Genomic DNA, 144179 nt, shown 5'->3' with positions numbered 1-144179 from the left:
TGGTCGTCATGGCGACGGTGATGTCATATTGGTCGTCATGGTGACGATGATGACATAATGGTCTTCATGGCGACGATGATTTCTTAATCGTCGTCATGGCGACGATGATGTCATAATGGTCGTCATGGCAACGATGATGTCATATTGATCGTCATGGAAACGATGATGTCATAATTGTCGTCATGGCAACGATGATGTCATAATGGTCGCCATGGCGACGGTGATGTCATAATGGTCGTCATGGCAACGATGATGTCATAATGGTCATTATGGCGACGATGATGTCATAATGGTCATCATGGCGATGATGACATCATAATGGTTGTCATGGCAACGGTGATGTCATAATGGTCGTCATGGCAACGTCATAATGGTCGTCATGGCAACGTTGATGTCATGATGGTCGTCATGGCGACGGTGATGTCATATTGGTCGTCATGGTGACGATGATGACATAATGGTCTTCATGGCGACAATGATTTCTTAATGGTTGTCATGGCGACGAAGATGTAATAATGGTTGCCATTGCGACGGTGAGATCATAATGGTCGTCATGGCGACGATAATGTCATAATGGTCGTCATTGCGATGATGATGTCATAATGGTCCTCATGGCGACGATAATGTCATAATGCCAACGATGATATCATATTTGTCGTCACGGCGACGAAGATGTCATAATGGTCATCATAATGTCATAATGGTCGCCATGGCGACGGTGATGTCATGATGGCCGTCATGGCGACGGTGATGTCATATTGGTCGTCATGGTGACGATGATGTCATAATGGTCTTCATGGCGACGATGATTTCTTAATCGTCGTCATGGCGACGATGATGTCATAATGGTAGTCATGGCAACGATGATGTCATAATGGTCGTCATGGAAACGATGATGTCATAATTGTCGTCATGGCGACGATGATGTCAAAATGGTCGTCCTGGCAACGATGATTTCATAATGGTCGTCATGGCGACGATGATGTCATAATGGTCGTCAAGGCGACGATGATGTCAAAATGGTCGCCATGGCGACGGTGATGTCATAATAGTCGTCATGGCAACGATGATGTCATAATGGTCGTCATGGCGATGATGATGTCATAGTGGTCGTCATGGCGATGATGACATCATAATGGTCGTCATGGCAACGTCTATGTCATAATGGTCGTCAGGGCGACGTCATGATGGTCGTCATGGCAACGGTGATGTCATATTTGTCGTCATGGTGACAATGATGTCATAATGGTCTTCATGGCGACGATGATTTCTTAATGGTCGTCATGGCGACGATGATGTAATAATGGTTGCCATGGCGACGGTGAGATCATAATGGTCGTCATGGCGACGATAATGTCATAATGGTCGTCATTGCGATGATGATGACATAATGCCGACGATGATATCATATTTGTCGTCATGGCGACGAAGATGTCATAATGGTCGTCATGGCAACGGTGATGTCATAATTGTCGTCATGGCGACATTGATGTCAATGTCTCGTCATGGCGACGATGATGTCATAATGGTCGTCATGGCAACGATGATGTCATATTGGTCGTCATGGAAACGATGATGTCATAATTGTCGTCATGGCAACGATGATGTCATGATGGTCGCCATGGCGACGGTGATGTCATAATGGTCGTCATGGCAACGATGATGTCATAATGGTCATTATGGCGACGATGATGTCATAATGGTCGTCATGGCGATGATGACATCATAATGGTTGTCATGGCAACGGTGATGTCATAATGGTCGTCATGGCAACGTCATGATGGTCGTCATGGCGACGGTGATGTCATATTGGTCGTCATGGTGACGATGATTACATAATGGTCTTCATGGCGACAATGATTTCTTATTGGTTGTCATGGCGACGAAGATGTAATAATGGTTGCCATTGCGACGGTGAGATCATAATGGTCGTCATGGCGACGATAATGACATAATGCCAACGATGATATCATATTTGTCGTCACGGCGATGAAGATGTCATAATGGTCATCATAATGTCATAATGGTCGCCATGGCGACGGTGATGTCATGATGGCCGTCATGGCGACGGTGATGTCATATTGGTCGTCATGGTGACGATGATGTCATAATGGTCTTCATGGCGACGATGATTTCTTAATCGTCGTCATGGCGACGATGATGTCATAATGGTAGTCATGGCAACGATGATGTCATAATGGTCGTCATGGAAACGATGATGTCATAATTGTCGTCATGGCGACGATGATGTCAAAATTGTCGTCCTGGCAACGATGATTTCATAATGGTCGTCATGGCGACGATGATGTCATAATGGTCGTCATGGCGACGATGATGTCAAAATGGTCGCCATGGCGACGGTGATGTCATAATAGTCGTCATGGCAACGATGATGTCATAATGGTCGTCATGGCGACGATGATGTCATAATGGTCATCATGGCGATGATAAGATCATAATGGTTGTCATGGCAACGGCGATGTCATAATGGTCGTCATCGCGACGTCATAATGGTCGTCATGGCAACGGTGATGTCATGATGGTCGTCATGGCGACGGTGATGTCATATTGGTCGTCATGGTGACGATGATGTCATAATGGTCTTCATGGCGACGATGATTTCTTAATGGTCGTCATAGCGACGATGATGTCATAATGGCCGTCATGGCAACGATGATGTCATAATGGTCGTCATGGAAACGATGATGTCATAATTGTCGTCATGGCGACGATGATGTCAAAATGGTCGTCCTGGCAACGATGATTTCATAATGGTCGTCATGGCGACGATGATGTCATAATGGTCATCATGGCGACGGTGATGTCATAATGGACGTCATAGCACTGATGATGTCATTATGGTCGTCATTGCGACAATGATGTAATAATGGTCGTCATGGCAACGATTACGTCATAATGGTCGCTATGGCGACGATAATGTCATAATGGTCGCTATGGCGAAGATAATGTCATAATGGTCGTCATGGCAACAATGATGTCATAATGGTCGTCATTGCGACATCATAATGGTCGTCATGGCAACGGTGATGTCATAATGGTCGTCATGGCGACGATGATGTCATATTGGTCGTCATGGTGACGATGATGTCATAATGGTAGTCATGGCAACAATGATGTCATAATGGTCGTCATTGCGATGATGATGTCTTAATCGTCCTCATGGCGACGATGATGACATAATGCCGACGATGATGTCATATTTGTCGTCATCGCGACGAAGATGTCATAATGGTCGTCATGGCAATGGTGATGTAATAATTGTCGTCATGGCGACAGTGATGTCATAATGGTCGTCATGGCAACGATGATGTCATAATGGTCGTCATGGCAACGATGATGTCATAATGGTCGTCATGGAAAAGATGATGTCATAATGGTTGTCATTGCGACGATGATGTCATAATGGTCGTTATGGCAACGATTATGTCATAATGGTCGCTATGGCGACGATAATGTCATAATGGTCATCATGGCGATGATGATGTCATAGTGGTCGTCATGGCGATGATGACATCATAATGGTCGTCATGGCAACGATTATGTCATAATGGTCGCTATGGCGTCGATAATGTCATAATGGTCCTCATGGCGATTATGATGTCATAGTGGTCGTCATGGCGATGATGACATCATAATGGTCGTCATGGCAACGTCTATGTCATAATGGTCGTCAGGGCGACGTCATGATGGTCGTCATGGCAACGGTGATGTCATATTTGTCGTCATGGTGACAATGATGTCATAATGGTCTTCATGGCGACGATGATTTCTTAATGGTCGTCATGGCGACGATGATGTAATCATGGTTGCCATGGCGACGGTGAGATCATAATGGTCGTCATGGCGACGATAATGTCATAATGGTCGTCATTGCGATGATGATGACATAATGCCGACGATAATATCATATTTGTCGTCATGGCGACGAAGATGTCATAATGGTCGTCATGGCAACGGTGATGTCATAATTGTCGTCATGGCGACATTGATGTCATAGTGTCGTCATGGCAACGATGATGTCATAATGGTCGTCATGGCAACGATGATGTCATAATGGTTGCCATGGCGACGGTGATGTCATAATAGTCGTCATGGCAACGATGATGTCATAATGGTCGTCATGGCGACGATGATGTCATAATGGTCGTCATGGCGATGATGACATCATAATGGTTGTCATGGCAGCGGCGATGTCATAATGGTCGTCATGGCAACGTCATAATGGTCGTCATGGCAACTTTGATGTCATGATGGTCGTCATGGCGACGGTGATGTCATATTGGTCGTCATGGTGACGATGATGACATAATGGTCTTCATGGCGACGATGATTTCTTAATCGTCGTCATGGCGACGATGATGTCATAATGGTCGTCATGGCAACGATGATGTCATATTGATCGTCATGGAAACGATGATGTCATAATTGTCGTCATGGCAACGATGATGTCATAATGGTCGCCATGGCGACGGTGATGTCATAATGGTCGTCATGGCAACGATGATGTCATAATGGTCATTATGGCGACGATGATGTCATAATGGTCATCATGGCGATGATGACATCATAATGGTTGTCATGGCAACGGTGATGTCATAATGGTCGTCATGGCAACGTCATAATGGTCGTCATGGCAACGTTGATGTCATGATGGTCGTCATGGCGACGGTGATGTCATATTGGTCGTCATGGTGACGATGATGACATAATGGTCTTCATGGCGACAATGATTTCTTAATGGTTGTCATGGCGACGAAGATGTAATAATGGTTGCCATTGCGACGGTGAGATCATAATGGTCGTCATGGCGACGATAATGTCATAATGGTCGTCATTGCGATGATGATGTCATAATGGTCCTCATGGCGACGATAATGTCATAATGCCAACGATGATATCATATTTGTCGTCACGGCGACGAAGATGTCATAATGGTCATCATAATGTCATAATGGTCGCCATGGCGACGGTGATGTCATATTGGTCGTCATGGTGACGATGATGTCATAATGGTCTTCATGGCGACGATGATTTCTTAATCGTCGTCATGGCGACGATGATGTCATAATGGTAGTCATGGCAACGATGATGTCATAATGGTCGTCATGGAAACGATGATGTCATAATTGTCGTCATGGCGACGATGATGTCAAAATGGTCGTCCTGGCAACGATGATTTCATAATGGTCGTCATGGCGACGATGATGTCATAATGGTCGTCATGGCGACGATGATGTCAAAATGGTCGCCATGGCGACGGTGATGTCATAATAGTCGTCATGGCAACGATGATGTCATAATGGTCGTCATGGCGACGATGATGTCATAATGGTCATCATGGCGATGATAAGATCATAATGGTTGTCATGGCAACGGCGATGTCATAATGGTCGTCATCGCGACTTCATAATGGTCGTCATGGCAACGGTGATGTCATGATGGTCGTCATGGCGACGGTGATGTCATGATGGTCGTCATGGCGACGGTGATGTCATAATGGTCTTCATGGCGACGATGATTTCTTAATGGTCGTCATGGCGACGATGAAGTAATGGTTGCCATGGCGACGTTGAGATCATAATGGTCGTCATTGCGATGATGATGACATAATGCCGACGATGATATCATATTTGTCGTCATGGCGACTAAGATGTCATAATGGTCGTCATGGCAACGGTGATGTCATAATTGTCGTCATGGCGACATTGATGTCATAGTGTCGTCATGGCAACGATGATGTCATAATGGTCGTCATGGTAACAATGATGTCATAATGGTCGTCATGGCAACTTTGATGTCATGATGGTCGTCATGGCGACGGTGATGTCATATTGGTCGTCATGGTGACGATGATGACATAATGGTCTTCATGGCGACGATGATTTCTTAATCGTCGTCATGGCGACGATGATATCATAATGGTCGTCATGGCAACGATGATGTCATATTGGTCGTCATGGAAACGATGATGTCATAATTGTCGTCATGGCAACGATGATGTCATGATGGTCGCCATGGCGACGGTGATGTCATAATGGTCGTCATGGCAACGATGATGTCATAATGGTCATTATGGCGACGATGATGTCATAATGGTCATCATGGCGATGATGACATCATAATGGTTGTCATGGCAACGGTGATGTCATAATGGTCGTCATGGCAACGTCATGATGGTCGTCATGGCAACGTTGATGTCATGATGGTCGTCATGGCGACGGTGATGTCATATTGGTCGTCATGGTGACGATGATGACATAATGGTCTTCATGGCAACGATGATTTCTTCATCGTCGTCATGGCGACGATGATGTCATAATGGTCGTCATGGCAACGATGATGTCATAATGGTCGTCATGGAAACGATGATGTCATAATTGTCGTCATGGCGACGATGATGTCAAAGTGGTCGTCCTGGCAACGATGATGTCATAATGGTCATCATGGCGACGATGATGTCATAATGGTCGTCATGGCGACGGTGATGTCATAATGGACGTCATAGCAACGATGATGTCATTATGGTCGTCATTGCAGCGATGATGTCATAATGGTCGTCATGGCAACGATTACGTCATAATGGTCGCTATGGCGACGATAATGTCATAATGGTCATCATGGCGATGATGATGTCATAGTGCTCGTCATGGCGATGATGACATCATAATGGTCATCATGGCAACGGCGATGTCATAATGGTCGTCATGGCGACGTCATAATGGTCGTCATGGCAACGGTGATGTCATGACGGTCGTCATGGCGACGGTGATGTCATAATGGTCGTCATGGCAACGATGATGTCATAATGGTCATCATGGCGACGATGATGTCATAATGATCGTCATGGCGATGATGACATCATAATGGTTGTCATGGCAACGGCGATGTCTTAATGGTCGTCATGGCAACGGTGATGTCATGATGCTCGTCATGGCGATGATGATGTCATATTGGTCGTCATGGTGACGATGATGTCATAATGGTCTTCATGGCGACAATAATTTCTTAATGGTCGTCATGGCGACGAAGATGTAATAATGGTTGCATTTCGACGGTGAGATCATAATGGTCGTCATGGCGACGATAATGTCATAATGGTCGTCATTGCGATGATGATGTCATAATGGTCCTCATGGCGACGATGATGACATAATGCCAACGATGATATCATATTTGTCGTCATGGCGACGAAGATGTCATAATGGTCATCATGGCAACGGTGATGTCATAATGGTCGCCATGGCGACGGTGATATCATGATGGTCGTCATGGCGACGGTGATGTCATATTGGTCGTCATGGTGACGATGATGTCATAATGGTCTTCATGGCGACGATGATTTCTTAATCGTCGTAATGGCGACGATGATGTCATAATTGTCGTCATGGCAACGATGATGTCATAATGGTCGTCATGGAAACGATGATGTCATAATTGTCGTCATGGTGACGATGATGTCAAAATGGTCGTCCTGGCAACGATGATTTCATAATGGTCGTCATGGCGACAATGATGTCATAATGGTCGTCATGGCGACGGTGATGTCATAATGGACGTCATAGCAACGATGATGTCATTATGGTCGTCATTGCAACGATGATGTCATAATGGTCGTCATGGCAACGATTACGTCATAATGGTCGCTATGGCGACGATAATGTCATAATGGTCATCATGGCGATGATGATGTCATAGTGCTCGTCATGGCGATGATGACATCATAATGGCCGTCATGGCAACGGCGATGTCATAATGGTCGTCATGGCGACATCATAATGGTCGTCATGGCAACGGTGATGTCATGACGGTCGTCATGGCGACGGTGATGTCATATTGGTCGTCATGGTGACGATGATGTCATAATGGTCTTCATGTCGACGATGATTTCTTAATGGTCGTCATGGCGACGATGAGGTAATAATGGATGCCATGGCGACGGTGAGATCATAATGGTCGTCATGGCGACGATAATGTCATAATGGTCGGCATTGCGATGATGATGTCATAATTGTCTTTATGGCGACGATGATGACATAATGCCGATGATGATATCATATTTGTCGTCATGGCGACGAAGATGTCATAATGGTCGTCATGGCAACGGTGATGTCATAATTGTCGTCATGGCGACATTGATGTCATAGTGTCGTCATGGCAACGATGATGTCATAATGGTCGTCATGGCAATGATGATGTCTTCATGGTCGCCATGGCGACGGTGATGTCATAATGGTCGTCATGGCAACGATGATGTCATAATGGTCATCATGGCGACGATGATGTCATAATGATCGTCATGGCGATGATGACATCATAATGGTTGTCATGGCAACGGCGATGTCTTAATGGTCGTCATGGCAACGGTGATGTCATGATGCTCGTCATGGCGATGATGATGTCATATTGGTCGTCATGGTGACGATGATGTCATAATGGTCTTCATGGCGACAATAATTTCTTAATGGTCGTCATGGCGACGAAGATGTAATAATGGTTGCATTTCGACGGTGAGATCATAATGGTCGTCATGGCGACGATAATGTCATAATGGTCCTCATGGCGACGATGATGACATAATGCCAACGATGATATCATATTTGTCGTCATGGCGAAGAAGATGTCATAATGGTCATCATGGCAACGGTGATGTCATAATGGTCGCCATGGCGACGGTGATGTCATGATGGTCGTCATGGCGACGGTGATGTCATATTGGTCGTCATGGTGACGATGATGTCATAATGGTCTTCATGGCGACGATGATTTCTTAATCGTCGTCATGGCGACGAGGATGTCATAATGGTCGTCATGGCAACGATGATGTCATAATGGTCGTCATGGAAACGATGATGTCATAATTGTCGTCATGGCGACGATGATGTCAAAATGGTCGTCCTGGCAACGATGATGTCATAATGGTCGTCATGGCGACGATGATGTCATAATGGTCGTCATGGCGACAGTGATGTCATAATGGACGTCATAGCAATGATGATGTCATTATGGTCGTCATTGCGACAATGATGTAATAATGGTCGTCATGGCAACGATTACGTCATAATGGTCGCTATGGCGACGATAATGTCATAATGGTCGCTATGGCGAAGATAATGTCATAATGGTCATCATGGCGATGATGATGTCATAGTGGTCGTCATGGCGACATCATAATGGTCGTCATGGCAACGGTGATGTCATATTGGTTGTCATGGCGACGATGATGTCATATTGGTCGTCATGGTGACGATGATGTCATAATTGTCGTCATGGCGACGATGAAGTCATAATGGTAGTCATGGCAACAATGATGTCATAATGGTCGTCATTGTGATGATGATGTCTTAATCGTCCTCATGGCGACGATGATGACATAATGCCGACGATGATGTCATATTTGTCGTCATCGCGACGAAGATGTCATAATGGTCGTCATGGCAATGGTGATGTAATAAATGTCGTCATGGCGACAGTGATCTCATAGTGTCGTCATGGCAACGATGATGTCATAATGGTCGTCATGGCAACGATGATGTCATAATGGTCGTCATGGAAAAGATATTGTCATAATGGTCGTCATTGCGACGATGATGTCATAATGGTCGTTATGGCAACGATTATGTCATAATGGTCGCTATGGCGACGATAATGTCATAATGGTCATCATGGCGATGATGATGTCATAGTGGTCGTCATGGCGATGATGACATCATAATGGTCGTCATGGCAACGATTATGTCATAATGGTCGCTATGGCGTCGATAATGTCATAATGGTCCTCATGGCGATGATGATGTCATAGTGGTCGTCATGGCGATGATGACATCATAATGGTCGTCATGGCAACGTCGATGTCATAATGGTCGTCGGGGCGACGTCATGATGGTCGTCATGGCAACGGTGATGTCATATTTGTCGTCATGGTGACAATGATGTCATAATGGTCTTCATGGCGACGATGATTTCTTAATGGTCGTCATGGCGACGATGATGTAATAATGGTTGCCATGGCGACCGGGAGATCATAATGGTCGTCATGGCGACGATAATGTCATAATGGTCGTCATTGCGATGATGATGACATAATGCCGACGATGATATCATATTTGTCGTCATGGCAACGATGATGTCATAATGGTCGTCATGGCAACGATGATGTCATAATGGTTGTCATGGCGACGGTGATTTCATAATAGTCGTCATGGCAACGATGATGTCATAATGGTCGTCGTGGCGACGATGATGTCATAATTGTCGTCATGGCGACGATGATGTCAAAATGGTCGTCCTGGCAACGATGATTTCATAATGGTCGTCATGGCGACAATGATGTCATAATGGTCGTCATGGCGACGGTGATGTCATAATGGACGTCATAGCAACGATGATGTCATTATGGTCGTCATTGCAACGATGATGTCATAATGGTCGTCATGGCAACGATTACGTCATAATGGTCATCATGGCGATGATGATGTCATAGTGCTCGTCATGGCGATGATGACATCATAATGGTCGTCATGGCAACGGCGATGTCATAATGGTCGTCATGGCGACATCATAATGGTCGTCATGGCAACGGTGATGTCATGACGGTCGTCATGGCGACGGTGATGTCATATTGGTCGTCATGGTGACGATGATGTCATAATGGTCTTCATGTCGACGATGATTTCTTAATGGTCGTCATGGCGACGATGAGGTAATAATGGATGCCATGGTGACGGTGAGATCATAATGGTCGTCATGGCGACGATAATGTCATAATGGTCGTCATTGCGATGATGATGTCATAATGGTCCTCATGGCGACGATGATGACATAATGCCAAAGATGATATCATATTTGTCGTCATGGCGACGAAGATGTCATAATGGTCATCATGGCAACGGTGATGTCATGATGGTCGTCATGGCGACGGTGATGTCATGATGGTCGTCATGGCGACGGTGATGTCATATTGGTCGTCATGGTGACGATGATGTCATAATGGTCTTCATGGCGACGATGATTTCTTAATCGTCGTCATGGCGACGATGATGTCATAATGGTCGTCATGGCAACGATGATGTCATAATGGTCGTCATGGAAACGATGATGTCATAATTGTCGTCATGGCGACGATGATGTCAAAATGGTCGTCCTGGCAATGATGATTTCATAATGGTCGTCATGGCGACGATGATGTCATAATGGTAGTCATGGCGACGGTGATGTCATAATGGACGTCATAGCAATGATGATGTCATTATGGTCGTCATTGCGACAATGATGTAATAATGGTCGTCATGGCAACGATTACGTCATAATGGTCGCTATGGCGACGATAATGTCATAATGGTCGCTATGGCGAAGATAATGTCATAATGGTCGTCATGGCAACAATGATGTCATAATGGTCGTCATGGCGACATCATAATGGTCGTCATGGCAACGGTGATGTCATAATGGTCGTCATGGCGACGATGATGTCATATTGGTCGTCATGGTGACGATGATGTCATAATTGTCGTCATGGCGACGATGAAGTCATAATGGTAGTCATGGCAACAATGATGTCATAATGGTCGTCATTGCGATGATGATGTCTTAATCGTCCTCATGGCGACGATGATGACATAATGCCGACGATGATGTCATATTTGTCGTCATCGCGACGAAGATGTCATAATGGTCGTCATGGCAATGGTGATGTAATAATTGTCATGGCGACAGTGATGTCATAGTGTCGTCATGGCAACGATGATGTCATAATGGTCGTCATGGCAATGATGATGTCATAATGGTCGTCATGGAAAAGATGATGTCATAATGGTTGTCATTGCGACGATGATGTCATAATGGTCGTTATGGCAACGATTATGTCATAATGGTCGCTATGGCGACGATAATGTCATAATGGTCATCATGGCGATGATGATGTCATAGTGGTCGTCATGGCGATGATGACATCATAATGGTCGTCATGGCAACGATTATGTCATAATGGTCGCTATGGCGTCTATAATGTCATAATGGTCCTCATGGCGATTATGATGTCATAGTGGTCGTCATGGCGATGATGACATCATAATGGTCGTCATGGCAACGTCTATGTCATAATGGTCGTCAGGGCGACGTCATGATGGTCGTCATGGCAACGGTGATGTCATATTTGTCGTCATGGTGACAATGATGTCATAATGGTCTTCATGGCGACGATGATTTCTTAATGGTCGTCATGGCGACGATGATGTAATCATGGTCGTCATGGCGACGGTGAGATCATAATGGTCGTCATGGCGACGATAATGTCATAATGGTCGTCATTGCGATGATGATGACATAATGCCGACGATAATATCATATTTGTCGTCATGGCGACGAAGATGTCATAATGGTCGTCATGGCAACGGTGATGTCATAATTGTCGTCATGGCGACATTGATGTCATAGTGTCGTCATGGCAACGATGATGTCATAATGGTCGTCATGGCAACGATGATGTCATAATGGTTGCCATGGCGACGGTGATGTCATAATAGTCGTCATGGCAACGATGATGTCATAATGGTCGTCATGGCGACGATGATGTCATAATGGTCATCATGGCGATGATGACATCATAATGGTTGTCATGGCAGCGGCGATGTCATAATGGTCGTCATGGCAACGTCATAATGGTCGTCATGGCAACTTTGATGTCATGATGGTCGTCATGGCGACGGTGATGTCATATTGGTCGTCATGGTGACGATGATGACATAATGGTCTTCATGGCGACGATGATTTCTTAATCGTCGTCATGGCGACGATGATGTCATAATGGTCGTCATGGCAACGATGATGTCATATTGATCGTCATGGAAACGATGATGTCATAATTGTCGTCATGGCAACGATGATGTCATAATGGTCGCCATGGCGACGGTGATGTCATAATGGTCGTCATGGCAACGATGATGTCATAATGGTCATTATGGCGACGATGATGTCATAATGGTCATCATGGCGATGATGACATCATAATGGTTGTCATGGCAACGGTGATGTCATAATGGTCGTCATGGCAACGTCATAATGGTCGTCATGGCAACGTTGATGTCATGATGGTCGTCATGGCGACGGTGATGTCATATTGGTCGTCATGGTGACGATGATGACATAATGGTCTTCATGGCGACAATGATTTCTTAATGGTTGTCATGGCGACGAAGATGTAATAATGGTTGCCATTGCGACGGTGAGATCATAATGGTCATCATGGCGACGATAATGTCATAATGGTCGTCATTGCGATGATGATGTCATAATGGTCCTCATGGCGACGATAATGTCATAATGCCAACGATGATATCAAATTTGTCGTCACGGCGACGAAGATGTCATAATGGTCATCATAATGTCATAATGGTCGCCATGGCGACGGTGATGTCATATTGGTCGTCATGGTGACGATGATGTCATAATGGTGTTCATGGCGACGATGATTTCTTAATCGTCGTCATGGCGACGATGATGTCATAATGGTAGTCATGGCAACGATGATGTCATAATGGTCGTCATGGAAACGATGATGTCATAATTGTCGTCATGGCGACGATGATGTCAAAATGGTCGTCCTGGCAACGATGATTTCATAATGGTCGTCATGGCGACGATGATGTCATAATGGTCGTCATGGCGACGATGATGTCAAAATGGTCGCCATGGCGACGGTGATGTCATAATAGTCGTCATGGCAACGATGATGTCATAATGGTCGTCATGGCGACGATGATGTCATAATGGTCATCATGGCGATGATAAGATCATAATGGTTGTCATGGCAACGGCGATGTCATAATGGTCGTCATCGCGACTTCATAATGGTCGTCATCGCAACGGTGATGTCATGATGGTCGTCATGGCGACGGTGATGTCATATTGGTCGTCATGGTGACGATGATGTCATAATGGTCTTCATGGCGACGATGATTTCTTAATGGTCGTCATGGCGACGATGAAGTAATAATGGTTGCCATGGCGACGTTGAGATCATAATGGTCGTCATGGCAACGTCATGATGGTCGTCATGGCAACGTTGATGTCATGATGGTCGTCATGGCGACGGTGATGTCATATTGGTCGTCATGGTGACGATGATGACATAATGGTCTTCATGGCAACGATGATTTCTTCATCGCCGTCATGGCGACGATGATGTCATAATGGTCGTCATGGCAACGATGATGTCATAATGGTCGTCATGGAAACGATGATGTCATAATTGTCGTCATGGCGACGATGATGTCAAAGTGGTCGTCCTGGCAACGATGATGTCATAATGGTCATCATGGCGACGATGATGTCATAATGGTCGTCATGGCGACGGTGATGTCATAATGGACGTCATAGCAACGATGATGTCATTATGGTCGTCATTGCAGCGATGATGTCATAATGGTCGTCATGGCAACGATTACGTCATAATGGTCGCTATGGCGACGATAATGTCATAATGGTCATCATGGCGATGATGATGTCATAGTGCTCGTCATGGCGATGATGACATCATAATGGTCATCATGGCAACGGCGATGTCATAATGGTCGTCATGGCGACGTCATAATGGTCGTCATGGCAACGGTGATGTCATGACGGTCGTCATGGCGACGGTGATGTCATAATGGTCGTCATGGCAACGATGATGTCATAATGGTCATCATGGCGACGATGATGTCATAATGATCGTCATGGCGATGATGACATCATAATGGTTGTCATGGCAACGGCGATGTCTTAATGGTCGTCATGGCAACGGTGATGTCATGATGCTCGTCATGGCGATGATGATGTCATATTGGTCGTCATGGTGACGATGATGTCATAATGGTCTTCATGGCGACAATAATTTCTTAATGGTCGTCATGGCGACGAAGATGTAATAATGGTTGCATTTCGACGGTGAGATCATAATGGTCGTCATGGCGACGATAATGTCATAATGGTCGTCATTGCGATGATGATGTCATAATGGTCCTCACGGCGACGATGATGACATAATGCCAACGATGATATCATATTTGTCGTCATGGCGACGAAGATGTCATAATGGTCATCATGGCAACGGTGATGTCATAATGGTCGCCATGGCGACGGTGATATCATGATGGTCGTCATGGCGACGGTGATGTCATATTGGTCGTCATGGTGACGATGATGTCATAATGGTCTTCATGGCGACGATGATTTCTTAATCGTCGTAATGGCGACGATGATGTCATAATTGTCGTCATGGCAACGATGATGTCATAATGGTCGTCATGGAAACGATGATGTCATAATTGTCGTCATGGCGACGATGATGTCAAAATGGTCGTCCTGGCAACGATGATTTCATAATGGTCGTCATGGCGACAATGATGTCATAATGGTCGTCATGGCGACGGTGATGTCATAATGGACGTCATAGCAACGATGATGTCATTATGGTCGTCATTGCAACGATGATGTCATAATGGTCGTCATGGCAACGATTACGTCATAATGGTCGCTATGGCGACGATAATGTCATAATGGTCATCATGGCGATGATGATGTCATAGTGCTCGTCATGGCGATGATGACATCATAATGGTCGTCATGGCAACGGCGATGTCATAATGGTCGTCATGGCGACATCATAGTGGTCGTCATGGCAACGGTGATGTCATGACGGTCGTCTTGGCGACGGTGATGTCATATTGGTCGTCATGGTGACGATGATGTCATAATGGTCTTCATGTCGACGATGATTTCGTAATGGTCGTCATGGCGACGATGAGGTAATAATAGATGCCATGGCGACGGTGAGATCATAATGGTCGTCATGGCGACGATAATGTCATAATGGTCGGCATTGCGATGATGATGTCATAATTGTCTTTATGGCGACGATGATGACATAATGCCGATGATGATATCATATTTGTCGTCATGGCGACGAAGATGTCATAATGGTCGTCATGGCAACGGTGATGTCATAATTGTCGTCATGGCGACATTGATGTCATAGTGTCGTCATGGCAACGATGATGTCATAATGGTCGTCATGGCAACGATGATGTCTTCATGGTCGCCATGGCGACGGTGATGTCATAATGGTCGTCATGGCAACGATGATGTCATAATGGTCATCATGGCGACGATGATGTCATAATGATCGTCATGGCGATGATGACATCATAATGGTTGTCATGGCAACGGCGATGTCTTAATGGTCGTCATGGCAACGGTGATGTCATGATGCTCGTCATGGCGATGATGATGTCATATTGGTCGTCATGGTGACGATGATGTCATAATGGTCTTCATGGCGACAATAATTTCTTAATGGTCGTCATGGCGACGAAGATGTAATAATGGTTGCATTTCGACGGTGAGATCATAATGGTCGTCATGGCGACGATAATGTCATAATGGTCCTCATGGCGACGATGATGACATAATGCCAACGATGATATCATATTTGTCGTCATGGCGAAGAAGATGTCATAATGGTCGCCATGGCGACGGTGATGTCATGATGGTCGTCATGGCGACGGTGATGTCATGATGGTCGTCATGGCGACGGTGATGTCATATTGGTCGTCATGGTGACGATGATGTCATAATGGTCTTCATGGCGACGATGATTTCTTAATCGTCGTCATGGCGACGAGGATGTCATAATGGTCGTCATGGCAACGATGATGTCATAATGGTCGTCATGGAAACGATGATGTCATAATTGTCGTCATGGCGACGATGATGTCAAAATGGTCGTCCTGGCAACGATGATGTCATAATGGTCGTCATGGCGACGATGATGTCATAATGGTCGTCATGGCGACAGTGATGTCATAATGGACGTCATAGCAATGATGATGTCATTATGGTCGTCATTGCGACAATGATGTAATAATGGTCGTCATGGCAACGATTACGTCATAATGGTCGCTATGGCGACGATAATGTCATAATGGTCGCTATGGCGAAGATAATGTCATAATGGTCATCATGGCGATGATGATGTCATAGTGGTCGTCATGGCGACATCATAATGGTCGTCATGGCAACGGTGATGTCATATTGGTTGTCATGGCGACGATGATGTCATATTGGTCGTCATGGTGACGATGATGTCATAATTGTCGTCATGGCGACGATGAAGTCATAATGGTAGTCATGGCAACAATGATGTCATAATGGTCGTCATTGCGATGATGATGTCTTAATCGTCCTCATGGCGACGATGATGACATAATGCCGACGATGATGTCATATTTGTCGTCATCGCGACGAAGATGTCATAATGGTCGTCATGGCAATTGTGATGTAATAAATGTCGTCATGGCGACAGTGATCTCATAGTGTCGTCATGGCAACGATGATGTCATAATGGTCGTCATGGCAACGATGATGTCATAATGGTCGTCATGGAAAAGATGATGTCATAATGGTCGTCATTGCGACGATGATGTCATAATGGTCGTTATGGCAACGATTATGTCATAATGGTCGCTATGGCGACGATAATGTCATAATGGTCATCATGGCGATGATGATGTCATAGTGGTCGTCATGGCGATGATGACATCATAATGGTCGTCATGGCAACGATTATGTCATAATGGTCGCTATGGCGTCGATAATGTCATAATGGTCCTCATGGCGATGATGATGTCATAGTGGTCGTCATGGCGATGATGACATCATAATGGTCGTCATGGCAACGTCGATGTCATAATGGTCGTCGGGGCGACGTCATGATGGTCGTCATGGCAACGGTGATGTCATATTTGTCGTCATGGTGACAATGATGTCATAATGGTCGTCATGGCAACGATGATGTCATAATGGTTGTCATGGCGACGGTGATTTCATAATAGTCGTCATGGCAACGATGATGTCATAATGGTCGTCGTGGCGACGATGATGTCATAATGGTCGTCATGGCGATCATGACATCATAATGGTTGTCATGGCAGCGGCGATGTCATGATGGTCGTCATGGCGACGGTGATGTCATATTGGTCGTCATGGTGACGATGATGACATAGTGGTCTTCATGGCAACGATGATGTCATATTGGTCGTCATGGAAACGATGATGTCATAATTGTCGTCATGGCAACGATGATGTCATAAGGGTCGCCATGGCGACGGTGATGTCATAATGGTCGTCATGGCAACGATGATGTCATAATGGTCATTATGGCGACGATGATGTCATAATGGTCGTCATGGCGATGATGACATCATGATGGTTGTCATGGCAACGTTGATGTCATGATGCTCGTCATGGCGACGGTGATGTCATATTGGTCGTCATGGTGACGATGATGACATCATGGTCTTCATGGCAACGATGATTTCTTCATCGTCGTCATGGCGACGATGATGTCATAATGGTCTTCATGGCGACAATGATTTCTTAATGGTTGTCATGGCGACGAAGATGTAATAATGGTTGCCATTGCGACGGTGAGATCATATTGGTCGTCATGGCGACGATAATGTCATAATGGTCGTCATTGCGATGATGATGTCATAATGGTCCTCATGGCGACGATGATGACATAATGCCAACGATGATATCATATTTGTCGTCATGGCGACGAAGTTGTCATAATGGTTGCATTTCGACGGTGAGATCATAATGGTCGTCATGGCGACGATAATGTCATAATGGTCGTCATTGCGATGATGATGTCATAATGGTCCTCATGGCGACGATGATGACATAATGCCAACGATGATATCATATTTGTCGTCATGGCGACGAAGATGTCATAATGGTCATCATGGCAACGGTGATGTCATAATGGTCGCCATGGCAACGGTGATGTCATGATGGTCGTCATGGCGACGGTGATGTCATATTGGTCGTCATGGTGACGATGATGGCATAATGGTCTTCATGGCGACGATGATTTCTTAATCGTCGTCATGGCGACTATGATGTCATAATGGTCGTCATGGCAACGATGATGTCATAATGGTCGTCATGGAAACGATGATGTCATAATTGTCGTCATGGCGACGATGATGTCAAAATGGTCGTCCTGGCAACGATGATTTCATAATGGTCGTCATGGCGACGATGATGTCATAATGGTCGTCATGGCGACAGTGATGTCATAATGGACGTCATAGCAATGATGATGTCATTATGGTCGTCATTGCGACAATGATGTAATAATGGTCGTCATGGCAACGATTACGTCATAATGGTCGCTATGGCGACGATAATGTCATAATGGTCGCTATGGCGAAGATAATGTCATAATGGTCGTCTTGGCAACAATGATGTCATAATGGTCGTCATGGCGACATCATAATGGTCGTCAAGGCAACGGTGATGTCATATTGGTCGTCATGGCGACGATGATGTCATATTGGTCGTCATGGTGACGATGATGTCATAATTGTCGTCATGGCGATGATGAAGTCATAATGGTAGTCATGGCAACAATGATGTCATAATGGTCGTCATTGCGATTATGATGTCTTAATCGTGCTCATGGCGACGATGATGACATAATGCCGACGATGATGTCATATTTGTCGTCATCGCGACGAAGATGTCATAATGGTCGTCATGGCAATGGTGATGTAATAATTGTCGTCATGGCGACAGTGATGTCATAGTGTCGTCATGGCAACGATGATGTCATAATGGTCGTCATGGCAATGATGATGTCATAATGGTCATCATGGAAAAGATGATGTCATAATGGTCGTCATTGCGACGATGATGTCATAATGGTCGTTATGGCAACGATTATGTCATAATGGTCGCTATGGCGACGATAATGTCATAATGGTCATCATGGCGATGATGATGTCATAGTGGTCGTCATGGCGATGATGACATCATAATGGTCGTCATGGCAACGATTATGTCATAATGGTCGCTATGGCGTCGATAATGTCATAATGGTCCTCATGGCGATGATGATGTCATAGTGGTCGTCATGGCGATGATGACATCATAATGGTCGTCATGGCAACGTCGAAGTCATAATGGTCGTCAGGGCGACGTCATAATGGTCGTCATGGCAACGGTGATGTCATATTTGTCGTCATGGTGACAATGATGTCATAATGGTCTTCATGGCGACGATGATTTCTTAATGGTCGTCATGGCGACGATGATGTAATAATGGTTGCCATGGCGACGGTGAGGTCATAATGGTCGTCATGGCGACGATAATGTCATAATGGTCGTCATTGCGATGATGATGACATAATGCCGACGATGATATCATATTTGTCGTCACGGCGACGAAGATGTCATAATGGTCGTCATGGCAACGGTGATGTCATAATTGTCGTCATGGCGACATTGATGTCATAGTGTCGTCATGGCAACGATGATGTCATAATGGTCGTCATGGCAACGATGATGTCATAATGGTTGCCATGGCGACGGTGATTTCATAATAGTCGTCATGGCAACGATGATGTCATAATGGTCGTCATGGCGACAATGATGTCATAATGGTCGTCATGGCGATGATGACATCATAATGGTTGTCATGGCAGCGGCGATGTCATAATGGTCGTCATGGCAACGTCATAATGGTCGTCATGGCAGCGGCGATGTCATAATGGTCGTCATGGCAACGTCATAATGGTCGTCATGGCAACTTTGATGTCATGATGTTCGTCATGGCGACGGTGATGTCATATTGGTCGTCATGGTGACGATGATGACATAATGGTCTTCATGGCGACGATGATTTCTTAATCGGCGTCATGGCGACGATGATGTCATAATGGTCGTCATGGCAACGATGATGTCATATTGGTCGTCATGGAAACGATGATGTCATAATTGTCGTCATGGCAACGATGATGTCATAAGGGTCGCCATGGGGACGGTGATGTCATAATGGTCGTCATGGCAACGATGATGTCATAATGGTCATTATGGCGACGATGATGTCATAATGGTCGTCATGGCGATGATGACATCATAATGGTTGTCATGGCAACGTTGATGTCATGATGGTCGTCATGGCGACGGTGATGTCATATTGGTCGTCATGGTGACGATGATGACATAATGGTCTTCATGGCAACGATGATTTCTTCATCGTCGTCATGGCGACGATGATGTCATAATGGTCTTCATGGCGACAATGATTTCTTAATGGTTGTCATGGCGACGAAGATGTAATAATGGTTGCCATTGCGACGGTGAGATCATAATGGTCGTCATGGCGACGATAATGTCATAATGGTCGTCATTGCGATCATGATGTCATAATGGTCCTCATGGCGACGATGATGACATAATACCAACGATGATATCATATTTGTCGTCATGGCGACGAAGATGTCATAATGGTCAACATGGCAACGGTGATGTCATAATGGTCGCCATGGCGACGGTGATGTCATGATGGCCGTCATGGCGACGGTGATGTCATATTGGTCATCATGGTGACGATGATGTCATAATGGTCTTCATGGCGACGATGATTTCTTAATCGTCGTCATGGCGACGATGATGTCATAATGGTAGTCATGGCAACGATGATGTCATAATGGTCGTAATGGAAACGATGATGTCATAATTGTCGTCATGGCGACGATGATGTCAAAATGGTCGTCCTGGCAACGATGATTTCATAATGGTCGTCATGGCGACGATGATGTCATAATGGTCGTCATGGCGACGGTGATGTCATAATGGACGTCATAGCAACGATGATGTCATTATGGTCGTCATTGCGACAATGATGTAATAATGGTCGTCATGGCAACGATTACGTCATAATGGTCGCTATGGCGACGATAATGTCATAATGGTCATCATGGCGATGATGATGTCATAGTGCTCGTCATGGCGATGATGACATCATAATGGTCGTCATGGCAACGGCGATGTCATAATGGTCGTCATGGCGACGTCATAATGGTCGCCATGGCGACGGTGATGTCATGATGGTTGTCATGGCGTCGGTGATGTCTTATTGGTCGTCATGGTGACGATGATGTCATAATGGTCTTCATGGCGACGATGATTTCTTAATCGTCGTCATGGCGACGATGATGTCATAATGGTCGTCATGGCGACGATGATGTCATAATGGTCGTCATGGCAACGATGATGTCATAATGGTCGTCATGGAAACGATGATGTCATAATGGTCGTCATTGCGACGATGTCATAATGGTCGTTATGGCAACGATTATGTCATAATGGTCGCTATGGCGATGATAATGTCATAATGGTCATCATGGCGATGATGATGTCATAGTGGTCGTCATGGCGATGATGACATCATAATGGTCGTCATGGCAACGATTATGTCATAATGGTCGCTATGGCGATGATAATGTCATAGTGGTCCTCATGGCGATGATGATGTCATAGTGGTCGTCATGGCGATGATGACATCATAATGGTCGTCATGGCAACATCGATGTCATGGTCGTCATGGCGACGTCATAATGGTCGTCATGGCAACGATGATGTCATATTTGTCGTCATGGTGACAATGATGTCATAATGGTCTTCATGGCGACGATGATTTCTTAATGGACGTCATGGCGACGATGATGTAATAATGGTTGCCATGGCGACGGTGAGATCATAATGGTCGTCATGGCGACGATAATGTCATAATGGTCGTCATTGCGCTGATGATGACATAATGATGACTAAACACCCAAACTCTCTAACTGTAATTTCTGGGGATTTCAATCGAGTAAAGATCTCATCTGCAATACCAAAGTTCTATCAATATGTCAAATGTCCTACACGGGACAACAACACACTGGATCTCCTCTTTGCTAATGTTAAGAATGCTTATTCATCGGCTGCATTACCCCCCCTGGGGAAATCTGACCACAACCTCATACTATTGTCTCCTGCTTACCAACCAGACGTCCGCAAACAACCAGTGACAATTAAAAAGATAAGGAAGTGGTGTCCAGCAGCAGAGGAGGCGTTACAAGACTGCTTTGACTGTACAGACTGGGAGGTGTTGTGTACCATGAAAGAGAAATGTAATGTTAATGAGATTACTGGCAGAGTTACTGATTACATCAACTTCTGTATGGACATTGTAGTACCTGTTCAAGAGATTCGGTGTTATGCAAACAATAAGCCATGGATTACAAAAGAGTTGAAACATTTACTAAACATGAAAAAACTGGCTTTTAAAAGGAAGGACAAGGAGGCATTGAAAATTATACAGCGAGACCTAAAGGGGAAAATTAAGATTGCCCGTGAGGCATTCAGAGTTAAATTAGAAAATCAATTTGCACAAAAAAGCTCCAGAGAGGTGTGGGCTGGAATGAAGCTAGTGACTGGGTTTAAGGCAAGGTCGGAGCAGGGGGGTGGTGGACTTACAATGGCTAATGAAATGAATCAGTTCTTCAATAGATTCAGCAATAAAGGTGCGGTAGCAGCAGGGAAGGGGGAGGAGGCCGGGGAACAACTAGCTAAATTAACAGGGGGTGAAATAGATCATTTCTCGGTCTCCAAAAATGACGTGAGGGACCAGTTTAGTAAGCTGGCCATTGGCAAAGCAGCAGGGCCTGACGGTCTCAGTCCACGTGTCCTCAGAGTGTGTGCAAATGAGTTATGTACTGTCTTCCAGCATCTCTTTAACCAGAGCTTACAATCAAAGAGAGTACCAGTGCTATGGAAGACTTCCTGCCTGGTGCCGATTCCCAAGACTACCTTCCCGGCTTCCCCGGGGGACTATAGACCGGTGGCCTTAACATCGCATGCGATGAAGTCCTTGGAGAGAATAGTACTTGCTCACTTGTGTCCGAGGGTGATGGCGCATACTGATGCTCTTCAGTTTGCGTACCGGCAGGGACTGGGTGTGGACGATGCTGTAGCGTCTCTGCTACAAACAGTACATTCCTTTTTGGACAATGATGGAACCACAGTGCGTGCTTTGTTCTTTGATTTCTCTAGTGCGTTCAACACATTACAGCCACTCTTACTGCGAGGAAAGTTGATTAAAATGGCGGTGGATGAGGGACTTGTGAATTGGATAATTGACTACCTGTCGGATAGGCCACAGTTTGTTAGGTGGGGGACGGCTACATCAGATAGTGTACTGAGCAGTGTCGGAGCCCCGCAGGGAACAGTGCTGTCGCCATTCCTCTTTACATTGTACACAGCTGACTTTCAGTATAAATCAGACCGTTGTCACCTCCAGAAGTACTCGGATGACTCTGTGATAGTTGGCGGTATTGGGAAGGACCAGGACGAAGAGGAATATAGAAGGGTGGTTGCGGACTTTGTAGTATGGTGCCAGGCTAACCATCTAGAACTAAATGTTAAGAAAACCAGGGAGTTGGTGATGAGCTATGGAAGGTGCAAGAAGGTATGCCTACCTGTTACCATTGACGGTCAGGATGTGGAGATGGTGGACAGTTTCAAATATTTGGGGGTTTACCTGGATAGCAAGCTAGACTGGAAGTGCCACATGGAGAAGGTCTACAAGAAGGGGATGAGTAGATTGTACTTCCTAAGGAAGTTAAGGTCTTTTAATGTGTGTGGCAAAATGCTTGAGGTGTTCTACCAATCCATTGTGGCTAGTGCCATCTTTGCGGCAATAATTTGCTGGGGTAACAGTGTGCGTGTTGCTGACGCCAACAAGCTCAACAAACTTATAAAGAAGGCTAGCGCGACGGTGGGCCTACAGCTTGGGACTTTTGAAGAGGTGGTAGAGGATAGGATTAAGAAGAAGTGCAGAGCTATAATGGGCAACAACACACACCCGCTTTATGAACTGTTTGCGAAACAGAAGAGCACATTCAGCAATCGCCTAATACAACTAAGGTGTAAAAAGGAAAAATACAGGAGATCGTTTGTTCCAACAGCTATGGGGGTGTTTAACAAATGTCTGAAAAGCAATGTCTAAAGCATTCCAAATGTTTTGTTATCATATGTGTCATGTTCGAGATCTGTGTTCTGCTGCTGTGATACCGCAATTTCCTCCGGGATAAATAAAGTATATCTTATCTTATCTTATCTTATAATGCCGACGATGATATCATATTTGTCGTCATGGCGACGAAGATGTCATAATGTTCGTCGTGGCAACGGTGATGTCATAATTGTCGTCATGGCGACATTGATGTCATAGTGTCGTCATGGCAACGATGATGTCATAATGGTCGTCATGGCAACGTCATAATGGTCGTCATGGCAACTTTGATGTCATGATGGTCGTCATGGCGACGGTGATGTCATATTGGTCGTCATGGTGACGATGATGTCATAATGGTCTTCATGGCGACGATGATTTCTTAATGGTCGTCATGGCGACGATGAGGTAATAATGGATGCCATGGCGACGGTGAGATCATAATGGTCGTCATGGCGACGATAATGTCATAATGGTCGGCATTGCGATGATGATGTCATAATGGTCTTCATGGCGACGATGATGACATAATGCCGATGATGATATCATATTTGTCGTCATGGCGACGAAGATGTCATAATGGTCGTCATGGCAACGGTGATGTCATAATTGTCGTCATGGCGACATTGATGTCATAGTGTCGTCATGGCAACGATGATGTCATAATGGTCGTCATGGCAACGATGATGTCTTCATGGTCGCCATGGCGATGGTGATGTCATAATGGTCGTCATGGCAACGATGATGTCATAATGGTCATTATGGCGACGATGATGTCATAATGGTCGTCATGGCGATGATGACATCATAATGGTTGTCATGGCAACGGTGATGTCATAATGGTCGTCATGGCAACGTCATAATGGTTGTCATGGCGACGAAGATGTAATAATGGTTGCCATTGCGACGGTGAGATCATAATGGTCGTCATGGCGACGATAATGTCATAATGGTCGTCATTGCGATGATGATGTCATAATGGTCCTCATGGCGACGATGATGACATAATGCCAACGATGATATCATATTTGTCGTCATGGCGATGAAGATGTCATAATGGTCATCATGGCAACGGTGATGTCATAATGGTCGCCATGGCAACGGTGATGTCATGATGGCCGTCATGGCGACGGTGATGTCATATTGGTCGTCATGGTGACGATGATGTCATAATGGTCTTCATGGCGACGATGATTTCTTAATCGTCGTCATGGCGACGATGATGTCATAATGGTAGTCATGGCAATGATGATGTCATAATGGTCGTCATGGAAACAATGATGTCATAATTGTTGTCATGGCGACGATGATGTCAAAATGGTCGTCCTGGCAACGATGATTTCATAATGGTCGTCATGGCGACGATGATGTCATAATGGACGTCATAGCAACGATGATGTCATTATGGTCGTCATTGCGACAATGATGTAATAATGGTCGTCATGGCAACGATTACGTCATAATGGTCGCTATGGCGACGATAATGTCATAATGGTCATCATGGAGATGATGATGTCATAGTGCTCGTCATGGCGATGATGACATCATAATGGTCGTCATGGCAACGGCGATGTCATAATGGTCGTCATGGCGACGTCATAATGGTCGACATGGCGACGGTGATGTCATGATGGTTGTCATGGCGACGGTGATGTCTTATTGGTCGTCATGGTGACGATGATGTCATAATGGTCTTCATGGCGACGATGATTTCTTAATCGTCGTCATGGCGACGATGACGTCATAATGGTCGTCATGGCAACGATGATGTCATAATGGTCGTCATGGAAACGATGATGTCATAATGGTCGTCATTGCGACGATGTCATAATGGTCGTTATGGCAACGATTATGTCATAATGGTCGCTATGGCGACGATAATGTCATAATGGTCATCATGGCGATGATGATGTCATAGTGGTCGTCATGGCGATGATGACATCATAATGGTCGTCATGGCAACGATTATGTCATAATGGTCGCTATGGCGACGATAATGTCATAATGGTCCTCATGGCGATGATGATGTCATAGTGGTCGTCATGGCGATGATGACATCATAATGGTCATCATGGCAACATCGATGTCATAATGGTCGTCATGGCGACGTCATAATGGTCGTCATGGCAAATGTGATGTCATATTTGTCGTCATGGTGACAATGATGTCATAATGGTCTTCATGGCGACGATGATTTCTTAATGGATGTCATGGCGACGATGATGTAATAATGGTTGCCATGGCGACGGTGAGATCATAATGGTCATCATGGCGACGATAATGTCATAATGGTCGTCATTGCGATGATGATGACATAATGCCGACGATGATATCATATTTGTCGTCATGGCGACGAAAATGTCATAATGGTCGTCATGGCAACGGTGATGTCATAATTGTAGTCACGGCGACATTGATGTCATAGTGTCATCATGGCAACGATGATGTCATAATGGTCGTCATGGCAACGATGATGTCATAATGGTCGCCATGGCGACGGTGATGTCATAATGGTCGTCATGGCAACGATGATGTCATAATGGTCGTCATGGCGACGATGATGTCATAATGGTCGTCATGGCGATGATGACATCATAATGGTTGTCATGGCAACGGCGATGTCATAATGGTCGTCATGGCAACGTCATAATGGTCGTCATGGCAACGTTGATGTCAAGATGGTCGTCATGGCGACGGTGATGTCATATTGTTCGTCATGGTGACGATGATGACATAATGGTCTTCATGGCGACGATGATTTCTTAATCGTCGTCATGGCGACGATGATATAATAATGGTCGTCATGGAAACGATGATGTCATAATTGTCGTCATGGCAACGATGATGTCAAAATGGTCGCCCTGCCAACCATGATGTCATAATGGTCGTCATGGTGACGATGTCATAATGGTCGTCATGGCGACGGTGATGTCATAATGGACGTCATAGCAACGATGATGTCATTATGGTCGTCATTACGACGATGATGTCATAATGGTCGTCATGGCAACGATTATGTCATAATGGTCGCTATGGCGACGATAATGTCATAATGGTCGTCATGGCAACGATGATGTCATAATGGTCATCATGGCGACGATGATGTCATAATGATCGTCATGGCGATGATGACATCATAATGGTTGTCATGGCAACGGCGATGTCTTAATGGTCGTCATGGCGACGTCATAATGGTCGTCATGGCAACGGTGATGTCATGATGGTCGTCATGGCGACGGTGATGTCATATTGGTCGTCATGGTGACGATGATGTCATAATGGTCTTCATGACGACGATGATTTCTTAATGGTCGTCATGGCGACGATGATGTAATAATGGTTGCCATGGCGGCGGTGAAATCATAATGGTCGTCATGGCGACGATAATGTCATAATGGTCGTCATTGCGATGATGGTGTCATAATGGTCCTCATGGCGACGATGATGACATAATGCCGACGATGATATCATATTTGTCGTCATGGCGACGAAGATGTCATAATGGTCGTCATGGCAACGGTGATGTCATAATTGTCGTCATGGCGACATTGATGTCATAGTGTCGTCATGGCAACGATGATGTCATAATGGTCATCATGGCAACGATGATGTCATAATGGTCGTCATGGCGACGGTGATGTCATAATGGTCTTCATGGCGACGATGATGTCATAATGATCGTCATGGCGATGATGACGTCATAATGGTTGTCATGGCAACAGCGATGTCATAATGGTCGTCATGGCGACATCATAATGGTCGTCTTGGCAACGGTGATGTCATGATGGTCGTCATGGCGACGGTGATGTCATATTGGTCGTCATGGCGACGATGATGTAATTATGGTTGCCATGGCGACGGTGAGATCATAATGGTCGTCATGGCGATGATGACATCATAATGGTTGTCATGGCAACGGCGACGTCATAATGGTCATCATGGCGACGTCATAATGGTCGTCATGGCAGCGGTGATGTCATGATGGTCGTCATGGCGACGGTGAAGTCATATTGGTCGTCATGGCGACGGTGATGTCATAATGGACGTCATAGCAAAGGTGATGTCATGATGGTCATCATGGCGACGGTGAGGTCATATTGGTCGTCATGGCGACGATGATGTCATAATGGTCGTCATGTCGACGGTGATGTCATAATGGTCATCATGGCAACGATGATGTCATTATGGTCGTCATTGCGATGATGATGTCATAATGGTCGTCATGGCAACGATTATGTCATAATGGTCGACATGGCGACGTCATAATGGTCGTCATGGCAACGGTGATGTCATGACGGTCGTCATGGCGACGGTGATGTCATATTGGTCGTCATGGTGACGATGATGTCATAATGGTCTTCATGGCGACGATGATTTCTTAATGGTCGTCATGGCGACGATGATGTAATAATGGATGCCATGGCGGCGTTGAAATAATAATGGTCGTCATGGCGACGATAATGTCATAGTGGTAGTCATTGCGATGATGGTGTCATAATGGTCCTCATGGCGACGATGATGACATAATGCCGACGATGATATCATATTTGTCGTCATGGCGACGAAGATGTCATAATGGTCGTCATGGCAACGGTGATGTCATAATTGTCGTCATGGCGACATTGATGTCATAGTGTCGTCATGGCAACGATGATGTCATAATGGTCGTCATGGAAACGATGATGTCATAATGGTCGTCATTGCGACGATGTCATAATGGTCGTTATGGCAACGATTATGTCATAATGGTCGCTATGGCGACGATAATGTCATAATGGTCATCATGGCGATGATGATGTCATAGTGGTCGTCATGGCGATGATGACATCATAATGGTCGTCATGGCAACGATTATGTCATAATGGTCGCTATGGCGACGATAATGTCATAATGGTCCTCATGGCGATGATGATGTCATAGTGGTCGTCATGGCGATGATGACATCATAATGGTCATCATGGCAACATCGATGTCATAATGGTCGTCATGGCGACGTCATAATGGTCGTCATGGCAAATGTGATGTCATATTTGTCGTCATGGTGACAATGATGTCATAATGGTCTTCATGGCGACGATGATTTCTTAATGGATGTCATGGCGACGATGATGTAATAATGGTTGCCATGGCGACGGTGAGATCATAATGGTCATCATGGCGACGATAATGTCATAATGGTCGTCATTGCGATGATGATGACATAATGCCGACGATGATATCATATTTGTCGTCATGGCGACGAAAATGTCATAATGGTCGTCATGGCAACGGTGATGTCATAATTGTAGTCACGGCGACATTGATGTCATAGTGTCATCATGGCAACGATGATGTCATAATGGTCGTCATGGCAACGATGATGTCATAATGGTCGTCATGGCAACGATGATGTCATAATGGTCGCCATGGCGACGGTGATGTCATAATGGTCGTCATGGCAACGATGATGTCATAATGGTCGTCATGGCGACGATGATGTCATAATGGTCGTCATGGCGATGATGACATCATAATGGTTGTCATGGCAACGGCGATGTCATAATGGTCGTCATGGCAACGTCATAATGGTCGTCATGGCAACGTTGATGTCAAGATGGTCGTCATGGCGACGGTGATGTCATATTGTTCGTCATGGTGACGATGATGACATAATGGTCTTCATGGCGACGATGATTTCTTAATCGTCGTCATGGCGACGATGATATAATAATGGTCGTCATGGAAACGATGATGTCATAATTGTCGTCATGGCAACGATGATGTCAAAATGGTCGCCCTGCCAACCATGATGTCATAATGGTCGTCATGGTGACGATGTCATAATGGTCGTCATGGCGACGGTGATGTCATAATGGACGTCATAGCAACGATGATGTCATTATGGTCGTCATTACGACGATGATGTCATAATGGTCGTCATGGCAACGATTATGTCATAATGGTCGCTATGGCGACGATAATGTCATAATGGTCGTCATGGCAACGATGATGTCATAATGGTCATCATGGCGACGATGATGTCATAATGATCGTCATGGCGATGATGACATCATAATGGTTGTCATGGCAACGGCGATGTCTTAATGGTCGTCATGGCGACGTCATAATGGTCGTCATGGCAACGGTGATGTCATGATGGTCGTCATGGCGACGGTGATGTCATATTGGTCGTCATGGTGACGATGATGTCATAATGGTCTTCATGACGACGATGATTTCTTAATGGTCGTCATGGCGACGATGATGTAATAATGGTTGCCATGGCGGCGGTGAAATCATAATGGTCGTCATGGCGACGATAATGTCATAATGGTCGTCATTGCGATGATGGTGTCATAATGGTCCTCATGGCGACGATGATGACATAATGCCGACGATGATATCATATTTGTCGTCATGGCGACGAAGATGTCATAATGGTCGTCATGGCAACGGTGATGTCATAATTGTCGTCATGGCGACATTGATGTCATAGTGTCGTCATGGCAACGATGATGTCATAATGGTCATCATGGCAACGATGATGTCATAATGGTCGTCATGGCGACGGTGATGTCATAATGGTCTTCATGGCGACGGTGATGTCATAATGGTCGTCATGGCGATGATGACGTCATAATGGTTGTCATGGCAACAGCGATGTCATAATGGTCGTCATGGCGACATCATAATGGTCGTCTTGGCAACGGTGATGTCATGATGGTCGTCATGGCGACGGTGATGTCATATTGGTCGTCATGGCGACGATGATGTAATTATGGTTGCCATGGCGACGGTGAGATCATAATGGTCGTCATGGCGATGATGACATCATAATGGTTGTCATGGCAACGGCGACGTCATAATGGTCATCATGGCGACGTCATAATGGTCGTCATGGCAGCGGTGATGTCATGATGGTCGTCATGGCGACGGTGAAGTCATATTGGTCGTCATGGCGACGGTGATGTCATAATGGACGTCATAGCAAAGGTGATGTCATGATGGTCATCATGGCGACGGTGAGGTCATATTGGTCGTCATGGCGACGATGATGTCATAATGGTCGTCATGTCGACGGTGATGTCATAATGGTCATCATGGCAACGATGATGTCATTATGGTCGTCATTGCGATGATGATGTCATAATGGTCGTCATGGCAACGATTATGTCATAATGGTCGACATGGCGACGTCATAATGGTCGTCATGGCAACGGTGATGTCATGACGGTCGTCATGGCGACGGTGATGTCATATTGGTCGTCATGGTGACGATGATGTCATAATGGTCTTCATGGCGACGATGATTTCTTAATGGTCGTCATGGCGACGATGATGTAATAATGGATGCCATGGCGGCGTTGAAATAATAATGGTCGTCATGGCGACGATAATGTCATAGTGGTAGTCATTGCGATGATGGTGTCATAATGGTCCTCATGGCGACGATGATGACATAATGCCGACGATGATATCATATTTGTCGTCATGGCGACGAAGATGTCATAATGGTCGTCATGGCAACGGTGATGTCATAATTGTCGTCATGGCGACATTGATGTCATAGTGTCGTCATGGCAACGATGATGTCATAATGGTCGTCATGGCGACGATGATGTCATAATGATCGTCATGGTGATGATGACATCATAATGGTTGTCATGGCAGCAGCGATGTCATAATGGTCGTCATAGCGACGTCATAATGGTCGTCTTGGCAGCGGTGATGTCATGATGGTCGTCATGGCGACGGTGATGTCATATTGGTCGTCATGGTGACGATGATGTCATAATGGTCTTCATGGCGACGATGATTTCTTAATCGTCGTCATGGCGACGATGATGTCATAATGGTCGTCATGGCGATGATGATGTAATAATGGTCGTCATGGCGATGATGACATCATAATGGTTGTCATGGCAACGGCGATGTCATAATGGACGTCATGGCGACGTCATAATGGTCGTCATGTCAATGGTGATGTCATAATTGTCGTCATGGCGACATTGATGTCATAGTGTCGTCATGGCAACGATGATGTCATAATGGTCGTCATGGCAACGATGATGTCATAATGGTCGCCTTGGCGACGTTGATGTCATAATGGTCGTCATGGCAACGATGATGTCATAATGGTCTTCATGGCGATGATGATTTCTTAATCGTCGTCATGGCGACGATGATGTCATAATGGTCGTCATGGCGACGATAATGTCATAATGGTCGTCATTGCGATGATGATGACATAATGCCAACGATGATATCATATTTGTCGTCATGGCGACGAAGATGTCATAATGGTCGTCATGGCAACGGTGATGTCATAATTGTCGTCATGGCGACATTGATGTCATAGTGTCGTCATGGCAACGATGATGTCATAATGGTCATCATGGCAACGATGATGTCATAATGGTCGTCATGGCGACGGTGATGTCATAATGGTCTTCATGGCGACGATGATTTCTTAAAGGTCGTCATGGCGACGATGATGTAATAATGGTTGCCATGGCGACGGTGAGATCATAATGGCCGTCATTGCGATGATGATGACATAATGCCGACGATGATATCATATTTGTCGTCATGGCGACGAAGATGTCATAATGATCGTCATGGCAACGGTGATGTCATAATTGTAGTCACGGCGACATTGATGTCATAGTGTCGTCATGGCAACGATGATGTCATAATGGTCGTCATGGCAATGATGATGTCATAATGGTCGCCATGGCGACGGTGATGTCATAATAGTCGTCATGGCAACGATGATGTCATAATGGTCGTCATGGCGACGATGATGTCATAATGGTCGTCATGGCGATGATGACATCATAATGGTTGTCATGGCAACGGCGATGTCATAATGGTCGTCATGGCAACGTCATAATAGTCGTCATGGCAACGTTGATGTCATGATGGTCGTCATGGCGACGGTGATGTCATATTGGTCGTCATGGTGACGATGATGACATAATGGTCTTCATGGCGACGATGATGTCATAATGGTCGTCATGGAAACGATGATGTCATAATTGTCGTCATGGCAACGATGATGTCAAAATGGTCGTCCTGGCAACGATGATGTCATAATGGTCGTCATGGCGACGATGATGTCATAATGGCCGTCATGGCGACGGTGATGTCATAATGGACGTCATAGCAACGATGATGTCATAATGGTCGTCATTGCGACGATGATGTCATAATGGTTGTCATGGCAACGATTATGTCATAATGGTCGCTATGGCGACGATAATGTCATAATGGTCGTCATGGCAACGATGATGTCATAATGATCATCATGGCGATGATGACATCATAATGGTTGTCATGGGAACGGCGATGTCTTAATGGTCGTCATGGCGACGTCATAATGGTCGTCATGGCAACGGTGATGTCATGATGGTCGTCATGGCGACGGTGATGTCATATTGGTCGTCATGGTGACTATGATGTCATAATGGTCTTCATGGCGACGATGATTTCTTAATGGTCGTCATGGCGACGATGATGTAATAATGGTTGCCATGGCGGCGGTGAAATCATAATGGTCGTCATAGCGATGATAATGTCATAATGGTCGTCATTGCGATGATGGTGTCATAATGGTCCTCATGGCGACGATGATGACATAATGCCGACGATGATATCATATTTGTCGTCATGGCGACGAAGATGTCATGATGGTCGTCATGGCAACGGTGATGTCATAATTGTCGTCATGGCGACATTGATGTCATAGTGTCGTCATGGCAACGATGATGTCATAATGGTCATCATGGCAACGATGATGTCATAATGGTCGTCATGGCAACGGTGATGTCATAATTGTCGTCATGGCGACATTGATGTCATAGTGTCGTCATGGCAACGATGATGTCATAATGGTCGTCATGACGACGATGATGTCATAATGATCGTCATGGTGATGATGACATCATAATGGTTGTCATGGCAGCAGCGATGTCATAATGGTCGTCATAGCGACGTCATAATGGTCGTCTTGGCAACGGTGATGTCATGATGGTCGTCATGGCGACGGTGATGTCATATTGGTCGTCATGGTGACGATGATGTCATAATGGTCTTCATGGCAACGATGATTTCTTAATCGTCGTCATGGCGACGATGATGTCATAATGGTCGTCATGGCGATGATGATGTAATAATGGTCGTCATGGCGATGATGACATCATAATGGTTGTCATGGCAACGGCGATGTCATAATGGACGTCATGGCGACGTCATAATGGTCGTCATGTCAATGGTGATGTCATAATTGTCGTCATGGCGACATTGATGTCATAGTGTCGTCATGGCAACGATGATGTCATAATGGTCGTCATGGCAACGATGATGTCATAATGGTCTTCATGGCGATGATGATTTCTTAATCGTCGTCATGGCGACGATGATGTCATAATGGTCGTCATGGCGACGATAATGTCATAATGGTCGTCATTGCGATGATGATGACATAATGCCGACGATGATATCATATTTGTCGTCATGGCGACGAAGATGTCATAATGGTCGTCATGGCAACGGTGATGTCATAATTGTCGTCATGGCGACATTGATGTCATAGTGTCGTCATGGCAACGATGATGTCATAATGGTCATCATGGCAACGATGATGTCATAATGGTCGTCATGGCGACGGTGATGTCATAATGGTCTTCATGGCGACGATGATTTCTTAAAGGTCGTCATGGCGACGATGATGTAATAATGGTTGCCATGGCGACGGTGAGATCATAATGGCCGTCATTGCGATGATGATGACATAATGCCGACGATGATATCATATTTGTCGTCATGGCGACGAAGATGTCATAATGATCGTCATGGCAACGGTGATGTCATAATTGTAGTCACGGCGACATTGATGTCATAGTGTCGTCATGGCAACGATGATGTCATAATGGTCGTCATGGCAATGATGATGTCATAATGGTCGCCATGGCGACGGTGATGTCATAATAGTCGTCATGGCAACGATGATGTCATAATGGTCGTCATGGCGACGATGATGTCATAATGGTCGTCATGGCGATGATGACATCATAATGGTTGTCATGGCAACGGCGATGTCATAATGGTTGTCATGGCAACGTCATAATAGTCGTCATGGCAACGTTGATGTCATGATGGTCGTCATGGCGACGGTGATGTCATATTGGTCGTCATGGTGACGATGATGACATAATGGTCTTCATGGCGACGATGATGTCATAATGGTCGTCATGGAAACGATGATGTCAAAATGGTCGTCCTGACAACGATGATGTCAAAATGGTCGTCATGGCAACGGTGATGTCATAATGGATGTCATAGCAACGATGATGTCATAATGGTCGTCATTGCGACGATGATGTCATAATGGTTGTCATGGCAACGATTATGTCATAATGGTCGCTATGGCGACGATAATGTCATAATGGTCGTCATGGCAACGATGATGGCATAATGATCATCATGGCGATGATGACATCATAATGGTTGTCATGGCAACGGCGATGTCTTAATGGTCGTCATGGCGACGTCATAATGGTCGTCATGGCAACGGTGATGTCATGATGGTCGTCATGGCGACGGTGATGTCATATTGGTCGTCATGGTGACTATGATGTCATAATGGTCTTCATGGCGACGATGATTTCTTAATGGTCGTCATGGCGACGATGATGTAATAATGGTTGCCATGGCGGCGGTGAAATCATAATGGTGGTCATAGCGATGATAATGTCATAATGGTCGTCATTGCGATGATGGTGTCATAATGGTCCTCATGGCGACGATGATGACATAATGCCGACGATGATATCATATTTGTCGTCATGGCGACGAAGATGTCATGATGGTCGTCATGGCAACGGTGATGTCATAATTGTCGTCATGGCGACATTGATGTCATAGTGTCGTCATGGCAACGATGATGTCATAATGGTCATCATGGCAACGATGATGTCATAATGGTCGTCATGGCGACGGTGATGTCATAATGGTCTTCATGGCGACGATGATGTCATAATGATCGTCATGGCGATGATGACATCATAATGGTTGTCATGGCAACAGCGATGTCATAATGGTCGTCATGGCGACATCATAATGGTCGTTTAGGCAACGGTGATGTCATGATGGTCGTCATGGCGACGGTGATGTCATATTGGTCGTCATGGTGACGATGATGTCATAATGGTCTTCATGGCGACGATGATTTCTTAATCGTCGTCATGGCGACGATGATGTCATAATGGTCGTCATGGCGATGATGATGTCATAATGGTCGTCATGGCGGTGATGATGTCATAATGGTCGTCATGGCGATGATGACATCATAATGGTTGTCATGGCAACGGCGATGTCATAATGGTCGTCATGTCGACGTCATAATGGTCGTCATGGCAACGGTGATGCCATAACTGTCGTCATGGCGACATTGATGTCATAGTGTCGTCATGGCAACGATGACGTCATAATGGTCGTCATGGCAACGGTGATGTCATAACTGTCGTCATGGCGACATTGATGTCATAGTGTCGTCATGGCAACGATGACGTCATAATGGTCGTCATGGCAACGATGATGTCATAATGGTCGTCAAGGCGATGATGACATCATAATGGTTGTCATGGCAACGGCGATGTCATAATGGTAATCATGGCGACGTCATAATGGCCGTAATGGCAACGGTGATGTCATAATTGTCGTCATGGCAACGATGATGTCATAATGGTCGTCATGGCGACGATGATGTAATAATGGTTGCCATGGCGACGGTGAGATCATAATGGTCGTCATGGCGACGATAATGTCATAATGGTCGTCATTGCGATGATGATGACATAATGCCGACGATGATATCATATGTGTCGTCATGGCGACGAAGATGTCATAATGGTCGTCGTGGCAACGGTGATGTCATAATTGTCGTCATGGCGACATTGATGTCATAGTGTCGTCATGGCAACGATGATGTCATTATGGTCGTCATGGCAACGATGATGTCATAATGGTCGCCATGGCGACGGTGATGTCATAATAGTCGTCATGGCAACGATGATGTCATAATGGTCGTCATGGCGACGATGATGTCATAATGGTCGTCATGGCGATGATGACATCATAATGGTTGTCATGGCAACGGCGATATCATAATGGTCATCATGTCGACGTCATAATGGTCGTCATGGCAGCGGTGATGTCATGATGGTCGTCATGGCGACGGTGAAGTCATATTGGTCGTCATGGCGACGGTGATGTCATAATGGACGTCATAGCAAAGGTGATGTCATAATGGTCATCATGGCGACGGTGAGGTCATATTGGTCATCATGGCGACGATGATGTCATAATGGTCGTCATGGCGACGGTGATGTCATAATGGTCATCATGGCAACGATGATGTCATTATGGTCGTCATTGCGATGATGATGTCATAATGGTCGTCATGGCAACGATTATGTCATAATGGTCGTCATGGCGACGTCATAATGGTCGTCATGGCAACGGTGATGTCATGACGGTCGTCATGGCGACGGTGATGTCATATTGGTCGTCATGGTGACGATGATGTCATAATGGTCTTCATGGCGACGATGATTTCTTAATGGTCGTCATGACGACGATGATGTAATAATGGTTGCCATGGCGGCGTTGAAATCATAATGGTCGTCATGGCGACGATAATGTCATAGTGGTAGTCATTGCGATGATGGTGTCATAATGGTCCTCATGGCGACGATGATGACATAATGCCGACGATGATATCATATTTGTCGTCATGGCGACGAAGATGTCATAATGGTCGTCATGGCAACGGTGATGTCATAATTGTCGTCATGGCGACATTGATGTCATAGTGTCGTCATGGCAACGATGATGTCATAATGGTCGTCATGACGACGATGATGTCATAATGATCGTCATGGTGATGATGACATCATAATGGTTGTCATGGCAGCAGCGATGTCATAATGGTCGTCATAGCGACGTCATAATGGTCGTCTTGGCAACGGTGATGTCATGATGGTCGTCATGGCGACGGTGATGTCATATTGGTCGTCATGGTGACGATGATGTCATAATGGTCTTCATGGCAACGATGATTTCTTAATCGTCGTCATGGCGACGATGATGTCATAATGGTCGTCATGGCGATGATGATGTAATAATGGTCGTCATGGCGATGATGACATCATAATGGTTGTCATGGCAACGGCGATGTCATAATGGACGTCATGGCGACGTCATAATGGTCGTCATGTCAATGGTGATGTCATAATTGTCGTCATGGCGACATTGATGTCATAGTGTCGTCATGGCAACGATGATGTCATAATGGTCGTCATGGCAACGATGATGTCATAATGGTCGCCTTGGCGACGTTGATGTCATAATGGTCGTCATGGCAACGATGATGTCATAATGGTCTTCATGGCGATGATGATTTCTTAATCGTCGTCATGGCGACGATGATGTCATAATGGTCGTCATGGCGACGATAATGTCATAATGGTCGTCATTGCGATGATGATGACATAATGCCGACGATGATATCATATTTGTCGTCATGGCGACGAAGATGTCATAATGGTCGTCATGGCAACGGTGATGTCATAATTGTCGTCATGGCGACATTGATGTCATAGTGTCGTCATGGCAACGATGATGTCATAATGGTCATCATGGCAACGATGATGTCATAATGGTCGTCATGGCGACGGTGATGTCATAATGGTCTTCATGGCGACGATGATTTCTTAAAGGTCGTCATGGCGACGATGATGTAATAATGGTTGCCATGGCGACGGTGAGATCATAATGGCCGTCATTGCGATGATGATGACATAATGCCGACGATGATATCATATTTGTCGTCATGGCGACGAAGATGTCATAATGATCGTCATGGCAACGGTGATGTCATAATTGTAGTCACGGCGACATTGATGTCATAGTGTCGTCATGGCAACGATGATGTCATAATGGTCGTCATGGCAATGATGATGTCATAATGGTCGCCATGGCGACGGTGATGTCATAATAGTCGTCATGGCAACGTCATAATAGTCGTCATGGCAACGTTGATGTCATGATGGTCGTCATGGCGACGGTGATGTCATATTGGTCGTCATGGTGACGATGATGACATAATGGTCTTCATGGCGACGATGATGTCATAATGGTCGTCATGGAAACGATGATGTCATAATTGTCGTCATGGCAACGATGATGTCAAAATGGTCGTCCTGGCAACGATGATGTCATAATGGTCGTCATGGCGACGATGATGTCATAATGGTCGTCATGGCGACGGTGATGTCATAATGGACGTCATAGCAACGATGATGTCATAATGGTCGTCATTGCGACGATGATGTCATAATGGTTGTCATGGCAACGATTATGTCATAATGGTCGCTATGGCGACGATAATGTCATAATGGTCGTCATGGCAACGATGATGTCATAATGATCATCATGGCGATGATGACATCATAATGGTTGTCATGGCAACGGCGATGTCTTAATGGTCGTCATGGCGACGTCATAATGGTCGTCATGGCAACGTTGATGTCATGATGGTCGTCATGGCGACGGTGATGTCATATTGGTCGTCATGGTGACGATGATGAGATAATGGTCTTCATGGCGACGATGATGTCATAATGGTCGTCATGGAAACGATGATGTCATAATTGTCGTCATGGCAACGATGATGTCAAAATGGTCGTCCTGGCAACGATGATGTCATAATGGTCGTCATGGCGACGATGATGTCATAATGGTCGTCATGGCGACGGTGATGTCATAATGGACGTCATAGCAACGATGATGTCATAATGGTCGTCATTGCGACGATGATGTCATAATGGTTGTCATGGCAACGATTATGTCATAATGGTCGCTATGGCGACGATAATGTCATAATGGTCGTCATGGCAACGATGATGTCATAATGATCATCATGGCGATGATGACATCATAATGGTTGTCATGGCAACGGCGATGTCTTAATGGTCGTCATGGCGACGTCATAATGGTCGTCATGGCAACGGTGATGTCATGATGGTCGTCATGGCGACGGTGATGTCATATTGGTCGTCATGGTGACTATGATGTCATAATGGTCTTCATGGCGACGATGATTTCTTAATGGTCGTCATGGCGACGATGATGTAATAATGGTTGCCATGGCGGCGGTGAAATCATAATGGTGGTCATAGCGATGATAATGTCATAATGGTCGTCATTGCGATGATGGTGTCATAATGGTCCTCATGGCGACGATGATGACATAATGCCGACGATGATATCATATTTGTCGTCATGGCGACGAAGATGTCATGATGGTCGTCATGGCAACGGTGATGTCATAATTGTCGTCATGGCGACATTGATGTCATAGTGTCGTCATGGCAACGATGATGTCATAATGGTCATCATGGCAACGATGATGTCATAATGGTCGTCATGGCGACGGTGATGTCATAATGGTCTTCATGGAGACGATGATGTCATAATGATCGTCATGGCGATGATGACATCATAATGGTTGTCATGGCAACAGCGATGTCATAATGGTCGTCATGGCGACATCATAATGGTCGTTTAGGCAACGGTGATGTCATGATGGTCGTCATGGCGACGGTGATGTCATATTGGTCGTCATGGTGACGATGATGTCATAATGGTCTTCATGGCGACGATGATTTCTTAATCGTCGTCATGGCGACGATGATGTCATAATGGTCGTCATGGCGATGATGATGTCATAATGGTCGTCATGGCGATGATGACATCACAATGGTTGTCATGGCAACGGCGATGTCATAACTGTCGTCATGGCGACATTGATGTCATAGTGTCATCAGGGCAACGATGACGTCATAATGGTCGTCATGGCAACGGTGATGTCATAACTGTCGACATGGCGACATTGTTGTCATAGTGTCGTCATGGCAACGATGATGTCATAATGGTCGTCATGGCGATGACATCATAATGGTTGTCATGGCAACGGCTATGTCATAATGGTAATCATGGCGAAGTCATAATGGTCGTCATGGCAACGGTGATGTCATAATTGTCGTCATGGTGACATTGATGTCATAGTGTCGTCATGGCAACGATGATGTCATTATGGTCGTCATGGCAACGATGATGTAATAATGGTTGCCATGGCGACGGTGAGATCATAATGGTCGTCATGGCGACGATAATGTCATAATGGTCGTCATTGCGATGATGATGACATAATGCCGACGATGATATCATATTTGTCGTCATGGCGACGAACATGTCATTATGGTCGTCATGGCAACGATGATGTCATAATGGTCGCCATGGCGACGGTGATGTCATCATAGTCGTCATGGCAACGATGATGTCATAATGGTCGTCATGGCGACGATGATGTCATAATGGTCGTCATGGCGATGATGACATCATAATGGTTGTCATGGCAACGGCGATGTCATAATGGTCATCATGGCGACGTCATAATGGTCGTCATGGCAGCGGTGATGTCATGATGGTCGTCATGGCGACGGTGAAGTCATATTGGTCGTCATGGCGACGGTGATGTCATAATGGTCATCATGGCAACGATGATGTCATTATGGTCGTCATTGCGACGATGATGTCATAATGGTCGTCATGGCAACGATTATGTCATAATGGTCGTCATGGCGACGTCATAATGGTCGTCATGGCAACGGTGATGTCATGACGGTCATCATGGCGACGGTGATGTCATATTGGTCGTCATGGTGACGATGATGTCATAATGGTCTTTATGGCGACGATGATTTCTTAATGGTCGTCATGGCGACGATGATGTAATAATGGTTGCCATGGCGGCGTTGAAATCATAATGATCGTCATGGCGACGATAATGTCATAGAGGTCGTCATTGCGATGATGGTGTCATAATGGTCGTCATGGCGACGATGATGACATAATGCCGACGATGATATCATATTTGTCGTCATGGCGACGAAGATGTCATAATGGTCGTCATGGCAACGGTGATGTCATAATTGTCGTTATGGCTACGGTGATGTCATAATGGTCGTCATGGCGACGATGATGTCATAATGATCGTCATGGTGATGATGACATCATAATGGTTGTCATGGCAGCAGCGACGTCATAATGGTCGTCTTGGCAACGGTGATGTCATGATGGTCGTCATGGCGACGGTGATGTCATATTGGTCGTCATGGTGACGATGATGTCATAATGGTCTTCATGGCGACGATGATTTCTTAATCGTCGTCATGGCGACGATGATGTCATAATGGTCGTCATGGCGATGATGATGTCATAATGGTCGTCATGGCGATGATGACATCATAATGGTTGTCATGGCAACGGTGATGTCATAATTGTCGTCATGGCGACATTGAAGTCATAGTGTCGTCATGGCAACGATGATGTCATAATGGTCGTCATGGCAACGATGATGTCATAATGGTCGACTTGGCGACGGTGATGTCATAATGGTCGTCATGGCAACGATGATGTCATAATGGTCATCATGGCGATGATAACATCATAATGGTTGTCATGGCAACGGCGATGTCATAATGGTCGTCATCGCGACGTCATAATGGTCGTCATGGCAACGGTGATGTCATGATGGTCGTCATGGCGACGGTGATGTCATATTGGTCGTCATGGTGACGATGATGTCATAATGGTCTTCATGGCGACGATGATTTCTTAATGGTCGTCATGGCGACGATGATGTAATAATGGTTGCCATGGCGACGGTGAGATCATAGTGGTCGTCATTGCAATGATGATGACATAATGCCGACGATGATATCATATTTGTCGTCATGGCAACGATGATGTCATAATGGTCGTCATGGCAACGTTGATGTCATGATGGTCGTCATGGCGACGGTGATGTCATATTGGTCGTCATGGTGACGATGATGACATAATGATCTTCATGGCGACGATGATTTCTTAATCGTCGTCATGGCGACGATGATGTCATAATGGTCGTCATGGAAACGATGATGTCATAATTGTCGTCATGGCAACGATGATGTCAAAATGGTCGTCCTGGCAACGATGATGTCATAATGGTCGTCATGGCGACGATGATGTCATAATGGTCGTCATGGCGACGGTGATGTCATAATGGACGTCATAGCAACGATGATGTCATTATGGTCGTCATTGCGACGATGATGTCATAATGGTCGTCATGGCAACGATTATGTCATAATGGTCGCTATGGTGACGATAATGTCATAATGTTCGTCATGGCAACGATGATGTCATAATGGTCATCATGGCGACGATGATGTCATAATGATCGTCATGGCGATGATGACATCATAATGGTTGTCATGGCAACGGCGATGTCTTAATGGTCGTCATGGCGACGTCATAATGGTCGTCATGGCAACGGTGATGTCATGATGGTCATCATGGCGACGGTGATGTCATATTGGTCGTCATGGTGACGATGATGTCATAATGGTCTTCATGGCGACGATGATTTCTTAATGGTCGTCATGGCGACGATGATGTAATAATGGTTGCCATGGCGGCGGTGAAATCATAATGGTCGTCATGGCGACGATAATGTCATAATGGTCGTCATTGCGATGATGGTGTCATAATGGTCCTCATGGCGACGATGATGACATAATGCCGACGATGATATAATATTTGTCGTCATGGCGACGAAGATGTCATAATGGTCGTCATTGCAACGGTGATGTCATAATTGTCGTCATGGCGACGGTGATGTCATAATGGTCTTCATGGCGACGATGATGTCATAATGATCGTCATGGCGATGATGACATCATAATGGTTGTCATGGCAACAGCGATGTCATAATGGTCGTCATGGCGACATCATAATGGTCGTCTTGGCAACGGTGATGTCATGATGGTCGTCATGGCGACGGTGATGTCATATTGGTCGTAATGGTGACGATGATGTCATAATGGTCTTCATGGCGACGATTATTTCTTAATCGTCGTCATGGCGACGATGATGTCATAATGGTCGTCATGGCGATGATGACATCATAATGGTTGTCATGGCAATGACGATGTCATAATGGTCGTCATGGCGATGTCATAATGGTCGTCATGGCAACGGTGATGTCATAACTGTAGTCATGGCGACATTGATGTCATAGTGTCGTCATGGCAACGATGACGTCATAATGGTCGTTATGGCAACGGTGATGTCATAACTGTCGTCATGGCGACATTGATGTCATAGTGTCGTCATGGCAACGATGACGTCATCATGGTCGTCATGGCAACGATGATGTCATAATGGTCGTCATGGCGATGATGACATCATAATGGTTGTCATGGCAACGGCGATGTCATAATGGTAATCATGGCGATGTCATAATGGTCGTCATGGCAACGGTGATGTCATAATTGTCGTCATGGCAACATTGATGTCATAGTGTCGTCATGGCAACGATGATGTCATAATGGTCGTCATGGCGACGATGAGGTAATAATGGTTGCCATGGCGACGGTGAGATCATAATGGTCGTCATGGCGACGATAATATCATAATGGTCGTCATTGCGATGATGATGACATAATGCCGACGATGATATCATATTTGTCATCATGGCGACGAAGATGTCATAATGGTCGTCGTGGCAACGGTGATGTCATAATTGTCGTCATGGCGACATTGATGTCATAGTGTCGTCATGGCAACGATGATGTCATAATGGTCGCCATGGCGACGGTGATGTCATAATAGTCGTCATGACAACGATGATGTCATAATGGTCGTCATGGCGACGATGATGTCATAATGGTCGTCATGGCGATGATGACATCATAATGGTTGTCATGGCAACGGCGATGTCATAATGGTCATCATGGCGACATCATAATGGTCGTCATGGCAGCGGTGATGTCATGATGGTCGTCATGGCGACGGTGAAGTCATATTGGTCGTCATGGCGACGGTGAGGTCATATTGGTCGTCATGGCGACGATGATGTCATAATGGTCGTCCTGGCGACGGTGATGTCATAATGGTCGTCCTGGCGACGGTGATGTCATAATGGTCATCATGGCAACGATGATGTCATTATGGTCGTCATTGCGACGATGATGTCATAATGGTCGTCATGGCAACGATTATGTCATAATGGTCGTCATGGCGACGTCATAATGGTCGTCATGGCAACGGTGATGTCATGACGGTCATCATGGCGACGGTGATGTCATATTGGTCGTCATGGTGACGATGATGTCATAATGGTCTTCATGGCGACGATGATTTCTTAATGGTCGTCATGGCGACGATGATGTAATAATGGTTGCCATGGCGGCGTTGAAATCATAATGGTCGTCATGGCGACGATAATGTCATAGTGGTCGTCATTGCGATGATGGTGTCATAATGGTCCTCATGGCGACGATGATGACATAATGCCGACGATGATATCATATTTGTCGTCATGGCGACGAAGATGTCAAAATGGTCGTCATGGCAACGGTGATGTCATAATTGTCGTCATGGCGACATTGATGTCATAGTGTCGTCATGGCAACGATGATGTCATAATGGTCGTCATGGCAACGATGATGTCATAATGGTCGTCATGGCTACGGTGTTGTCATAATGGTCGTCATGGCGACGGTGTTGTCATAATGGACGTCATAGCAATGATGATGTCATAATGGTCATCATGGCGATGATAATGTCATAGTGGTCGACATGGCGATGATGACATCATAATGGTCGTCATGGCAACGGCGATGTCATAATGGTCGTCATGGCGACGTCATAATGGTCGTCATGGCAACGGTGATGTCATGATGGTCGTCATGGCGACGGTGAGGTCATGATGGTCGTCATTGCGACGCTGATGTCATATTGGTCGTCATGGTGACGATGATGTCATAATGGTCTTCATGGCGACGATGATTTCTTAATGGTCGTCATGGCGACGATGATGTAATAATGGTTGCCATGGCGACGGTGACATCATAATGGTCGTCATGGCGACGATAATATCATAATGGTCGTCATTGCGATGATGATGTCATAATGGTTCTCATGGCGACGATGATGACATAATGCCAAAGATGATATCATATTTGTCGTCATGGCGACGAAGATGTCATAATGGTCGTCATGGCAACGATGATGTCATAATGGTCGCCATGGCGACGGTGATGTCATAATGGTCGTCATGGCAACGATGATGTCATAATGGTCGCCATGGCGACAGTGATGTCATAATGGTCGTCATGGCAATGATGATGTCATAATGGTCGTCATGGCGACGGTGATGTCATAATGGTCATCACGGCGATGATGATGTCATAGTGGTTGTCATGGCGACGATGACATCATAATTGTCGTCATGGCAACGGCGATGTCATAATGGTCGTCGTGGCGACGTCATAATGGTCTTCATGGCAACGGTGATGTCATGATGGTCGTCATGGCGACAGTGATCTCATATTGATCATCATGGTTACGATTTTGTCATAATGGTCTTCATGGCGACGATGATTTCTTAATGGTCGTCATGGCGACGATGATGTAATAATGGTTGCCATGGCGACAGTGAGATCATAATGGTCGTCATTGCGATGATGATGTCATAATGGTCCTCATGGCGACGATGATGACGTAATGCCGACGATCATATCATATTTGTCGTCATGGCGACGAAGATGTCATAATGGTCATCATGGCAACGATGATGTCATAATGGTCGCCATGGCGACGGTGATGTCATAATGGTCGTCATGGCAACGATGATGTCATAATGGTCGACATGGCGACGGTGATGTCATAATGGTCGTCATGGCAATGATGATGTCATAATGGTCGTCATGGCGACGGTGATGTCATAATGGTCCTCATGGCGACGACGATGACGTAATGCCGACGATCATATCATATTTGTCGTCATGGCGACGAAGATGTCATAATGGTCGTCATGGCAACGATGATGTCATAATGGTCGCCATGGCGACGGTGATGTCATGATGGTCGTCATGGCGACAATGATTTCTTAATGGTCGTCATGGCGACGATGATGTCATAATGGTTGCCATGGCGACAGTGAGATCATAATGGTCGTCATGGCGACGATAATGTCACAATGGTCGTCATTGTGATGATGATGTCATAATGGTCCTCATGGCGACGATGATGACGTAATGCCGACGATGATATCATATTTGTCGTCATGGCGCCGAAGATGTCATAATGGTCGTCATGGCTACGGTGATGTCATAATTGTCGTCATGGCGACATTGATGTCATAGTGTCGTCATGGCAACGGTGATGTCATAATGGTCATCATGGCAACGATGATGTCATAATGGTCGTCATGGCGACGGTGATGTCATAATGGTCGTCATGGCAACGATGATGTCATAATGGTCATCATGGCGACGATGATGTCATAATGATCGTCATGGCGATGATGACATCATAATGGTTGTCATGGCAACAGCGATGTCATAATGGTCGTCATGGCGACGCAATAATGGTCATCATGGTAACGGTGATGTCATGATGGTCGTCATGGCGACGGTGATCTCATATTGGTTGTCATGGTGACTATGATGTCATAATGGTCTTCATGGCGACGATGATTTCTTAATGGTCGTCATGGCGACGATGATGTAATAATGGTTGCCATGGCGACGGTGAGATCATAATGGTCGTCATGGCGAAGATAATGTCATAATGGTTGTCATTGCGATGATGATGTCATAATGGTTCTCATGGCGACGATAAAGACATAATGCCAACGATGATATCATATTTGTCGTCATGGTGACGATGATGTCATAATGGTCGTCAAGGCGACGGTGATGTCATAATGGTCGTCATGGCGACGATGATGTCATAATGGTCGTCATGGCAACGATGATGTCATAATGGTCGTCATGGCGATGATGATGTCATAATGGTCGTCATGGCGACGGTGATGTCATAATGGTCATCATGGCGATGATGATGTCATAGTGGTCGTCATGGCGATGATGACATAATAATGGTCGTCATGGCAACGGTGATGTCATAATGGTCATCATGGCGACTTCATAATGGTCGTCATGGCATCGGTGATGTCATATTGGTCGTCATGGTGACGATGATGTCATAATGGTCTTCATGGCGACAATGATTTCTTAATGGTCGTCATGGCGACAATGATGTAATAATGATTGCCATGGCGACAGTGAGATCATAATGGTCGTCATGGCGACGATAATGTCATAATGGTCATCACTGCGATGATGATGTCATAATGGTCCTCATGGCGACGATGATGACGTAATGCCGATGATGATATCATATTTGTCGTCATGGCGACGAAGATGTCATGATGGTCGTCATGGCAACGGTGATGTCATAATTGTCGTCATAGCGACATTGATGTCATAGTGTTGTCATGGCAACGATGATGTCATAATGGTCGTCATGGCAACGATGATGTCATCGTGGTCGTCATGACGATGATGACATCATAATGGTCGTCATGGCAACGTCGATGTCATAATGGTCGTCATGGCGATGATGATGTCATAATGGTTCTCATGGCGATGATAAAGACATAATGCCAACGATGATATCATATTTGTCGTCATGGTGACGGTGATGTCATAATGGTCGTCATGGCAACGATGATGTCATAATGGTCGCCATGGCAACGGTGATGTCATAATGGTCGTCATGGCAATGATGATGTCATAATGGTCGTCATGGCGACGGTGATGTCATAATGGTCATCATGGCGATGATGATGTCATAGTGGTCGTCATGGCGATGATGACATCATGGTCGTCATGGCAACGGCGATGTCATAATGGTCATCATGGCGACGTCATAATGGTCGTCATGGCAACGGTGATGTCATGATGGTCGTCATGGCGACGGTGATGTCATATTGGTCGTCATGGTGACGATGATGTCATAATGGTCTTCATGGCGACAATGATTTCTTAATGGTCGTCATGGCGACAATGATGTAATAATGATTGCCATGGCGACAGTGAGATCATAATGGTCGTCATGGCGACGATAATGTCATAATGGTCGTCATTGCGATGATGATGTCATAATGGTCCTCATGGCGACGATGATGACGTAATGCCGACGATGATATCATATTTGTCGTCATGGCGACGATGATTTCTTAATCGTCGTCATGGCGACGATGATGTCATAATGGTCGTCATGGCAATGGTGATGTCATAATGGTCGTCACGGCGACGGTGATGTCATAATGGACGTCATAGCAACGATAATGTCATTATGGTCGTCATGGCAACGATTATGTCATAATCGTCGTCATGGTGACGTCATAATGGTCGTCATGGCAACGGTGATGTCATGACAGTCGTCATGGCGACAATGATGTCATATTGGTCGTCATGGTGACGATGATGTCATAATGGTCTTCATGGCGACGATGATTTCTTAATGGTCGTCATGGCGATGATGATGTAATCATGGTTGCCATGGCGGCGGTGAGATCATAATGGTCGTCATGGCGACGATAATGTCATAATGGTCGTCATTGCGATGATGGTGTCATAATTGTCCTCATGGCGACGATGATGACATAATGCCGACGATGATATCATATTGGTCGTCATGGCAACGGTGATGTCATAATTGTCATCGTGGCAACGATGAAGTCATAGTGTCGTCATGGCAACGATGATGTCATAATGGTCGTCGTGGCAACGATGATGTCATAATGGTCGTCATGGCAACGATGATGTCATAATGGTCGTCGTGGCAACGATGATGTCATAATGGTCGTCATTGCAACGATGATGTCATAATGGTCATCATGGCGACGATGTCATAATGATCGTCATGGCGATGATGGCATCATAATGGTTGTCATGGCAATGGCGATGTCATAATGGTCGTCATGGCGACATCATAATGGTCGTCATGGCAACGGTGATGTCATGATGGTCGTCATGGCGACGGTAATGTCATATCGGTCGTCATGGTGACGATTATGTCATAATGGTCTTCATGGCGACGATGATTTCTTAATCGTCATCATGGCGACGATGATGTCATAATGGTCGTCATGGCGACGATGATGTCATAATGGTCGTCATGACGATGATGACATCATAATGGTTGTCATGGCAACGGCAATGTCATAATGGTCGTCATGGCGACGTCATAATGGTCGTCATGGCAACGGTGATGTCATAATTGTCGTCATGGCGACATTGATGTCATAGTGTCGTCATGGTAACGATGATGTAATATTTGTCGTCATGGCGACGATGATGTCACAATGGTCGTCATGGCAACGATGATGTCATAATGGTCGTCCTGGAAACGATGATGTAATAATTGTCATCATGGCGAAGATGATGTCAAAATGGTCGTCCTGTCAACGATGATGTCATAATGGTCGTCATGGTGACGGTGATGTCATAATGGTCGTCATGGCGACGGTGTTGTCATAATGGTCATCATGGCGATGATAATGTCATAGTGGTCGACATGGCGATGATTACATCATAATGGTCGTCATGGCGACGTCATAATTGTCGTCATGGCAACGGTGATGTCATGATTGTCGTCATGGCGATGGTGATGTCATGATGGTCGTCATGGCGACGGTGATGTCATATTGGTCGTCATGGTGACGATGATGTCATAATGGTCTTCAAGGCGACGATGATTTCTTAATGGTCGTCATGGCGACGATGATGTAATAATGGTTGCCATGACGACGGTGAGATCATAATGTTCGTCATGGCGACAATAATGTCATAATGGTCGTCATTGCTATGATGATGTCATAATGGTTCTCATGGCGACGATGACGACATAATGCCAAAGATGATATCATATTTGTCGTCATGGCGACGAAGATGTCATAATGGTCGTCATGGCAACGATGATGTCATAATGGTCGCTATGGCGACGGTGATGTCATAATGGTCGTCATGGCAACGATGATGTCATAATGGTCGCCGTGGCGACGGTGATGCCATAATGGTCGTCATGGCGATGATGACATCATAATGGTCGTCATGGCAACGGCGATGTCATAATGGTCGTCATGGCGACGTCATAATGGTCTTCATGGCAACTGTGATGTCATGATGGTCGTCATGGCGACGGTGATATCATATTGGTCGTCATGGTGACGATTATGTCATAATGGTCTTCATGGCGACGATGATTTCTTAATGGTCGTCATGGCGATGATGATGTAATAATGGTTGCCATGGCGACAGTGAGATCATAATGGTCGTCATTGCGATGATGATGTCATAATGGTCCTCATGGCGACGATGATGACGTAATGCCGACGATCATATCATATTTGTCGTCATGGCGACGAAGATGTCATAATGGTCGTCATGGCAACGATGATGTCATAATGGTCGCCATGGCGACGGTGATGTCATGATGGTCGTCATGGCAACGATGATGTCATAATGGTCGCCATGGCGACGGTGATGTCATAATGGTCGTCATGGCAATGATGATGTCATAATGGTCGTCATGGCGACGGTAATGTCATAATGGTCATCATGGCGATAATGATGTCATAGTGGTCGTCATGGCGATGATGACATCTTAATAGTCGTCATGGCAACGGCGATGTCATAATGTTCGTCATGGCGACGTCATAATGGTCTTCATGGCAACGGTGATGTCATGATGGTCGTCATGGCGACGATGATTTCTTAACGGTCGTCTTGGCGACAATGATGTCATAATGGTTGCCATGGCGACAGTGAGATCACAATGGTCGTCATGGCGACGATAATGTCATAATGGTCGTCATTGCGATGATGATGTCATAATGGTCCTCATGGCGACGATGATGACGTAATGCCGACGATGATATCATATTTGTCGTCATGGCGATGAAGATGTCATAATGGTCGTCATGGCTACGGTGATGTCATAATTGTCGTCATGGCGACATTGATGTCATAGTGTCGTCATGGCAACGGTGATGTCATAATGGTCGTCATGGCAATGATGATGTCATAATGGTCGTCATGGCGACGGTGATGTCATAATGGTCGTCATGGCAACGATGATGTCATAATGGTCATCATGGCGACGATGATGTCATAAAGATCATCATGGCGATGATGACATCATAATGGTTGTCATGGCAACAGCGATGTCATAATGGTCGTCATGGCGATGGTGATGTCATATTGGTCGTCATGGTGACGATGATGTCATAATGGTCTTCATGGCGACGATGATTTCTTAATGGTCGTCATGGCGACGATGATGTAATAATGGTTGCCATGGCGACGGTGAGATCATATTGGTCGTCATGGCGAAGATAATGTCATAATGGTCGTCATTGCGATGATGATGTCATAATGGTCCTCATGGCGACGATGATGACGTAATGCCGACGATGATATCACATTTGTCGTCATGGCGACGAAGATGTCATGATGGTCGTCACGGCAACGGTGATGTCATAATTGTCGTCATAGCGACATTGATGTCATAGTGTCGTCATGGCAACGATGATGTCATAATGGTCGTCATGGCAACGATGATGTCATAGTGGTCCTCATGGCGATGATGACATCATAATGGTCGTCATGGCAACGTCGATGTCATAATGGTCGTCATGGCGATGATGATGTCATAATGGTTCTCATTGCGACGATAAAGACATAATGTAAACGATGATATCATTTTTGTCGTCATGGTGACGATGATGTCATAATGGTCGCCAAGGCGACGGTGATGTCATAATGGTCGTCATGGCGACGATGATGTCATAATGGTCATCATGGCAACGATGATGTCATAATGGTCGCCATGGCGACGGTGATGTCATAATGGTCGTCATGGCAATGATGATGTCATAATGGTCGTCATGGCGACGGTGATGTCATAATGGTCATCATGGCGATGATGATGTCATAGTGGTCGTCATGGCGATGATGATGTCATAGTGGTCGTCATGGCGATGATGACATCATAATGGTCGTCATGGCAACGGCGATGTCATAATGGTCATCATGGCGACGTCATAATGGTCGTCATGGCATCGGTGATGTCAAGATGGTCGTCATGGCGACGGTGATGTCATATTGGTCGTCATGGTGACGATGATGTCATAATGGTCTTCATGGCGACAATGATTTCTTAATGGTCGTCATGGCGACAATGATGTAATAATGATTGCCATGGCGACAGTGAGATCATAATGGTCGTCATGGCGACGATAATGTCATAATGGTCGTCATTGCGATGATGATGTCATAATGGTCCTCATGGCGACGATGATGACGTAATGCCGACGATGATATCATATCTGTCGTCATGGCGACGAAGATGTCATGATGGTCGTCACGGCAACGGTGATGTCATAATTGTCGTCATAGCGACATTGATGTCATAGTGTCGTCATGGCAACGATGATGTCATAATGGTCGTCATGGCAACGATGATGTCATAGTGGTCGTCATGGCGATGATGACATCATAATGGTCGTCATGGCAACGTCGATGTCATAATGGTCGTCATGGCGACGTCATTATGGTCGTCATGGCAACGGTGATGTCATTATGGTCGTCATGGCGACGGTGATGTCATATTGGTCATCATGGTGACGATGATGTCATAATGGTCTTCATGTCGACGATGATTTCTTAATGGTCGTCATGGCGACGATGATGTCATTATGGTCGTCATTGCGACAATGATGTAATAATGGTCGTCATGGCAACGATTACGTCATAATGGTCGCTATGGTGACGATAATGTCATAATGGTCGCTATGACGAAGATAATGTCATAATGGTCGTCATGGCAACAATGATGTCATAATGGTCGTCATGGCGACATCATAATGGTCGTCATGGCAACGGTGATGTCATATTGGCCGTCATGGCGACGATGATGTCATATTGGTCGTCATGGTGACGATGATGTCATAATTGTCATCATGGCGACGATGAAGTCATAATTGTAGTCATGGCAACAATGATGTCATAATGGTCGTCATTGCGATGATGATGTCTTAATCGTCCTCATGGCGACGATGATGACATAATGCCGACGATGATGTCATATTTGTCGTCATCGCGACGAAGATGTCATAATGGTCGTCATGGCAATGGTGATGTAATAATTGTCGTCATGGCGACAGTGATGTCATAGTGTCGTCATGGCAACGATGATGTCATAATGGTCGTCATGGAAAAGATGATGTCATAATGGTCGTCATTGCGACGATGATGTCATAATGGTCGTTATGGCAACGATTATGTCATAATGGTCGCTATGGCGACGATAATGTCATAATGGTCATCATGGCGATGATGATGTCATAGTGGTCGTCATGGCGATGATGACATCATAATGGTCGTCATGGCAACGATTATGTCATAATGGTCGCTATGGCGTCGATAATGTCATAATGGTCCTCATGGCGATGATGATGTCATAGTGGTCGTCATGGCGATGATGACATCATAATGGTCGTCATGGCAACGTCGATGTCATAATGGTCGTCAGGGCGACGTCATAATGGTCGTCATGGCAACGGTGATGTCATATTTGTCGTCATGGTGACAATGATGTCATAATGGTCTTCATGGCGACGATGATTTCTTAATGGTCGTCATGGCGACGATGATGTAATAATGGTTGCCATGACGACGGTGAGATCATAATGTTCGTCATGGCGACAATAATGTCATAATGGTCGTCATTGCTATGATGATGTCATAATGGTTCTCATGGCGACGATGACGACATAATGCCAAAGATGATATCATATTTGTCGTCATGGCGACGAAGATGTCATAATGGTCGTCATGGCAACGATGATGTCATAATGAACGCCATGGCGACGGTGATGTCATAATGGTCGTCATGGCAACGATGATGTCATAATGGTCGCCATGGCGACGGTGATGCCATAATGGTCGTCATTGCAATGATGATGTCATAATGGTCGTCATGGCGACGGTGATGTCATAATGGTCATCACGGCGATGATGATGTCATAGTGGTCGTCATGGCGATGATGACATCATAATGGTCGTCATGGCAACGGCGATGTCATAATGGTCGTCATGGCGACGTCATAATGGTCTTCATGGCAACTGTGATGTCATGATGGTCGTCATGGCGACGGTGATATCATATTGGTCGTCATGGTGACGATTATGTCATAATGGTCTTCATGGCGACGATGATTTCTTAATGGTCGTCATGGCGATGATGATGTAATAATGGTTGCCATGGCGACAGTGAGATCATAATGGTCGTCATTGCGATGATGATGTCATAATGGTCCTCATGGCGACGATGATGACGTAATGCCGACGATCATATCATATTTGTCGTCATGGCGACGAAGATGTCATAATGGTCGTCATGGCAACGATGATGTCATAATGGTCGCCATGGCGACGGTGATGTCATGATGGTCGTCATGGCAACGATGATGTCATAATGGTCGCCATGGCGACGGTGATGTCATAATGGTCGTCATGGCAATGATGATGTCATAATGGTTGTCATGGCGACGGTAATGTCATAATGGTCATCATGGCGATAATGATGTCATAGTGGTCGTCATGGCGATGATGACATCTTAATGGTCGTCATGGCAACGGCGATGTCATAATGTTCGTCATGGCGACGTCATAATGGTCTTCATGGCAACGGTGATGTCATGATGGTCGTCATGGCGACGATGATTTCTTAACGGTCGTCTTGGCGACAATGATGTCATAATGGTTGCCATGGCGACAGTGAGATCACAATGGTCGTCATGGCGACGATAATGTCATAATGGTCGTCATTGCGATGATGATGTCATAATGGTCCTCATGGCGACGATGATGACGTAATGCCGACGATGATATCATATTTGTCGTCATGGCGATGAAGATGTCATAATGGTCGTCATGGCTACGGTGATGTCATAATTGTCGTCATGGCGACATTGATGTCATAGTGTCGTCATGGCAACGGTGATGTCATAATGGTCGTCATGGCAATGATGATGTCATAATGGTCGTCATGGCGACGGTGATGTCATAATGGTCGTCATGGCAACGATGATGTCATAATGGTCATCATGGCGACGATGATGTCATAAAGATCATCATGGCGATGATGACATCATAATGGTTGTCATGGCAACAGCGATGTCATAATGGTCGTCATGGCGACGGTGATGTCATATTGGTCGTCATGGTGACTATGATGTCATAATGGTCTTCATGGCGAGGATGATTTCTTAATGGTCGTCATGGCGACGATGATGTAATAATGGTTGCCATGGCGACGGTGAGATCATATTGGTCGTCATGGCGAAGATAATGTCATAATGGTCGTCATTGCGATGATGATGTCATAATGGTCCTCATGGCGACGATGATGACGTAATGCCGACGATGATATCACATTTGTCGTCATGGCGTCGAAGATGTCATGATGGTCGTCACGGCAACGGTGATGTCATAATTGTCGTCATAGCGACATTGATGTCATAGTGTCGTCATGGCAACGATGATGTCATAATGGTCGTCATGGCAACGATGATGTCATAGTGGTCCTCATGGCGATGATGACATCATAATGGTCGTCATGGCAACGTCGATGTCATAATGGTCGTCATGGCGATGATGATGTCATAATGGTTCTCATTGCGACGATAAAGACATAATGTAAACGATGATATCATTTTTGTCGTCATGGTGACGATGATGTCATAATGGTCGCCAAGGCGACGGTGATGTCATAATGGTCGTCATGGCGACGATGATGTCATAGTGGTCATCATGGCAACGATGATGTCATAATGGTCGCCATGGCGACGGTGATGTCATAATGGTCGTCATGGCAATGATGATGTCATAATGGTCGTCATGGCGACGGTGATGTCATAATGGTCATCATGGCGATGATGATGTCATAGTGGTCGTCATGGCGATGATGACATCATAATGGTCGTCATGGCAACGGCGATGTCATAATGGTCATCATGGCGACGTCATAATGGTCGTCATGGCATCGGTGATGTCAAGATGGTCGTCATGGCGACGGTGATGTCATATTGGTCGTCATGGTGACGATGATGTCATAATGGTCTTCATGGCGACAATGATTTCTTAATGGTCGTCATGGCGACAATGATGTAATAATGATTGCCATGGCGACAGTGAGATCATAATGGTCGTCATGGCGACGATAATGTCATAATGGTCGTCATTGCGATGATGATGTCATAATGGTCCTCATGGCGACGATGATGACGTAATGCCGACGATGATATCATATCTGTCGTCATGGCGACGAAGATGTCATAATGGTCGTCACGGCAACGGTGATGTCATAATTGTCGTCATAGCGACATTGATGTCATAGTGTCGTCATGGCAACGATGATGTCATAATGGTCGTCATGGCAACGATGATGTCATAGTGGTCGTCATGGCGATGATGACATCATAATGGTCGTCATGGCAACGTCGATGTCATAATGGTCGTCATGGCGACGTCATTATGGTCGTCATGGCGACGGTGATGTCATGATGGTCGTCATGGCGACGGTGATGTCATATTGGTCGTCATGGTGACGATGATGTCATAATGGTCTTCATGTCGACGATGATTTCTTATTGGTCGTCATGGCGACGATGATGTCATTATGGTCGTCATTGCGACAATGATGTAATAATGGTCGTCATGGCAACGATTACGTCATAATGGTCGCTATGGTGACGATAATGTCATAATGGTCGCTATGACGAAGATAATGTCATAATGGTCGTCATGGCAACAATGATGTCATAATGGTCGTCATGGCGACATTATAATGGTCGTCATGGCAACGGTGATGTCATATTGGCCGTCATGGCGACGATGATGTCATATTGGTCGTCATGGTGACGATGATGTCATAATTGTCATCATGGCGACGATGAAGTCATAATTGTAGTCATGGCAACAATGATGTCATAATGGTCGTCATTGCGATGATGATGTCTTAATCGTCCTCATGGCGACGATGATGACATAATGCCGACGATGATGTCATATTTGTCGTCATCGCGACGAAGATGTCATAATGGTCGTCATGGCAATGGTGATGTAATAATTGTCGTCATGGCGACAGTGATGTCATAGTGTCGTCATGGCAACGATGATGTCATAATGGTCGTCATGGAAAAGATGATGTCATAATGGTCGTCATTGCGACGATGATGTCATAATGGTCGTTATGGCAACGATTATGTCATAATGGTCGCTATGGCGACGATAATGTCATAATGGTCATCATGGCGATGATGATGTCATAGTGGTCGTCATGGCGATGATGACATCATAATGGTCGTCATGGCAACGATTATGTCATAATGGTCGCTATGGCGTCGATAATGTCATAATGGTCCTCATGGCGATGATGATGTCATAGTGGTCGTCATGGCGATGATGACATCATAATGGTCGTCATGGCAACGTCGATGTCATAATGGTCGTCAGGGCGACGTCATAATGGTCGTCATGGCAACGGTGATGTCATATTTGTCGTCATGGTGACAATGATGTCATAATGGTCTTCATGGCGACGATGATTTCTTAATGGTCGTCATGGCGACGATGATGTAATAATGGTTGCCATGACGACGGTGAGATCATAATGTTCGTCATGGCGACAATAATGTCATAATGGTCGTCATTGCTATGATGATGTCATAATGGTTCTCATGGCGACGATGACGACATAATGCCAAAGATGATATCATATTTGTCGTCATGGCGACGAAGATGTCATAATGGTCGTCATGGCAACGATGATGTCATAATGAACGTCATGGCGACGGTGATGTCATAATGGTCGTCATGGCAACGATGATGTCATAATGGTCGCCATGGCGACGGTGATGCCATAATGGTCGTCATTGCAATGATGATGTCATAATGGTCGTCATGGCGACGGTGATGTCATAATGGTCATCACGGCGATGATGATGTCATAGTGGTCGTCATGGCGATGATGACATCATAATGGTCGTCATGGCAACGGCGATGTCATAATGGTCGTCATGGCGACGTCATAATGGTCTTCATGGCAACTGTGATGTCATGATGGTCGTCATGGCGACGGTGATATCATATTGGTCGTCATGGTGACGATTATGTCATAATGGTCTTCATGGCGACGATGATTTCTTAATGGTCGTCATGGCGATGATGATGTAATAATGGTTGCCATGGCGACAGTGAGATCATAATGGTCGTCATTGCGATGATCATGTCATAATGGTCCTCATGGCGACGATGATGACGTAATGCCGACGATCATATCATATTTGTCGTCATGGCGACGAAGATGTCATAATGGTCGTCATGGCAACGATGATGTCATAATGGTCGCCATGGCGACGGTGATGTCATGATGGTCGTCATGGCAACGATGATGTCATAATGGTCGCCATGGCGACGGTGATGTCATAATGGTCGTCATGGCAATGATGATGTCATAATGGTTGTCATGGCGACGGTAATGTCATAATGGTCATCATGGCGATAATGATGTCATAGTGGTCGTCATGGCGATGATGACATCTTAATGGTCGTCATGGCAACGGCGATGTCATAATGTTCGTCATGGCGACGTCATAATGGTCTTCATGGCAACGGTGATGTCATGATGGTCGTCATGGCGACGATGATTTCTTAACGGTCGTCTTGGCGACAATGATGTCATAATGGTTGCCATGGCGACAGTGAGATCACAATGGTCGTCATGGCGACGATAATGTCATAATGGTCGTCATTGCGATGATGATGTCATAATGGTCCTCATGGCGACGATGATGACGTAATGCCGACGATGATATCATATTTGTCGTCATGGCGATGAAGATGTCATAATGGTCGTCATGGCTACGGTGATGTCATAATTGTCGTCATGGCGACATTGATGTCATAGTGTCGTCATGGCAACGGTGATGTCATAATGGTCGTCATGGCAATGATGATGTCATAATGGTCGTCATGGCGACGGTGATGTCATAATGGTCGTCATGGCAACGATGATGTCATAATGGTCATCATGGCGACGATGATGTCATAAAGATCATCATGGCGATGATGACATCATAATGGTTGTCATGGCAACAGCGATGTCATAATGGTCGTCATGGCGACGGTGATGTCATATTGGTCGTCATGGTGACTATGATGTCATAATGGTCTTCATGGCGAGGATGATTTCTTAATGGTCGTCATGGCGACGATGATGTAATAATGGTTGCCATGGCGACGGTGAGATCATATTGGTCGTCATGGCGAAGATAATGTCATAATGGTCGTCATTGCGATGATGATGTCATAATGGTCCTCATGGCGACGATGATGACGTAATGCCGACGATGATATCACATTTGTCGTCATGGCGTCGAAGATGTCATGATGGTCGTCACGGCAACGGTGATGTCATAATTGTCGTCATAGCGACATTGATGTCATAGTGTCGTCATGGCAACGATGATGTCATAATGGTCGTCATGGCAACGATGATGTCATAGTGGTCCTCATGGCGATGATGACATCATAATGGTCGTCATGGCAACGTCGATGTCATAATGGTCGTCATGGCGATGATGATGTCATAATGGTTCTCATTGCGACGATAAAGACATAATGTAAACGATGATATCATTTTTGTCGTCATGGTGACGATGATGTCATAATGGTCGCCAAGGCGACGGTGATGTCATAATGGTCGTCATGGCGACGATGATGTCATAATGGTCATCATGGCAACGATGATGTCATAATGGTCGCCATGGCGACGGTGATGTCATAATGGTCGTCATGGCAATGATGATGTCATAATGGTCGTCATGGCGACGGTGATGTCATAATGGTCATCATGGCGATGATGATGTCATAGTGGTCGTCATGGCGATGATGACATCATAATGGTCGTCATGGCAACGGCGATGTCATAATGGTCATCATGGCGACGTCATAATGGTCGTCATGGCATCGGTGATGTCAAGATGGTCGTCATGGCGACGGTGATGTCATATTGGTCGTCATGGTGACGATGATGTCATAATGGTCTTCATGGCGACAATGATTTCTTAATGGTCGTCATGGCGACAATGATGTAATAATGATTGCCATGGCGACAGTGAGATCATAATGGTCGTCATGGCGACGATAATGTCATAATGGTCGTCATTGCGATGATGATGTCATAATGGTCCTCATGGCGACGATGATGACGTAATGCCGACGATGATATCATATCTGTCGTCATGGCGACGAAGATGTCATGATGGTCGTCACGGCAACGGTGATGTCATAATTGTCGTCATAGCGACATTGATGTCATAGTGTCGTCATGGCAACGATGATGTCATAATGGTCGTCATGGCAACGATGATGTCATAGTGGTCGTCATGGCGATGATGACATCATAATGGTCGTCATGGCAACGTCGATGTCATAATGGTCGTCATGGCGACGTCATTATGGTCGTCATGGCAACGGTGATGTCATGATGGTCGTCATGGCGACGGTGATGTCATATTGGTCGTCATGGTGACGATGATGTCATAATGGTCTTCATGTCGACGATGATTTCTTATTGGTCGTCATGGCGACGATGATGTCATTATGGTCGTCATTGCGACAATGATGTAATAATGGTCGTCATGGCAACGATTACGTCATAATGGTCGCTATGGTGACGATAATGTCATAATGGTCGCTATGACGAAGATAATGTCATAATGGTCGTCATGGCAACAATGATGTCATAATGGTCGTCATGGCGACATCATAATGGTCGTCATGGCAACGGTGATGTCATATTGGCCGTCATGGCGACGATGATGTCATATTGGTCGTCATGGTGACGATGATGTCATAATTGTCATCATGGCGACGATGAAGTCATAATTGTAGTCATGGCAACAATGATGTCATAATGGTCGTCATTGCGATGATGATGTCTTAATCGTCCTCATGGCGACGATGATGACATAATGCCGACGATGATGTCATATTTGTCGTCATCGCGACGAAGATGTCATAATGGTCGTCATGGCAATGGTGATGTAATAATTGTCGTCATGGCGACAGTGATGTCATAGTGTCGTCATGGCAACGATGATGTCATAATGGTCGTCATGGCAACGATGATGTCATAATGGTCGTCATGGAAAAGATGATGTCATAATGGTCGTCATTCCGACGATGATGTCATAATGGTCGTTATGGCAACGATTATGTCATAATGGTCGCTATGGCGACGATAATGTCATAATGGTCATCATGGCGATGATGATGTCATAGTGGTCGTCATGGCGATGATGACATCATAATGGTCGTCATGGCAACGATTATGTCATAATGGTCGCTATGGCGTCGATAATGTCATAATGGTCCTCATGGCGATGATGATGTCATAGTGGTCGTCATGGCGATGATGACATCATAATGGTCGTCATGGCAACGTCGATGTCATAATGGTCATCAGGGCGACGTCATAATGGTCGTCATGGCAACGGTGATGTCATATTTGTCGTCATGGTGACAATGATGTCATAATGGTCTTCATGGCGACGATGATTTCTTAATGGTCGTCATGGCGACGATGATGTAATAATGGTTGCCATGGCGACGGTGAGATCATAATGGTCGTCATGGCGACGATAATGTCATAATGGCCGTCATTGCGATGATGATGACATAAAGCCGACAATGATATCATATTTGTCGTCATGGCGACGACGATGTCATAATGGTCGTCATGGCAACGGTGATGTCATAATTGTCGTCATGGCGACATTGATGTCATAGTGTCGTCATGGCAACGATGATGTCATAATGGTTGCCATGGCGACGGTGATTTCATAATAGTCGTCATGGCAACGATGATGTCATAATGGTCGTCATGGCGACGATGATGTCATAATGGTCGTCATGGCGATGATGACATCATAATGGTTGTCATGGCAGCGGCGATGTCATAATGGTCGTCATGGCAACGTCATAATGGTTGTCATGGCAACTTTGATGTCATGATGGTCGTCATGGCGACGGTGATGTCATATTGGTCGTCATGGTGACGATGATAACAAAATGGTCTTCATGGCGACGATGATTTCTTAATCGTCGTCATGGCGACGATGATGTCATAATGGTCGTCATGGCAACGATGATGTCATATTGGTCGTCATGGAAACGATGATGTCATAATTGTCGTCATGGCAACGATGATGTCATAAGGGTCGCCATGGCGACGGTGATGTCATAATGGTCGTCATGGCAACGATAATGTCATAATGGTCATTATGGCGACGATGATGTCATAATGGTCGTCATGGCGATGATGACATCATAATGGTTGTCTTGGCAATGTTCATGTCATGATGGTCGTCATGGCGACGGTGATGTCATATTGGTCGTCATGGTGACGGTGATGACATAATGGTCTTCATGGCAACGATGATTTCTTCATCGTCGTCATGGCGACGATGATGTCATAATGGTCTTCATGGCGACAATGATTTCTTAATGGTTGTCATGGCGACGAAGATGTAATAATGGTTGCCATTGCGACGGTGAGATCATAATGGTCGTCATGGCGACGATAATGTCATAATGGTCGTCATTGCGATGATGATGTCATAATGGTCCTCATGGCGACGATGATGACATAATGCCAAGGATGATATCATATTTGTCGTCATGGCGACGAAGATGTCATAATGGTCATCATGGCAACGGTGATGTCATAATGGTCGCCATGGCGACGGTGATGTCATGATGGCCATCATGGCGACGGTGATGTCATATTGGTCGCCATGGTGACGATGATGTCATAATGGTCTTCATGGCGACGATGATTTCTTAATCGTCGTCATGGCGACGATGATGTCATAATGGTAGTCATGGCAACGATGATGTCATAATGGTCGTAATGGAAACGAAGATGTCATAATTGTCGTCATGGCGACGATGATGTCAAAATGGTCATCCTGGCAACGATGATTTCATAATGGTCGTCATGGCGACGATGATGTCATAATGGTCGTCATGGCGACGGTGATGTCATAATGGACGTCATAGCAACGATGATGTCATTATGGTCGTCATTGCGACAATGATGTAATAATGGTCGTCATGGCAACGATTACATCATAATGGTCGCTATGGCACGATAATGTCATAATGGTCATCATGGCGATGATGATGTCATAGTGCTCGTCATGGCGATGATGACATCATAATGGTCGTCATGGCAACGGCGATGTCATAATGGTCGTCATGGCGACGTCATAATGGTCGCCATGGCGACGGTGATGTCATGATGGTTGTCATGGCGACGGTGATGTCTTATTGGTCATCATGGTGACGATGATGTCATAATGGTCTTCATGGCGACGATGATTTCTTAATGGTCGTCATGGCGACGATGATGTCATAATGATCGTCCTGGCAACGATGATGTCATAATGGTCGTCATGGAAACGATGATGTCATAATGGTCGTCATTGTGACGATGTCATAATGGTCGTTATGGCAACGATTATGTCATAATGGTCGCTATGGCGACGATAATGTCATAATGGTCATCATGGCGGTGATGATGTCATAGTGGTCGTCATGGCGATGATGACATCATAATGGTCGTCATGGCAACAATTATGTCATAATGGTCGCTATGGCGACGATAATGTCATAATGGTCCTCATGGCGATGATGATGTCATAGTGGTCGTCATGGCGATGATGACATCATAATGGTCGTCATGGCAACGTCTATGTCATAATGGTCGTCATGGCAACGGTGATGTCATAATTGTCGTCATGGCGACATTGATGTTATAGTGTCGTCATGGCAACGATTATGTCATAATGGTCGTCATGGCAACGATTATGTCTTCATGGTCGTCATGGCGATGATGACATCATAATGGTTGTCATGGCAACGGTGATGTCATAATGGTCGTCATGGCAACGTCATAATGGTCGTCATGGCAATGTTGATGTCATGATGGTCGTCATGACGACGGTGATGTCATATTGGTCGTCATGGTGACGATGATGACATAATGGTCTTCATGGCAACGATGATTTCTTCATCGTCGTCATGGCGACGATGATGTCATAATGGTCTTCATGGCGACAATGATTTCTTAATGGTTGTCATGGCGACGAAGATGTAATAATGGTTGCCATTGCGACGGTGAGATCATAATGGTCGTCATGGCGACGATAATGTCATAATGGTCGTCATTGCGATGATGATGTCATAATGGTCCTCATGGCAACGATGATGACATAATGCCAACGATGATATCATATTTGTCGTCATGGCGACGAAGATGTCATAATGGTCATCATGGCAACGGTGATGTCATAATGGTCTTCATGGCGACGATGATTTCTTAATCGTCGTCATGGCGACGATGATGTCATAATGGTCGTCATGGAAACGATGATGTCATAATTGTCGTCATGGCGACGATGATGTCAAAATGGTCGTCCTGGCAACGATGATTTCATAATGGTCGTCATGGCAACGATGATGTCATAATGGTCGTCATGGCGACGGTGATGTCATAATGGACGTCATAGCAACGATGATGTCATTATGGTCGTCATTGCGACAATGATGTAATAATGGTCGTCATGGCAACGATTACGTCATAATGGTCGCTATGGCGACGATAATGTCATAATGGTCATCATGGCGATGATGATGTCATAGTGCTCGTCATGGCGATGATGACATCATAATGGTCGTCATGGCAACGGCGATGTCATAATGGTCGTCATGGCGACGTCATAATGGTCGCCATGGCGACGGTGATGTCATGATGGTTGTCATGGCGACGGTGATGTCTTATTGGTCGTCATGGTGACGATGATGTCATAATGGTCTTCATGGCGACGATGATTTCTTAATCGTCGTCATGGCGACGATGATGTCATAATGGTCGTCATGGCAACGATGATGTCATAATGGTCGTCATGGAAACGATGATGTCATAATGGTCGTCATGGAAACGATTATGTCATAATGGTCGTCATTGCGACGATGTCATAATGGTCGTTATGGCAACGATTATGTCATAATGGTCGCTATGGCGACGATAATGTCATAATGGTCATCATGGCGGTGATGATGTCATAGTGGTCGTCATGGCGATGATGACATCATAATGGTCGTCATGGCAACGGCGATGTCATAATGGTCGTCATGGCGACGTCATAATGGTTGTCATGGCGACGGTGATGTCTTATTGGTCGTCATGGTGACGGTGATGTCTTATTGGTCGTCATGGTGACGATGATGTCATAATGGTCTTCATGGCGACGATGATTTCTTAATCGTCGTCATGGCGACGATGATGTAATAATGGTTGCCATGGCGACGTTGAGATCATAATGGTCGTCATTGCGATGATGATGACATAATGCCGACATGATATATTTGTCGTCATGGCGACGAAGATGTCATAATGGTCGTCATGGCAACGGTGATGTCATAATTGTCGTCATGGCGACATTGATGTCATATTGTCGTCATGGCAACGATGATGTCATAATGGTCGTCATGGCAACGATGATGTCATAATGGGTGCCATGGCGACGGTGATGTCATAATAGTCGTCATGGCAACGATGATGTCATAATGGTCGTCATGGCGACGATGATGTCATAATGGTCGTCATGGCGATGATGACATCATAATGGTTGTCATGGCAGCGGCGATGTCATAATGGTCGTCATGGCAACGTCATAATGGTCGTCATGGCAACTTTGATGTCATGATGGTCGTCATGGCGACGGTGATGTCATATTGGTCGTCATGGTGACGATGATGACATAATGGTCTTCATGGCGATGATGATTTCTTAATCATCGTCATGGCGACGATGATGTCATATTGGTCGTCATGGCAACGATGATGTCATATTGGTCGTCATGGAAACGATGATGTCATAATTGTCGTCATGGCAACGATGATGTCAAATTGGTCGTCCTGGCAACGATGATGTCATAATGGTCGTCATGGCGACGATGATGTCATAATGGTCGTCATGGCGACGGTGATGTCATAATGGACGTCATAGCAACGATGATGTCATTATGGTCGTCATTGCGACGATGATGTCATAATGGTCGTCATGGCAACAATTATGTCATAATGGTCGCTATGGCGACGATAATGTCATAATGGTCGTCATGGCAACGATGATGTCATAATGGTCATCATGGCGACGATGATGTCATAATGATCGTCATGGCGATGATGAGATCATAATGGTTGTCATGGCAACGGCGATGTCTTAATGGTCGTCATGGCGACGTCATAATGGTCGTCATGGCAACGGTGATGTCATGATGGTCGTCATGGCGACGGTGATGTCATATTGGTCGTCATGGTGACGATGATGTCATAATGGTCTTCATGGCGACGATGATTTCTTAATGGTCGTCATGGCGACGATGATGTAATAATGGTTGCCATGGCGGCGGTGAAATCATAATGGTCGTCATGGCGACGATAATGTCATAATGGTCCTCATGGCGACGATGATGACATAATGCCGACGATGATATCATATTTGTCGTCATGGCGACGAAGATGTCATAATGGTCGTCATGGCAACGGTGATGTCATAATTGTCGTCATGGCGACATTGATGTCATAGTGTCGTCATGGCAACGATGATGTCATAATGGTCATCTTGGCAACGATGATGTCATAATGGTCGTCATGGCGACGGTGATGTCATAATGGTCTTCATGGCGACGATGATTTCTTAATGGTCGTCATGGCGACGATGATGTAATAATGGTTGCCATGGCGACGGTGAGATCATAATGGTCGTCATGGCGATGATGACATCATAATGGTTGTCATGGCAACGGCGATGTCATAATGGTCATCATGGCGACGTCATAATGGTCGTCATGGCAGCGGTGATGTCATGATGGTCGTCATGGCGACGGTGAAATCATATTGGTCGTCATGGCGACGGTGATGTCATAATGGACGTCATAGCAAAGGTGATGTCATGATGGTCATCATGGCGACGGTGAGGTCATATTGGTCGTCATGGCGACAATGATGTCATAATGGTCGTCATGTCGACGGTGATGTCATAATGGTCATCATGGCAACGATGATGTCATTATGGTCGTCATTGCGATGATGATGTCATAATGGTCGTCATGGCAACGATTATGTCATAATGGTCGTCATGGCGACGTCATAATGGTCGTCATGGCAACGGTGATGTCATGACGGTCGTCATGGCGACGGTGATGTCATATTGGTCGTCATGGTGACGATGATGTCATAATGGTCTTCATGGCGACGATGATTTCTTAATGGTCGTCATGGCGACGATGATGTAATAATGGATGCCATGGCGGCGTTGAAATAATAATGGTCGTCATGGCGACGATAATGTCATAGTGGTAGTCATTGCGATGATGGTGTCATAATGGTCCTCATGGCGACGATGATGACATAATGCCGACGATGATATCATATTTGTCGTCATGGCGACGAAGATGTCATAATGGTCGTCATGGCAACGGTGATGTCATAATTGTCGTCATGGCGACATTGATGTCATAGTGTCGTCATGGCAACGATGATGTCATAATGGTCGTCATGGCGAAGATGATGTCATAATGATCATCATGGTGAGGATGACATCATAATGGTTGTCATGGCAGCAGCGATGTCATAATGGTCGTCATAGCGACGTCATAATGGTCGTCTTGGCAACGGTGATGTCATGATGGTCGTCATGGCGACGGTGATGTCATATTGGTCGTCATGGTGACGATGATGTCATAATGGTCTTCATGGCGACGATGATTTCTTAATCGTCGTCATGGCGACGATGATGTCATAATGGTCGTCATGGCGATGATGATGTCATAATGGTCGTCATGGCGATGATGACATCATAATGGTTGTCATGGCAACGGCGATGTCATAATGGACGTCATGGCGACGTCATAATGGTCGTCATGTCAACGGTGATGTCATAATTGTCGTCATGGCGACATTGATGTCATAGTGTCGTCATGGCAACGATGATGTCATAATGGTCGTCATGGCAACGATGATGTCATAATGGTCGCCTTGGCGACGGTGATGTCATAATGGTCGTCATGGCAACGATGATGTCATAATGGTCGTCATGGAAACGGTGATGTCATAATGGTCGTCATTGCGACGATGTCATAATGGTCGTTATGGCAACGATTATGTCATAATGGTCGCTTTGGCGACGATAATGTCATAATGGTCATCATGGCCGTGATGATGTCATAGTGGTCGTCATGGCGATGATGACATCATAATGGTCGTCATGGCAACGATTATGTCATAATGGTCGCTATGGCGACGATAATGTCATAATGGTCCTCATGGCGATGATGATGTCATAGTGGTCGTCATGGCGATGATGACATCATCATGGTCGTCATGGCAACATCAATGTCATAATGGTCGTCATGGCGACGTCATAATGGTCGTCATGGCAACGGTGATGTCATATTTGTCGTCATGGTGACAATGATGTCATAATGGTCTTCATGGCGACGATGATTTCTTAATGGATGTCATGGCGACGATGATGTAATTATGGTTGCCATGGCGACGGTGAGATCATAATGGTCATCATTGCGACGATAATGTCATAATGGTCGTCATTGCGATGATGATGACATAATGCCGACGATGATATCATATTTGTCGTCATGGCGACGAAAATGTCATAATGGTCGTCATGGCAACGGTGATGTCATAATTGTAGTCACGGCGACATTGATGTCATAGTGTCGTCATGGCAACGATGATGTCATAATGGTCGTCATGGCAACGATGATGTCATAATGGTCGCCATGGCGACGGTGATGTCATAATAGTCGTCATGGCAACGATGATGTCATAATGGTCATTATGGCGACGATGATGTCATAATGGTCGTCATGGCGATGATGACATCATAATGGTTGTCTTGGCAATGTTCATGTCATGATGGTCGTCATGGCGACGGTGATGTCATATTGGTCGTCATGGTGACGATGATGACATAATGGTCTTCATGGCAACGATGATTTCTTCATCGTCGTCATGGCGACGATGATGTCATAATGGTCTTCATGGCGACAATGATTTCTTAATGGTTGTCATGGCGACGAAGATGTAATAATGGTTGCCATTGCGACGGTGAGATCATAATGGTCGTCATGGCGACGATAATGTCATAATGGTCGTCATTGCGATGATGATGTCATAATGGTCCTCATGGCGACGATGATGACATAATGCCAAGGATGATATCATATTTGTCGTCATGGCGACGAAGATGTCATAATGGTCATCATGGCAACGGTGATGTCATAATGGTCGCCATGGCGACGGTGATGTCATGATGGCCATCATGGCGACGGTGATGTCATATTGGTCGCCATGGTGACGATGATGTCATAATGGTCTTCATGGCGACGATGATTTCTTAATCGTCGTCATGGCGACGATGATGTCATAATGGTAGTCATGGCAACGATGATGTCATAATGGTCGTAATGGAAACGAAGATGTCATAATTGTCGTCATGGCGACGATGATGTCAAAATGGTCGTCCTGGCAACGATGATTTCATAATGGTCGTCATGGCGACGATGATGTCATAATGGTCGTCATGGCGACGGTGATGTCATAATGGACGTCATAGCAACGATGATGTCATTATGGTCGTCATTGCGACAATGATGTAATAATGGTCGTCATGGCAACGATTACATCATAATGGTCGCTATGGCACGATAATGTCATAATGGTCATCATGGCGATGATGATGTCATAGTGCTCGTCATGGCGATGATGACATCATAATGGTCGTCATGGCAACGGCGATGTCATAATGGTCGTCATGGCGACGTCATAATGGTCGCCATGGCGACGGTGATGTCATGATGGTTGTCATGGCGACGGTGATGTCTTATTGGTCATCATGGTGACGATGATGTCATAATGGTCTTCATGGCGACGATGATTTCTTAATGGTCGTCATGGCGACGATGATGTCATAATGATCGTCCTGGCAACGATGATGTCATAATGGTCGTCATGGAAACGATGATGTCATAATGGTCGTCATTGTGACGATGTCATAATGGTCGTTATGGCAACGATTATGTCATAATGGTCGCTATGGCGACGATAATGTCATAATGGTCATCATGGCGGTGATGATGTCATAGTGGTCGTCATGGCGATGATGACATCATAATGGTCGTCATGGCAACAATTATGTCATAATGGTCGCTATGGCGACGATAATGTCATAATGGTCCTCATGGCGATGATGATGTCATAGTGGTCGTCATGGCGATGATGACATCATAATGGTCGTCATGGCAACGTCTATGTCATAATGGTCGTCATGGCAACGGTGATGTCATAATTGTCGTCATGGCGACATTGATGTTATAGTGTCGTCATGGCAACGATTATGTCATAATGGTCGTCATGGCAACGATTATGTCTTCATGGTCGTCATGGCGATGATGACATCATAATGGTTGTCATGGCAACGGTGATGTCATAATGGTCGTCATGGCAACGTCATAATGGTCGTCATGGCAATGTTGATGTCATGATGGTCGTCATGACGACGGTGATGTCATATTGGTCGTCATGGCGACGATGATGTCATAATGGTCTTCATGGCGACAATGATTTCTTAATGGTTGTCATGGCGACGAAGATGTAATAATGGTTGCCATTGCGACGGTGAGATCATAATGGTCGTCATGGCGACGATAATGTCATAATGGTCGTCATTGCGATGATGATGTCATAATGGTCCTCATGGCGACGATGATGACATAATGCCAACGATGATATCATATTTGTCGTCATGGCGACGAAGATGTCATAATGGTCATCATGGCAACGGTGATGTCATAATGGTCTTCATGGCGACGATGATTTCTTAATCGTCGTCATGGCGACGATGATGTCATAATGGTCGTCATGGAAACGATGATGTCATAATTGTCGTCATGGCGACGATGATGTCAAAATGGTCGTCCTGGCAACGATGATTTCATAATGGTCGTCATGGCAACGATGATGTCATAATGGTCGTCATGGCGACGGTGATGTCATAATGGACGTCATAGCAACGATGATGTCATTATGGTCGTCATTGCGACAATGATGTAATAATGGTCGTCATGGCAACGATTACGTCATAATGGTCGCTATGGCGACGATAATGTCATAATGGTCATCATGGCGATGATGATGTCATAGTGCTCGTCATGGCGATGATGACATCATAATGGTCGTCATGGCAACGGCGATGTCATAATGGTCGTCATGGCGACGTCATAATGGTCGCCATGGCGACGGTGATGTCATGATGGTTGTCATGGCGACGGTGATGTCTTATTGGTCGTCATGGTGACGATGATGTCATAATGGTCTTCATGGCGACGATGATTTCTTAATCGTCGTCATGGCGACGATGATGTCATAATGGTCGTCATGGCAACGATGATGTCATAATGGTCGTCATGGAAACGATGATGTCATAATGGTCGTCATGGAAACGATTATGTCATAATGGTCGTCATTGCGACGATGTCATAATGGTCGTTATGGCAACGATTATGTCATAATGGTCGCTATGGTGACGATAATGTCATAATGGTCATCATGGCGGTGATGATGTCATAGTGGTCGTCATGGCGATGATGACATCATAATGGTCGTCATGGCAACGATTATGTCATAATGGTCGCTATGGCGACGATAATGTCATAATGGTCCTCATGGCGATGATGATGTCATAGTGCTCGTCATGGCGATGATGACATCATAATGGTCGTCATGGCAACGGCGATGTCATAATGGTCGTCATGGCGACGTCATAATGGTTGTCATGGCGACGGTGATGTCTTATTGGTCGTCATGGTGACGGTGATGTCTTATTGGTCGTCATGGTGACGATGATGTCATAATGGTCTTCATGGCGACGATGATTTCTTAATCGTCGTCATGGCGACGATGATGTAATAATGGTTGCCATGGCGACGTTGAGATCATAATGGTCGTCATTGCGATGATGATGACATAATGCCGACATGATATATTTGTCGTCATGGCGACGAAGATGTCATAATGGTCGTCATGGCAACGGTGATGTCATAATTGTCGTCATGGCGACATTGATGTCATATTGTCGTCATGGCAACGATGATGTCATAATGGTCGTCATGGCAACGATGATGTCATAATGGGTGCCATGGCGACGGTGATGTCATAATAGTCGTCATGGCAACGATGATGTCATAATGGTCGTCATGGCGACGATGATGTCATAATGGTCGTCATGGCGATGATGACATCATAATGGTTGTCATGGCAGCGGCGATGTCATAATGGTCGTCATGGCAACGTCATAATGGTCGTCATGGCAACTTTGATGTCATGATGGTCGTCATGGCGACGGTGATGTCATATTGGTCGTCATGGTGACGATGATGACATAATGGTCTTCATGGCGATGATGATTTCTTAATCATCGTCATGGCGACGATGATGTCATATTGGTCGTCATGGCAACGATGATGTCATATTGGTCGTCATGGAAACGATGATGTCATAATTGTCGTCATGGCAACGATGATGTCAAATTGGTCGTCCTGGCAACGATGATGTCATAATGGTCGTCATGGCGACGATGATGTCATAATGGTCGTCATGGCGACGGTGATGTCATAATGGACGTCATAGCAACGATGATGTCATTATGGTCGTCATTGCGACGATGATGTCATAATGGTCGTCATGGCAACAATTATGTCATAATGGTCGCTATGGCGACGATAATGTCATAATGGTCGTCATGGCAACGATGATGTCATAATGGTCATCATGGCGACGATGATGTCATAATGATCGTCATGGCGATGATGAGATCATAATGGTTGTCATGGCAACGGCGATGTCTTAATGGTCGTCATGGCGACGTCATAATGGTCGTCATGGCAACGGTGATGTCATGATGGTCGTCATGGCGACGGTGATGTCATATTGGTCGTCATGGTGACGATGATGTCATAATGGTCTTCATGGCGACGATGATTTCTTAATGGTCGTCATGGCGACGATGATGTAATAATGGTTGCCATGGCGGCGGTGAAATCATAATGGTCGTCATGGCGACGATAATGTCATAATGGTCCTCATGGCGACGATGATGACATAATGCCGACGATGATATCATATTTGTCGTCATGGCGACGAAGATGTCATAATGGTCGTCATGGCAACGGTGATGTCATAATTGTCGTCATGGCGACATTGATGTCATAGTGTCGTCATGGCAACGATGATGTCATAATGGTCATCTTGGCAACGATGATGTCATAATGGTCGTCATGGCGACGGTGATGTCATAATGGTCTTCATGGCGACGATGATTTCTTAATGGTCGTCATGGCGACGATGATGTAATAATGGTTGCCATGGCGACGGTGAGATCATAATGGTCGTCATGGCGATGATGACATCATAATGGTTGTCATGGCAACGGCGATGTCATAATGGCGACGTCATAATGGTCGTCATGGCAGCGGTGATGTCATGATGGTCGTCATGGCGACGGTGAAATCATATTGGTCGTCATGGCGACGGTGATGTCATAATGGACGTCATAGCAAAGGTGATGTCATGATGGTCATCATGGCGACGGTGAGGTCATATTGGTCGTCATGGCGACAATGATGTCATAATGGTCGTCATGTCGACGGTGATGTCATAATGGTCATCATGGCAACGATGATGTCATTATGGTCGTCATTGCGATGATGATGTCATAATGGTCGTCATGGCAACGATTATGTCATAATGGTCGTCATGGCGACGTCATAATGGTCGTCATGGCAACGGTGATGTCATGACGGTCGTCATGGCGACGGTGATGTCATATTGGTCGTCATGGTGACGATGATGTCATAATGGTCTTCATGGCGACGATGATTTCTTAATGGTCGTCATGGCGACGATGATGTAATAATGGATGCCATGGCGGCGTTGAAATAATAATGGTCGTCATGGCGACGATAATGTCATAGTGGTAGTCATTGCGATGATGGTGTCATAATGGTCCTCATGGCGACGATGATGACATAATGCCGACGATGATATCATATTTGTCGTCATGGCGACGAAGATGTCATAATGGTCGTCATGGCAACGGTGATGTCATAATTGTCGTCATGGCGACATTGATGTCATAGTGTCGTCATGGCAACGATGATGTCATAATGGTCGTCATGGCGAAGATGATGTCATAATGATCATCATGGTGAGGATGACATCATAATGGTTGTCATGGCAGCGATGTCATAATGGTCGTCATAGCGACGTCATAATGGTCGTCTTGGCAACGGTGATGTCATGATGGTCGTCATGGCGACGGTGATGTCATATTGGTCGTCATGGTGACGATGATGTCATAATGGTCTTCATGGCGACGATGATTTCTTAATCGTCGTCATGGCGACGATGATGTCATAATGGTCGTCATGGCGATGATGATGTCATAATGGTCGTCATGGCGATGATGACATCATAATGGTTGTCATGGCAACGGCGATGTCATAATGGACGTCATGGCGACGTCATAATGGTCGTCATGTCAACGGTGATGTCATAATTGTCGTCATGGCGACATTGATGTCATAGTGTCGTCATGGCAACGATGATGTCATAATGGTCGTCATGGCAACGATGATGTCATAATGGTCGCCTTGGCGACGGTGATGTCATAATGGTCGTCATGGCAACGATGATGTCATAATGGTCGTCATGGAAACGGTGATGTCATAATGGTCGTCATTGCGACGATGTCATAATGGTCGTTATGGCAACGATTATGTCATAATGGTCGCTTTGGCGACGATAATGTCATAATGGTCATCATGGCCGTGATGATGTCATAGTGGTCGTCATGGCGATGATGACATCATAATGGTCGTCATGGCAACGATTATGTCATAATGGTCGCTATGGCGACGATAATGTCATAATGGTCCTCATGGCGATGATGATGTCATAGTGGTCGTCATGGCGATGATGACATCATCATGGTCGTCATGGCAACATCAATGTCATAATGGTCGTCATGGCGACGTCATAATGGTCGTCATGGCAACGGTGATGTCATATTTGTCGTCATGGTGACAATGATGTCATAATGGTCTTCATGGCGACGATGATTTCTTAATGGATGTCATGGCGACGATGATGTAATTATGGTTGCCATGGCGACGGTGAGATCATAATGGTCATCATTGCGACGATAATGTCATAATGGTCGTCATTGCGATGATGATGACATAATGCCGACGATGATATCATATTTGTCGTCATGGCGACGAAAATGTCATAATGGTCGTCATGGCAACGGTGATGTCATAATTGTAGTCACGGCGACATTGATGTCATAGTGTCGTCATGGCAACGATGATGTCATAATGGTCGTCATGGCAACGATGATGTCATAATGGTCGCCATGGCGACGGTGATGTCATAATAGTCGTCATGGCAACGATGATGTCATAATGATCGTCATGGCGACGATGATGTCATAATGGTCGTCATAGCGATGATGACATCATAATGGTTGTCATGGCAACGGCGATGTCATAATGGTCGTCATGGCAACGTCATAATGGTCGTCATGGCAACGTTGATGTCAAGATGGTCGTCATGGCGACGGTGATGTCATATTGATCGTCATGGTGACGATGATGACATAATGGTCTTCATGGCGACGATGATTTCTTAATCGTCGTCATGGCGACGATGATGTCATAATGGTCGTCATGGAAACGATGATGTCATAATTGTCGTCATGGCAACGATGATGTCAAAATGGTCGTCCTGGCAACGATGATGTCATAATGGTCGTCATGGTGACGATGATGTCATAATGGTCGTCATGGCGACGGTGATGTCATAATGGACGTCATAGCAACGATGATGTCATTATGGTCGTCATTGCGACGATGATGTCATAATGATCGTCATGGCAACGATTATGTCATAATGGTCGCTATGGAGACGATAATGTCATAATGGTCGTCATGGCAACGATGATGTCATAATGGTCGTCATTGCGACGATGATGTCATAATGGTCGTCATGGCAACGATTATGTCATAATGGTCGCTATGGCGACGATAATGTCATAATGGTCGTCATGGCAACGATGATGTCATAATGGTCGTCATGGCAACGATGATGTCATAATGGTCATCATGGCGACGATGATGTCATAATGATCGTCATGGCGATGATGACATCATAATGGTTGTCATGGCAACGGCGATGTCTTAATGGTCGTCATGGCGACGTCATAATGGTCGTCATGGCAACGGTGATGTCATGATGGTTGTCATGGCGACGGTGATGTCATATTGGTCGTCATGGTGACGATGATGTCATAATGGTCTTCATGGCGACGATGATTTCTTAATGGTCGTCATGGCGACGATGATGTAATAATGGTTGCCATGGCGGCGGTGAAATCATAATGGTCGTCATGGCGACGATAATGTCATAATGGTCGTCATTGCGATGATGGTGTCATAATGGTCCTCATGGCGACGATGATGACTTAATGCGACGATGATACCATATTTGTCGTCATGGCGACGAAGATGTCATAATGGTCGTCATGGCAACGGTGATGTCATAATTGTCGTCATGGCGATATTGATGTCATAGTGTCGTCATGGCAACGATGATGACATAATGGTCATCATGGCAACGATGATGTCATAATGATCGTCATGGCGATGATGACATCATAATGGTTGTCATGGCAACAGCGATGTCATAATGGTCGTCATGGCGACATCATAATGGTCGTCTTGGCAACGGTGATGTCATGATGGTCGTCATGGCGACGGTGATGTCATATTGGTCGTCATGGTGACGATGATGTCATAATGGTCTTCATGGCGACGATGATTTCTTAATCGTCGTCATGGCGACGATGATGTCATAATGGTCGTCATGGCGGTGATGATGTCATAATGGTCGTCATGGCGATGATGACATCATAATGGTTGTCATGGCAACGGCGATGTCATAATGGTCGTCATGGCGACGTCATAATGGTCGTCATGGCAACGGTGATGTCATAACTGTCGTCATGGCGACATTGATGTCATAGTGTCGTCATGGCAACGATGACGTCATAATGGTCGTCATGGCAACGGTGATGTCATAACTGTCGTCATGGCGACATTGATGTCATAGTGTCGTCATGGCAACGATGACGTCATAATGGTCGTCATGGCAACGATGATGTCATAATGGTCGTCAAGGCGATGATGACATCATAATGGTTGTCATGGCAACGGCGATGTCATAATGGTAATCATGGCGACGTCATAATGGTCGTAATGGCAACGGTGATGTCATAATTGTCGTCATGGCGACATTGATGTCATAGTGTCGTCATGGCAACGATGATCTCATAATGGTCGTCATGGCGACGATGATGTAATAATGGTTGCCATGGCGACGGTGAGATCATAATGGTCGTCATGGCGACGATAATGTCATAATGGTCGTCATTGCGATGATGATGACATAATGCCGACGATGATATCATATGTGTCGTCATGGCGACGAAGATGTCATAATGGTCGTCGTGGCAACGGTGATGTCATAATTGTCGTCATGGCGACATTGATGTCATAGTGTCGTCATGGCAACGATGATGACATTATGGTCGTCATGGCAACGATGATGTCATAATGGTCGCCATGGCGACGGTGATGTCATAATAGTCGTCATGGCAACGATGATGTCATAATGGTCGTCATGGCGACGATGATGTCATAATGGTCGTCATGGCGATGATGACATCATAATGGTTGTCATGGCAACGGCGATATCATAATGGTCATCATGTCGACGTCATAATGGTCGTCATGGCAGCGGTGATGTCATGATGGTCGTCATGGCGACGGTGAAGTTATATTGGTCGTCATGGCGACGGTGATGTCATAATGGACGTCATAGCAAAGGTGATGTCATAATGGTCATCATGGCGACGGTGAGGTCATATTGGTCATCATGTCGACGATGATGTCATAATGGTCGTCATGGCGACGGTGATGTCATAATGGTCATCATGGCAACGATGATGTCATTATGGTCGTCATGGCAACGATTATGTCATAATGGTCGTCATGGCAACGATTATGTCATAATGGTCGTCATGGCGACGTCATAATGGTCGTCATGGCAACGGTGATGTCATGACGGTCGTCATGGCGACGGTGATGTCATATTGGTCGTCATGGTGACGATGATGTCATAATGGTCTTCATGGCGACGATGATTTCTTAATGGTCGTCATGGCGACGATGATGTAATAATGGTTGCCATGGCGGCGTTGAAATCATAATGGTCATCATGGCGACGATAATGTCATAGTGGTAGTCATTGCGATGATGGTGTCATAATGGTCCTCATGGCGACGATGATGACATAATGCCGACGATGATATCATATTTGTCGTCATGGCGACGAAGATGTCATAATGGTCGTCATGGCAACGGTGATGTCATAATTGTCGTCATGGCGACATTGATGTCATAGTGTCGTCATGGCAACGATGATGTCATAATGGTCGTCATGACGACGATGATGTCATAATGATCGTCATGGTGATGATGACATCATAATGGTTGTCATGGCAGCAGCGATGTCATAATGGTCGTCATAGCGACGTCATAATGGTCGTCTTGGCAACGGTGATGTCATGATGGTCGTCATGGCGACGGTGATGTCATATTGGTCGTCATGGTGACGATGATGTCATAATGGTCTTCATGGCAACGATGATTTCTTAATCGTCGTCATGGCGACGATGATGTCATAATGGTCGTCATGGCGATGATGATGTAATAATGGTCGTCATGGCGATGATGACATCATAATGGTTGTCATGGCAACGGCGATGTCATAATGGACGTCATGGCGACGTCATAATGGTCGTCATGTCAATGGTGATGTCATAATTGTCGTCATGGCGACATTGATGTCATAGTGTCGTCATGGCAATGATGATGTCATAATGGTCGTCATGGCAACGATGATGTCATAATGGTCGCCTTGGCGACGTTGTTGTCATAATGGTCGTCATGGCAACGATGATGTCATAATGGTCTTCATGGCGATGATGATTTCTTAATCGTCGTCATGGCGACGATGATGTCATAATGGTCGTCATGGCGACGATAATGTCATAATGGTCGTCATTGCGATGATGATGACATAATGCCGACGATGATATCATATTTGTCGTCATGGCGACGAAGATGTCATAATGGTCGTCATGGCAACGGTGATGTCATAATTGTCGTCATGGCGACATTGATGTCATAGTGTCGTCATGGCAACGATGATGTCATAATGGTCATCATGGCAACGATGATGTCATAATGGTCGTCATGGCGACGGTGATGTCATAATGGTCTTCATGGCGACGATGATTTCTTAAAGGTCGTCATGGCGACGATGATGTAATAATGGTTGCCATGGCGACCGTGAGATCATAATGGTCGTCATTGCGATGATGATGACATAATGCCGACGATGATATCATATTTGTCGTCATGGCGACGAAGATGTCATAATGATCGTCATGGCAACGGTGATGTCATAATTGTAGTCACGGCGACATTGATGTCATAGTGTCGTCATGGCAACGATGATGTCATAATGGTCGTCATGGCAATGATGATGTCATAATGGTCGCCATGGCGACGGTGATGTCATAATAGTCGTCATGGCAACGATGATGTCATAATGGTCGTCATGGCGATGATGACATCATAATGGTTGTCATGGCAACGGCGATGTCATAATGGTCGTCATGGCAACGTCATAATAGTCGTCATGGCAACGTTGATGTGATGATGGTCGTCATGGCGACGGTGATGTCATATTGGTCGTCATGGTGACGATGATGACATAATGGTCTTCATGGCGACGATTATGTCATAATGGTCGTCATGGAAACGATGATGTCATAATTGTCGTCATGGCAACGATGATGTCAAAATGGTCGTCCTGGCAACGATGATGTCATAATGGTCGTCATGGCGACGATGATGTCATAATGGTCGTCATGGCGACGGTGATGTCATAATGGACGTCATAGCAACGATGATGTCATAATGGTCGTCATTGTGACGATGATGTCATAATGGTTGTCATGGCAACGATTATGTCATAATGGTCGCTATGGCGACGATAATGTCATAATGGTCGTCATGGCAACGATGATGTCATAATGATCGTCATGGCGATGATGACATCATAATGGTTGTCATGGCAACGGCGATGTCTTAATGGTCGTCATGGCGACGTCATAATGGTCGTCATGGCAACGGTGATGTCATGATGGTCGTCATGGCGACGGTGATGTCATATTGGTCGTCATGGTGACTATGATGTCATAATGGTCTTCATGGCGACGATGATTTCTTAATGGTCGTCATGGCGACGATGATGTAATAATGGTTGCCATGGCGGCGGTGAAATCATAATGGTCGTCATAGCGATGATAATGTCATAATGGTCGTCATTGCGATGATGGTGTCATAATGGTCCTCATGGCGACGATGATGACATAATGCCGACGATGATATCATATTTGTCGTCATGGCGACGAAGATGTCATAATTGTCGTCATGGCGACATTGATGTCATAGTGTCGTCATGGCAACGATGATGTCATAATGGTCATCATGGCAACGATGATGTCATAATGGTCGTCATGGCGACGGTGATGTCATAATGGTCTTCATGGCGACGATGATGTCATAATGATCGTCATGGCGATGATGACATCATAATGGTTGTCATGGCAACAGCGATGTCATAATGGTCGTCATGGCGACATCATAATGGTCGTTTAGGCAACGGTGATGTCATGATGGTCGTCATGGCGACGGTGATGTCATATTGGTCGTCATGGTGACGATGATGTCATAATGGTCTTCATGGCGACGATGATTTCTTAATCGTCGTCATGGCGACGATGATGTCATAATGGTCGTCATGGCGATGATGATGTCATAATGGTCGTCATGGCGATGATGACATCACAATGGTTGTCATGGCAACGGCGATGTCATAATGGTCGTCATGGCGACGTCATAATGGTCGTCATGGCAACGGTGATGTCATAACTGTCGTCATGGCGACATTGATGTCATAGTGTCATCAGGGCAACGATGACGTCATAATGGTCGTCATGGCAACGGTGATGTCATAACTGTCGACATGGCGACATTGTTGTCATAGTGTCGTCATGGCAACGATGATGTCATAATGGTCGTCATGGCGATGACATCATAATGGTTGTCATGGCAACGGCTATGTCATAATGGTAATCATGGCGAAGTCATAATGGTCGTCATGGCAACGGTGATGTCATAATTGTCGTCATGGTGACATTGATGTCATAGTGTCGTCATGGCAACGATGATGTCATTATGGTCGTCATGGCAACGATGATGTAATAATGGTTGCCATGGCGACGGTGAGATCATAATGGTCGTCATGGCGACGATAATGTCATAATGGTCGTCATTGCGATGATGATGACATAATGCCGACGATGATATCATATTTGTCGTCATGGCGACGAACATGTCATTATGGTCGTCATGGCAACGATGATGTCATAATGGTCGCCATGGCGACGGTGATGTCATAATAGTCGTCATGGCAACGATGATGTCATAATGGTCGTCATGGCGACGATGATGTCATAATGGTCATCATGGCGATGATGACATCATAATGGTTGTCATGGCAACGGCGATGTCATAATGGTCATCATGGCGACGTCATAATGGTCGTCATGGCAGCGGTGATGTCAAGATGGTCGTCATGGCGACGGTGATGTCATATTGATCGTCATGGTGACGATGATGACATAATGGTCTTCATGGCGACGATGATTTCTTAATCGTCGTCATGGCGACGATGATGTCATAATGGTCGTCATGGAAACGATGATGTCATAATTGTCGTCATGGCAACGATGATGTCAAAATGGTCGTCCTGGCAACGATGATGTCATAATGGTCGTCATGGTGACGATGATGTCATAATGGTCGTCATGGCGACGGTGATGTCATAATGGACGTCATAGCAACGATGATGTCATTATGGTCGTCATTGCGACGATGATGTCATAATGGTCGTCATGGCAACGATTATGTCATAATGGTCGCTATGGCGACGATAATGTCATAATGGTCGTCATGGCAACGATGATGTCATAATGGTCGTCATTGCGACGATGATGTCATAATGGTCGTCATGGCAACGATTATGTCATAATGGTCGCTATGGCGACGATAATGTCATAATGGTCGTCATGGCAACGATGATGTCATAATGGTCGTCATGGCAACGATGATGTCATAATGGTCATCATGGCGACGATGATGTCATAATGATCGTCATGGCGATGATGACATCATAATGGTTGTCATGGCAACGGCGATGTCTTAATGGTCGTCATGGCGACGTCATAATGGTCGTCATGGCAACGGTGATGTCATGATGGTTGTCATGGCGACGGTGATGTCATATTGGTCGTCATGGTGACGATGATGTCATAATGGTCTTCATGGCGACGATGATTTCTTAATGGTCGTCATGGCGACGATGATGTAATAATGGTTGCCATGGCGGCGGTGAAATCATAATGGTCGTCATGGCGACGATAATGTCATAATGGTCGTCATTGCGATGATGGTGTCATAATGGTCCTCAAGGCGACGATGATGACATAATGCGACGATGATACCATATTTGTCGTCATGGCGACGAAGATGTCATAATGGTCGTCATGGCAACGGTGATGTCATAATTGTCGTCATGGCGATATTGATGTCATAGTGTCGTCATGGCAACGATGATGACATAATGGTCATCATGGCAACGATGATGTCATAATGATCGTCATGGCGATGATGACATCATAATGGTTGTCATGGCAACAGCGATGTCATAATGGTCGTCATGGCGACATCATAATGGTCGTCTTGGCAACGGTGATGTCATGATGGTCGTCATGGCGACGGTGATGTCATATTGGTCGTCATGGTGACGATGATGTCATAATGGTCTTCATGGCGACGATGATTTCTTAATCGTCGTCATGGCGACGATGATGTCATAATGGTCGTCATGGCGGTGATGATGTCATAATGGTCGTCATGGCGATGATGACATCATAATGGTTGTCATGGCAACGGCGATGTCATAATGGTCGTCATGGCGACGTCATAATGGTCGTTATGGCAACGGTGATGTCATAACTGTCGTCATGGCGACATTGATGTCATAGTGTCGTCATGGCAACGATGACGTCATAATGGTCGTCATGGCAACGGTGATGTCATAACTGTCGTCATGGCGACATTGATGTCATAGTGTCGTCATGGCAACGATGACGTCATAATGGTCGTCATGGCAACGATGATGTCATAATGGTCGTCAAGGCGATGATGACATCATAATGGTTGTCATGGCAACGGCGATGTCATAATGGTAATCATGGCGACGTCATAATGGTCGTAATGGCAACGATGATGTCATAATTGTCGTCATGGCGACATTGATGTCATAGTGTCGTCATGGCAACGATGATGTCATAATGGTCGTCATGGCGACGATGATGTAATAATGGTTGCCATGGCGACGGTGAGATCATAATGGTCGTCATGGCGACGATAATGTCATAATGGTCGTCATTGCGATGATGATGACATAATGCCGACGATGATATCATATGTGTCGTCATGGCGACGAAGATGTCATAATGGTCGTCGTGGCAACGGTGATGTCATAATTGTCGTCATGGCGACATTGATGTCATAGTGTCGTCATGACAACGATGATGTCATTATGGTCGTCATGGCAACGATGATGTCATAATGGTCGCCATGGCGACGGTGATGTCATAATAGTCGTCATGGCAACGATGATGTCATAATGGTCGTCATGGCGACGATGATGTCATAATGGTCGTCATGGCGATGATGACATCATAATGGTTGTCATGGCAACGGCGATATCATAATGGTCATCATGTCGACGTCATAATGGTCGTCATGGCAGCGGTGATGTCATGATGGTCGTCATGGCGACGGTGAAGTTATATTGGTCGTCATGGCGACGGTGATGTCATAATGGACGTCATAGCAAAGGTGATGTCATAATGGTCATCATGGCGACGGTGAGGTCATATTGGTCATCATGGCGACGATGATGTCATAATGGTCGTCATGGCGACGGTGATGTCATAATGGTCATCATGGCAACGATGATGTCATTATGGTCGTCATTGCGATGATGATGTCATAATGGTCGTCATGGCAACGATTATGTCATAATGGTCGTCATGGCGACGTCATAATGGTCGTCATGGCAACGGTGATGTCATGACGGTCGTCATGGCGACTGTGATGTCATATTGGTCGTCATGGTGACGATGATGTCATAATGGTCTTCATGGCGACGATGATTTCTTAATGGTCGTCATGGCGACGATGATGTAATAATGGTTGCCATGGCGGCGTTGAAATCATAATGGTCATCATGGCGACGATAATGTCATAGTGGTAGTCATTGCGATGATGGTGTCATAATGGTCCTCATGGCGACGATGATGACATAATGCCGACGATGATATCATATTTGTCGTCATGGCGACGAAGATGTCATAATGGTCGTCATGGCAACGGTGATGTCATAATTGTCGTCATGGCGACATTGATGTCATAGTGTCGTCATGGCAACGATGATGTCATAATGGTCGTCATGACGACGATGATGTCATAATGATCGTCATGGTGATGATGACATCATAATGGTTGTCATGGCAGCAGCGATGTCATAATGGTCGTCATAGCGACGTCATAATGGTCGTCTTGGCAACGGTGATGTCATGATGGTCGTCATGGCGACGGTGATGTCATATTGGTCGTCATGGTGACGATGATGTCATAATGGTCTTCATGGCAACGATGATTTCTTAATCGTCGTCATGGCGACGATGATGTCATAATGGTCGTCATGGCGATGATGATGTAATAATGGTCGTCATGGCGATGATGACATCATAATGGTTGTCATGGCAACGGCGATGTCATAATGGACGTCATGGCGACGTCATAATGGTCGTCATGTCAATGGTGATGTCATAATTGTCGTCATGGCGACATTGATGTCATAGTGTCGTCATGGCAATGATGATGTCATAATGGTCGTCATGGCAATGATGATGTCATAATGGTCGCCTTGGCGACGTTGATGTCATAATGGTCGTCATGGCAACGATGATGTCATAATGGTCTTCATGGCGATGATGATTTCTTAATCGTCGTCATGGCGACGATGATGTCATAATGGTCGTCATGGCGACGATAATGTCATAATGGTCGTCATTGCGATGATGATGACATAATGCCGACGATGATATCATATTTGTCGTCATGGCGACGAAGATGTCATAATGGTCGTCATGGCAACGGTGATGTCATAATTGTCGTCATGGCGACATTGATGTCATAGTGTCGTCATGGCAACGATGATGTCATAATGGTCATCATGGCAACGATGATGTCATAATGGTCGTCATGGCGACGGTGATGTCATAATGGTCTTCATGGCGACGATGATTTCTTAAAGGTCGTCATGGCGACGATGATGTAATAATGGTTGCCATGGCGACCGTGAGATCATAATGGTCGTCATTGCGATGATGATGACATAATGCCGACGATGATATCATATTTGTCGTCATGGCGACGAAGATGTCATAATGATCGTCATGGCAACGGTGATGTCATATTTGTAGTCACGGCGACATTGATGTCATAGTGTCGTCATGGCAACGATGATGTCATAATGGTCGTCATGGCAATGATGATGTCATAATGGTCGCCATGGCGACGGTGATGTCATAATAGTCGTCATGGCAACGATGATGTCATAATGGTCGTCATGGCGACGATGATGTCATAATGGTCGTCATGGCGATGATGACATCATAATGGTTGTCATGGCAACGGCGATGTCATAATGGTCGTCATGGCAACGTCATAATAGTCGTCATGGCAACGTTGATGTCATGATGGTCGTCATGGCGACGGTGATGTCATATTGGTCGTCATGGTGACGATGATGACATAATGGTCTTCATGGCGACGGTGATGTCATATTGGTCGTCATGGTGACGATGATGACATAATGGTCTTCATGGCGACGATGATTTCTTAATCGTCGTCATGGCGACGATGATGTCATAATGGTCGTCATGGAAACGATGATGTCATAATTGTCGTCATGGCAACGATGATGTCAAAATGGTCGTCCTGGCAACGATGATGTCATAATGGTCGTCATGGTGACGATGATGTCATAATGGTCGTCATGGCGACGGTGATGTCATAATGGACGTCATAGCAACGATGATGTCATTATGGTCGTCATTGCGACGATGATGTCATAATGGTCGTCATGGCAACGATTATGTCATAATGGTCGCTATGGCGACGATAATGTCATAATGGTCGTCATGGCAACGATGATGTCATAATGGTCGTCATTGCGACGATGATGTCATAATGGTCGTCATGGCAACGATTATGTCATAATGGTCGCTATGGCGACGATAATGTCATAATGGTCGTCATGGCAACGATGATGTCATAATGGTCGTCATGGCAACGATGATGTCATAATGGTCATCATGGCGACGATGATGTCATAATGATCGTCATGGCGATGATGATGACATAATGCCGACGATGATATCATATTTGTCGTCATGGCGACGAAGATGTCATAATGGTCGTCATGGCAACGGTGATGTCATAATTGTCGTCATGGCGACATTGATGTCATAGTGTCGTCATGGCAACGATGATGTCACAATGGTCATCATGGCAACGATGATGTCATAATGGTCGTCATGGCGACGGTGATGTCATAATGGTCTTCATGGCGACGATGATTTCTTAAAGGTCGTCATGGCGACGATGATGTAATAATGGTTGCCATGGCGACCGTGAGATCATAATGGTCGTCATGGCAACGATGATGTCATAATGGTCATCATGGCGACGATGATGTCATAATGATCGTCATGGCGATGATGATGACATAATGCCGACGATGATATCATATTTGTCGTCATGGCGACGAAGATGTCATAATGATCGTCATGGCAACGGTGATGTCATAATTGTAGTCACGGCGACATTGATGTCATAGTGTCGTCATGGCAACGATGATGTCATAATGGTCGTCATGGCAATGATGATGTCATAATGGTCGCCATGGCGATGGTGATGTCATAATAGTCGTCATGGCAACGATGATGTCATAATGGTCGTCATGGCGACGATGATGTCATAATGGTCGTCATGGCGATGATGACATCATAATGGTTGTCATGGCAACGGCGATGTCATAATGGTCGTCATGGCAACGTCATAATAGTCGTCATGGCAACGTTGATGTGATGATGGTCGTCATGGCGACGGTGATGTCATATTGGTCGTCATGGTGACGATGATGACATAATGGTCTTCATGGCGACGATGATGTCATAATGGTCGTCATGGAAACGATGATGTCATAATTGTCGTCATGGCAACGATGATGTCAAAATGGTCGTCCTGGCAACGATGATGTCATAATGGTCGTCATGGCGACGATGATGTCATAATGGTCGTCATGGCGACGTTGATGTCATAATGGACGTCATAGCAACGATGATGTCATAATGGTCGTCATTGTGACGATGATGTCATAATGGTTGTCATGGCAACGATTATGTCATAATGGTCGCTATGGCGACGATAATGTCATAATGGTCGTCATGGCAACGATGATGTCATAATGATCGTCATGGCGATGATGACATCATAATGGTTGTCATGGCAACGGCGATGTCTTAATGGTCGTCATGGCGACGTCATAATGGTCGTCATGGCAACGGTGATGTCATGATGGTCGTCATGGCGACGGTGATGTCATATTGGTCGTCATGGTGACTATGATGTCATAATGGTCTTCATGGCGACGATGATTTCTTAATGGTCGTCATGGCGACGATGATGTAATAATGGTTGCCATGGCGGCGGTGAAATCATAATGGTCGTCATAGCGATGATAATGTCATAATGGTCGTCATTGCGATGATGGTGTCATAATGGTCCTCATGGCGACGATGATGACATAATGCCGACGATGATATCATATTTGTCGTCATGGCGACGAAGATGTCATAATGGTCGTCATGGCAACGGTGATGTCATAATTGTCGTCATGGCGACATTGATGTCATAGTGTCGTCATGGCAACGATGATGTCATAATGGTCATCATGGCAACGATGATGTCATAATGGTCGTCATGGCGACGGTGATGTCATAATGGTCTTCATGGCGACGATGATGTCATAATGATCGTCATGGCGATGATGACATCATAATGGTTGTCATGGCAACAGCGATGTCATAATGGTCGTCATGGCGACATCATAATGGTCGTTTAGGCAACGGTGATGTCATGAAGGTCGTCATGGCGACGGTGATGTCATATTGGTCGTCATGGTGACGATGATGTCATAATGGTCTTCATGGCGACGATGATTTCTTAATCGTCGTCATGGCGACGATGATGTCATAATGGTCGTCATGGCGATGATGATGTCATAATGGTCGTCATGGCGATGATGACATCACAATGGTTGTCATGGCAACGGCGATGTCATAATGGTCGTCATGGCGATGTCATAATGGTCGTCATGGCAACGGTGATGTCATAACTGTCGTCATGGCGACATTGATGTCATAGTGTCATCAGGGCAACGATGACGTCATAATGGTCGTCATGGCAACGGTGATGTCATAACTGTCGACATGGCGACATTGTTGTCATAGTGTCGTCATGGCAACGATGATGTCATAATGGTCGTCATGGCGATGACATCATAATGGTTGTCATGGCAACGGCTATGTCATAATGGTAATCATGGCGAAGTCATAATGGTCGTCATGGCAACGGTGATGTCATAATTGTCGTCATGGTGACATTGATGTCATTATGGTCGTCATGGCAACGATGATGTAATAATGGTTGCCATGGCGACGGTGAGATCATAATGGTCGTCATGGCGACGATAATGTCATAATGGTCGTCATTGCGATGATGATGACATAATGCCGACGATGATATCATATTTGTCGTCATGGCGACGAACATGTCATTATGGTCGTCATGGCAACGATGATGTCATAATGGTCGCCATGGCGACGGTGATGTCATAATAGTCGTCATGGCAACGATGATGTCATAATGGTCGTCATGGCGACGATGATGTCATAATGGTCGTCATGGCGATGATGACATCATAATGGTTGTCATGGCAACGGCGATGTCATAATGGTCATCATGGCGACGTCATAATGGTCGTCATGGCAGCGGTGATGTCAAGATGGTCGTCATGGCGACGGTGATGTCATATTATTCGTCATGGTGACGATGATGACATAATGGTCTTCATGGCGACGATGATTTCTTAATCGTCGTCATGGCGACGATGATGTCATAATGGTCATCATGGAAACGATGATGTCATAATTGTCGTCATGGCAACGATGATGTCAAAATGGTCGTCCTGGCAACGATGATGTCATAATGGTCGTCATGGTGACGATGATGTCATAATGGTCGTCATGGCGACGGTGATGTCATAATGGACGTCATAGCAACGATGATGTCATTATGGTCGTCATTGCGACGATGATGTCATAATGGTCGTCATGGCAACGATTATGTCATAATGGTCGCTATGGCGACGATAATGTCATAATGGTCGTCATGGCAACGATGATGTCATAATGGTCGTCATTGCGACGATGATGTCATAATGGTCGTCATGGCAACGATTATGTCATAATGGTCGCTATGGCGACGATAATGTCATAATGGCCGTCATGGCAACGATGATGTCATAATGGTCGTCATGGCAACGATGATGTCATAATGGTCATCATGGCGACGATGATGTCATAATGATCGTCATGGCGATGATGACATCATAATGGTTGTCATGGCAACGGCGATGTCTTAATGGTCGTCATGGCGACGTCATAATGGTCGTCATGGCAACGGTGATGTCATGATGGTTGTCATGGCGACGGTGATGTCATATTGGTCGTCATGGTGACGATGATGTCATAATGGTCTTCATGGCGACGATGATTTCTTAATGGTCGTCATGGCGACGATGATGTAATAATGGTTGCCATGGCGGCGGTGAAATCATAATGGTCGTCATGGCGACGATAATGTCATAATGGTCGTCATTGCGATGAAGGTGTCATAATGGTCCTCATGGCGACGATGATGACATAATGCGACGATGATACCATATTTGTCGTCATGGCGACGAAGATGTCATAATGGTCGTCATGGCAACGGTGATGTCATAATTGTCGTCATGGCGATATTGATGTCATAGTGTCGTCATGGCAACGATGATGACATAATGGTCATCATGGCAACGATGATGTCATAATGATCGTCATGGCGATGATGACATCATAATGGTTGTCATGGCAACAGCGATGTCATAATGGTCGTCATGGCGACATCATAATGGTCGTCTTGGCAACGGTGATGTCATGATGGTCGTCATGGCGACGGTGATGTCATATTGGTCGTCATGGTGACGATGATGTCATAATGGTCTTCATGGCGACGATGATTTCTTAATCGTCGTCATGGCGATGATGACATCATAATGGTTGTCATGGCAACGGCGATGTCATAATGGTCGTCATGGCGACGTCATAATGGTCGTCATGGCAACGGTGATGTCATAACTGTCGTCATGGCGACATTGATGTCATAGTGTCGTCATGGCAACGATGACGTCATAATGGTCGTCATGGCAACGATGATGTCATAATGGTCGTCAAGGCGATGATGACATCATAATGGTTGTCATGGCAACGGCGATGTCATAATGGTAATCATGGCGACGTCATAATGGTCGTAATGGCAACGGTGATGTCATAATTGTCGTCATGGCGACATTGATGTCATAGTGTCGTCATGGCAACGATGATGTCATAATGGTCTCATGGCGACGATGATGTAATAATGGTTGCCATGGCGACGGTGAGATCATAATGGTCGTCATGGCGACGATAATGTCATAATGGTCGTCATTGCGATGATGATGACATAATGCCGACGATGATATCATATGTGTCGTCATGGCGACGAAGATGTCATAATGGTCGTCGTGGCAACGGTGATGTCATAATTGTCGTCATGGCGACATTGATGTCATAGTGTCGTCATGACAACGATGATGTCATTATGGTCGTCATGGCAACGATGATGTCATAATGGTCGCCATGGCGACGGTGATGTCATAATAGTCGTCATGGCAACGATGATGTCATAATGGTCGTCATGGCGACGATGATGTCATAATGGTCGTCATGGCGATGATGACATCATAATGGTTGTCATGGCAACGGCGATATCATAATGGTCATCATGTCGACGTCATAATGGTCGTCATGGCAGCGGTGATGTCATGATGGTCGTCATGGCGACGGTGAAGTGATATTGGTCGTCATGGCGACGGTGATGTCATAATGGACGTCATAGCAAAGGTGATGTCATAATGGTCATCATGGCGACGGTGAGGTCATATTGGTCATCATGGCGACGATGATGTCATAATGGTCGTCATGGCGACGGTGATGTCATAATGGTCATCATGGCAACGATGATGTCATTATGGTCGTCATTGCGATGATGATGTCATAATGGTCGTCATGGCAACGATTATGTCATAATGGTCGTCATGGCGACGTCATAATGGTCGTCATGGCAACGGTGATGTCATGACGGTCGTCATGGCGACTGTGATGTCATATTGGTCGTCATGGTGACGATGATGTCATAATGGTCTTCATGGCGACGATGATTTCTTAATGGTCGTCATGGCGACGATGATGTAATAATGGTTGCCATGGTGGCGTTGAAATCATAATGGTCATCATGGCGACGATAATGTCATAGTGGTAGTCATTGCGATGATGGTGTCATAATGGTCCTCATGGCGACGATGATGACATAATGCCGACGATGATATCATATTTGTCGTCATGGCGACGAAGATGTCATAATGGTCGTCATGGCAACGGTGATGTCATAATTGTCGTCATGGCGACATTGATGTCATAGTGTCGTCATGGCAACGATGATGTCATAATGGTCGTCATGACGACGATGATGTCATAATGATCGTCATGGTGATGATGACATCATAATGGTTGTCATGGCAGCAGCGATGTCATAATGGTCGTCATAGCGACGTCATAATGGTCGTCTTGGCAACGGTGATGTCATGATGGTCGTCATGGCGACGGTGATGTCATATTGGTCGTCATGGTGACGATGATGTCATAATGGTCTTCATGGCAACGATGATTTCTTAATCGTCGTCATGGCGACGATGATGTCATAATGGTCGTCAAGGCGATGATGACATCATAATGGTTGTCATGGCAACGGCGATGTCATAATGGTAATCATGGCGACGTCATAATGGTCGTAATGGCAACGGTGATGTCATAATTGTCGTCATGGCGACATTGATGTCATAGTGTCGTCATGGCAACGATGATGTCATAATGGTCGTCATGGCGACGATGATGTAATAATGGTTGCCATGGCGACGGTGAGATCATAATGGTCGTCATGGCGACGATACTGTCATAATGGTCGTCATTGCGATGATGATGACATAATGCCGACGATGATATCATATGTGTCGTCATGGCGACGAAGATGTCATAATGGTCGTCGTGGCAACGGTGATGTCATAATTGTCGTCATGGCGACATTGATGTCATAGTGTCGTCATGACAACGATGATGTCATTATGGTCGTCATGGCAACGATGATGTCATAATGGTCGCCATGGCGACGGTGATGTCATAATAGTCGTCATGGCAACGATGATGTCATAATGGTCGTCATGGCGACGATGATGTCATAATGGTCGTCATGGCGATGATGACATCATAAGGGTTGTCATGGCAACGGTGATATCATAATGGTCATCATGTCGACGTCATAATGGTCGTCATGGCAGCGGTGATGTCATGATGGTCGTCATGGCGACGGTGAAGTTATATTGGTCGTCATGGCGACGGTGATGTCATAATGGTCGTCATGGCGGTGATGATGTCATAATGGTCGTCATGGCGATGATGACATCATAATGGTTGTCATGGCAACGGCGATGTCATAATGGTCGTCATGGCGACGTCATAATGGTCGTCATGGCAACGGTGATGTCATAACTGTCGTCATGGCGACATTGATGTCATAGTGTCGTCATGGCAACGATGACGTCATAATGGTCGTCATGGCAACGGTGATGTCATAACTGTCGTCATGGCGACATTGATGTCATAGTGTCGTCATGGCAACGATGACGTCATAATGGTCGTCATGGCAACGATGATGTCATAATGGTCGTCAAGGCGATGATGACATCATAATGGTTGTCATGGCAACGGCGATGTCATAATGGTAATCATGGCGACGTCATAATGGTCGTAATGGCAACGGTGATGTCATAATTGTCGTCATGGCGACATTGATGTCATAGTGTCGTCATGGCAACGATGATGTCATAATGGTCGTCATGGCGACGATGATGTAATAATGGTTGCCATGGCGACGGTGAGATCATAATGGTCGTCATGGCGACGATAATGTCATAATGGTCGTCATTGCGATGATGATGACATAATGCCGACGATGATATCATATGTGTCGTCATGGCGACGAAGATGTCATAATGGTCGTCGTGGCAACGGTGATGTCATAATTGTCGTCATGGCGACATTGATGTCATAGTGTCGTCATGACAACGATGACGTCATTATGGTCGTCATGGCAACGATGATGTCATAATGGTCGCCATGGCGACGGTGATGTCATAATAGTCGTCATGGCAACGATGATGTCATAATGGTCGTCATGGCGACGATGATGTCATAATGGTCGTCATGGCGATGATGACATCATAATGGTTGTCATGGCAACGGTGATATCATAATGGTCATCATGTCGACGTCATAATGGTCGTCATGGCAGCGGTGATGTCATGATGGTCGTCATGGCGACGGTGAAGTTATATTGGTCGTCATGGCGACGGTGATGTCATAATGGACGTCATAGCAAAGGTGATGTCATAATGGTCGTCATGGCGACGGTGAGGTCATATTGGTCATCATGGCGACGATGATGTCATAATGGTCGTCATGGCGACGGTGATGTCATAATGGTCATCATGGCAACGATGATGTCATTATGGTCGTCATTGCGATGATGATGTCATAATGGTCGTCATGGCAACGATTATGTCATAATGGTCGTCATGGCGACGTCATAATGGTCGTCATGGCAACGGTGATGTCATGACGGTCGTCATGGCGACTGTGATGTCATATTGGTCGTCATGGTGACGATGATGTCATAATGGTCTTCATGGCGACGATGATTTCTTAATGGTCGTCATGGCGACGATGATGTAATAATGGTTGCCATGGCGGCGTTGAAATCATAATGGTCATCATGGCGACGATAATGTCATAGTGGTAGTCATTGCGATGATGGTGTCATAATGGTCCTCATGGCGACGATGATGACATAATGCCGACGATGATATCATATTTGTCGTCATGGCGACGAAGATGTCATAATGGTCGTCATGGCAACGGTGATGTCATAATTGTCGTCATGGCGACATTGATGTCATAGTGTCGTCATGGCAACGATGATGTCATAATGGTCGTCATGACGACGATGATGTCATAATGATCGTCATGGTGATGATGACATCATAATGGTTGTCATGGCAGCAGCGATGTCATAATGGTCGTCATAGCGACGTCATAATGGTCGTCTTGGCAACGGTGATGTCATGATGGTCGTCATGGCGACGGTGATGTCATATTGGTCGTCATGGTGACGATGATGTCATAATGGTCTTCATGGCAACGATGATTTCTTAATCGTCGTCATGGCGACGATGATGTCATAATGGTCGTCATGGCGATGATGATGTAATAATGGTCGTCATGGCGATGATGACATCATAATGGTTGTCATGGCAACGGCGATGTCATAATGGACGTCATGGCGACGTCATAATGGTCGTCATGTCAATGGTGATGTCATAATTGTCGTCATGGCGACATTGATGTCATAGTGTCGTCATGGCAATGATGATGTCATAATGGTCGTCATGGCAACGATGATGTCATAATGGTCGCCTTGGCGACGTTGATGTCATAATGGTCGTCATGGCAACGATGATGTCATAATGGTCTTCATGGCGATGATGATTTCTTAATCGTCGTCATGGCGACGATGATGTCATAATGGTCGTCATGGCGACGATAATGTCATAATGGTCGTCATTGCGATGATGATGACATAATGCCGACGATGATATCATATTTGTCGTCATGGCGACGAAGATGTCATAATGGTCGTCATGGCAACGGTGATGTCATAATTGTCGTCATGGCGACATTGATGTCATAGTGTCGTCATGGCAACGATGATGTCATAATGGTCATCATGGCAACGATGATGTCATAATGGTCGTCATGGCGACGGTGATGTCATAATGGTCTTCATGGCGACGATGATTTCTTAAAGGTCGTCATGGCGACGATGATGTAATAATGGTTGCCATGGCGACCGTGAGATCATAATGGTCGTCATTGCGATGATGATGACATAATGCCGACGATGATATCATATTTGTCGTCATGGCGACGAAGATGTCATAATGATCGTCATGGCAACGGTGATGTCATATTTGTAGTCACGGCGACATTGATGTCATAGTGTCGTCATGGCAACGATGATGTCATAATGGTCGTCATGGCAATGATGATGTCATAATGGTCGCCATGGCGACGGTGATGTCATAATAGTCGTCATGGCAACGATGCTGTCATAATGGTCGTCATGGCGACGATGATGTCATAATGGTCGTCATGGCGATGATGACATCATAATGGTTGTCATGGCAACGGCGATGTCATAATGGTCGTCATGGCAACGTCATAATAGTCGTCATGGCAACGTTGATGTCATGATGGTCGTCATGGCGACGGTGATGTCATATTGGTCGTCATGGTGACGATGATGACATAATGGTCTTCATGGCGACGGTGATGTCATATTGGTCGTCATGGTGACGATGATGACATAATGGTCTTCATGGCGACGATGATTTCTTAATCGTCGTCATGGCGACGATGATGTCATAATGGTCGTCATGGAAACGATGATGTCATAATTGTCGTCATGGCAACGATGATGTCAAAATGGTCGTCCTGGCAACGATGATGTCATAATGGTCGTCATGGTGACGATGATGTCATAATGGTCGTCATGGCGACGGTGATGTCATAATGGACGTCATAGCAACGATGATGTCATTATGGTCGTCATTGCGACGATGATGTCATAATGGTCGTCATGGCAACGATTATGTCATAATGGTCGCTATGGCGACGATAATGTCATAATGGTCGTCATGGCAACGATGATGTCATAATGGTCGTCATTGCGACGATGATGTCATAATGGTTGTCATGGCAACGGCGATGTCTTAATGGTCGTCATAGCGACGTCATAATGGTCGTCATGGCAACGGTGATGTCATGATGGTTGTCATGGCGACGGTGATGTCATATTGGTCGTCATGGTGACGATGATGTCATAATGGTCTTCATGGCGACGATGATTTCTTAATGGTCGTCATGGCGACGATGATGTAATAATGGTTGCCATGGCGGCGGTGAAATCATAATGGTCGTCATGGCGACGATAATGTCATAATGGTCGTCATTGCGATGATGGTGTCATAATGGTCCTCATGGCGACGATGATGACATAATGCGACGATGATACCATATTTGTCGTCATGGCGACGAAGATGTCATAATGGTCGTCATGGCAACGGTGATGTCATAATTGTCGTCATGGCGATATTGATGTCATAGTGTCGTCATGGCAACGATGATGACATAATGGTCATCATGGCAACGATGATGTCATAATGATCGTCATGGCGATGATGACATCATAATGGTTGTCATGGCAACAGCGATGTCATAATGGTCGTCATGGCGACATCATAATGGTCGTCTTGGCAACGGTGATGTCATGATGGTCGTCATGGCGACGGTGATGTCATATTGGTCGTCATGGTGACGATGATGTCATAATGGTCTTCATGGCGACGATGATTTCTTAATCGTCGTCATGGCGACGATGATGTCATAATGGTCGTCATGGCGGTGATGATGTCATAATGGTCGTCATGGCGATGATGACATCATAATGGTTGTCATGGCAACGGCGATGTCATAATGGTCGTCATGGCGACGTCATAATGGTCGTCATGGCAACGGTGATGTCATAACTGTCGTCATGGCGACATTGATGTCATAGTGTCGTCATGGCAACGATGACGTCATAATGGTCGTCATGGCAACGATGATGTCATAATGGTCGTCAAGGCGATGATGACATCATAATGGTTGTCATGGCAACGGCGATGTCATAATGGTAATCATGGCGACGTCATAATGGTCGTAATGGCAACGGTGATGTCATAATTGTCGTCATGGCGACATTGATGTCATAGTGTCGTCATGGCAACGATGATGTCATAATGGTCGTCATGGCGACGATGATGTAATAATGGTTGCCATGGCGACGGTGAGATCATAATGGTCGTCATGGCGACGATAATGTCATAATGGTCGTCATTGCGATGATGATGACATAATGCCGACGATGATATCATATGTGTCGTCATGGCGACGAAGATGTCATAATGGTCGTCGTGGCAACGGTGATGTCATAATTGTCGTCATGGCGACATTGATGTCATAGTGTCGTCATGACAACGATGATGTCATTATGGTCGTCATGGCAACGATGATGTCATAATGGTCGCCATGGCGACGGTGATGTCATAATAGTCGTCATGGCAACGATGATGTCATAATGGTCGTCATGGCGACGATGATGTCATAATGGTCGTCATGGCGATGATGACATCATAATGGTTGTCATGGCAACGGCGATATCATAATGGTCATCATGTCGACGTCATAATGGTCGTCATGGCAGCGGTGATGTCATGATGGTCGTCATGGCGACGGCGAAGTGATATTGGTCGTCATGGCGACGGTGATGTCATAATGGACGTCATAGCAAAGGTGATGTCATAATGGTCATCATGGCGACGGTGAGGTCATATTGGTCATCATGGCGACGATGATGTCATAATGGTCGTCATGGCGACGGTGATGTCATAATGGTCATCATGGCAACGATGATGTCATTATGGTCGTCATTGCGATGATGATGTCATAATGGTCGTCATGGCAACGATTATGTCATAATGGTCGTCATGGCGACGTCATAATGGTCGTCATGGCAACGGTGATGTCATGACGGTCGTCATGGCGACTGTGATGTCATATTGGTCGTCATGGTGACGATGATGTCATAATGGTCTTCATGGCGACGATGATTTCTTAATGGTCGTCATGGCGACGATGATGTAATAATGGTTGCCATGGCGGCGTTGAAATCATAATGGTCATCATGGCGACGATAATGTCATAGTGGTAGTCATTGCGATGATGGTGTCATAATGGTCCTCATGGCGACGATGATGACATAATGCCGACGATGATATCATATTTGTCGTCATGGCGACGAAGATGTCATAATGGTCGTCATGGCAACGGTGATGTCATAATTGTCGTCATGGCGACATTGATGTCATAGTGTCGTCATGGCAACGATGATGTCATAATGGTCGTCATGACGACGATGATGTCATAATGATCGTCATGGTGATGATGACATCATAATGGTTGTCATGGCAGCAGCGATGTCATAATGGTCGTCATAGCGACGTCATAATGGTCGTCTTGGCAACGGTGATGTCATGATGGTCGTCATGGCGACGGTGATGTCATATTGGTCGTCATGGTGACGATGATGTCATAATGGTCTTCATGGCAACGATGATTTCTTAATCGTCGTCATGGCGACGATGATGTCATAATGGTCGTCAAGGCGATGATGACATCATAATGGTTGTCATGGCAACGGCGATGTCATAATGGTAATCATGGCGACGTCATAATGGTCGTAATGGCAACGGTGATGTCATAATTGTCGTCATGGCGACATTGATGTCATAGTGTCGTCATGGCAACGATGATGTCATAATGGTCGTCATGGCGACGATGATGTAATAATGGTTGCCATGGCGACGGTGAGATCATAATGGTCGTCATGGCGACGATAATGTCATAATGGTCGTCATTGCGATGATGATGACATAATGCCGACGATGATATCATATGTGTCGTCATGGCGACGAAGATGTCATAATGGTCGTCGTGGCAACGGTGATGTCATAATTGTCGTCATGGCGACATTGATGTCATAGTGTCGTCATGACAACGATGATGTCATTATGGTCGTCATGGCAACGATGATGTCATAATGGTCGCCATGGCGACGGTGATGTCATAATAGTCGTCATGGCAACGATGATGTCATAATGGTCGTCATGGCGACGATGATGTCATAATGGTCGTCATGGCGATGATGACATCATAATGGTTGTCATGGCAACGGTGATATCATAATGGTCGTCATGGCAGCGGTGATGTCATGATGGTCGTCATGGCGACGGTGAAGTTATATTGGTCGTCATGGCGACGGTGATGTCATAATGGTCGTCATGGCGGTGATGATGTCATAATGGTCGTCATGGCGATGATGACATCATAATGGTTGTCATGGCAACGGCGATGTCATAATGGTCGTCATGGCGACGTCATAATGGTCGTCATGGCAACGGTGATGTCATAACTGTCGTCATGGCGACATTGATGTCATAGTGTCGTCATGGCAACGATGACGTCATAATGGTCGTCATGGCAACGGTGATGTCATAACTGTCGTCATGGCGACATTGATGTCATAGTGTCGTCATGGCAACGATGACGTCATAATGGTCGTCATGGCAACGATGATGTCATAATGGTCGTCAAGGCGATGATGACATCATAATGGTTGTCATGGCAACGGCGATGTCATAATGGTAATCATGGCGACGTCATAATGGTCGTAATGGCAACGGTGATGTCATAATTGTCGTCATGGCGACATTGATGTCATAGTGTCGTCATGGCAACGATGATGTCATAATGGTCGTCATGGCGACGATGATGTAATAATGGTTGCCATGGCGACGGTGAGATCATAATGGTCGTCATGGCGACGATAATGTCATAATGGTCGTCATTGCGATCATGATGACATAATGCCGACGATGATATCATATGTGTCGTCATGGCGACGAAGATGTCATAATGGTCGTCGTGGCAACGGTGATGTCATAATTGTCGTCATGGCGACATTGATGTCATAGTGTCGTCATGACAACGATGATGTCATTATGGTCGTCATGGCAACGATGATGTCATAATGGTCGCCATGGCGACGGTGATGTCATAATAGTCGTCATGGCAACGATGATGTCATAATGGTCGTCATGGCGACGATGATGTCATAATGGTCGTCATGGCGATGATGACATCATAATGGTTGTCATGGCAACGGTGATATCATAATGGTCATCATGTCGACGTCATAATGGTCGTCATGGCAGCGGTGATGTCATGATGGTCGTCATGGCGACGGTGAAGTTATATTGGTCGTCATGGCGACGGTGATGTCATAATGGACGTCATAGCAAAGGTGATGTCATAATGGTCGTCATGGCGACGGTGAGGTCATATTGGTCATCATGGCGACGATGATGTCATAATGGTCGTCATGGCGACGGTGATGTCATAATGGTCATCATGGCAACGATGATGTCATTATGGTCGTCATTGCGATGATGATGTCATAATGGTCGTCATGGCAACGATTATGTCATAATGGTCGTCATGGCGACGTCATAATGGTCGTCATGGCAACGGTGATGTCATGACGGTCGTCATGGCGACTGTGATGTCATATTGGTCGTCATGGTGACGATGATGTCATAATGGTCTTCATGGCGACGATGATTTCTTAATGGTCGTCATGGCGACGATGATGTAATAATGGTTGCCATGGCGGCGTTGAAATCATAATGGTCATCATGGCGACGATAATGTCATAGTGGTAGTCATTGCGATGATGGTGTCATAATGGTCCTCATGGCGACGATGATGACATAATGCCGACGATGATATCATATTTGTCGTCATGGCGACGAAGATGTCATAATGGTCGTCATGGCAACGGTGATGTCATAATTGTCGTCATGGCGACATTGATGTCATAGTGTCGTCATGGCAACGATGATGTCATAATGGTCGTCATGACGACGATGATGTCATAATGATCGTCATGGTGATGATGACATCATAATGGTTGTCATGGCAGCAGCGATGTCATAATGGTCGTCATAGCGACGTCATAATGGTCGTCTTGGCAACGGTGATGTCATGATGGTCGTCATGGCGACGGTGATGTCATATTGGTCGTCATGGTGACGATGATGTCATAATGGTCTTCATGGCAACGATGATTTCTTAATCGTCGTCATGGCGACGATGATGTCATAATGGTCGTCATGGCGATGATGATGTAATAATGGTCGTCATGGCGATGATGACATCATAATGGTTGTCATGGCAACGGCGATGTCATAATGGACGTCATGGCGACGTCATAATGGTCGTCATGTCAATGGTGATGTCATAATTGTCGTCATGGCGACATTGATGTCATAGTGTCGTCATGGCAATGATGATGTCATAATGGTCGTCATGGCAACGATGATGTCATAATGGTCGCCTTGGCGACGTTGATGTCATAATGGTCGTCATGGCAACGATGATGTCATAATGGTCTTCATGGCGATGATGATTTCTTAATCGTCGTCATGGCGACGATGATGTCATAATGGTCGTCATGGCGACGATAATGTCATAATGGTCGTCATTGCGATGATGATGACATAATGCCGACGATGATATCATATTTGTCGTCATGGCGACGAAGATGTCATAATGGTCGTCATGGCAACGGTGATGTCATAATTGTCGTCATGGCGACATTGATGTCATAGTGTCGTCATGGCAACGATGATGTCATAATGGTCATCATGGCAACGATGATGTCATAATGGTCGTCATGGCGACGGTGATGTCATAATGGTCTTCATGGCGACGATGATTTCTTAAAGGTCGTCATGGCGACGATGATGTAATAATGGTTGCCATGGCGACCGTGAGATCATAATGGTCGTCATTGCGATGATGATGACATAATGCCGACGATGATATCATATTTGTCGTCATGGCGACGAAGATGTCATAATGATCGTCATGGCAACGGTGATGTCATATTTGTAGTCACGGCGACATTGATGTCATAGTGTCGTCATGGCAACGATGATGTCATAATGGTCGTCATGGCAATGATGATGTCATAATGGTCGCCATGGCGACGGTGATGTCATAATAGTCGTCATGGCAACGATGCTGTCATAATGGTCGTCATGGCGACGATGATGTCATAATGGTCGTCATGGCGATGATGACATCATAATGGTTGTCATGGCAACGGCGATGTCATAATGGTCGTCATGGCAACGTCATAATAGTCGTCATGGCAACGTTGATGTCATGATGGTCGTCATGGCGACGGTGATGTCATATTGGTCGTCATGGTGACGATGATGACATAATGGTCTTCATGGCGACGGTGATGTCATATTGGTCGTCATGGTGACGATGATGACATAATGGTCTTCATGGCGACGATGATTTCTTAATCGTCGTCATGGCGACGATGATGTCATAATGGTCGTCATGGAAACGATGATGTCATAATTGTCGTCATGGCAACGATGATGTCAAAATGGTCGTCCTGGCAACGATGATGTCATAATGGTCGTCATGGTGACGATGATGTCATAATGGTCGTCATGGCGACGGTGATGTCATAATGGACGTCATAGCAACGATGATGTCATTATGGTCGTCATTGCGACGATGATGTCATAATGGTCGTCATGGCAACGATTATGTCATAATGGTCGCTATGGCGACGATAATGTCATAATGGTCGTCATGGCAACGATGATGTCATAATGGTCGTCATTGCGACGATGATGTCATAATGGTCGTCATGGCAACGATTATGTCATAATGGTCGCTATGGCGACGATAATGTCATAATGGTCGTCATGGCAACGATGATGTCATAATGGTCGTCATGGCAACGATGATGTCATAATGGTCATCATGGCGACGATGATGTCATAATGATCGTCATGGCGATGATGACATCATAATGGTTGTCATGGCAACGGCGATGTCTTAATGGTCGTCATGGCGACGTCATAATGGTCGTCATGGCAACGGTGATGTCATGATGGTTGTCATGGCGACGGTGATGTCATATTGGTCGTCATGGTGACGATGATGTCATAATGGTCTTCATGGCGACGATGATTTCTTAATGGTCGTCATGGCGACGATGATGTAATAATGGTTGCCATGGCGGCGGTGAAATCATAATGGTCGTCATGGCGACGATAATGTCATAATGGTCGTCATTGCGATGATGGTGTCATAATGGTCCTCATGGAGACGATGATGACATAATGCGACGATGATACCATATTTGTCGTCATGGCGACGAAGATGTCATAATGGTCGTCACGGCAACGGTGATGTCATAATTGTCGTCATGGCGATATTGATGTCATAGTGTCGTCATGGCAACGATGATGACATAATGGTCATCATGGCAACGATGATGTCATAATGATCGTCATGGCGATGATGACATCATAATGGTTGTCATGGCAACAGCGATGTCATAATGGTCGTCATGGCGACATCATAATGGTCGTCTTGGCAACGGTGATGTCATGATGGTCGTCATGGCGACGGTGATGTCATATTGGTCATCATGGTGACGATGATGTCATAATGGTCTTCATGGCGACGATGATTTCTTAATCGTCGTCATGGCGACGATGATGTCATAATGGTCGTCATGGCGGTGATGATGTCATAATGGTCGTCATGGCGATGATGACATCATAATGGTTGTCATGGCAACGGCGATGTCATAATGGTCGTCATGGCGACGTCATAATGGTCGTCATGGCAACGGTGATGTCATAACTGTCGTCATGGCGACATTGATGTCATAGTGTCGTCATGGCAACGATGACGTCATAATGGTCGTCATGGCAACGGTGATGTCATAACTGTCGCCATGGCGACATTGATGTCATAGTGTCGTCATGGCAACGATGACGTCATAATGGTCGTCATGGCAACGATGATGTCATAATGGTCGTCAAGGCGATGATGACATCATAATAGTTGTCATGGCAACGGCGATGTCATAATGGTAATCATGGCGACGTCATAATGGTCGTAATGGCAACGGTGATGTCATAATTGTCGTCATGGCGACATTGATGTCATAGTGTCGTCATGGCAACGATGATGTCATAATGGTCGTCATGGCGACGATGATGTAATAATGGTTGCCATGGCGACGGTGAGATCATAATGGTCGTCATGGCGACGATAATGTCATAATGGTCGTGATTGCGATGATGATGACATAATGCCGACGATGATATCATATGTGTCGTCATGGCGACGAAGATGTCATAATGGTCGTCGTGGCAACGGTGATGTCATAATTGTCGTCATGGCGACATTGATGTCATAGTGTCGTCATGGCAACGATGATGTCATTATGGTCGTCATGGCAACGATGATGTCATAATGGTCGCCATGGCGACGGTGATGTCATAGTAGTCGTCATGGCAACGATGATGTCATAATGGTCGTCATGGCGACGATGATGTCATAATGGTCGTCATGGCGATGATGACATCATAATGGTTGTCATGGCAACGGCGATATCATAATGGTCATCATGTCGACGTCATAATGGTCGTCATGGCAGCGGTGATGTCATGATGGTCGTCATGGCGACGGTGAAGTTATATTGGTCGTCATGGCGACGGTGATGTCATAATGGACGTCATAGCAAAGGTGATGTCATAATGGTCATCATGGCGACGGTGAGGTCATATTGGTCATCATGGCGACGGTGAGGTCATATTGGTCATCATGGCGACGATGATGTCATAATGGTCGTCATGGCGACGGTGATGTCATAATGGTCATCATGGCAACGATGATGTCATTATGGTCGTCATTGCGATGATGATGTCATAATGGTCGTCATGGCAACGATTATGTCATAATGGTCGTCATGGCGACGTCATAATGGTCGTCATGGCAACGGTGATGTCATGACGGTCGTCATGGCGACTGTGATGTCATATTGGTCGTCATGGTGACGATGATGTCATAATGGTCTTCATGGCGACGATGATTTCTTAATGGTCGTCATGGCGACGATGATGTAATAATGGTTGCCATGGCGGCGTTGAAATCATAATGGTCATCATGGCGACGATAATGTCATAGTGGTAGTCATTGCGATGATGGTGTCATAATGGTCCTCATGGCGACGATGATGACATAATGCCGACGATGATATCATATTTGTCGTCATGGCGACGAAGATGTCATAATGGTCGTCATGGCAACGGTGATGTCATAATTGTCGTCATGGCGACATTGATGTCATAGTGTCGTCATGGCAACGATGATGTCATAATGTTCGTCATGACGACGATGATGTCATAATGATCGTCATGGTGATGATGACATCATAATGGTTGTCATGGCAGCAGCGATGTCATAATGGTCGTCATAGCGACGTCATAATGGTCGTCTTGGCAACGGTGATGTCATGATGGTCGTCATGGCGACGGTGATGTCATATTGGTCGTCATGGTGACGATGATGTCATAATGGTCTTCATGGCAACGATGATTTCTTAATCGTCGTCATGGCGACGATGATGTCATAATGGTCGTCATGGCGATGATGATGTAATAATGGTCGTCATGGCGATGATGACATCATAATGGTTGTCATGGCAACGGCGATGTCATAATGGACGTCATGGCGACGTCATAATGGTCGTCATGTCAATGGTGATGTCATAATTGTCGTCATGGCGACATTGATGTCATAGTGTCGTCATGGCAATGATGATGTCATAATGGTCGTAATGGCAACGATGATGTCATAATGGTCGCCATGGCGACGTTGATGTCATAATGGTCTTCATGGCGATGATTTCTTAATCGTCATCATGGCGACGATGATGTCATAATGGTCGTCATGGCGACGATAATGTCATAATGGTCGTCATTGCGATGATGATGACATAATGCCGACGATGATATCATATTTGTCGTCATGGCGACGAAGATGTCATAATGGTCGTCATGGCAACGGTGATGTCATAATTGTCGTCATGGCGACATTGATGTCATAGTGTCGTCATGGCAACGATGATGTCATAATGGTCATCATGGCAACGATGATGTCATAATGGTCGTCATGGCGACGGTGATGTCATAATGGTCTTCATGGCGACGATGATTTCTTAAAGGTCGTCATGGCGACGATGATGTAATAATGGTTGCCATGGCGACCGTGAGATCATAATGGTCGTCATTGCGATGATGATGACATAATGCCGACGATGATATCATATTTGTCGTCATGGCGACGAAGATGTCATAATGATCGTCATGGCAACGGTGATGTCATATTTGTAGTCACGGCGACATTGATGTCATAGTGTCGTCATGGCAACGATGATGTCATAATGGTCGTCATGGCAATGATGATGTCATAATGGTCGCCATGGCGACGGTGATGTCATAATAGTCGTCATGGCAACGATGATGTCATAATGGTCGTCATGGCGACGATGATGTCATAATGGTCGTCATGGCGATGATGACATCATAATGGTTGTCATGGCAACGGCGATGTCATAATGGTCGTCATGGCAACGTCATAATAGTCGTCATGGCAACGTTGATGTCATGATGGTCGTCATGGCGACGGTGATGTCATATTGGTCGTCATGGTGACGATGATGACATAATGGTCTTCATGGCGACGATGATGTCATAATGGTCGTCATGGAAACGATGATGTCATAATTGTCGTCATGGCAACGATGATGTCAAAATGGTCGTCCTGGCAACGATGATGTCATAATGGTCGTCATGGCGACGATGATGTCATAATGGTCGTCATGGCGACGGTGATGTCATAATGGACGTCATAGCAACGATGATGTCATAATGGTCGTCATTGTGACGATGATGTCATAATGGTTGTCATGGCAACGATTATGTCATAATGGTCGCTATGGCGACGATAATGTCATAATGGTCGTCATGGCAACGGCGATGTCTTAATGGTCGTCATGGCGACTTCATAATGGTCGTCATGGCAACGGTGATGTCATGATGGTCGTCATGGCGACGGTGATGTCATATTGGTCGTCATGGTGACTATGATGTCATAATGGTCTTCATGGCGACGATGATTTCTTAATGGTCGTCATGGCGACGATGATGTAATAATGGTTGCCATGGCGGCGGTGAAATCATAATGGTCGTCATAGCGATGATAATGTCATAATGGTCGTCATTGCGATGATGGTGTCATAATGGTCCTCATGGCGACGATGATGACATAATGCCGACGATGATATCATATTTGTCGTCATGGCGACGAAGATGTCATAATGGTCGTCATGGCAACGGTGATGTCATAATTGTCGTCATGGCGACATTGATGTCATAGTGTCGTCATGGCAACGATGATGTGATAATGGTCATCATGGCAACGATGATGTCATAATGGTCGTCATGGCGACGGTGATGTCATAATGGTCTTCATGGCGACGATGATGTCATAATGATCGTCATGGCGATGATGACATCATAATGGTTGTCATGGCAACAGCGATGTCATAATGGTCGTCATGGCGACATCATAATGGTCGTTTAGGCAACGGTGATGTCATGATGGTCGTCATGGCGACGGTGATGTCATATTGGTCGTCATGGTGACGATGATGTCATAATGGTCTTCATGGCGACGATGATTTCTTAATCGTCGTCATGGCGACGATGATGTCATAATGGTCGTCATGGCGATGATGATGTCATAATGGTCGTCATGGCGATGATGACATCACAATGGTTGTCATGGCAACGGCGATGTCATAATGGTCGTCATGGCGACGTCATAATGGTCGTCATGGCAACGGTGATGTCATAACTGTCGTCATGGCGACATTGATGTCATAGTGTCATCAGGGCAACGATGACGTCATAATTGTCGTCATGGCAACGGTGATGTCATAACTGTCGACATGGCGACATTGTTGTCATAGTGTCGTCATGGCAACGATGATGTCATAATGGTCGTCATGGCGATGACATCATAATGGTTGTCATGGCAACGGCTATGTCATAATGGTAATCATGGCGAAGTCATAATGGTCGTCATGGCAACGGTGATGTCATAATTGTCGTCATGGTGACATTGATGTCATAGTGTCGTCATGGCAACGATGATGTCATTATGGTCGTCATGGCAACGATGATGTAATAATGGTTGCCATGGCGACGGTGAGATCATAATGGTCGTCATGGCGACGATAATGTCATAATGGTCGTCATTGCGATGATGATGACATAATGCCGACGATGATATCATATTTGTCGTCATGGCGACGAACATGTCATTATGGTCGTCATGGCAACGATGATCTCATAATGGTCGCCATGGCGACGGTGATGTCATAATAGTCGTCATGGCAACGATGATGTCATAATGGTCGTCATGGCGACGATGATGTCATAATGGTCGTCATGGCGATGATGACATCATAATGGTTGTCATGGCAACGGCGATGTCATAATGGTCATCATGGCGACGTCATAATGGTCGTCATGGCAGCGGTGATGTCATGATGGTCGTCATGGCGACGGTGAAGTCATATTGGTCGTCATGGCGACGGTGATGTCATAATGGTCATCATGGCAACGATGATGTCATTATGGTCGTCATTGCGACGATGATGTCATAATGGTCGTCATGGCAACGATTATGTCATAATGGTCGTCATGGCGACGTCATAATGGTCGTCATGGCAACGGTGATGTCATGACGGCCATCATGGCGACGGTGATGTCATATTGGTCGTCATGGTGACGATGATGTCATAATGGTCTTTATGGCGACGATGATTTCTTAATGGTCGTCATGGCGACGATGATGTAATAATGGTTGCCATGGCGGCGTTGAAATCATAATGATCGTCATGGCGACGATAATGTCATAGAGGTCGTCATTGCGATGATGGTGTCATAATGGTCGTCATGGCGACGATGATGACATAATGCCGACGATGATATCATATTTGTCGTCATGGCGACGAAGATGTCATAATGGTCGTCTTGGCAACGGTGATGTCATAATTGTCGTCATGGCGACATTGATGTCATAGTGTCGTCATGGCAACGATGATGTCATAATGGACGTCATGGCAACGATGATGTCATAATGGTCGTTATGGCTACGGTGATGTCATAATGGTCGTCATGGCGACGATGATGTCATAATGATCGTCATGGTGATGATGACATCATAATGGTTGTCATGGCAGCAGCGACGTCATAATGGTCGTCTTGGCAACGGTGATGTCATGATGGTCGTCATGGCGACGATGATGTCATAATGATCGTCATGGTGATGATGACATCATAATGGTTGTCATGGCAACAGCGATGTCATAATGGTCGTCATGGCGACATCATAATGGTCGTCTTGGCAACGGTGATGTCATGATGGTCGTCATGGCGACGGTGATGTCATATTGGTCATCATGGTGACGATGATGTCATAATGGTCTTCATGGCGACGATGATTTCTTAATCGTCGTCATGGCGACGATGATGTCATAATGGTCGTCATGGCGGTGATGATGTCATAATGGTCGTCATGGCGACGGTGATGTCATAATGGACGTCATAGCAAAGGTGATGTCATAATGGTCATCATGGCGACGGTGAGGTCATATTGGTCATCATGGCGACGATGATGTCATAATGGTCGTCATGGCGACGGTGATGTCATAATGGTCATCATGGCAACGATGATGTCATTATGGTCGTCATTGCGATGATGATGTCATAATGGTCGTCATGGCAACGATTATGTCATAATGGTCGTCATGGCGACGTCATAATGGTCGTCATGGCAACGGTGATGTCATGACGGTCGTCATGGCGACTGTGATGTCATATTGGTCGTCATGGTGACGATGATGTCATAATGGTCTTCATGGCGACGATGATTTCTTAATGGTCGTCATGGCGACGATGATGTAATAATGGTTGCCATGGCGGCGTTGAAATCATAATGGTCATCATGGCGACGATAATGTCATAGTGGTAGTCATTGCGATGATGGTGTCATAATGGTCCTCATGGCGACGATGATGACATAATGCCGACGATGATATCATATTTGTCGTCATGGCGACGAAGATGTCATAATGGTCGTCATGGCAACGGTGATGTCATAATTGTCGTCATGGCGACATTGATGTCATAGTGTCGTCATGGCAACGATGATGTCATAATGGTCGTCATGACGACGATGATGTCATAATGATCGTCATGGTGATGATGACATCATAATGGTTGTCATGGCAGCAGCGATGTCATAATGGTCGTCATAGCGACGTCATAATGGTCGTCTTGGCAACGGTGATGTCATGATGGTCGTCATGGCGACGGTGATGTCATATTGGTCGTCATGGTGACGATGATGTCATAATGGTCTTCATGGCAACGATGATTTCTTAATCGTCGTCATGGCGACGATGATGTCATAATGGTCGTCATGGCGATGATGATGTAATAATGGTCGTCATGGCGATGATGACATCATAATGGTTGTCATGGCAACGGCGATGTCATAATGGACGTCATGGCGACGTCATAATGGTCGTCATGTCAATGGTGATGTCATAATTGTCGTCATGGCGACATTGATGTCATAGTGTCGTCATGGCAATGATGATGTCATAATGGTCGTCATGGCAACGATGATGTCATAATGGTCGCCTTGGCGACGTTGATGTCATAATGGTCGTCATGGCAACGATGATGTCATAATGGTCTTCATGGCGATGATGATTTCTTAATCGTCATCATGGCGACGATGATGTCATAATGGTCGTCATGGCGACGATAATGTCATAATGGTCGTCATTGCGATGATGATGACATAATGCCGACGATGATATCATATTTGTCGTCATGGCGACGAAGATGTCATAATGGTCGTCATGGCAACGGTGATGTCATAATTGTCGTCATGGCGACATTGATGTCATAGTGTCGTCATGGCAACGATGATGTCATAATGGTCATCATGGCAACGATGATGTCATAATGGTCGTCATGGCGACGGTGATGTCATAATGGTCTTCATGGCGACGATGATTTCTTAAAGGTCGTCATGGCGACGATGATGTAATAATGGTTGCCATGGCGACCGTGAGATCATAATGGTCGTCATTGCGATGATGATGACATAATGCCGACGATGATATCATATTTGTCGTCATGGCGACGAAGATGTCATAATGATCGTCATGGCAACGGTGATGTCATATTTGTAGTCACGGCGACATTGATGTCATAGTGTCGTCATGGCAACGATGATGTCATAATGGTCGTCATGGCAATGATGATGTCATAATGGTCGCCATGGCGACGGTGATGTCATAATAGTCGTCATGGCAACGATGATGTCATAATGGTCGTCATGGCGACGATGATGTCATAATGGTCGTCATGGCGATGATGACATCATAATGGTTGTCATGGCAACGGCGATGTCATAATGGTCGTCATGGCAACGTCATAATAGTCGTCATGGCAACGTTGATGTCATGATGGTCGTCATGGCGACGGTGATGTCATATTGGTCGTCATGGTGACGATGATGACATAATGGTCTTCATGGCGACGATGATGTCATAATGGTCGTCATGGAAACGATGATGTCATAATTGTTGTCATGGCAACGATGATGTCAAAATGGTCGTCCTGGCAACGATGATGTCATAATGGTCGTCATGGCGACGATGATGTCATAATGGTCGTCATGGCGACGGTGATGTCATAATGGACGTCATAGCAACGATGATGTCATAATGGTCGTCATTGTGACGATGATGTCATAATGGTTGTCATGGCAACGATTATGTCATAATGGTCGCTATGGCGACGATAATGTCATAATGGTCGTCATGGCAACGATGATGTCATAATGATCGTCATGGCGATGATGACATCATAATGGTTGTCATGGCAACGGCGATGTCTTAATGGTCGTCATGGCGACGTCATAATGGTCGTCATGGCAACGGTGATGTCATGATGGTCGTCATGGCGACGGTGATGTCATATTGGTCGTCATGGTGACTATGATGTCATAATGGTCTTCATGGCGACGATGATTTCTTAATGGTCGTCATGGCGACGATGATGTAATAATGGTTGCCATGGCGGCGGAGAAATCATAATGGTCGTCATAGCGATGATAATGTCATAATGGTCGTCATTGCGATGATGGTGTCATAATGGTCCTCATGGCGACGATGATGACATAATGCCGACGATGATATCATATTTGTCGTCATGGCGACGAAGATGTCATAATGGTCGTCATGGCAACGGTGATGTCATAATTGTCGTCAATTGCGACATTGATGTCATAGTGTCGTCATGGCAACGATGATGTCATAATGGTCATCATGGCAACGATGATGTCATAATGGTCGTCATGGCGACGGTGATGTCATAATGGTCTTCATGGCGACGATGATGTCATAATGATCGTCATGGCGATGATGACATCATAATGGTTGTCATGGCAACAGCGATGTCATAATGGTCGTCATGGCGACATCATAATGGTCGTTTAGGCAACGGTGATGTCATGATGGTCGTCATGGCGACGGTGATGTCATATTGGTCGTCATGGTGACGATGATGTCATAATGGTCTTCATGGCGACGATGATTTCTTAATCGTCGTCATGGCGACGATGATGTCATAATGGTCGTCATGGCGATGATGATGTCATAATGGTCGTCATGGCGATGATGACATCACAATGGTTGTCATGGCAACGGCGATGTCATAATGGTCGTCATGGCGACGTCATAATGGTCGTCATGGCAACGGTGATGTCATAACTGTCGTCATGGCGACATTGATGTCATAGTGTCATCAGGGCAACGATGACGTCATAATTGTCGTCATGGCAACGGTGATGTCATAACTGTCGACATGGCGACATTGTTGTCATAGTGTCGTCATGGCAACGATGATGTCATAATGGTCGTCATGGCGATGACATCATAATGGTTGTCATGGCAACGGCTATGTCATAATGGTAATCATGGCGAAGTCATAATGGTCGTCATGGCAACGGTGATGTCATAATTGTCGTCATGGTGACATTGATGTCATAGTGTCGTCATGGCAACGATGATGTCATTATGGTCGTCATGGCAACGATGATGTAATAATGGTTGCCATGGCGACGGTGAGATCATAATGGTCGTCATGGCGACGATAATGTCATAATGGTCGTCATTGCGATGATGATGACATAATGCCGACGATGATATCATATTTGTCGTCATGGCGACGAACATGTCATTATGGTCGTCATGGCAACGATGATGTCATAATGGTCGCCATGGCGACGGTGATGTCATAATAGTCGTCATGGCAACGATGATGTCATAATGGTCGTCATGGCGACGATGATGTCATAATGGTCGTCATGGCGATGATGACATCATAATGGTTGTCATGGCAACGGCGATGTCATAATGGTCATCATGGCGACGTCATAATGGTCGTCATGGCAGCGGTGATGTCATGATGGTCGTCATGGCGACGGTGAAGTCATATTGGTCGTCATGGCGACGGTGATGTCATAATGGTCATCATGGCAACGATGATGTCATTATGGTCGTCATTGCGACGATGATGTCATAATGGTCGTCATGGCAACGATTATGTCATAATGGTCGTCATGGCGACGTCATAATGGTCGTCATGGCAACGGTGATGTCATGACGGTCATCATGGCGACGGTGATGTCATATTGGTCGTCATGGTGACGATGATGTCATAATGGTCTTTATGGCGACGATGATTTCTTAATGGTCGTCATGGCGACGATGATGTAATAATGGTTGCCATGGCGGCGTTGAAATCATAATGATCGTCATGGCGACGATAATGTCATAGAGGTCGTCATTGCGATGATGGTGTCATAATGGTCGTCATGGCGACGATGATGACATAATGCCGACGATGATATCATATTTGTCGTCATGGCGACGAAGATGTCATAATGGTCGTCTTGGCAACGGTGATGTCATAATTGTCGTCATGGCGACATTGATGTCATAGTGTCGTCATGGCAACGATGATGTCATAATGGACGTCATGGCAACGATGATGTCATAATGGTCGTTATGGCTACGGTGATGTCATAATGGTCGTCATGGCGACGATGATGTCATAATGATCGTCATGGTGATGATGACATCATAATGGTTGTCATGGCAGCAGCGACGTCATAATGGTCGTCTTGGCAACGGTGATGTCATGATGGTCGTCATGGCGACGGTGATGTCATATTGGTCGTCATGGTGACGATGATGTCATAATGGTCTTCATGGCGACGATGATTTCTTAATCGTCGTCATGGCGACGATGATGTCATAATGGTCGTCATGGCGATGATGATGTCATAATGGTCGTCATGGCGATGATGACATCATAATGGTTGTCATGGCAACGGAGATGTCATAATTGTCGTCATGGCGACATTGAAGTCATAGTGTCGTCATGGCAACGATGATGTCATAATGGTCGTCATGGCAACGATGATGTCATAATGGTCGCCTTGGCGACGGTGATGTCATAATGGTCGCCTTGGCGACGGTGATGTCATAATGGTCGTCATGGCAACGATGATGTCATAATGGTCATCATGGCGATGGTAACATCATAATGGTTGTCATGGCAACAGCGATGTCATAATGGTCGTCATCGCGACGTCATAATGGTCGTCATGGCAACGGTGATGTCATGATGGTCGTCATGGCGACGGTGATGTCATATTGGTCGTCATGGTGACGATGATGTCATAATGGTCTTCATGGCGACGATGATTTCTTAATGGTCGTCATGGCGACGATGATGTAATAATGGTTGCCATGGCGACGGTGAGATCATAATGGTCGTCATTGCAATGATGATGACATAATGCCGACGATGATATCATATTTGTCGTCATGGCGACGAAGATGTCATAATGGTCGTCATGGCAACGGTGATGTCATAATTGTAGTCACGGCGACATTGATGTCATAGTGTCGTCATGGCAACGATGATGTCATAATGGTCGTCATGGCAATGATGATGTCATAATGGTCGCCATGGCGATGGTGATGTCATAATAGTCGTCATGGCAACGATGATGTCATAATGGTCGTCATGGCGACGATGATGTCATAATGGTCGTCATGGCGATGATGACATCATAATGGTTGTCATGGCAACGGCGATGTCATAATGGTCGTCATGGCAACGTCATAATGGTCGTCATGGCAACGTTGATGTCATGATGGTCGTCATGGCGACGGTGATGTCATATTGGTCGTCATGGTGACGATGATGACATAATGGTCTTCATGGCGACGACGATTTCTTAATCGTCGTCATGGCGACGATGATGTCATAATGGTCGTCATGGAAACGATGATGTCATAATTGTCGTCATGGCAACGATGATGTCAAAATGGTCGTCCTGGCAACGATGTTGTCATAATGGTCGTCATGGCGACGATGATGTCATAATGGTCGTCATGGCGACGGTGATGTCATAATGGACGTCATAGCAACGATGATGTCATTATGGTCGTCATTGCGACGATGATGTCATAATGGTCGTCATGGCAACGATTATGTCATAATGGTCGCTATGGTGACGATAATGTCATAATGTTCGTCATGGCAACGATGATGTCATAATGGTCATCATGGCGACGATGATGTCATAATAATCGTCATTGCAACGGTGATGTCATAATTGTCGTCATGGCGACGGTGATGTCATAATAGTCGTCATGACAACGATGATGTCATAATGGTCGTCATGGCGACGATGATGTCATAATGGTCGTCATGGCGATGATGACATCATAATGGTTGTCATGGCAACGGCGATGTCATAATGGTCATCATGGCGACATCATAATGGTCGTCATGGCAGCGGTGATGTCATGATGGTCGTCATGGCGACGGTGAAGTCATATTGGTCGTCATGGCGACGGTGAGGTCATATTGGTCGTCATGGCGACGATGATGTCATAATGGTCGTCCTGGCGACGGTGATGTCATAATGGTCATCATGGCAACGATGATGTCATTATGGTCGTCATTGCGACGATGATGTCATAATGGTCGTCATGGCAACGATTATGTCATAATGGTCGTCATGGCGACGTCATAATGGTCGTCATGGCAACGGTGATGTCATGACGGTCATCATGGTGACGGTGATGTCATATTGGTCGTCATGGTGACGATGATGTCATAATGGTCTTCATGGCGACGATGATTTCTTAATGGTCGTCATGGCGACGATGATGTAATAATGGTTGCCATGGCGGCGTTGAAATCATAATGGTCGTCATGGCGACGATAATGTCATAGTGGTCGTCATTGCGATGATGGTGTCATAATGGTCCTCATGGCGACGATGATGACATAATGCCGACGATGATATCATATTTTGTCGTCATGGCGACGAAGATGTCATAATGGTCGTCATGGCAACGGTGATGTCATAATTGTCGTCATGGCGACATTGATGTCATAGTGTCGTCATGGCAACGATGATGTCATAATGGTCGTCATGGCAATGATGATGTCATAATGGTCGTCATGGCTACGGTGTTGTCATAATGGTCGTCATGGCGACGGTGTTGTCATAATGGACGTCATAGCAATGATGATGTCATAATGGTCGTCATGGCAACGATTATGTCATAATGGTCGCTATGGCGACGATAATGTCATAATGGTCATCATGGCGATGATAATGTCATAGTGGTCGACATGGCGATGATGACATCATAATGGTCGTCATGGCAACGGCGATGTCATAATGGTCGTCATGGCGACGTCATAATGGTCGTCATGGCAACGGTGATGTCATAATGGTCGTCATGGCGACGGTGATGTCATGATGGTCGTCATTGCGACGGTGATGTCATATTGGTCGTCATGGTGACGATGATGTCATAATGGTCTTCATGGCGACGATGATTTCTTAATGGTCGTCATGGCGACGATGATGTAATAATGGTTGCCATGGCGACGGTGACATCATAATGGTCGTCATGGCGACGATAATATCATAATGGTCGTCATTGCGATGATGATGTCATAATGGTTCTCATGGCGACGATGATGACATAATGCCAAAGATGATATCATATTTGTCGTCATGGCGACGAAGATGTCATAATGGTCGTCATGGCAACGATGATGTCATAATGGTCGCCATGGCGACGGTGATGTCATAATGGTCGTCATGGTAACGATGATGTCATAATGGTCGCCATGGCGACAGTGATGTCATAATGGTCGTCATGGCAATGATGATGTCATAATGGTCGTCATGGCGACGGTGATGTCATAATGGTCATCACGGCGATGATGATGTCATAGTGGTTGTCATGGCGACGATGACATCATAATTGTCGTCATGGCAACGGCGATGTCATAATGGTCGTCGTGGCGACGTCATAATGGTCTTCATGGCAACGGTGATGTCATGATGGTCGTCATGGCGACAGTGATCTCATATTGATCATCATGGTTACGATTTTGTCATAATGGTCTTCATGGCGACGATGATTTCTTAATGGTCGTCATGGCGACGATGATGTAATAATGGTTGCCATGGCGACAGTGAGATCATAATGGTCGTCATTGCGATGATGATGTCATAATGGTCCTCATGGCGACGATGATGACGTAATGCCGACGATCATATCATATTTGTCGTCATGGCGACGAAGATGTCATAATGGTCATCATGGCAACGATGATGTCATAATGGTCGCCATGGCGACGGTGATGTCATAATGGTCGTCATGGCAACGATGATGTCATAATGGTCGACATGGCGACGGTGATGTCATAATGGTCGTCATGGCAATGATGATGTCATAATGGTCGTCATGGCGACGGTGATGTCATAATGGTCCTCATGGCGACGATGATGACGTAATGCCGACGATCATATCATATTTGTCGTCATGGCGACGAAGATGTCATAATGGTCGTCATGGCAACGATGATGTCATAATGGTCGCCATGGCGACGGTGATGTCATGATGGTCGTCATGGCGACAATGATTTCTTAATGGTCGTCATGGCGACGATGATGTCATAATGGTTGCCATGGCGACAGTGAGATCATAATGGTCGTCATGGCGACCATAATGTCACAATGGTCGTCATTGTGATGATGATGTCATAATGGTCCTCATGGCGACGATGATGACGTAATGCCGACGATGATATCATATTTGTCGTCATGGCGCCGAAGATGTCATAATGGTCGTCATGGCTACGGTGATGTCATAATTGTCGTCATGGCGACATTGATGTCATAGTGTCGTCATGGCAACGGTGATGTCATAATGGTCATCATGGCAACGATGATGTCATAATGGTCGTCATGGCGACGGTGATGTCATAATGGTCGTCATGGCAACGATGATGTCATAATGGTCATCATGGCGACGATGATGTCATAATGATCGTCATGGCGATGATGACATCATAATGGTTGTCATGGCAACAGCGATGTCATAATGGTCGTCATGGCGACGCCATAATGGTCATCATGGTAACGGTGATGTCATGATGGTCGTCATGGCGACGGTGATGTCATATTGGTTGTCATGGTGACTATGATGTCATAATGGTCTTCATGGCGACGATGATTTCTTAATGGTCGTCATGGCGACGATGATGTAATAATGGTTGCCATGGCGACGGTGAGATCATAATGGTCGTCATGGCGAAGATAATGTCATAATGGTTGTCATTGCGATGATGATGTCATAATGGTTCTCATGGCGACGATAAAGACATAATGCCAACGATGATATCATATTTGTCGTCATGGTGACGATGATGTCATAATGGTCGACAAGGCGACGGTGATGTCATAATGGTCGTCATGGCGACGATGATGTCATAATGGTCGTCATGGCAACGATGATGTCATAATGGTCGTCATGGCGATGATGATGTCATAATGGTCGTCATGGCGACGGTGATGTCATAATGGTCATCATGGCGATGATGATGTCATAGTGGTCGTCATGGCGATGATGACATAATAATGGTCGTCATGGCAACGGCGATGTCATAATGGTCATCATGGCGACTTCATAATGGTCGTCATGGCATCGGTGATGTCATATTGGTCGTCATGGTGACGATGATGTCATAATGATCTTCATGGCGACAATGATTTCTTAATGGTCGTCATGGCGACAATGATGTAATAATGATTGCCATGGCGACAGTGAGATCATAATGGTCGTCATGGCGACGATAATGTCATAATGGTCATCACTGCGATGATGATGTCATAATGGTCCTCATGGCGATGATGATGACGTAATGCCGATGATGATATCATATTTGTCGTCATAGCGACATTGATGTCATAGTGTTGTCATGGCAACGATGATGTCATAATGGTCGTCATGGCAACGATGATGTCATCGTGGTCGTCATGGCGATGATGACATCATAATGGTCGTCATGGCAACGTCGATGTCATAATGGTCGTCATGGCGATGATGATGTCATAATGGTTCTCATGGCGACGATAAAGACATAATGCCAACGATGATATCATATTTGTCGTCATGGTGACGGTGATGTCATAATGGTCGTCATGGCAACGATGATGTCATAATGGTCGCCATGGCAACGGTGATGTCATAATGGTCGTCATGGCAATGATGATGTCATAATGGTCGTCATGGCGACGGTGATGTCATAATGGTCATCATGGCGATGATGATGTCATAGTGGTCGTCATGGCGATGATGACATCATAATGGTCGTCATGGCAACGGCGATGTCATAATGGTCATCATGGCGACGTCATAATGGTCGTCATGGCAACGGTGATGTCATGATGGTCGTCATGGCGACGGTGATGTCATATTGGTCGTCATGGTGACGATGATGTCATAATGGTCTTCATGGCGACAATGATTTCTTAATGGTCGTCATGGCGACAATGATGTAATAATGATTGCCATGGCGACAGTGAGATCATAATGGTCGTCATGGCGACGATAATGTCATAATGGTCGTCATTGCGATGATGATGTCATAATGGTCCTCATGGCGACGATGATGACGTAATTCCGACGATGATATCATATTTGTCGTCATGGCGACGATGATTTCTTAATCGTCGTCATGGCGACGATGATGTCATAATGGTCGTCATGGCAATGGTGATGTCATAATGGTCGTCACGGCGACGGTGATGTCATAATGGACGTCATAGCAACGATAATGTCATTATGGTCGTCATGGCAATGATTATGTCATAATCGTCGTCATGGTGACGTCATAATGGTCGTCATGGCAACGGTGATGTCATAATGGTCATCATGGCGACGTCATAATGGTCGTCATGGCAACGATGATGTCATAATGGTCGCCATGGCAACGGTGATGTCATAATGGTCATCATGGCAATGATGATGTCATAATGGTCGTCATGGCGACGGTGATGTCATAATGGTCATCATGGCGATGATGATGTCATAGTGGTCGTCATGGCGATGATGACATCATAATGGTCGTCATGGCAACGGCGATGTCATAATGGTCATCATGGCGACGTCATAATGGTCGTCATGGCAACGGTGATGTCATGATGGTCGTCATGGCGACGGTGATGTCATATTGGTCGTCATGGTGACGATGATGTCATAATGGTCTTCATGGCGACAATGATTTCTTAATGGTCGTCATGGCGACAATGATGTAATAATGATTGCCATGGCGACAGTGAGATCATAATGGTCGTCATGGCGACGATAATGTCATAATGGTCGTCATTGCGATGATGATGTCATAATGGTCCTCATGGCGACGATGATGACGTAATGCCGACGATGATATCATATTTGTCGTCATGGCGACGATGATTTCTTAATCGTCGTCATGGCGACGATGATGTCATAATGGTCGTCATGGCAATGGTGATGTCATAATGGTCGTCACGGCGACGGTGATGTCATAATGGACGTCATAGCAACGATAATGTCATTATGGTCGTCATGGCAACGATTATGTCATAATCGTCGTCATGGTGACGTCATAATGGTCGTCATGGCAACGGTGATGTCATGACTGTCGTCATGGCGACAATGATGTCATATTGGTCGTCATGGTGACGATGATGTCATAATGGTCTTCATGGCGACGATGATTTCTTAATGGTCGTCATGGCGATGATGATGTAATCATGGTTGCCATGGCGGCGGTGAGATCATAATGGTCGTCATGGCGACGATAATGTCATAATGGTCGTCATTGCGATGATGGTGTCATAATTGTCCTCATGGCGACGATGATGACATAATGCCGACGATGATATCATAATGGTCGTCATGGCAACGGTGATGTCATAATTGTCATCGTGGCAACGATGAAGTCATAGTGTCGTCATGGCAACGATGATGTCATAATGGTCGTCGTGGCAACGATGATGTCATAATGGTCGCCATGGCGACGGTGATGTCATAATGGTCGTCATGGCAACGATGATGTCATAATGGTCGACATGGCGACGGTGATGTCATAATGGTCGTCATGGCAATGATGATGTCACAATGGTCGTCATGGCGACGGTGATGTCATAATGGTCCTCATGGCGACGATGATGACGTAATGCCGACGATCATATCATATTTGTCGTCATGGCGACGAAGATGTCATAATGGTCGTCATGGCAACGATGATGTCATAATGGTCGCCATGGCGACGGTGATGTCATGATGGTCGTCATGGCGACAATGATTTCTTAATGGTCGTCATGGCGACGATGATGTCATAATGGTTGCCATGGCGACAGTGAGATCATAATGGTCGTCATGGCGACGATAATGTCACAATGGTCGTCATTGTGATGATGATGTCATAATGGTCCTCATGGCGACGATGATGACGTAATGCCGACGATGATATCATATTTGTCGTCATGGCGCCGAAGATGTCATAATGGTCGTCATGGCTACGGTGATGTCATAATTGTCGTCATGGCGACATTGATGTCATAGTGTCATCATGGCAACGGTGATGTCATAATGGTCATCATGGCAACGATGATGTCATAATGGTCGTCATGGCGACGGTGATGTCATAATGGTCGTCATGGCAACGATGATGTCATAATGGTCATCATGGCGACGATGATGTCATAATGATCGTCATGGCGATGATGACATCATAATGGTTGTCATGGCAACAGCGATGTCATAATGGTCGTCATGGCGACGCCATAATGGTCATCATGGTAACGGTGATGTCATGATGGTCGTCATGGCGACGGTGATGTCATATTGGTTGTCATGGTGACTATGATGTCATAATGGTCTTCATGGCGACGATGATTTCTTAATGGTCGTCATGGCGACGATGATGTAATAATGGTTGCTATGGCGACGGTGAGATCATAATGGTCGTCATGGCGAAGATAATGTCATAATGGTTGTCATTGCGATGATGATGTCATAATGGTTCTCATGGCGACGATAAAGACATAATGCCAACGATGATATCATATTTGTCGTCATGGTGACGATGATGGCATAATGGTCGACAAGGCGACGGTGATGTCATAATGGTCATCATGGCGACGATGTCATAATGGTCGTCATGGCAACGATGATGTCATAATGGTCGTCATGGCGATGATGATGTCATAATGGTCGTCATGGCGACGGTGATGTCATAATGGTCATCATGGCGATGATGATGTCATAGTGGTCGTCATGGCGATGATGACATAATAATGGTCGTCATGGCAACGGCGATGTCATAATGGTCATCATGGCGACTTCATAATGGTCGTCATGGCATCGGTGATGTCATATTGGTCGTCATGGTGACGATGATGTCATAATGATCTTCATGGCGACAATGATTTCTTAATGGTCGTCATGTCGACAATGATGTAATAATGATTGCCATGGCGACAGTGAGATCATAATGGTCGTCATGGCGACGATAATGTCATAATGGTCATCACTGCGATGATGATGTCATAATGGTCCTCATGGCGACGATGATGACGTAATGCCGATGATGATATCATATTTGTCGTCATGGCGACGAAGATGTCATGATGGTCGTCATGGCAACGGTGATGTCATAATTGTCGTCATAGCGACATTGATGTCATAGTGTTGTCATGGCAACGATGATGTCATAATGGTCGTCATGGCAACGATGATGTCATCGTGGTCGTCATGGCGATGATGACATCATAATGGTCGTCATGGCAACGTCGATGTCATAATGGTCGTCATGGCGATGATGATGTCATAATGGTTCTCATGGCGACGATAAAGACATAATGCCAACGATGATATCATATTTGTCGTCATGGTGACGGTGAAGTCATAATGGTCGTCATGGCAACGATGATGTCATAATGGTCGCCATGGCAACGGTGATGTCATAATGGTCGTCATGGCAATGATGATGTCATAATGGTCGTCATGGCGACGGTGATGTCATAATGGTCATCATGGCGATGATGATGTCATAGTGGTCGTTATGGCGATGATGACATCATAATGGTCGTCATGGCAACGGCGATGTCATAATGGTCATCATGGCGACGTCATAATGGTCGTCATGGCAACGGTGATGTCATGATGGTCGTCATGGCGACGGTGATGTCATATTGGTCGTCATGGTGACGATGATGTCATAATGGTCTTCATGGCGACAATGATTTATTAATGGTCGTCATGGCGACAATGATGTAATAATGATTGCCATGGCGACAGTGAGATCATAATGGTCGTCATGGCGACGATAATGTCATAATGGTCGTCATTGCGATGATGATGTCATAATGGTCCTCATGGCGACGATGATGACGTAATGCCGACGATGATATCATATTTGTCGTCATGGCGACGATGATTTCTTAATCGTCGTCATGGCGACGATGATGTCATAATGGTCGTCATGGCAATGGTGATGTCATAATGGTCGTCACGGCGACGGTGATGTCATAATGGACGTCATAGCAACGATAATGTCATTATGGTCGTCATGGCAACGATTATGTCATAATCGTCGTCATGGTGACGTCATAATGGTCGTCATGGCAACGGTGATGTCATGACTGTCGTCATGGCGACAATGATGTCATATTGGTCGTCATGGTGACGATGATGTCATAATGGTCTTCATGGCGACGATGATTTCTTAATGGTCGTCATGGCGATGATGATGTAATCATGGTTGCCATGGCGGCGGTGAGATCATAATGGTCGTCATGGCGACGATAATGTCATAATGGTCGTCATTGCGATGATGGTGTCATAATTGTCCTCATGGCGACGATAATGACATAATGCCGACGATGATATCATAATGGTCGTCATGGCAACGGTGATGTCATAATTGTCATCGTGGCAACGATGAAGTCATAGTGTCGTCATGGCAACGATGATGTCATAATGGTCGTCGTGGCAACGATGATGTCATAATGGTCGTCGTGGCAACGATGATGTCATAATGGTCGTCATGGCAACGATGATGTCATAATGGTCGTCGTGGCAACGATGATGTCATAATGGTCGTCATTGCAACGATGATGTCATAATGGTCATCATGGCGACGATGATGTCATAATGATCGTCATGGCGATGATGGCATCATAATGGTTGTCATGGCAATGGCGATGTCATAATGGTCGTCATGGCGACATCATAATGGTCGTCATGGCAACGGTGATGTCATGATGGTCGTCATGGCGACGGTAATGTCATATCGGTCGTCATGGTGACGATTATGTCATAATGGTCTTCATGGCGACGATGATTTCTTAATCGTCATCATGGCGACGATGATGTCATAATGGTCGTCATGGCGACGATGATGTCATAATGGTCGTCATGACGATGATGACATCATAATGGTTGTCATGGCAACGGCAATGTCATAATGGTCGTCATGGCGACGTCATAATGGTCGTCATGGCAACGGTGATGTCATAATTGTCGTCATGGCGACATTGATGTCATAGTGTCGTCATGGTAACGATGATGTCATAATGGTCGTCATGGCAACGATGATGTCCTAATGGTCGCCATGGCGACGTCATAATGGTCGTCATGGCAACGGTGATGTCATATTGGTCGTCATGGAAACGATGATGTAATATTTGTCGTCATGGCTACGATGATGTCACAATGGTCGTCATGGCAACGATGATGTCATAATGGTCGTCATGGAAACGATGATGTAATAATTGTCGTCATGGCGAAGATGATGTCAAAATGGTCGTCCTGTCAACGATGATGTCATAATGGTCGTCATGGTGACGGTGATGTCATAATGGTCGTCATGGCGACGGTGTTGTCATAATGGTCATCATGGCGATGATAATGTCATAGTGGTCGACATGGCGATGATTACATCATAATGGTCGTCATGGCGACGTCATAATTGTCGTCATGGCAACGGTGATGTCATGATTGTCGTCATGGCGACGGTGATGTCATGATGGTCGTCATGGCGACGGTGATGTCATATTGGTCGTCATGGTGACGATGATGTCATAATGGTCTTCATGGCGACGATGATTTCTTAATGGTCGTCATGGCGACGATGATGTAATAATGGTTGCCATGGCGACGGTGAGATCGTAATGTTCGTCATGGCGACAATAATGTCATAATGGTCGTCATTGCTATGATGATGTCATAATGGTTCTCATGGCGACGATGACGACATAATGCCAAAGATGATATCATATTTGTCGTCATGGCGACGAAGATGTCATAATGGTCGTCATGGCAACGATGATGTCATAATGGTCGCCATGGCGACGGTGATGTCATAATGGTCGTCATGGCAACGATGATGTCATAATGGTCGCCATGGCGACGGTGATGTCATAATGGTCGTCATTGCAATGATGATGTCATAATGGTCGTCATGGCGACGGTGATGTCATAATGGTCATCACGGCGATGATGATGTCATAGTGGTCGTCATGGCGATGATGACATCATAATGGTCGTCATGGCAACGGCGATGTCATAATGGTCGTCATGGCGACGTCATAATGGTCTTCATGGCAACTGTGATGTCATGATGGTCGTCATGGCGACGGTGATATCATATTGGTCGTCATGGTGACGATTATGTCATAATGGTCTTCATGGCGACGATGATTTCTTAATGGTCGTCATGGCGATGATGATGTAATAATGGTTGCCATGGCGACAGTGAGATCATAATGGTCGTCATTGCGATGATGATGTCATAATGGTCCTCATGGCGACGATGATGACGTAATGCCGACGATCATATCATATTTGTCGTCATGGCGACGAAGATGTCATAATGGTCGTCATGGCAACGATGATGTCATAATGGTCGCCATGGCGACGGTGATGTCATGATGGTCGTCATGGCAACAATGATTTCATAATGGTCGCCATGGCGACGGTGATGTCATAATGGTCGTCATGGCAATGATGATGTCATAATGGTCGTCATGGCGACGGTAATGTCATAATGGTCATCATGGCGATGATGATGTCATAGTGGTCGTCATGGCGATGATGACATCTTAATGGTCGTCATGGCAACGGCGATGTCATAATGTTCGTCATGGCGACGTCATAATGGTCTTCATGGCAACGGTGATGTCATGATGGTCGTCATGGCGACGATGATTTCTTAACGGTCGTCTTGGCGACAATGATGTCATAATGGTTGCCATGGCGACAGTGAGATCACAATGGTCGTCATGGCGACGATAATGTCATAATGGTCGTCATTGCGATGATGATGTCATAATGGTCCTCATGGCGACGATGATGACGTAATGCCGACGATGATATCATATTTGTCGTCATGGCGATGAAGATGTCATAATGGTCGTCATGGCTACGGTGATGTCATAATTGTCGTCATGGCGACATTGATGTCATAGTGTCGTCATGGCAACGGTGATGTCATAATTGTCGTCATGGCAATGATGATGTCATAATGGTCGTCATGGCGACGGTGATGTCATAATGGTCGTCATGGCAACGATGATGTCATAATGGTCATCATGGCGACGATGATGTCATAAAGATCATCATGGCGATGATGACATCATAATGGTTGTCATGGCAACAGCGATGTCATAATGGTCGTCAAGGCGACGGTGATGTCATATTGGTCGTCATGGTGACTATGATGTCATAATGGTCTTCATGGCGAGGATGATTTCTTAATGGTCGTCATGGCGACGATGATGTAATAATGGTTGCCATGGCGACGGTGAGATCATATTGGTCGTCATGGCGAAGATAATGTCATAATGGTCGTTATTGCGATGATGATGTCATAATGGTCCTCATGGCGACGATGATGACGTAATGCCGACGATGATATCACATTTGTCGTCATGGCGACGAAGATGTCATGATGGTCGTCACGGCAACGGTGATGTCATAATTGTCGTCATAGCGACATTGACGTCATAGTGTCGTCATGGCAACGATGATGTCATAATGGTTGTCATGGCAACGATGATGTCATAGTGGTCCTCATGGCGATGATGACATCATAATGGTCGTCATGGCAACGTCGATGTCATAATGGTTGTCATGGCGATGATGATGTCATAATGGTTCTCATTGCGACGATAAAGACATAATGTAAACGATGATATCATTTTTGTCGTCATGGTGACGATGATGTCATAATGGTCGCCAAGGCGACGGTGATGTCATAATGGTCGTCATGGCGACGATGATGTCATAATGGTCATCATGGCAACGATGATGTCATAATGGTCGCCATGGCGACGGTGATGTCATAATGGTCGTCATGGCAATGATGATGTCATAATGGTCGTCATGGCGATGGTGATGTCATAATGGTCTTCATGGCGATGATGATGTCATAGTGGTCGTCATGGCGATGATGACATCATAATGGTCGTCGTGGCAACGGCGATGTCATAATGGTCATCATGGCGACGTCATAATGGTCGTCATGGCATCGGTGATGTCAAGATGGTCGTCATGGCGACGGTGATGTCATATTGGTCGTCATGGTGACGATGATGTCATAATGGTCTTCATGGCGACAATGATTTCTTAATGGTCGTCATGGCGACAATGATGTAATAATGATTGCCATGGCGACAGTGAGATCATAATGGTCGTCATGGCGACGATAATGTCATAATGGTCGTCATTGCGATGATGATGTCATAATGGTCCTCATGGCGACGATGATGACGTAATGCCGACGATGATATCATATCTGTCGTCATGGCGACGAAGATGTCATGATGGTCGTCACGGCAACAGTGATGTCATAATGGTCATCATAGCGACATTGATGTCATAGTGTCGTCATGGCAACGATGATGTCATAATGGTCGTCATGGCAACGATGATGTCATAGTGGTCGTCATGGCGATGATGACATCATAATGGTCGTCATGGCAACGTCGATGTCATAATGGTCGTCATGGCGACGTCATTATGGTCGTCATGGCAACGGTGATGTCATGATGGTCGTCATGGCGACGGTGATGTCATATTGGTCGTCATGGTGACGATGATGTCATAATGGTCTTCATGTCGACGATGATTTCTTAATGGTCGTCATGGCGACGATGATGTCATTATGGTCGTCATTGCGACAATGATGTAATAATGGTCGTCATGGCAACGATTACGTCATAATGGTCGCTATGGCGACGATAATGTCATAATGGTCGCTATGACGAAGATAATGTCATAATGGTCGTCATGGCAACAATGATGTCATAATGGTCGTCATGGCGACATCATAATGGTCGTCATGGCAACGGTGATGTCATATTGGCCGTCATGGCGACGATGATGTCATATTGGTCGTCATGGTGACGATGATGTCATAATTGTCATCATGGCGACGATGAAGTCATAATTGTAGTCATGGCAACAATGATGTCATAATGGTCGTCATTGCGATGATGATGTCTTAATCGTCCTCATGGCGACGATGATGACATAATGCCGACGATGATGTCATATTTGTCGTCATCGCGACGAAGATGTCATAATGGTCGTCATGGCAATGGTGATGTAATAATTGTCGTCATGGCGACAGTGATGTCATAGTGTCGTCATGGCAACGATGATGTCATAATGGTCGTCATGGCAACGATGATGTCATAATGGTCGTCATGGAAAAGATGATGTCATAATGGTCGTCATTGCGACGATGATGTCATAATGGTCGTTATGGCAACGATTATGTCATAATGGTCGCTATGGCGACGATAATGTCATAATGGTCATCATGGCAATGATGATGTCATAGTGGTCGTCATGGCGATGATGACATCATAATGGTCGTCATGGCAACGATTATGTCATAATGGTCGCTATGGCGTCGATAATGTCATAATGGTCCTCATGGCGATGATGATGTCATAGTGGTCGTCATGGCGATGATGACATCATAATGGTCGTCATGGCAACGTCGATGTCATAATGGTCGTCAGGGCGACGTCATAATGGTCGTCATGGCAACGGTGATGTCATATTTGTCGTCATGGTGACAATGATGTCATAATGGTCTTCATGGCGACAATGATTTCTTAATGGTCGTCATGGCGACGATGATGTAATAATGGTTGCCATGGCGACGGTGAGATCATAATGGTCGTCATGGCGACGATAATGTCATAATGGTCGTCATTGCGATGATGATGACATAAAGCCGACAATGATATCATATTTGTCGTCATGGCGACGAAGATGTCATAATGGTCGTCATGGCAACGGTGATGTCATAATTGTCGTCATGGCGACATTGATGTCATAGTGTAGTCATGGCAACGATGATATCATAATGGTTGCCATGGCGACGGTGATTTCATAATAGTCGTCATGGCAACGATGATGTCATAATGGTCGTCATGGCGACGATGATGTCATAATGGTCGTCATGGCGATGATGACATCATAATGGTTGTCATGGAAGCGGCGATGTCATAATGGTCGTCATGGCAACGTCATAATGGTTGTCATGGCAACTTTGATGTCATGATGGTCGTCATGGCGACGGTGATGTCATATTGGTCATCATGGTGACGATGATAACATAATGGTCTTCATGGCGACGATGATTTCTTAATCGTCGTCATGGCGACGATGATGTCATAATGGTCGTCATGGAAACGATGATGTCATAATTGTCGTCATGGCAACGATGATGTCATAAGGGTCGCCATGGCGACGGTGATGTCATAATGGTCGTCATGGCAACGATGATGTCATAATGGTCATTATGGCGACGATGATGTCATAATGGTCGTCATGGCGATGATGACATCATAATGGTTGTCTTGGCAACGTTCATGTCATGATGGTCATCATGGCGACGGTGATGTCATATTGGTCGTCATGGTGACGATGATGACATAATGGTCTTCATGGCAACTATGATTTCTTCATCGTCGTCATGGCGACGATGATGTCATAGTGGTCTTCATGGCGACAATGATTTCTTAATGGTTGTCATGGCGACGAAGATGTAATAATGGTTGCCATTGCGACGGTGAGATCATAATGGTCGTCATGGCGACGATAATGTCATAATGGTCGTCATTGCGATGATGATGTCATAATGGTCCTCATGGCGACGATGATGACATAATGCCAACGATGAGATCATATTTGTCGTCATGGCGACGAAGATGTCATAATGGTCATCATGGCAACGGTGATGTCATAATGGTCGCCATGGCGACGGTGATGTCATGATGGCCGTCATGGCGACGGTGATGTCATATTGGTCGCCATGGTGACGATGATGTCATAATGGTCTTCATGGCGACGATGATTTCTTAATCGTCGTCATGGCGACGATGATGTCATAATGGTAGTCATGGCAACGATGATGTCATAATGGTCGTAATGGAAACGATGATGTCATAATTGTCGTCATGGCGACGATGATGTCAAAATGGCCGTCCTGGCAACGATGATTTCATAATGGTCGTCATGGCGACGATGATGTCATAATGGTCGTCATGGCGACGGTGATGTCATAATGGACGTCATAGCAACGATGATGTCATTATGGTCGTCATTGCGACAATGATGTAATAATGGTCGTCATGGCAACGATTACATCATAATGGTCGCTATGGCACGATAATGTCATAATGGTCATCATGGCGATGATGATGTCATAGTGCTCGTCATGGCGATGATGACATCATAATGGTCGTCATGGCAACGGCGATGTCATAATGGTCGTCATGGCGACGTCATAATGGTCGCCATGGCGACGGTGATGTCATGATGGTTGTCATGGCGACGGTGATGTCTTATTGGTCATCATGGTGACGATGATGTCATAATGGTCTTCATGGCGACGATGATTTCTTAATGGTCGTCATGGCGACGATGATGTCATAATGATCGTCCTGGCAACGATGATGTCATAATGGTCGTCATGGAAACGATGATGTCATAATGGTCGTCATTGTGACGATGTCATAATGGTCGTTATGGCAACGATTATGTCATAATGGTCGCTATGGCGACGATAATGTCATAATGGTCATCATGGCGGTGATGATGTCATAGTGGTCGTCATGGCGATGATGACATCATAATGGTCGTCATGGCAACAATTATGTCATAATGGTCGCTATGGCGACGATAATGTCATAATGGTCCTCATGGCGATGATGATGTCATAGTGGTCGTCATGGCGATGATGACATCATAATGGTCGTCATGGCAACGTCTATGTCATAATGGTCGTCATGGCAACGGTGATGTCATAATTGTCGTCATGGCGACATTGATGTCATAGTGTCGTCATGGCAACGATTATGTCATAATGGTCGTCATGGCAACGATTATGTCTTCATGGTCGTCATGGCGATGATGACATCATAATGGTTGTCATGGCAACGGTGATGTCATAATGGTCGTCATGGCAACGTCATAATGGTCGTCATGGCAATGTTGATGTCATGATGGTCGTCATGGCGACGGTGATGTCATATTGGTCGTCATGGTGACGATGATGACATAATGGTCTTCATGGCAACGATGATTTCTTCATCGTCGTCATGGCGAGGATGATGTCATAATGGTCTTCATGGCGACAATGATTTCTTAATGGTTGTCATGGCGACGAAGATGTAATAATGGTTGCCATTGCGACGGTGAGATCATAATGGTCGTCATGGCGACGATAATGTCATAATGGTCGTCATTGCGATGATGATGTCATAATGGTCCTCATGGCGACGATGATGACATAATGCCAACGATGATATCATATTTGTCGTCATGGCGACGAAGATGTCATAATGGTCATCATGGCAACGGTGATGTCATAATGGTCTTCATGGCGACGATGATTTCTTAATCGTCGTCATGGCGACGATGATGTCATAATGGTCGTCATGGAAACGATGATGTCATAATTGTCGTCATGGCGACGATGATGTCAAAATGGTCGTCCTGGCAACGATGATTTCATAATGGTCGTCATGGCAACGATGATGTCATAATGGTCGTCATGGCGACGGTGATGTCATAATGGACGTCATAGCAACGATGATGTCATTATGGTCGTCATTGCGACAATGATGTAATAATGGTCGTCATGGCAACGATTACGTCATAATGGTCGCTATGGCGACGATAATGTCATAATGTTCATCATGGCGATGATGATGTCATAGTGCTCGTCATGGCGATGATGACATCATAATGGTCGTCATGGCAACGGCGATGTCATAATGGTCGTCATGGCGACGTCATAATGGTCGCCATGGCGACGGTGATGTCATGATGGTTGTCATGGCGACGGTGATGTCTTATTGGTCGTCATGGTGACGATGATGTCATAATGGTCTTCATGGCGACGATGATTTCTTAATCGTCGTCATGGCGACGATGATGTCATAATGGTCGTCATGGCAACGATGATGTCATAATGGTCGTCATGGAAACGATGATGTCATAATGGTCGTCATGGAAACGATGATGTCATAATGGTCGTCATTGCGACGATGTCATAATGGTCGTTATGGCAACGATTATGTCATAATGGTCGCTATGGTGACGATAATGTCATAATGGTCATCATGGCGGTGATGATGTCATAATGGTCGTCATGGCGATGATGACATCATAATGGTCGTCATGGCAACGATTATGTCATAATGGTCGCTATGGCGACGATAATGTCATAATGGTCCTCATGGCGATGATGATGTCATAGTGCTCGTCATGGCGATGATGACATCATAATGGTCGTCATGGCAACGGCGATGTCATAATGGTCGTCATGGCGACGTCATAATGGTCGCCATGGCGACGGTGAGGTCATGATGGTTGTCATGGCGACGGTGATGTCTTATTGGTCTTCATGGTGACGATGATGTCATAATGGTCTTCATGGCGACGATGATTTCTTAATCGTCGTCATGGCGACGATGATGTAATAATGGTTGCCATGGCGACGTTGAGATCATAATTGTCGTCATGGCGACATTGATGTCATAGTGTCGTCATGGCAACGATGATGTCATAATGGTCGTCATGGCAACGATGATGTCATAATGGGTGCCATGGCGACGGTGATGTCATAATAGTCGTCATGGCAACGATTATGTCATAATGGTCGTCATGGCGACGATGATGTCATAATGGTCGTCATGGCGATGATGACATCATAATGGTTGTCATGGCAGCGGCGATGTCATAATGGTCGTCATGGCAACGTCATAATGGTCGTCATGGCAACTTTGATGTCATGATGGTCGTCATGGCAACGGTGATGTCATATTGGTCGTCATGGTGACGATGATGACATAATGGTCTTCATGGCGACGATGATGTCATATTGGTCGTCATGGCAACGATGATGTCATATTGGTCTTCATGGCGACGATGATTTCTTGATCGTCGTCATGGCGACGATGATGTCATAATGGTCGTCATGGCGATGATGACATCATAATGGTTGTCATGGCAACGGCGATGTCATAATGGTCGTCATGGCGACGTCATAATGGTCGTCATGGCAACGGTTATGTCATAACTGTCGTCATGGCGACATTGATGTCATAGTGTCGTCATGGCAACGATGACGTCATAATGGTCGTCATGGCAATGGTGATGTCATAACTGTCGTCATGGCGACATTGATGTCATAGTGTCGTCATGGCAACGATGACGTCATAATGGTCTTCATGGCAACGATGATGTCATAATGGTCGTCATGGCGATGATGACATCATAATGGTTGTCATGGCAACGGCGATGTCATAATGGTAATCATGGCGACGTCATAATGGTCGTCATGGCAACGGTGATGTCATAATTGTCGTCATGGCGACATTGATGTCATAGTGTCGTCATGGCAACGATGATGTCATAATGGTCGTCATGGCGACGATGATGTAATAATGGTTGCCATGGCGACGGTGAGATCATAATGGTCGTCATGGCGACGATAATGTCATAATGGTCGTCATTGCGATGATGATGACATAATGCCGACGATGATATCATATGTGTCGTCATGGCGACGAAGATGTCATAATGGTCGTCGTGGCAACGGTGATGTCATAATTGTCGTCATGGCGACATTGATGTCATAGTGTCGTCATGGCAACGATGATGTCATTATGGTCGTCATGGCAACGATGATGTCATAATGGTCTCCATGGTGACGGTGATGTCATAATAGTCGTCATGGCAACGATGATGTCATAATGGTCGTCATGGCGATGATGATGTCATAATGGTCGTCATGGCGATGATGACATCATAATGGTTGTCATGGCAACGGCGATGTCATAATGGTCATCATGGCGACGTCATAATGGTCGTCATGGCAGCGGTGATGTCATGATGGTCGTCATGGCGACGGTGAAGTCATATTGGTCGTCATGGCGACGGTGATGTCATAATGGACGTCATAGCAAAGGTGATGTCATGATGGTCATCATGGCGACGGTGAGGTCATATTGGTCGTCATGGCGACGATGATGTCATAATGGTCGTCATGGCGACGGTGATGTCATAATGGTCATCATGGCAACGATGATGTCATTATGGTCGTCATTGCGATGATGATGTCATAATGGTCTTCATGGCGACGATGATTTCTTAATGGTCGTCATGGCGACGATGATGTAATAATGGTTGCCATGGCGGCGTTGAAATCATAATGGTCGTCATGGCGACGATAATGTCATAGTGGTAGTCATTGCGATGATGGTGTCATAATGGTCCTCATGGCGACGATGATGACATAATGCCGACGATGATATCATATTTGTCGTCAGGGCGACGAAGATGTCATAATGGTCGTCATGGCAACGGTGATGTCATAATTGTCGTCATGGCGACATTGATGTCATAGTGTCGTCATGGCAACGATGATGTCATAATGGTCGTCATGGCGACGATGATGTCATAATGATCGTCATGGTGATGATGACATCATAATGGTTGTCATGGCAGCAGCGATGTCATAATGGTCGTCATAGCGACGTCATAATGGTCGTCTTGGCATCGGTGATGTCATTTTGGTCGTCATGGTGACGATGATGTCATAATGGTCTTCATGGCGACGATGATTTCTTAATCGTCGTCATGGCGACGATGATGTCATAATGGTCGTCATGGCGATGATGATGTCATAATGGTCGTCATGGCGATGATGACATCATAATGGTTGTCATGGCAACGGCGATGTCATAATGGACGTCATGGCGACGTCATAATGGTCGTCATGTCAACGGTGATGTCATAATTGTCGTCATGGCGACGATGATGTCATAATGATCGTCATGGTGATGATGACATCATAATGGTTGTCATGGCAGCAGCGATGTCATAATGGTCGTCATAGCGACGTCATAATGGTCGTCTTGGCAACGGTGATGTCATGATGGTCGTCATGGCGACGGTGATGTCATTTTGGTCGTCATGGTGACGATGATGTCATAATGGTCTTCATGGCGACGATGATTTCTTAATCGTCGTCATGGCGACGATGATGTCATAATGGTCGTCATGGCGATGATGTTGTCATAATGGTCGTCATGGCGATGATGACATCATAATGGTTGTCATGGCAACGGCGATGTCATAATGGACGTCATGGCGACATCATAATGGTCGTCATGTCAACGGTGATGTCATAATTGTCGTCATGGCGACATTGATGTCATAGTGTCGTCATGGCAACGATGATGTCATAATGGTCGTCATGGCAACGATGATGTCATAATGGTCGCCTTGGCGACGGTGATGTCATAATGGTCGTCATGGCAACGATGATGTCATAATGGTCTTCATGGCGATGATGATTTCTTAATCGTCGTCATGGCGACGATGATGTCATAATGTTCGTCATGGCGACGATAATGTCATAATGGTCGTCATTGCGATGATGATGACATAATGCCGACGATGATATCATATTTGTCGTCATGGCGACGAAGATGTCATAATGTTCGTCGTGGCAACGGTGATGTCATATTTGTCGTCATGGCGACATTGATGTCATAGTGTCGTCATGGCAACGATGATGTCATAATGGTCGTCATGGCGACGATGATTTCATAATGGTCATCATGACGATGATAACATCATAATGGTTGTCATGGCAACGGCGATGTCATAATGGTCGTCATCGCGACGTCATAATGGTCGTCATGGCAACGGTGATGTCATGACGGTCGTCATGGCGACGGTGATGTCATATTGGTCGTCATGGTGACGATGATGTCATAATGGTCTTCATGGCGACGATGATTTCTTAATGGTCGTCATGGCGACGATGATGTAATAATGGTTGCCATGGCGACGGTGAGATCATAATGGTCGTCATTGCGATGATGATGACATAATGCCGACGATGATATCATATTTGTCGTCATGGCGACGAAGATGTCATAATGGTCGTCATGGCAACGGTGATGTCATAATTGTAGTCACGGCGAGATTGATGTCATAGTGTCGTCATGGCAACGATGATGTCATAATGGTCGTCATGGCAATGATGATGTCATAATGGTCGCCAGGGCGACGGTGATGTCATAATAGTTGTCATGGCAACGATGATGTCATAATGGTCGTCATGGCGACGATGATGTCATAATGGTCGTCATGGCGATGATGACATCATAATGGTTGTCATGGCAACGGCGATGTCATAATGGTCGTCATGGCAACGTCATAATGGTCGTCATGGCAACGTTGATGTCATGATGGTCGTCATGGCGACGGTGATGTCATATTGGTCGTCATGGTGACGATGATGACATAATGTTCTTCATGGCGACGATGATTTCTTAATCGTCGTCATGGCGACGATGATGTCATAATGGTCGTCATGGAAACGGTGATGTCATAATTGTCGTCATGGCAACGATGATGTCAAAATGGTCGTCCTGGCAACGATGATGTCATAATGGTCGTCATGGCGACGATGATGTCATTATGGTCGTCATGGCGACGGTGATGTCATAATGGACGTCATAGCAACGATGATGTCATAATGGTCGTCATTGCGACGATGATGTCATAATGGTCGTCATGGCAACGATTATGTCATAATGGTCGCTATGGCGACGATAATGTCATAATGGTCGTCAAGGCAACGATGATGTCATACTGGTCATCATGGCGACGATGATTTCTTAATGGTCGTCATGGCGACGATGATGTAATAATGGTTGCCATGGCGGCGTTGAAATCATAATGGTCGTCAGGGCGACGATAATGTCATAATGGTCGTCATTGCGATGATGATGTCATAATGGTCCTCATGGCGACGATGATGACATAATGCCAACGATGAGATCATATTTGTCGTCATGGCGACGAAGATGTCATAATGGTCATCATGGCAACGGTGATGTCATAATGGTCGCCATGGCGACGGTGATGTCATGATGGCCGTCATGGCGACGGTGATGTCATATTGGTCGCCATGGTGACGATGATGTCATAATGGTCTTCATGGCGACGATGATTTCTTAATCGTCGTCATGGCGACGATGATGTCATAATGGTAGTCATGGCAACGATGATGTCATAATAGTCGTAATGGAAACGATGATGTCATAATTGTCGTCATGGCGATGATGATGTCAAAATGGTCGTCCTGGCAACGATGATTTCATAATGGTCGTCATGGCGACGGTGATGTCATAATGGACGTCATGGCAACGATTACATCATAATGGTCGCTATGGCACGATAATGTCATAATGGTCATCATGGCGATGATGATGTCATAGTGCTCGTCATGGCGATGATGACATCATAATGGTCGTCATGGCAACGGCGATGTCATAATGGTCGTCATGGCGACGTCATAATGGTCGCCATGGCGACGGTGATGTCATGATGGTTGTCATGGCGACGGTGATGTCTTATTGGTCATCATGGTGACGATGATGTCATAATGGTCTTCATGGCGACGATGATTTCTTAATGGTCGTCATGGCGACAATGATGTCATAATGATCGTCCTGGCAACGATGATGTCATAATGGTCGTCATGGAAACGATGATGTCATAATGGTCGTCATTGTGACGATGTCATAATGGTCGTTATGGCAAAGATTATGTCATAATGGTCGCTATGGCGACGATAATGTCATAATGGTCATCATGGCGGTGATGATGTCATAGTGGTCGTCATGGCGATGATGACATCATAATGGTCGTCATGGCAACAATTATGTCATAATGGTCGCTATGGTGACGATAATGTCATAATGGTCCTCATGGCGATGATGATGTCATAATGGTCGTCATGGCGATGATGACATCATAATGGTCGTCATGGCAACGTCTATGTCATAATGGTCGTCATGGCAACGGTGATGTCATAATTGTCGTCATGGCGACATTGATGTCATAGTGTCGTCATGGCAACGATTATGTCATAATGGTCGTCATGGCAACGATTATGTCTTCATGGTCGTCATGGCGATGATGACATCATAATGGTTGTCATGGCAACGGTGATGTCATAATGGTCGTCATAGCAACGTCATAATGGTCGTCATGGCAATGTTGATGTCATGATGGTCGTCATGGCGACGGTGATGTCATATTGGTCGTCATGGTGACGATGATGACATAATGGTCTTCATGGCAACGATGATTTCTTCATCGTCGTCATGGCGACGATGATGTCATAATGGTCTTCATGGCGACAATGATTTCTTAATGGTTGTCATGGCGACGAAGATGTAATAATGGTTGCCATTGCGACGGTGAGATCATAATGGTCGTCATGGCGACGATAATGTCATAATGGTCGTCATTGCGATGATGATGTCATAATGGTCCTCATGGCGACGATGATGACATAATGCCAACGATGATATCATATTTGTCGTCATGGCGACGAAGATGTCATAATGGTCATCATGGCAACGGTGATGTCATAATGGTCTTCATGGCGACGATGATTTCTTAATCGTCGTCATGGCGACGATGATGTCATAATGGTCGTCATGGAAACGATGATGTCATAATTGTCGTCATGGCGACGATGATGTCAAAATGGTCGTCCTGGCAACGATGATTTCATAATGGTCGTCATGGCAACGATGATGTCATAATGGTCGTCATGGCGACCGTGATGTCATAATGGACGTCATAGCAACGATGATGTCATTATGGTCGTCATTGCGACAATGATGTAATAATGGTCGTCATGGCAACGATTACGTCATAATGGTCGCTATGGCGACGATAATGTCATAATGGTCATCATGGCGATGATGATGTCATAGTGCTCGTCATGGCGATGATGACATCATAATGGTCGTCATGGCAACGGCGATGTCAAAATGGTCGTCATGTCGACGTCATAATGGTCGCCATGGCGACGGTGATGTCATGATGGTTGTCATGGCGACGGTGATGTCTTATTGGTCGTCATGGTGACGATGACGTCATAATGGTCTTCATGGCGACGATGATTTCTTAATCGTCGTCATGGCGACGATGATGTCATAATGGTCGTCATGGCAACGATGATGTCATAATGGTCGTCATGGAAACGATGATGTCATAATGGTCGTCATGGAAACGATGATGTCATAATGGTCGTCATTGCGACGATGTCATAATGGTCGTTATGGCAACGATTATGTCATAATGGTCGCTATGGTGACGATAATGTCATAATGGTCATCATGGCGGTGATGATGTCATAGTGGTCGTCATGGCGATGATGACATCATAATGGTCGTCATGGCAACGATTATGTCATAATGGTCGCTATGGCGACGATAATGTCATAATGGTCCTCATGGCGATGATGATGTCATAGTGCTCGTCATGGCGATGAAGACATCATAATGGTCGTCATGGCAACGGCGATGTCATAATGGTCGTCATGGCGACGTCATAATGGTCGCCATGGCGACGGTGAGGTCATGATGGTTGTCATGGCGACGGTGATGTCTTATTGGTCGTCATGGTGACGATGATGTCATAATGGTCTTCATGGCGACGATGATTTCTTAATCGTCGTCATGGCGACGATGATGTAATAATGGTTGCCATGGCGACGTTGAGATCATAATGGTCGTCATTGCGATGATGATGACATAATGCCGACATGATATATTTGTCGTCATGGCGACGAAGATGTCATAATGGTCGTCATGGCAACGGTGATGTCATAATTGTCGTCATGGCGACATTGATGTCATAGTGTCGTCATGGCAACGATGATGTCATAATGGTCGTCATGGCAACGATGATGTCATAATGGGTGCCATGGCGACGGTGATGTCATAATAGTCGTCATGGCAACGATGATGTCATAATGGTCGTCATGGCGACGATGATGTCATAATGGTCGTCATGGCGATGATGACATCATAATGGTTGTCATGGCAGCGGCGATGTCATAATGGTCGTCATGGCAACGTCATAATGGTCGTCATGGCAACTTTGATGTCATGATGGTCGTCATGGCGACGGTGATGTCATATTGGTCGTCATGGTGACGATGATGACATAATGGTCTTCATGGCGACGATGATTTCTTAATCATCGTCATGGCGACGATGATGTCATATTGGTCGTCATGGCAACGATGATGTCATATTGGTCGTCATGGAAACGATGATGTCATAATTGTCGTCATGGCAACGATGATGTCAAATTGGTCGTCCTGGCAACGATGATGTCATAATGGTCGTCATGGCGACGATGATGTCATAATGGTCGTCATGGCGACGGTGATGTCATAATGGACGTCATAGCAACGATGATGTCATTATGGTCGTCATTGCGACGATGATGTCTTAATGGTCGTCATGGCAACGATTATGTCATAATGGTCGCTATGGCGACGATAATGTCATAATGGTCGTCATGGCAACGATGATGTCATAATGGTCATCATGGCGACGATGATGTCATAATGATCGTCATGGC

This window comes from Phyllobates terribilis, unplaced genomic scaffold (genome assembly GCF_046119375.1).
Source record: "Phyllobates terribilis strain yellow unplaced genomic scaffold, ASM4611937v1 Scaffold_75__1_contigs__length_6962009, whole genome shotgun sequence".
In the NCBI taxonomy this organism is placed as follows: domain Eukaryota; kingdom Metazoa; phylum Chordata; class Amphibia; order Anura; family Dendrobatidae; genus Phyllobates; species Phyllobates terribilis.
Note: the sequence above shows the minus strand (reverse complement) of the source record.